The 144,179-nt window shown below is 33.9% G+C and overlaps 8 protein-coding genes across 9 annotated transcripts; 6 read left to right on the top strand and 2 right to left on the bottom strand.

Annotated features, from left to right (window-relative positions):
- The first annotated feature begins 3,595 nt into the window (after window positions 1-3,595).
- LOC133304690 (uncharacterized) lies at window positions 3,596-4,180 on the top strand. Its single transcript, XM_061504747.1, has one exon. The coding sequence runs from the start codon at window positions 3,596-3,598 to the stop codon at window positions 4,178-4,180; it is 585 nt and encodes a 194-aa protein (XP_061360731.1).
- Window positions 4,181-11,191: 7,011 nt separating this feature from the next.
- Window positions 11,192-12,446, top strand: LOC133304696 (isoflavone-7-O-methyltransferase 9-like). Its single transcript, XM_061504754.1, has 2 exons — window positions 11,192-11,956; window positions 12,144-12,446. Exons 1-2 carry the CDS (start codon window positions 11,192-11,194, stop codon window positions 12,444-12,446), a joined length of 1,068 nt encoding a protein of 355 aa, XP_061360738.1.
- A 16,282-nt stretch (window positions 12,447-28,728) lies between these two features.
- On the top strand, window positions 28,729-29,983 carry LOC133304697 (isoflavone-7-O-methyltransferase 9-like). The gene is made up of 2 exons (XM_061504755.1): window positions 28,729-29,493; window positions 29,681-29,983. The coding sequence occupies exons 1-2, from the start codon at window positions 28,729-28,731 to the stop codon at window positions 29,981-29,983; spliced, it is 1,068 nt and encodes a 355-aa protein (XP_061360739.1).
- A 6,185-nt stretch (window positions 29,984-36,168) lies between these two features.
- Window positions 36,169-36,753, top strand: LOC133304689 (uncharacterized). Its single transcript, XM_061504746.1, has one exon. It carries the CDS (start codon window positions 36,169-36,171, stop codon window positions 36,751-36,753), a length of 585 nt encoding a protein of 194 aa, XP_061360730.1.
- Window positions 36,754-43,301: 6,548 nt separating this feature from the next.
- Window positions 43,302-44,556, bottom strand: LOC133304698 (isoflavone-7-O-methyltransferase 9-like). Its single transcript, XM_061504756.1, has 2 exons — window positions 43,792-44,556; window positions 43,302-43,604 (listed from the first exon to the last, which is right to left on the bottom strand). The coding sequence occupies exons 1-2, from the start codon at window positions 44,554-44,556 to the stop codon at window positions 43,302-43,304; spliced, it is 1,068 nt and encodes a 355-aa protein (XP_061360740.1).
- A 10,533-nt stretch (window positions 44,557-55,089) lies between these two features.
- Window positions 55,090-98,833, top strand: LOC133304679 (rRNA biogenesis protein RRP5). 2 transcript variants are annotated; one of them, XM_061504734.1, is made up of 40 exons: window positions 55,090-55,352; window positions 55,441-55,646; window positions 56,160-56,300; window positions 56,464-56,634; window positions 57,066-57,165; window positions 57,276-57,394; window positions 57,494-57,616; window positions 57,735-57,806; window positions 58,762-58,854; window positions 59,792-59,905; window positions 60,044-60,166; window positions 61,826-62,011; window positions 62,109-62,183; window positions 68,603-68,739; window positions 70,096-70,230; window positions 70,485-70,624; window positions 70,709-70,774; window positions 82,133-82,239; window positions 82,400-82,480; window positions 83,204-83,278; window positions 83,374-83,475; window positions 84,386-84,554; window positions 84,661-84,809; window positions 85,619-85,702; window positions 85,799-85,899; window positions 88,633-88,777; window positions 89,216-89,290; window positions 89,561-89,711; window positions 90,248-90,872; window positions 91,578-91,638; window positions 94,188-94,333; window positions 94,413-94,596; window positions 94,847-94,945; window positions 96,093-96,442; window positions 96,554-96,730; window positions 97,343-97,439; window positions 97,522-97,677; window positions 97,761-97,991; window positions 98,066-98,149; window positions 98,238-98,833. In XM_061504734.1, exons 1-40 carry the CDS (start codon window positions 55,163-55,165, stop codon window positions 98,343-98,345), a joined length of 5,748 nt encoding a protein of 1,915 aa, XP_061360718.1. In that variant the 5' UTR covers window positions 55,090-55,162; the 3' UTR covers window positions 98,346-98,833. The 2 variants fall into 2 exon arrangements, with proteins under 2 accessions (XP_061360718.1, XP_061360719.1); XM_061504735.1 differs by lacking the exons at window positions 55,090-55,352; window positions 55,441-55,646; window positions 56,160-56,300; window positions 56,464-56,634; window positions 57,066-57,165 and having other exon boundaries at window positions 57,280-57,394; window positions 57,531-57,616.
- Window positions 98,834-100,943: 2,110 nt separating this feature from the next.
- Window positions 100,944-103,691, top strand: LOC133304688 (uncharacterized). Its single transcript, XM_061504745.1, has 2 exons — window positions 100,944-101,867; window positions 103,398-103,691. The coding sequence occupies exons 1-2, from the start codon at window positions 100,944-100,946 to the stop codon at window positions 103,689-103,691; spliced, it is 1,218 nt and encodes a 405-aa protein (XP_061360729.1).
- A 14,578-nt stretch (window positions 103,692-118,269) lies between these two features.
- LOC133304694 (DNA-directed RNA polymerases II, IV and V subunit 8B-like) lies at window positions 118,270-120,763 on the bottom strand. Its single transcript, XM_061504752.1, has 4 exons — window positions 120,653-120,763; window positions 120,414-120,571; window positions 119,120-119,208; window positions 118,270-118,680 (listed from the first exon to the last, which is right to left on the bottom strand). The coding sequence occupies exons 1-4, from the start codon at window positions 120,726-120,728 to the stop codon at window positions 118,569-118,571; spliced, it is 435 nt and encodes a 144-aa protein (XP_061360736.1). The 5' UTR covers window positions 120,729-120,763; the 3' UTR covers window positions 118,270-118,568.
- Between the last annotated feature and the right edge of the window lie 23,416 nt (window positions 120,764-144,179).

Below are 144,179 nucleotides of genomic sequence, written 5' to 3'. Positions count from 1 at the left end.
AATGAAAAAGACTATTATGATCCTAAAATAAATTATAATTTCAAAATACCTTGATTTTTGCCTAAAAGCGTCGCCATTTTGGGCTCAATGTATATAATTTATCAACATTGATTGCAAAAAAAATGGACTCATGTATAGTAAAACCAAAACCATAATAATCAGAAAACCAACAGATGTTTAGAAAACAAGCAAGTAAAACATGCGTGGAATCTTAATTATCTTAATGATGTCTTTCTGTATCGTTTGCAGTTTAAATTTTGATTTTTTTTTAAAAAAAACCTAGACAAACATCTTGAATGGAATTTGAAAAGGCAAAGAAGGTCATTAGTCGTGCCATTCAAGTAAATGCATTAAAAAACCGAGATCATTAAAGAACGATGATAGCCAAAGCGTTTGGAATTTTAATGCTATTAATGATGGCCTTCTGTATTATTTGGATTTTTGATATTTTTTTAAAAATAAACAAGCTGATTGAATTTTATTTGAAATCCATTATTGTAGGTCATTCCGTCGTGCCATTCCAGTAATTAAATGCATTAAAAAATGAGATGATTAAAAAACGATGATAGCAACAACAAAAAATTGGAATTGTAATGCTATTAATGATGACCTTTTGTATCATTTGGAATTTTAATTTTTGACTTTTTAAATTTTTTTTAAACAAGCAGATTGAATGATTTGAAAACCATTAATGCAGGTCATTAGTTCGCTAGGTTTGATTTTGCAAACCGATATTAGTATTTTATAGACTACTTTAATATTTTTTACTACTTAATTTCTATATTTGAAATTGTTAAGACTATTAATAATTTATTATTATGTATATTCTCATTACTTTCTACATGAAAAATTGTTAAGCCTATTAATAATATTTATTACTATGTCTATTGGATGAAAAAATATTTGATAATTAAAATTCAATCTTTTTATATTTGAATTTTAAACTTGATAAGTGGCAACAGAGTTCAGTATTCATTGTTTCTGTAGTAGGAAAAAACATATATATATATATATATATATATATATATATATATATATATATATATATAAATTTAAATTTAATATAATAGTTGTAGATTAAACGAAAAAAAGTTAAATTATAAATATATATGTATAGTTGATAAAAATATTTTAAATTTTAAATTTAAATGAAAAAAATAAGAACTTGCATATTTATACTTTAAAAGAAAATAAATTACAAGTTAAACTTAAAAAAATAATACAAAAGGAGAAATCTTCTTTTAACAAAATTTCAGGAAAAAAATAATACAAAAAGAGAAATCTTCTCTTAACAAAATTTCGGGAAAAAAATAATACAAAAAGAGAAATCTTCTCTTAACAAAATTTCGGGCATTTTTTTTTAAAAATCTCAATACAACATTATTGTAGCACGAAAGAGAAAATTAAGAATATATATATATATATATATATATATATATATATATATATTTATTTATTTATTGCAGCACTTTTTAAAAATATGTATAATTAATACAAAAGAACTTAAATTATAAATTTTAAATTAAATACAAAAAATAAAAATAACATCAGTCATTCTATAAAAATTATTTTTTTAATATATACGAAAGAAATTAAACCGTCATTCTTTTGATGTAAGAGTGTAATTAACTCAATTTCATATGAGATGAATGAATAAGTAGAAGCTATTACTTGGAGAATATACACAACCATCATTCTTTTCCCAATACTTTCGGTACGAAAAATTATTAAACTTATTAATAATATTTGTTAATTATTATGTCTATTGGGTGGAAAAATATTTAATATTTAAAATTAAAAATTTTTAGATTTGAATTTTTAACTGTAGGTGGGAAAAGAATTCAATTTCAATTCTTGCTAGAGACCCAATTACCTTAATGGTGCGTAGAACTCTTGGGACTGAAGTAAATATCATAAGAATTTAATTACCTCGACACAATCAATGCATTCTTCCGTGTAAATGCATTGATTGTGATTGTGTTTTTATATGCATTGGGCTGGAAAGAAAGCATGCTTGCTTGAGAAAGATGGGAGTTTGAAGCATTGGTGCTCATTTGAAGATGTAAGCATGAAACTTTGGAAAAATGGTGACAAAAATTCCACCACCACCACCTAAACCATTTGGCCATGATGAGTTCTTGTGGGGGTTGATGTGTTTAATTGATAAAAATTGGTTCTTGAGGTTGCTAAGTGTGGACAATCATGAGTAGGACCAAGGGGAAATGTAAAAATGCAACCTTTCAGCTTAAAAACGCTAATCTTGATTAAGGAATGGATTTAAACTCTAATGACTCTATTATATCAAATATGTCCTAAATAGTATGATTAGGGTTTTATGTTTAAAATTTAATTAAATGATAGATTAGTGAACTAATTAAGTGTAGGACTTAATTAACTAAAGAAATGGTAAAATTAACAAGTTAAAAACATAAAGAGGCTTGAAACAGAACCTATGGACTATAAGGAAAGGAGCAAATCAGCCGCAAAGTTTCCTATTTGATTACTTTGTAATTTTTTTTTTTTTAGGAAACCATGGATTAAGGTTTTTATTATAATTAATTGCCTTATTTGTTTGATTGGATGAATTATATGATTGATAACATGCTTTAGTGCGATAACATGCCATATAGAATAGGTGGTGCCATATTGTTGCATAACTTATAAAATTACATGAACATAGTAGCTATTATGTCTTCAGCGACTAGTATGATAATTATTATGGGATTATTTTGATTTTGAATTATCCTTAAAATTTAATTAATAATTATTATGATTTTTGTTAGAAATCTAGATTAATAATTGAATTAATTAGTTTTGGACAATCAAAATCAAGACAAATGATCTTTAAAATTTCCTAAGAGAATTCTTTTATTTTGCGAGTAATTTGTGGGTCTACTAAAATGGTCATGTGTTAAACACACGATGCATACCACAATCATGTATCATGATTGTGTGAAGCACATGCTGCCTATCATGACCGGATTTTAGGACCTTAATGATTTCAAAATTCACATAAGCTAAGCGATGCACGTTCATTGGCGCTCTTACTTACATTATTTTTGAAATCAAACAAAGGTTACTCCCAAATTCAACAAATTCTTGGAAATTGAAAAATTCTAAATTTTAAAATATTGAATGGGTGAAGGTTTTAAATTAAGTAATTAATTTTTAAAAAAAATTACGCGCTCCATTTGTGGGTTTATTAGTGAGATGATTATTGCTGAAGCCCTATCGGATAAGAATAATCAGATTTCATTAGATTAAACCTTAATAATTTCAAAATTTTAGTAAAGTATTGTACGGCCCATCGTCGACAATACTTGGATACTAAGGATAATTTTGAAATTAAACAACGATTAATAATATTCAACTTTGGTAAAATTGTTAGACCTCCCATTAAGGCTCTGGAAATGACACCGAAGGCCCAAATAACAATTTTGATTTTTATAAGTGACTTGCCCATCCAAAGCCTTGTAAAGAATACTGAAGGATTGTTAACAATAAACATATGAGTAGTTATTAGAATCTACTTGCGATTAATCTGTTTATTGCTATTCTAGTTTGTAAATTGTGTGCTTTATATGTTTTTCAGAAAATGTCGTCTTTCAATCCATTAGCTACTATCTTGAGTCAAAAACCTATGGATGGTAAAAACTTCAAACAATGGAAAACCAATTTGGATATTGTTCTGCAATATGAAAAGCTCAACTTTGTCCTGACTACTCCTAAGCCAGCGCAGCCTGCTGAAAATGCGTCTGAGGCAACAAAGACCCATTTTTTAAATTGGGAGAAGGCAAATGTTTCAGTTTGCTGTTACATTCTGGCCAGTCTCGCCAACCATCTGCAGGAACAAGTGAGCATGATTGAGAGTGGAGAAGAAATGCTCAAGACGCTTGATTATATGTTTGCTTCTTCTAGTAGTTCAGCAAGGCAGAATGCGCTGGCTGCGGTCACCAAGACCGTTATGACTGAAGGAAGTTTGCGGGATCATTGTTTGGCAATGATAGAAAACTTCAAGCAAGCTGATAACGATGGAATCAAATTTGTCAAGGAGGTGAAAGTGGACCTACTTCTACAATCACTGCCTGAATACTTCAACCAGTTCAAAATAAATTATAATATGAACAAGTTGAATATGGATCTTTCTCAGCTAATGCATGAGCTTGAGAGTGTTGAATAGTCTCTGGTCAAGCAGGGAAATGCTTTTTTTGCTGCTGAGATTTATTTTAAACCTAAGGAGAAACCCAAAAGGGGTAACAAGAACAAGAAAAAGAAGAGATCTGGTATTCCTGTTGCCAAACCAGTTGCAATGAAGCAGCCAAAAGGTAAGTGCTTCAAGTGCGGGCAAAAGGGGCATTGGAAGAAAAGTTGCCCACGTATGAACCAACCAGGTATGGTTAATTTATTTGTGATTGAGGCTTGTTTAGTGGAGAATTACAATGATAAATGGATCATTGATTCAGGAGCCACTAACCATGTTTGTTACTCTTTGTAGTGGTTCAAGCATAATTTGCCTATCAATCAAGGACAAAGAGTGTTGAAGCTTGGAAATGGGGAGCTTGTGTCTGCATTAGCAGAAGGACAAGTTGTTTCATCATTTGTTAATAATAGAAATTTAATTTTAGAAGACTGTTTGTTTGTTCCGGATATTAAGAGGAATTTAATTTTTGTTAGTTGTTTGATTAAACATGGTTTGACAGTTCAGTTTAATTCCTCAGTTTCAATAAGAAGTTCATCTTCGTTTATTTGTTATGGTACATTATTTAATGGTCTATATTTCCTTAGTCCTATACCCCATGAAGTTAATCATGTTGAATGAGGAGACGATGAGCATATTCATTTATCTAAGAAAAGAAAGGTTTCAAATGAAACTTATCTTTGGCATTTACGATTGGGTCATATAAATTCAAATAGGATACAAGGTTTGGTCAAGAGTGGAATTTTAAAATCCCTATTTTTTGAACCAATACCAATATGTAAATCTTGTTTGGAGGGTAAAATGACTAAGAGTTCTTTTAAGGCCAAAGGAAATCGTGCCACACTTCAGCTAGAATTGGTACATACTGATGTATGTGGACCAATAAATGTCCATGCCAGAGGCGGGTATGAGTATTTCATCACATTTACTAATGATTACTCAAGATTTGGACATGTGTACCTTCGATCACTTAAGGATGATGCAGGATTAGTTTGTGAAATATTGGTTCAAGAAATAATTAGGACACTAATTTAGGGTTTAAGTGAAGTGGACCATGCATAATGGACTAATTAATTATAAAACCCTAAAATTGGACCTAATTATAGATTAGAAGCACTAATTATATAATTAGTGGAATTAATGATCTAAGACCTAATGTGAATATGTGTGAATGCATAAGTGACCTAATAATATAAAAACCCTAAAATTAAAGTAACCTAGGGTTTTTAATCAAAGATAATTATGGTTTGCTAATTAAACCCACTATGGTTAAATAACCAGTTTTTATGCTAACTTGGGTAGAGCATATCTCCCTCCACAGAGGTCCAATAGAAATGTGCCATACATCATTTTTAAGCTTTAGATGTCATCTGTTTTGTATCCAAATTTGGTACCATTTGAAGATGTGTAGCATTCTGTAGGTTCGATTGAGTGGAGACTGCCCTGGGAGGACATGTGCAGGGGCTGAACGTGTCTGCATCTTCCACGAATTTTTTCTCCCTCAGTTCTTACTCAAATTAGGCTTATGATATATCAAATTTAAAGCTTAATGTGTCTAGGTTTTTGTATAAAAATTTGAGAGCAATTGGTTTAGTAGATTTTCCAGAATCGCATAAATGGTGAGGGATGTTTGGAGCTCTGTTTGGAGTTGGCAGACAATTTTTCTTGTCCAACTTCAAACGGTGATAACCGGAGCATGAGAACTCCCAATGAGGCATGTGATACCTTATTAGAAAGGTAACTGAGTCTAGATTAACATACTAAAAGATGACAATGTTATAACAAGTGGGTATCGCACAGTGACTAGAAAATGGAAACTTGTAAAGTTATAGGAAAACTATAAAAGTGAGATTTAGGCAAAGTGGGTTTATGGGAACCCCTTAGTAACCTATAATAATTAATGTTCAAGGTTATGAATGACATATATTGATGTTAAATGTCTTGATTAGTTTTAATCTAAGTGGGAAAGGCCTTAATCTAAGAGAGTTTATTAATAAACTACGTGTCTAATGAGTTTTTGTGGACTTAGGGAACAAATGAACACATTATGTACCCTATGTATGTCACATCCATGAAGGATATATATGGCTAGGATGAGTTAAAAATGAAACAAGTTATCTTAGTTGCCTTAGAGTGTAATTCTAAGTTTATGTAAAGTGCTTAACCTATATGGTTAATTGTGTAACAAGTGAACACTTCATAATGCACTAAAAACATGTAAATATGGAATAAATGGTCTAGACTTGTAATGGGCATATTATTGGCATATAAGTAAGAAATGTAGAATCATTAAATGGTTAAGTCTTGTATATGACTTGATTAATTACTGTGTAATTAATGATGTGAATGGTTCCCACTCTAGGTGTGCCTAAAGAACCTTGTACTTGAGGATTGATTTGGAGCACACGTGTTTATATTGGAGTGTGGGCTTGTACTAAGCTCCTTGAGGTAAGCTCCTAATTCTGGTTGCTCCTCTCTCTTGTGGTCCCACCATGATGGTGGGCATTATGGTTGTATTGTATGAAAGTATGTGGTATAACGTATATGTGCATTCATTCACATTCATATAGATGTTATATGATTCTTGATGTTATGAAGATGCACTGATGATATATGTTATGAGAATCCTGGCCAGTGATCATGGTATGTAGGCTGCCAATGACTTGACTCTGGGAGCTATTTCATACTGAGGTTGTGTTGACTGTCTATGGCTTTGACCCTGAGGTTACACAAGGATGATATGATGATGCTATGTTTATGTTGTATGCCTGTATTATATGCTTTATATCTGACTTGTCATGCAGGAAGTGGGCTCAGGGGATTAGAGGATCCTCTAAGAACCTTGAGCTTACTGAGATGTTGTTATCTCATCCCTTTTTGGGGACATCATTTCAGGTACCCATGGTAGCAGTGTGCAGTCTAAGGGCAAGGGCCCAGCTACGGATTAGTGGATTGTGGCTGCTATTTATTTCATGTTGTTACATTGTTATGTGGCATGTGTAGTGTTTTGACATGCCTAGTTAGTTTATTTCGAGACTATGTGCTGTATGTAATAATGCTCAGGACTGTTATTAATTGAGCTTCTGGATTATGTCTGTAATTGTTACAAGTTATGTTAAATGCATATGATGAGGACATATAGACATGATGTATGGATTTATTAATTTGGGCACAGAGCCATTATGTATGTACTGACCCTAGATGTGGTTTGCAGTCCGTGTGGGACTTGCAAGCTGTCTGTTATATAATTATGTCTATCAAGTGTACTTGTGGGTGAGATTCCTATCTCCCAGTTATCCGTTAAACAGCTGTTATGCTGTCCATGAGACTCTGGCAGGAATGACACTTGTTGTCATATCCAGTTAGTCAATGGCCACTAATACTGGCTAATGGGATTAATTAGTAGTTGTATGTTTAGATTTACGCTTTCGCAGTATTTCATGTGATCGTTTTTAGAAATGTTTTCAGAAAATATTTTGGAAAAAGTTTATTCGTCTTTTTATGAGACGTTTTATTAATCTTTAAATAAAATCTTCCACTATGTGCGCTATAATATCATGTTGTTAACAACCGGAGTACTACGAGGTGTTACAGTACCTATAATAAGAAAATGTTATTAATTCAGTGTCATTCCGTAGCAATCTGTGGAGGGATGAGTTCAACACATACCAAACTTGTGATTTCCTATGATTATGCATTTCCAGGGACATCCTCTTCTACCATCACATTTATGCCTGCGATACAGAATGCAAATACTCATTAAATAGATTACGCTAATAATTTAACACCCAGAAGTAATAGTCTCAGCAAAAAAAAAATTTGAATAATTATTTTTAGAACCCAAAAAATGTTGTCTGAAAGGGATTTGAAAGCAACTTAACCAAATAGGCATGTATGAGTCATATTTTTTGCTTACATTGGAACAAATGTGTCTAAACAACATCAAATCAACCCACTAATATTTGAAATACTTCCTTGTAGACGATGTTAAAGGTACTATTTGTAACACAACCATTATCATCAAATATCAATATCTTCAGTTTTGTTTGAAATTGACCCACTAATCTTTGAAATACTTCCCTATATAGTCTTTTGATATTAACATATAACTTCAATCATGAAATGTTTGTTAGACTATTAAACATACTAACTCAAATATTTTCTAACTCTTCATCTAATATATGTCACCACTACATAAAACATAGATACATAGTACTCTAGACGCAAGTATAAGAACCTTTTTTTTATATGGATAAAAATGTAAACCTATTACATGCTGATATAAAATGCTGATAGTTATAGGTGGCAACTATCCCGCTCACTAACATTTTTTTTCTCCTTATATCTATTGTTAGGGGTGTTAACGGGCAGAGGCGAGCTGAGCTTTGGTCTCAAAAGGCTAAGCCTGTGTTTAAATGTGTCAGCCAGACCAAGCCTGTTATCTATTATAAATATAATTATCGTCCTGTAGCCTGGCTTATTTACAAAAAATAAAAGTCTGCTTTAGCCTGGTAGCCTGTTTAAAAAAATAAGATAACAAAAATTTATCCAAACAGAATATACAATCAACAACACTAGTAATTCCATAAATATTCATAAATTCAATGTATATGCAAACAACATAATATAGAAAAAAAAAGCATTCAAAAAGTCTATTTAGCTAATAAAATGAGATGAAATGGATTGAGGAGAAAGAGAGGGCTATTATAAGTAGTATAAAAAATAAAAAATAAAAAAATAATGTACTAGGCCAGCCTGAGGGGCTCTAAGGCCGAGCTTTTGAATGGGAGCCTGAGGCCTTTTTATTAAACGAGTTTTTATACAAGTTCAAGCCTGGTACCAACAACAAATTTTAGACATGTAAACTCAGACCTTCACGAGCCGAGGCAAAGGCCCTGAAAGGCCCCTGGTTCGTTTAGCACCCCTATCTATTGTCTAACAAATCCATTTTTGTGTGGCTAAGATAATTGGATTCACTGCTATAAATATTTCAGAAATAAGCATGTAAATAAAATGAATAATCAGATTGTGATAAATGCAAGTCCATCTAAACAAAATGAACATCAGCACAACATTATAATAATTAAATAATTTTTTTCCTAAAATCTAAAACGTAAAAAATGTAGCTTGAATATTTTCTATAAATTTTAAAAATAACTTTTAATTTTTTAACTTCCAATCGTTGAAAAAATGAGTAACACTCAGAGTTAAAATAAAAAATTTCTTCTGTTTAAATTCATTGATTGTCTTTTATATCGATCTATGAGCATCCTTTTTTGAACTCGAAGTTAGAACGAACTGAAAAATGATTTTCACGTTGTAAAAAAAAATTGCCGCAACTTCTGATCTAATTATATAGTTGACTCGAAACACGCATATATATAGTTCAGACACATACATAACGAGTAAATATCTTTTTCGATCCTCATCAAATTTTACGATGTCCGTTTTAGTCTTTAGCAAATAAAAAAACTTATCGTGGTTCATAAGAAATTCAAAATAGACCCATTTTAGTACTTTTAGGAACTAATATGAGTCTTTTTTAAATTTGTAAGGGATTACAGTTTTAACTAAATGGGTCAATTTTAAATTTCTTAAAGACCACGATGAAAATTTTTATTTGCTAAGAACTAAAGTGGGTATTGTGAAATTTGTTGATGACCAAAAACGATATTTATTCCATAAATAATACATTCAATGAACAACAACTTGACCTATTGACTTAACGCCAATATGATCGAGTCGATGTGCTTGTGTCTCGAATAAGGAGACAACGGCGCGGTATTTTTAATTATTAAATATTCCAGAGAAGTAGTAAAAGGCAAAGGTGACAATTAAATAATACTACTAAAGTAGTATTAATTATTTAATTCATTGAGCAATACTAATCAAGTAGTATTACTTAATAAAATAGAATTATAAGTCTCCTCCCACACGAGACAATCAGATTCTCTTGCTCACTTAAAAATAAGTGGGACTGTTATATGAAAAAAAAATAAAAAAGTGTGGAACTCATTCCAATTTTTCTTCTTCTTTTTTCTATATAGTGAGATTCATAATGCTTGTGTGTATGAGACAATTTGTCTCCCCTTACACAAGAAATATGCTCCCTTAATAAAAATGTGAAAAATTGTTTTCACGTTATAAAAATAGGTGATAATTAAATAATACTAATCAATTATCTTTTGGTCTCAAACCCAGTTTACTATACCTACCAAAAATCTCCACACTAATTAGGGAACCGAAATTTCAATTCTTGCAAGAGACCCAATTACCTTAATGGTGCGTAGAAGAACTCTTGGGACTGAAGTAAATATCATAAGAATTTAATTACCTCGACACAATCAATGCATTCTTCCGTGTAAATGCATTGATTGTGATTGTGTTTTTATATGGAATGGGCATCTTTTGTTGAAGTTGAAGTAAGAAGGAAGGTGAAAAATGAATTTTCACATCATAAAAAGAAATTAAATTTCAGCAGCGTCTGATCGAAATAGACAATAAATATATCAACAAGATCATCTTATTCCCTGAACAAAAAAGTGAAATAAAATTTTGATAAGCTTTGTAACTAGATATATATGGAATGGAACTTTGACCAGATCTGAGAGCATTAATTTGTAACACAAGCACATAAAGAGAATAATAATAATTAAATATATAGTTCACACATAAACTTCAAAGAAGAACAGCTAGAGCTGATAAATTACGCGACGAGCAACTAAAATCACGATTTAGTTATGTCTCGAATAAAGTAAACAATAAATAAAATTTTGCTTTGCCATGTGTATGAAACGTGTTGATTAAATAATACCAATAATTAATCAGATAGGTCAGAACAATATAATGCATTGATATTATATTAATTGATTCAGCAGTTCCCGATCAATTAGTATATAAAGCAGAAGCAGAGGAAGTTCATTCCAGAGCAAGCGACTAGTTTGGAACATAAACACATTATTCGAATTCGATCAAATCAGCATTCTCATTCTCATGGCTTCCACAAATGATTACAAAGCAAGTGAGCTATTCCAAGCTCAAGCTCATTTGTACAGAATGATGTACAGCTTCCTGAATCCCATGTGCATTAAGTGGGCCATTGACCTTGGCATTCCTGATATCATCCACAATCATGGTCAACCCATTACTCTTCCCGAGCTTGTTTCTGCTCTTCATGTTCCACTTTCTAAAGCTACTTGTGTTCAGCGCCTCATGCGTTTATTGGCACACAATGACTTCTTTGCAATCATCAAAATCGATGACATCAGAGAAGCATATGCTCTTACTCCATCTTCACAACTCCTTGTCAACGGCACTGATCACTGTTTGTCTTCAATGGTTCATTTGTTAAATAGCCCTACTCTTGTTGGTTCATATCATCACTTGGGGAAATGGACTTGTGGAGAGGACCTCACAATCGTCGAGACCGCATTAGGACCTGGAGGCTATTGGGATTTTATTCATCAAAATCCCACTCATTTGAAGACATTCAATGAGGCTATGGAAAGTGATTCTCACGTTGTAAGGTTGGCATTGAGAGATTGCAAATCTGTTTTTGAGGGCGTCGATTCCATAGTTGATGTTGGTGGTGGAACCGGAAACACGGCTAAGATTATATGCGAGACATTTCCTAATTTAAAATACATAGTGCTCGACCTTCCACAGGTTGTTACAGGCTTAACAGGAAGCAACAATTTGACTTTTGTTGGCGGCAACATGTTTAAATCTATCCCTCAAGCAGATGCAATTTTACTCAAGGTAGTAATTATACCAAAAACTATAGGAATTATCATGACTTGCTTTCTCTTCACATATGTCTACTAGTATTTTAGTCTAGCAATGAAATTCATACATAGGTTTATTTTTTAATGCAGTGAATTATTAGCATATGTTATTGATACTGCCTCTGCTTCTCACCCTCCATTTATTGTTACTTTTTTTGCAGTGGGTTTTACACAACTGGAGCGATGATGATTGCATCGAGATACTTAAAAATTGTAAAAAAGCCATTTCAGGCAAAGGAAAAGGAGGAAAAGTGATCATCATAGATATAGTGATAAATGAAAAGCAAGATGATAGTGAAATGACAGAAGTAAAGCTCTTACTTGACATAGCTATGATGACCAGTCTCAATGGGAAAGAGAGAGATGAAAAGGATTGGAAGAGACTTTTTGTGAAAGCAGGCTTCAGACATTACAGGATATTCCCCACATTTGGCTTTAGGTCTCTTATTGAGCTTTACGCTTAAGTCTTCTTGTAATTTACTTTGCAGTTTTATTTCTACTCAACTCAAATAAAGTTGATAAATATGAGCCACTATGGTAACATATATATGTGGTTGGGGAATTGGAAACATCAAACAACGCTAAAATTATTTTGTAATACATTTCTCAAGTTAAATTGCATACAGTGTCCTTCTAACTTCCTCAAGACTTTCAAGTTACAAACTTCTCCCTTCTTTCGTTCGTTCTTTAGATAAAAATACTCGTGCCTTTTTCTGGACATCCCTTGTTCTACGCCACTGAACATGAAAACTTAGAGTTATTTGACTAAAAAATATTAACTTCGAATTATTGACTGATGTGAATGTCTCTTGCTTGTTTTTTAAGCAGTTGAGTTGAATTTGAGGATCGGAGCAATTGTTAAGTTAGAAAGACTTAAAGCGATAAATGAGGAGCAACGATTTAGTGAAAATCTCCATGAAACTGTATTTCGACCATTTTTTTTTATCAAAGATGATTGATTTGGATTTTTGTGTTCTGCACTGAAGTTATATACCTTTCTTTTATCTTTCCAATGAGACCAAAATCACATTAATCAGACGAATATATCTAAAGTTACGCCCAAATACGAAATTATATTTATTATGTCAAAATTGCGCGTCTTAATGCTCTGTAGCGCATTTTCACGATTTGATAAGTGAAGTTCTTTATGCCAGAGGGTGTTTTAACACGCTCCAGCGTGTTTTAATGCTCGGTTGTGACCCAATTAATGCCCATTATATGGTTTTCACCTAAAACAAGAATACTTACACCTATTTAAGCTATTCTTCATGAGTCTTAAGCGGTTCTTGATATCACTTGACAACGCAGGCATAGTTTTCATTGGAGAAGAGCATTCTTCATGCTCTTGAGAGATGGAGATGAGTCAGAAGCAATATTACTCTTAAAACCTTGAAGATTCATAATAATTTATAATTAATTAATAAGTGTACCCAATAAATTATAACTGTTAAATTGACGGAAATCAACAATGATTAGTATAATAGTAAGAGTTGTAAAACTTTTTAGTAATAAATATAACATCTCCCATCAATTTATGTGTAAATATATTTTTATTATTAAGGAGTAGATTGGTACATTGTGTACATTACTTACCAATATTACGCTTAAAACAGTGAGCAAATACGCACAGATAAGAAGCAAATTGACCACGAATAAAATAGGAAAATCTAGAAAAATTCAAATAAATGAGGAGCTTATTAGGTTAAATTAGAAAGAGTTCAATTTAAGTTAAATTCTACATATTCTAATGGAGATAAGGGTTTGAACATGTAATATATATTTGATTGTTTGCCTTAGTATTATAATAAATTAACAATATATAATTTATAGTAAAGTGCGATAATATATATATATATATATATATATATATATATAGATATATATATATATATATATATATATTGTTAATTATAATGATAAAAAAAATTTAATTAAATTTTTCTAGATTTTCCTATTCTATTTGTGGTTAATTGGCTTTTATCTATGTGTATTAGCTCATAGCTTTGAGTTTAATATTGGTGAATAATACTTCAATAGATCAATCTACTCCTTAATATATTAGTATTTTTAATAAAAAAAATTATTTTCTCTTTTACCTATCCTTGGCTCACTTTTGTTTTTCATTTTAATTTTTGAACCCAGAATAAAAATATATTTACATATAAATTGATTACTTAAATTATCTTTAATTTTATTTATCAAATTTAAGATATTATTGCATTTACCATTAAACTGAAGTCAAGTCATTTTTATTAAAGATATATAAATTTGTAAGAAGAAAGATAATAATTCTAAGATTGGTTTTGTGTCCTCTTTCACCCTATGTGATTGGTTTCTCATATTGGACATCAGATGATCACGAACATACCCAAAACAGTGACGAACATGCTTCTTTTTGCATCTTTTTGATCTTCTTTCATTACAATTTTGTAATACAATAAAATAAATACAAAAATGGAAATAAAAATCAAGGAGGAAACCTAATCATATGGGATTAGTCTCCTTCTTACAACCCAAGAGAATACATTCAAATCTTTACCATGGATTAAAGCCAAAAACCAAATAAGAGTATCAATTTTTATAAAAAGAATTATAAAGGATACTCATGCCAATTATAATAACAAATATAGAACCCTAGGTGCCATATTTGATGAAGCAAAATTAATTACATGAATAGTGAACTAGATTCACATACCAATGTACAGTCAAGGCTCTGATACAAATTGTAGGAACTATTGGATTTACGCGGAAGCGATTTAAGACCTAGTAGATTGGTATGCTTACCGAATCATCCTCGTTCACAATTACCTCTTGATGCACAGATCTTCGTAGAATCACCTTGTGTGTGATTTCCTTTCACGAATTGATTTCCTTTGCATCGCAGCACGAACTCACGTGTCGTTCTCTTCTGCATCATAACACGAACAGATTTCTCTAGCTCGAAAAAATCTCTCTACTCTATGGTGAACCTTCTAAGCTATCTCTCGAGAGAGAAGGGGAAATGTGTTACAATTTTTTTAGATATGAGCTCACCTCTTCTTTTCAATGACCTAGGAGGCTGATGAATTAAGTGATAGTATTTATAAGGGTTCCAAGAAACCCTAGCCCTAATGTAAAATTGAATCTTGGTTGGAGGCCTATGTAAATTTAGTGGTTCTAACAACTAATAGTGCTAATCGCCTTTCTGCAGCTTAAATTAAGTGCATGGATGAGAGGTTGTAAGATTAGAGGTAAATGCATCACATGTGCAATGCTAGAGAAAGACAAGCTTTTCATGATTTTAGTTATTCAGTTAAATGGTGAGTGGAGGATTAGAGAGGAAATATAGGCCACCGTATTGGTGTTTAAGTTGATCATGTAAAATTGGTGTTTAAGTTGGAATGTGATTCATGTAGATAAGCCTGTAAAATTGCTACCTATGCAACTTTTGTAGTCATTATTATGCATAAATTTTCATTAATGTTTAGTTCAAGGAATCCTAACTAGCTTATTTTATCATTATTACAAATCTGTTATGTATTTTTTTTATTGTGACCTGGATGTTCGCACAAGCTTCAACTCTTTGAGTTGGGCTATAGAACTAATTTCAAGTCGGAGCTTAATCATAATTAATGCTCTTTGCCCCTCTCCAAAGATGCATTTGATGGGCATCAAACACATATTTGGTCTACTGCTTCTAAAGCTGATCATTTAATTATTTTTTAAATGTAATATATAATTGGAGATAAAAATAATAATTTATTATATTTATAATAATTAAAGTTTACATATTGTTTTTAAGAAAGCCATACAGTATCTGCATAGGCATTTTTTTTAATCTTACAATACTTCGTGTAAAGTCTATTATAATTTAAATTATTAATCGAATCACAGTGTGCGATTATCTCATTTTATTAATGAAAGGGAAGATCAACAATCCAAACTTCAAAAAGACTGAGAGTTTAAGTGAGATGGATATGGTAATTAATGGTTCAGGTATATGTAGATTGTTATAAGGTATTATATATGCCACAACTATATGCAAGAGAAATATCTCTATCTCTGTAGGCGAGAAAGGAATAAGGTTTTGAAAAGCTCCACCGGTGGGGCTTCTTATAAATAAAAGGGAAAATTTCAAATAATCCCGTGTGGTTCGCATTTGAATCACTTTCTCCTTTATGAGATCACGGGGAAAAAGATCAAAAAATTTGTCGGCCGCCGTAGTTGGTTAATCGCAATGCAAACCTTATATTTACAAAAAAAAATTGTGTTGCTATTTTGTTCTATTTTTCAGGGGGGAAAACTACAGCATTGACACAGAACTATGTAAATATCAACCACACAAAAAATCTGTTGTTCAGAGTGATCAATTATTATGCAAATCAAATATAGTTATCTACTCGATAAGTTATGTAAAAAATAAATAGGCCATAGTAGACTATGTTAACATTAGGATGGCTAAAAAAAGAAAAATGCGTACAACTTATTGCTAAATAAAACAGCCACCAATAAAATCAAGGTAACAATCATACCAAGCAAATATGGAATTAAAAGATCAGCTTGTACCTATAATAACCCTAATTTCATAATTTCAAATTAGAGGATTATTAGGAAGACCTTAGGGTCATAAATGGGATGAGGATGAAATTCTAAGAATTTTGATATCCATATTGATAGTAAGCTACACAGGTGAATTTTCATCTATTATTTTTGATTGTTGACGCAGTAACAGTCAGTAGAATAGTTTCAAGTTAGCAAATTAGAGTTAAAGAGGTATTTTGATGATATGATTATCATAGATGATGTTAGTATATGATTTGATGAAGTTTGATACTCATATTGGGGTATTTTGGAAAAGTCACTTCTGCCGGATATTTTGTAGTGTTGTAAGAGCAGCCGATAGAATTCTGGAACGGGAAAAAGATGATAAAAGGGAAAGAAAGACCAATATATGCCTAACAAGTAATAATTAGACCAATAATGTTAAAGTTAAGAAGATTATGAAATTCGGATACAGTTAAGAACACCGGTAAAGACTACAGTGCAATTAAACAGCTGTAAGTGGATCTGTGGTCTACTAATCAAATTTTTAAGTTATTAACATGATAATTAGACAAAATTAATATTAACTATTTAAAGTTTGAGTCTTGGAGGTTCCGGGTGGAAAAATTGATAACGGTTCAGATAAAAATTACACCAGGTGTCACTAAATGACAGAAAGTCACTTAAGTGACTTGGTCAAAACCCTAGAAGACTAGGGCAACCCTCCCAAACACTCCCATCAGCATCCCACTCTCTCTCTCTCTACCCATTGGATATTCAAACTTTCTCCTCATTCTCTCTAGAATTTCATCACAAAAACTCCCTCAAATCACTAAACACTCTTCACCAAAGTTGTTGCCCTCATCATCTTCTTCAAGAATATCCTATTTTTACTTTGAAAAGCCAAATTTTTGCGAGTCTTCTTCTCCATACAACAACTTGTGCATGGCTTCCTCAAGCCATGGTGATGGTGCTTTGAGTTCTCCTTGAAGAACACCACTTTGATGCTTATTTCCCTACGTTCTAGTGTAAGTTTTTTGAGTTTTCTTCTTGATAAATCCCACCTTAATGTTGTGTTCTTGAGTTCTAACCTTGGGTTTTCTTAAAGGTATGTTCTTTGTGAAAAGAAAGCATGCTTGCTTGAGAAAGATGGGAGCTTGAAGCATTGTGCTCATTTGAAGATGTAAGCATGAAACTTTGGAAAAATGGTGACAAAAATTCCACCACCACCACCTAAACCATTTGGCCATCATGAGTTCTTTTGGGGGTTGATGTGTTTAATTGATAAAAATTGGTTCTCTAGGTTGCTAAGTGTGGACAATCATGAGTAGGACCAAGGGGAAATGTTAAAATACAACTTTTAAGCTTAAAAACGCTAATCTTGATTAAGGAATGGATTTAAACTCTAATGACTCTATTATATCAAATCTGTCTTAAATATTATGATTAGGGTTTTATGTTTAAAATTTAATTAAATGATGGATTAGTGAACTAATTAAGTGTAGGACTTAATTAACTAAAGAAATGGTAAAATTAACAAGTTAAAAACATAAAGAGGCTTGAAACAGAACCTATGGACTATAAGGAAAGGAGCAAATCAGCCGCAAAGGTTTCCTATTTGAGTACTTTGTAATTTTATTTTTTTAGGAAACCTTGGATTAAGGTTTTTATTATAATTAATTGCCTTATTTGTTTTATTGGATGAATTATATGATTGATAACATGCTTTATTGCGATAACATGCCATATAGAATAGGTGGTGCCATATTGTTGCATAACTTATCCTTAAAATTTAATTAATAATTATTATGGTTTTTGTTAGAAATCTAGATTAATAATTGAATTAATTAATTTTGGACAATCAAAATCAAGACAAATGATCTTTAAAATTTCCTAAGAGAATTCTTTTATTTTGCGAGTAATTTGTGGGTCTACTAAAATGGTCATGTGTTAAACACACGATGCATACCACAATCATGTATCATGATTGTGTGAAGCACACGCTGCCTATCATGACCGGATTTTAGGACCTTAATGATTTCAAAATTCAGATAAGCTAAGTGATGCACGTTCATCGGCTCTCTTACTTACATAATTTTTTAAATCAAACAAAGGTTACTCCCAAATTCAACAAATTCTTGGAAATTGAAAATTTCTAAATTTTAAAATATTGAATGGGTGAAGGTTTTAAATTAAGTAATTAATTTTAAAAAAAATTGCAGGCTCCATTTGTGGGTTTATTAGTGAGATGATTATTGCTGAAGCCCTATCGAATAAGAATAATCAGATTTCATATTAAACCTTAATAATTTCAAAATTTTAGTAAAGCATTGTACGGCCCATCGTCGGCAATACTTGGATACTAAGGATAATTTTGAAATTAAACAATGATTAATAACATTCAGCTTTGGTAAAATTGTTAACCCTCTCATTAAGGCTCTGGAAATGGCACCGAAGGCCCAAATAACAATTTTGATTTTTATAAGTGACTTGCCCATCGAAAGCCTTGTAAAGAAAACTGAAGGATTGTTAACAATAAACATATGAGTAGTTATTAGAATCTACTTGCGATTAATCTGTTTATTGCTATTCTAGTTTGTAAATTGTGTGCTTTATATGTTTTTCAGAAAATGTCGTCTTTCAATCCATTAGCTACTATCTTGAGTCAAAAACCTATGGATGGTAAAAACTTCAAACAATGGAAAACCAATTTGGATATTGTTCTACAATATGAAAAGCTCAACTTTGTCCTGACTACTCCTAAGCCAGCGCAGCCTGCTGAAAATGCGTCTGAGGCAACAAAGACCCATTTTTTAAATTGGGAGAAGGCAAATGTTTCAGTTTGCTGTTACATTCTGGCCAGTCTCGCCAATCATCTGCAGGAAAAAGTGAGCATGATTGAGAGTGGAGAAAAAATGCTCAAGACTCTTGATTATATGTTTGCTACTTTTAGTAGTTAGCAAGGCAGAATGCGCTGGCTGCGGTCACCAAGACCGTTATGACTGAAGGAAGTGTGTGGGATCATTGTTTGGCAATGATAGAAAACTTCAAGCAAGGTAATAACAATGGAATCAAATTTGTCAAGGAGGTGAAAGTGGACCTACTTCTACAATCACTGCCTGAATACTTCAAGCAGTTCAAAATAAATTATAATATGAACAAGTTGAATATGGATCTTACTCAGCTAATGCATGAGCGTGAGAGTGCTGAGTAGTCTCTGGTCAAGCAGGGAAATGCCTTTTTTGCTGCTGAGATTTATGTTAAACCTAAGCAGAAACCCAAAAGGGGTAACAAGAACAAGAAAAAGAAGAGATCAGGTATTCCTTTTGCCAAACCAGTTGCAATGAAGCAGCCAAAAGGTAAGTGCTTCAAGTGTGGACAAACGGGGCATTGGAAGAAAAATTGCCCACGTATGAACCAACCAGGTATGGGTAATTTATTTGTGATTGAGGCTTGTTTAGTGGAGAATTACAATGATAAATGGATCATTGGTTCAGGAGCCACTAACCATGTTTGTTACTCTTTGCAGTGGTTCAAGCATAGTTTGCCTATCAATCAAAGACAAAGAGTGTTGAAGCTTGGAAATGGGGAGCTTGTGTCTGCATTAGCAGAAGGACAAGTTGTTTTATCATTTGATAATAATAGAAATTTGATTTTAGGAGACTGTTTGTTTGTTCCGAATATTAAGAGGAATTTAATTTCTGTTAGTTGTTTGATTAAACATGGTTTGACAGTTCAGTTTAATTCCTCAGTTTCAATAAGAAGTTCATCTTTGTTTATTTGTTCCGGTACATTATTTAATGGTCTATATTTTCTAAGTCCTATACCGCATGAATTTAATCATGTTGAATTAGGAGACGATGAGCATATTCATTTATCTAAGAAAAGAAAGGTTTCAAATGAAACATATCTTTGGCATTTACGATTGGGTCATATAAATTCAAATAGGATACAAGGTTTGGTCAAGAGTGGAATTTTAAAATCCCTGTTTTTTGAACCAATACCAATATGTGAATCTTGTTTGGAGGGTAAAATGACTAAGAGTTCTCTTAAGGCCAAAGGAAATTGTGCCACACTTCAGCTGGAATTGGTACATATTGATGTATGTGGACCAATAAATGTCCAGGGCAGAGGCGGGTATGAGTATTTCATCACATTTACTAATGATTACTCAAGATTTGGACATGTGTACCTTCGGTCACTTAAGGATGATGCAGGATTAGTTTGTGAAATATTGGTTCAAGAAATAATTAGGACACTAATTTAGGGTTTAAGTGAAGTGGACCATGCATAATGGACTAATTAATTATAAAACCCTAAAATTGAACCTTATTATGGATTAGAAGCACTAATTATATAATTAGTGGAATTAATGATCTAAGACCATATGTGTGAATGCATAAGTGACCTAATAATATAAAAACCCTAAAATTAAAGTAACCTAGGGTTTTTAATCAAAGATAATTAAGGTTTGCTAATTAAACCCACTATGGTTAAATAACTAGTTTTTATGCTAACTTGGGTGGAGCATATCTCCCTCCACAGAGGTCCAATAGAAATGTGCCATACATCATTTTGAATCTTGAGATGTAATCTGTTTTGTGTCCAAATTTGGTACCATTTGAAGATTTGTAGCATTCTGTAGGTTCGATTGAGTGGAGACTGCCCAGGGAGGCCATGTGCAAGGGCTAAACATATCTGCATCTTCCACGACTTTTTTCTCCCTCAGTTCTTACTCAAATTAGGCTTATGATATATCAAATTTAAAGCTTAATGTGTCTAATTTTTTGTATAAAAATTTGAGAGCAATTGGTTTAGTAGATTTTCCAGAATCGCATAAATGGTGAGGGATGTTTGGAGCTCTGTTTGGAGTTGGCAGGCAATTTTCCTTGTCCAACTTCAAACGGTGATAACCGGAGCTAGAGAACTCTAAATGAGGCATGTAATACCTTATTAGAAAGGTAACTGAGTCTAGATTAACATACTAAAAGATGACAATGTTATAACAAGTGGGTATCGCACAGTGACTAGAAAATGGAAACTTGTAAAGTTATAGGAAAACTATAAAAGTGAGATTTAGGCAAAGTGGGTTTATGGGAACCCCTTAGTAACCTATAATAATTAATGTTCAAGGTTATGAATGACATATATTGATGTTAAATGTCTTGATTAGTTTTAATCTAAGTGGGAAAGGCCTTAATCTAAGAGAGTTTATTAATAAACTACGTGTCTAATGAGTTTTTGTGGACTTAGGGAACAAATGAACACATTATGTACCCTATGTATGTCACATCCATGAAGGATATATATGGCTAGGATGAGTTAAAAATGAAACAAGTTATCTTAGTTGCCTTAGAGTGTAATTCTAAGTTTATGTAAAGTGCTTAACCTATATGGTTAATTGTGTAACAAGTGAACACTTCATAATGCACTAAAAACATGTAAATATGGAATAAATGGTCTAGACTTGTAATGGGCATATTATTGGCATATAAGTAAGAAATGTAGAATCATTAAATGGTTAAGTCTTGTATATGACTTGATTAATTACTGTGTAATTAATGATGTGAATGGTTCCCACTCTAGGTGTGCCTAAAGAACCTTGTACTTGAGGATTGATTTGGAGCACACGTGTTTATATTGGAGTGTGGGCTTGTACTAAGCTCCTTGAGGTAAGCTCCTAATTCTGGTTGCTCCTCTCTCTTGTGGTCCCACCATGATGGTGGGCGTTATGGTTGTATTGTATGAAAGTATGTGGTATAACGTATATGTGCATTCATTCACATTCATATAGTTGATGTTATGAAGATGCACTGATGATATATGTTATGAGAATCCTGGCCAGTGATCATGGTATGTAGGCTGCCAATGACTTGACTATGAGAGCTATTTCATACTGAGGTTGTGTTGACTGTCTATGGCTTGACCCTGGAGTCACACATGTGTAACCGTCTATGGCTTTGACCCTGGGGTTACACAAGGATGATATGATGATGCTATGTTTATGTTGTATGCCTGTATTATATGTTTTATATCTGACTTCTCATGCAGGAAGTGGGTTCAGGGGATTAGAGGATCCTCTAAGAACCTTGAGCTTACTGAGATGTTGTTATCTCATCCCTTTTTGGGGACATCATTTCAGGTACCCATGGTAGCAGTGTGCAGTCTAAGGGCAAGGGCCCAACTACGAATTAGTGGATTGTGGCTGCTATTTATTTTATGATGTTACATTGTTATGTGGCATGTGTAGTGTTTTGACATGCCTAGTTAGTTTATTTTGAGACTATGTGCTGTATGTAATAATGCTCAGGGTTGTTATTAATTGAGCTTCTGGACTATGTATGTAATTGTTACAAGTTATGTTAAATGCATATGATGAGGACATATAGACATGATGTATGGATTTATTAATTTGGGCACAGAGCCATTATGTATGTACTGACCCTAGATGTGGATTGCAGTCCGTGTGGGACTTGCAAGCTGTCTGTTATATAATTATGTCTATCAAGTGTACTTGTGGGTGAGATTCCTATCTCCCAGTTATCCGTTAAACAGCTGTTATGTTGTCCATGGAAATGGGGAGCTTGTGTCTGCATTAGCAGAAGGACAAGTTGTTTCATCATTTGTTAATAATAGAAATTTAATTTTAGAAGACTGTTTGTTTGTTCCGGATATTAAGAGGAATTTAATTTTTGTTAGTTGTTTGATTAAACATGGTTTGACAGTTCAGTTTAATTCCTCAGTTTCAATAAGAAGTTCATCTTCGTTTATTTGTTATGGTACATTATTTAATGGTCTATATTTCCTTAGTCCTATACCCCATGAAGTTAATCATGTTGAATGAGGAGACGATGAGCATATTCATTTATCTAAGAAAAGAAAGGTTTCAAATGAAACTTATCTTTGGCATTTACGATTGGGTCATATAAATTCAAATAGGATACAAGGTTTGGTCAAGAGTGGAATTTTAAAATCCCTATTTTTTGAACCAATACCAATATGTAAATCTTGTTTGGAGGGTAAAATGACTAAGAGTTCTTTTAAGGCCAAAGGAAATCGTGCCACACTTCAGCTAGAATTGGTACATACTGATGTATGTGGACCAATAAATGTCCATGCCAGAGGCGGGTATGAGTATTTCATCACATTTACTAATGATTACTCAAGATTTGGACATGTGTACCTTCGATCACTTAAGGATGATGCAGGATTAGTTTGTGAAATATTGGTTCAAGAAATAATTAGGACACTAATTTAGGGTTTAAGTGAAGTGGACCATGCATAATGGACTAATTAATTATAAAACCCTAAAATTGGACCTAATTATAGATTAGAAGCACTAATTATATAATTAGTGGAATTAATGATCTAAGACCTAATGTGAATATGTGTGAATGCATAAGTGACCTAATAATATAAAAACCCTAAAATTAAAGTAACCTAGGGTTTTTAATCAAAGATAATTATGGTTTGCTAATTAAACCCACTATGGTTAAATAACCAGTTTTTATGCTAACTTGGGTAGAGCATATCTCCCTCCACAGAGGTCCAATAGAAATGTGCCATACATCATTTTTAAGCTTTAGATGTCATCTGTTTTGTATCCAAATTTGGTACCATTTGAAGATGTGTAGCATTCTGTAGGTTCGATTGAGTGGAGACTGCCCTGGGAGGACATGTGCAGGGGCTGAACGTGTCTGCATCTTCCACGAATTTTTTCTCCCTCAGTTCTTACTCAAATTAGGCTTATGATATATCAAATTTAAAGCTTAATGTGTCTAGGTTTTTGTATAAAAATTTGAGAGCAATTGGTTTAGTAGATTTTCCAGAATCGCAGAAATGGTGAGGGATGTTTGGAGCTCTGTTTGGAGTTGGCAGGCAATTTTCCTTGTCCAACTTCAAACGGTGATAACCGGAGCTAGAGAACTCTAAATGAGGCATGTAATACCTTATTAGAAAGGTAACTGAGTCTAGATTAACATACTAAAAGATGACAATGTTATAACAAGTGGGTATCGCACAGTGACTAGAAAATGGAAACTTGTAAAGTTATAGGAAAACTATAAAAGTGAGATTTAGGCAAAGTGGGTTTATGGGAACCCCTTAGTAACCTATAATAATTAATGTTCAAGGTTATGAATGACATATATTGATGTTAAATGTCTTGATTAGTTTAAATCTAAGTGGGAAAGGCCTTAATCTAAGAGAGTTTATTAATAAACTACGTGTCTAATGAGTTTTTGTGGACTTAGGGAACAAATGAACACATTATGTACCCTATGTATGTCACATCCATGAAGGATATATATGGCTAGGATGAGTTAAAAATGAAACAAGTTATCTTAGTTGCCTTAGAGTGTAATTCTAAGTTTATGTAAAGTGCTTAACCTATATGGTTAATTGTGTAACAAGTGAACACTTCATAATGCACTAAAAACATGTAAATATGGAATAAATGGTCTAGACTTGTAATGGGCATATTATTGGCATATAAGTAAGAAATGTAGAATCATTAAATGGTTAAGTCTTGTATATGACTTGATTAATTACTGTGTAATTAATGATGTGAATGGTTCCCACTCTAGGTGTGCCTAAAGAACCTTGTACTTGAGGATTGATTTGGAGCACACGTGTTTATATTGGAGTGTGGGCTTGTACTAAGCTCCTTGAGGTAAGCTCCTAATTCTGGTTGCTCCTCTCTCTTGTGGTCCCACCATGATGGTGGGCATTATGGTTGTATTGTATGAAAGTATGTGGTATAACGTATATGTGCATTCATTCACATTCATATAGATGTTATATGATTCTTGATGTTATGAAGATGCACTGATGATATATGTTATGAGAATCCTGGCCAGTGATCATGGTATGTAGGCTGCCAATGACATGACTCTGGGAGCTATTTCATACTGAGGTTGTGTTGACTGTCTATGGCTTTGACCCTGAGGTTACACAAGGATGATATGATGATGCTATGTTTATGTTGTATGCCTGTATTATATGCTTTATATCTGACTTGTCATGCAGGAAGTGGGCTCAGGGGATTAGAGGATCCTCTAAGAACCGTGAGCTTACTGAGATGTTGTTATCTCATCCCTTTTTGGGGACATCATTTCAGGTACCCATGGTAGCAGTGTGCAGTCTAAGGGCAAGGGCCCAGCTACGGATTAGTGGATTGTGGCTGCTATTTATTTCATGTTGTTACATTGTTATGTGGCATGTGTAGTGTTTTGACATGCCTAGTTAGTTTATTTCGAGACTATGTGCTGTATGTAATAATGCTCAGGACTGTTATTAATTGAGCTTCTGGATTATGTCTGTAATTGTTACAAGTTATGTTAAATGCATATGATGAGGACATATAGACATGATGTATGGATTTATTAATTTGGGCACAGAGCCATTATGTATGTACTGACCCTAGATGTGGTTTGCAGTCCGTGTGGGACTTGCAAGCTGTCTGTTATATAATTATGTCTATCAAGTGTACTTGTGGGTGAGATTCCTATCTCCCAGTTATCCGTTAAACAGCTGTTATGCTGTCCATGAGACTCTGGCAGGAATGACACTTGTTGTCATATCCAGTTAGTCAATGGCCACTAATACTGGCTAATGGGATTAATTAGTAGTTGTATGTTTAGATTTACGCTTTCACAGTATTTCATGTGATCGTTTTTAGAAATGTTTTCAGAAAATATTTTGGAAAAAGTTTATTCGTCTTTTTATGAGACGTTTTATTAATCTTTAAATAAAATCTTCCACTATGTGCGCTATAATATCATGTTGTTAACAACCGGAGTACTACGAGGTGTTACAGTACCTATAATAAGAAAATGTTATTAATTCAGTGTCATTCCGTAGCAATCTGTGGAGGGATGAGTTCAACACATACCAAACTTGTGATTTCCTATGATTATGCATTTCCAGGGACATCCTCTTCTACCATCACATTTATGCCTGCGATACAGAATGCAAATACTCATTAAATAGATTACGCTAATAATTTAACACCCAGAAGTAATAGTCTCAGCAAAAAAAAAATTTGAATAATTATTTTTAGAACCCAAAAAATGTTGTCTGAAAGGGATTTGAAAGCAACTTAACCAAATAGGCATGTATGAGTCATATTTTTTGCTTACATTGGAACAAATGTGTCTAAACAACATCAAATCAACCCACTAATATTTGAAATACTTCCTTGTAGACGATGTTAAAGGTACTATTTGTAACACAACCATTATCATCAAATATCAATATCTTCAGTTTTGTTTGAAATTGACCCACTAATCTTTGAAATACTTCCCTATATAGTCTTTTGATATTAACATATAACTTCAATCATGAAATGTTTGTTAGACTATTAAACATACTAACTCAAATATTTTCTAACTCTTCATCTAATATATGTCACCACTACATAAAACATAGATACATAGTACTCTAGACGCAAGTATAAGAACCTTTTTTTTATATGGATAAAAATGTAAACCTATTACATGCTGATATAAAATGCTGATAGTTATAGGTGGCAACTATCCCGCTCACTAACATTTTTTTTCTCCTTATATCTATTGTTAGGGGTGTTAACGGGCAGAGGCGAGCTGAGCTTTGGTCTCAAAAGGCTAAGCCTGTGTTTAAATGTGTCAGCCAGACCAAGCCTGTTATCTATTATAAATATAATTATCGTCCTGTAGCCTGGCTTATTTACAAAAAATAAAAGTCTGCTTTAGCCTGGTAGCCTGTTTAAAAAAATAAGATAACAAAAATTTATCCAAACAGAATATACAATCAACAACACTAGTAATTCCATAAATATTCATAAATTCAATGTATATGCAAACAACATAATATAGAAAAAAAAGCATTCAAAAATTTTGTTTAACTAATAAAATGAGATGAAATGGATTGAGGAGAAAGAGAGGGCTATTATAAGTAGTATAAAAAATAAAAAATAAAAAAATAATGTACTAGGCCAGCCTGAGGGGCTCTAAGGCCGAGCTTTTGAATGGGAGCCTGAGGCCTTTTTATTAAACGAGTTTTTATACAAGTTCAAGCCTGGTACCAACAACAAATTTTAGACATGTAAACTCAGACCTTCACGAGCCGAGGCAAAGGCCCTGAAAGGCCCCTGGTTCGTTTAGCACCCCTATCTATTGTCTAACAAATCCATTTTTGTGTGGCTAAGATAATTGGATTCACTGCTATAAATATTTCAGAAATAAGCATGTAAATAAAATGAATAATCAGATTGTGATAAATGCAAGTCCATCTAAACAAAATGAACATCAGCACAACATTATAATAATTAAATAATTTTTTTCCTAAAATCTAAAACGTAAAAAATGTAGCTTGAATATTTTCTATAAATTTTAAAAATAACTTTTAATTTTTTAACTTCCAATCGTTGAAAAAATGAGTAACACTCAGAGTTAAAATAAAAAATTTCTTCTGTTTAAATTCATTAAATGTCTTTTATATCGATCTATGAGCATCCTTTTTTGAACTCGAAGTTAGAACGAACTGAAAAATGATTTTCACGTTGTAAAAAAAAATTGCCGCAACTTCTGATCGAATTATATAGTTGACTCGCAACACGCATATATATAGTTCAGACAATAGACAATATATGCATTCTTCCGTGTAAATGCATTGATTGTGATTGTGTTTTTATATGGAATGGGCATCTTTTGTTGAAGTTGAAGTTAGAAGGAAGGTGAAAAATGAATTTTCACATCATAAAAAGAAATTAAATTTCAGCAGCGTCTGATCGAAATAGACAATAAATATATCAACAAGATCATCTTATTCCCTGAACAAAAAAGTGAAATAAAATTTTGATAAGCTTTGTAACTAGATATATATGGAATGGAAAGAATAATAATAATTAAATATATAGTTCACACATAAACTTCAAAGAAGAACAGCTAGAGCTGATAAATTACGCGACGAGCAACTAAAATCACGATTTAGTTATGTCTCGAATAAAGTAAACAATAAATAAAATTTTGCTTTGCCATGTGTATGAAACGTGTTGATTAAATAATACCAATAATTAATCAGATAGGTCAGAACAATATAATGCATTGATATTATATTAATTGATTCAGCAGTTCCCGATCAATTAGTATATAAAGCAGAAGCAGAGGAAGTTCATTCCAGAGCAAGCGACTAGTTTGGAACATAAACACATTATTCGAATTCGATCAAATCAGCATTCTCATTCTCATGGCTTCCACAAATGATTACAAAGCAAGTGAGCTATTCCAAGCTCAAGCTCATTTGTACAGAATGATGTACAGCTTCCTGAATCCCATGTGCATTAAGTGGGCCATTGACCTTGGCATTCCTGATATCATCCACAATCATGGTCAACCCATTACTCTTCCCGAGCTTGTTTCTGCTCTTCATGTTCCACTTTCTAAAGCTACTTGTGTTCAGCGCCTCATGCGTTTATTGGCACACAATGACTTCTTTGCAATCATCAAAATCGATGACATCAGAGAAGCATATGCTCTTACTCCATCTTCACAACTCCTTGTCAACGGCACTGATCACTGTTTGTCTTCAATGGTTCATTTGTTAAATAGCCCTACTCTTGTTGGTTCATATCATCACTTGGGGAAATGGACTTGTGGAGAGGACCTCACAATCGTCGAGACCGCATTAGGACCTGGAGGCTATTGGGATTTTATTCATCAAAATCCCACTCATTTGAAGACATTCAATGAGGCTATGGAAAGTGATTCTCACGTTGTAAGGTTGGCATTGAGAGATTGCAAATCTGTTTTTGAGGGCGTCGATTCCATAGTTGATGTTGGTGGTGGAACCGGAAACACGGCTAAGATTATATGCGAGACATTTCCTAATTTAAAATACATAGTGCTCGACCTTCCACAGGTTGTTACAGGCTTAACAGGAAGCAACAATTTGACTTTTGTTGGCGGCAACATGTTTAAATCTATCCCTCAAGCAGATGCAATTTTACTCAAGGTAGTAATTATACCAAAAACTATAGGAATTATCATGACTTGCTTTCTCTTCACATATGTCTACTAGTATTTTAGTCTAGCAATGAAATTCATACATAGGTTTATTTTTTAATGCAGTGAATTATTAGCATATGTTATTGATACTGCCTCTGCTTCTCACCCTCCATTTATTGTTACTTTTTTTGCAGTGGGTTTTACACAACTGGAGCGATGATGATTGCATCGAGATACTTAAAAATTGTAAAAAAGCCATTTCAGGCAAAGGAAAAGGAGGAAAAGTGATCATCATAGATATAGTGATAAATGAAAAGCAAGATGATAGTGAAATGACAGAAGTAAAGCTCTTACTTGACATAGCTATGATGACCAGTCTCAATGGGAAAGAGAGAGATGAAAAGGATTGGAAGAGACTTTTTGTGAAAGCAGGCTTCAGACATTACAGGATATTCCCCACATTTGGCTTTAGGTCTCTTATTGAGCTTTATGCTTAAGTCTTCTTGTAATTTACTTTGCAGTTTTATTTCTACTCAACTCAAATAAAGTTGATAAATATGAGCCACTATGGTAACATATATATGTGGTTGGGGAATTGGAAACATCAAACAACGCTAAAATTATTTTGTAATACATTTCTCAAGTTAAATTGCATACAGTGTCCTTCTAACTTCCTCAAGACTTTCAAGTTACAAACTTCTCCCTTCTTTCGTTCGTTCTTTAGATAAAAATACTCGTGCCTTTTTCTGGACATCCCTTGTTCTACGCCACTGAACATGAAAACTTAGAGTTATTTGACTAAAAAATATTAACTTCGAATTATTGACTGATGTGAATGTCTCTTGCTTGTTTTTTAAGCAGTTGAGTTGAATTTGAGGATCGGAGCAATTGTTAAGTTAGAAAGACTTAAAGCGATAAATGAGGAGCAACGATTTAGTGAAAATCTCCATGAAACTGTATTTCGACCATTTTTTTTTATCAAAGATGATTGATTTGGATTTTTGTGTTCTGCATTGAAGTTATATACCTTTCTTTTATCTTTCCAATGAGACCAAAATCACATTAATCAGACGAATATATCTAAAGTTACGCCCAAATACGAAATTATATTTATTATGTCAAAATTGCGCGTCTTAATGCTCTGTAGCGCATTTTCACGCTTTGATAAGTGAAGTTCTTTATGCCAGAGGGTGTTTTAACACGCTCCAGCGTGTTTTAATGCTCGGTTGTGACCCAATTAATGCCCATTATATGGTTTTCACCTAAAACAAGAATACTTACACCTATTTAAGCTATTCTTCATGAGTCTTAAGCGGTTCTTGATATCACTTGACAACGCAGGCATAGTTTTCATTGGAGAAGAGCATTCTTCATGCTCTTGAGAGATGGAGATGAGTCAGAAGCAATATTACTCTTAAAACCTTGAAGATTCATAATAATTTATAATTAATTAATAAGTGTACCCAATAAATTATAACTGTTAAATTGACGGAAATCAACAATGATTAGTATAATAGTAAGAGTTGTAAAACTTTTTAGTAATAAATATAACATCTCCCATCAATTTATGTGTAAATATATTTTTATTATTAAGGAGTAGATTGGTACATTGTGTACATTACTTACCAATATTACGCTTAAAACAGTGAGCAAATACGCACAGATAAGAAGCAAATTGACCACGAATAAAATAGGAAAATCTAGAAAAATTCAAATAAATGAGGAGCTTATTAGGTTAAAATAAAAAGAGTTCAATTTAAGTTAAATTCTACATATTCTAATGGAGATAAGGGTTTGAACATGTAATATATATTTGATTGTTTGCCTTAGTATTATAATAAATTAACAATATATAATTTATAGTAAAGTGCGATAATATATATATATATATTTTGTTAATTATAATGATAAAAAAAAATTAATTGAATTTTTCTAGATTTTCCTATTCTATTTGTGGTTAATTGGCTTTTATCTATGTGTATTAGCTCATAGCTTTGAGTTTAATATTGGTGAATAATACTTCAATAGATCAATCTACTCCTTAATATATTAGTATTTTTAATAAAAAAAATTATTTTCTCTTTTACCTATCCTTGGCTCACTTTTGTTTTTCATTTTAATTTTTGAACCCAGAATAAAAATATATTTACATATAAATTGATTACTTAAATTATCTTTAATTTTATTTATCAAATTTAAGATATTATTGCATTTACCATTAAACTGAAGTCAAGTCATTTTTATTAAAGATATATAAATTTGTAAGAAGAAAGAAAATAATTCTAAGATTGGTTTTGTGTCCTCTTTCACCCTATGTGATTGGTTTCTCATATTGGACATCAGATGATCACGAACATACCCAAAACAGTGACGAACATGCTTCTTTTTGCATCTTTTTGATCTTCTTTCATTACAATTTTGTAATACAATAAAATAAATACAAAAATGGAAATAAAAATCAAGGAGGAAACCTAATCATATGGGATTAGTCTCCTTCTTACAACCCAAGAGAATACATTCAAATCTTTACCATGGATTAAAGCCAAAAACCAAATAAGAGTATCAATTTTTATAAAAAGAATTATAAAGGATACTCATGCCAATTATAATAACAAATATAGAACCCTAGGTGCCATATTTGATGAAGCAAAATTAATTACATGAATAGTGAACTAGATTCACATACCAATGTACAGTCAAGGCTCTGATACAAATTGTAGGAACTATTGGATTTACGCGGAAGCGATTTAAGACCTAGTAGATTGGTATGCTTACCGAATCATCCCCGTTCACAATTACCTCTTGATGCACAGATCTTCGTAGAATCACCTTGTGTGTGATTTCCTTTCACGAATTGATTTCCTTTGCATCGCAGCACGAACTCACGTGTCGTTCTCTTCTGCATCATAACACGAACAGATTTCTCTAGCTCGAAGCTTAATCATAATTAAAGCTCTTTGCCCCTTTCCAAAGATGCATTTGATGGGCATCAAACACAGGTTTTTTGCTGTATATTTGGTCAACTGCTTCTAAAGCTAATCATTTAATTATTTTTTAAATGTAATATATAATTCGAGATAAAAATAATAATTTATTATATTTATAATAATTAAAGTTTAGATAATGTTTTTAAAAAAGCCATACAGCATCTGCATAGGCATTTTTTTTAATCTTACAATACTTCGTGTAAAGTCTATTATAATTTAAATTATTAATTGAATCACAGTGTGCGCTTTTCTCATTTTATTAATGAAAGGAAGATCAACAATCCAAACTTCAAAAAGACTGAGAGTTTAAGTGAGATGGATATGGTAATTAATGGTTCAGGTATATGTAGATTGTTATAAGGTATTATATATGCCACAACTATATGCAAGAGAAAGATCTCTATCTCTGTAGGCGAAAAAGGAATAAGGTTTTGAAAAGCTCCACCGGTGGGGCTTCTTATAAATAAAAGGGAAATTTTCAAATAATCCCGTGTGGTTCGCATTTGAATCACTTTCTCCTTTATGATTTTTTTATCATTTATCTCCTTGTGTTTTTTCCATCCAAGTTCCCCTTAACAGTGATAGAGTTTCTAATGAATACTAGAGTATTACCCATGCGATGCACAGGGAAAAAGATCAAAAATTTTGTCGGCCGCCGTAGTTGGTTAATCGCAATGCAAACCTTATATTTACAAAAAAAATGTGTTGCTATTTTGTTCTATTTTTCAGGTTGAAAAAACTACAGCATTAACACAGAACTTTGCAAATATCAACCACACAAAAAACTATTGTTCAGAGTGATCAATTATTATGCAAATCAAATATAGTTATCTACTCGATAAGTTATGTAAAAAATAAATAGGCCATAGTAGACTATGTTAACATTAGGATGGTTAAAAAAAGAAAAATGCATACAACTTATTGCTAAATAAAACAGCCACCAACAAAATCAAGGTAACAATCATACCAAGCAAATATGGAATTAAAAGGTCAGCTTGTACCTATAATAACCCTAATTTCATAATTTCTAATTAGAGGATTATTAGGAAGACCTTAGAGTCATAAACGGGATGAGGATGAAATTCTAAGAATTTTTATATCCATATTGATAGTATGCTACACAGGTGAATTTTCATCTATTATTTTTGACAGCTGACGCAGTAACAGTCAGTAGAATAGCTCCAAGTTATCAAATTAGAGTTAAAGAGCTATTTTGATGATATGATCATCATAGATGAGGTTAGTATATGATTTGATGAAGTTTGATACCCATATTGGGGTATTTTGGAAAAGTCACTTCTGCCGGGTATTTTGTAGTGCTGTAAGAGCAGCCGGTAGAATTCTGGAACAGAAAAAAGATGATAAAAGGGAAAGAAAGACCAATATATGCCTAACAAGTAATAATTAGATCAATAATGTTAAAGTTAAGAAGATTATGAAATTTTGATACAGTTAAGAACATTGGTAAAGACTACAGTGCAATTAAATAGCTGTAAGTGGATCTGTGGTGTACTAATCAAATTTTTAAGTTATTAACATGATAATTAGACAAAATTAATATTAATTATTTAAAATTTGAGTCTTGGAGGTTCCGGGTGGAAAAATTGATAACGGTTCAGATAAAAATTACACCGGGTGTCACTAAATGACAGAAAGTCACTTAAGTGACTTGGTCAAAACCCTAGAAGACTAGGGCAACCCTCCCAAACACTCCCATCAGCAGCCCACTCTCTCTCTCTCTCTACCCTTTGGAGATTCAAACTTTCTCCTCATTCTCTCTAGAATTTCATCACAAAAACTCCCTCAAATCACTAAACACTCTTCACCAAAGTTGTTCCCCTCATCAACCTCTTCAAGAATATCCTATTTTTTACTTTGAAAATCCAAAATTTTGTGGGTCTTCTTCTCCATACAGCAGCTTGTTCATGGCTTCCTCAAGCCATGGTGATGGTGCTTTGAGTTCTCCTTGAAGAACACCACTTTGATGCTTATTTCCCTACGTTCTAGTGTAAGTTTTTTGAGTTTTCTTCTTGATAAATCCCACCTTTGTGTTGTGTTCTTGAGTTCTAACATTGGGTTTTCTTAAAGGTATGTTCTTTGTGGAAAGAAAGCATGCTTGCTTGAGAAAGATGGGAGTTTGAAGCATTGGTGCTCATTTGAAGATGTAAGCATGAAACTTTGGAAAAATGGTGACAAAAATTCCACCACCACCACCTAAACCATTTGGCCATGATGAGTTCTTGTGGGGGTTGATGTGTTTAATTGATAAAAATTGGTTCTTGAGGTTGCTAAGTGTGGACAATCATGAGTAGGACCAAGGGGAAATGTAAAAATGCAACCTTTCAGCTTAAAAACGCTAATCTTGATTAAGGAATGGATTTAAACTCTAATGACTCTATTATATCAAATATGTCCTAAATAGTATGATTAGGGTTTTATGTTTAAAATTTAATTAAATGATAGATTAGTGAACTAATTAAGTGTAGGACTTAATTAACTAAAGAAATGGTAAAATTAACAAGTTAAAAACATAAAGAGGCTTGAAACAGAACCTATGGACTATAAGGAAAGGAGCAAATCAGCCGCAAAGTTTCCTATTTGATTACTTTGTAATTTTATTTTTTTAGGAAACCATGGATTAAGGTTTTTATTATAATTAATTGCCTTATTTGTTTGATTGGATGAATTATATGATTGATAACATGCTTTATTGCGATAACATGCCATATAGAATAGGTGGTGCCATATTGTTGCATAACTTATAAAATTACATGAACATAGTAGCTATTATGTCTTCAGCGACTAGTATGATAGTTATTATGGGATTATTTTGATTTTGAATTATCCTTAAAATTTAATTAATAATTATTATGATTTTTGTTAGAAATCTAGATTAATAATTGAATTAATTAATTTTGGACAATCAAAATCAAGACAAATGATCTTTAAAATTTCCTAAGAGAATTCTTTTATTTTGCGAGTAATTTGTGGGTCTACTAAAATGGTCATGTGTTAAACACACGATGCATACCACAATCATGTATCATGATTGTGTGAAGCACACGCTGCCTATCATGACCGGATTTTAGGACCTTAATGATTTCAAAATTCAGATAAGCTAAGTGATGCACGTTCATCTGCGCTCTTACTTACATAATTTTTGAAATCAAACAAAGGTTACTCCCAAATTCAACAAATTCTTGGAAATTGAAAAATTCTAAATTTTAAAATATTGAATGGGTGAAGGTTTTAAATTAAGTAATTAATTTTAAAAAAAATTGCAGGGTCCATTTGTGGGTTTATTAGTGAGATGATTATTGCTGAAGCCTTATCGGATAAGAATAATCAGATTTTATTAGATTAAACCTTAATAATTCCAAAATTTTAGTAAAGTATTGTACGACCCATCGTCGGCAATACTTGGATACTAAGGATAATTTTGAAATTAAACAATGATTAATAACATTCAACTTTGGTAAAATTGTTAACCCTCCCATTAAGGCTCTGGAAATGGCACCGAAGGCTCAAATAACAATTTTGATTTTTATAAGTGACTTTCCCATCGAAAGCCTTGTAAAGAAAACTGAAGGATTGTTAACAATAAATATATGAGTAGTTATTAGAATCTACTTGCGATTAATCTGTTTATTGCTATTCTAGTTTGTAAATTGTGTGCTTTATATGTTTTTCAGAAAATGTCGTCTTTCAATCCATTAGCTACTATCTTGAGTCAAAAACCTATGGATGGTAAAAACTTCAAACAATGGAAAACCAATTTGGATATTGTTCTGCAATATGAAAAGCTCAACTTTGTCCTGACTACTCCTAAGCCAGCGCAGCCTGCTGAAAATGCGTCTGAGGCAACAAAGACCCATTTTTTAAATTGGGAGAAGGCAAATGTTTCAGTTTGCTGTTACATTCTGGCCAGTCTCGCCAATCATCTGCAGGAAAAAGTGAGCATGATTGAGAGTGGAGAAAAAATGCTCAAGACTCTTGATTATATGTTTGCTACTTTTAGTAGTTCAGCAAGGCAGAATGCGCTGGCTGCGGTCACCAAGACCGTTATGACTGAAGGAAGTGTGTGGGATCATTGTTTGGCAATGATAGAAAACTTCAAGCAAGCTAATAACAATGGAATCAAATTTGTCAAGGAGGTGAAAGTGGACCTACTTCTACAATCACTGCCTGAATACTTCAAGCAGTTCAAAATAAATTATAATATGAACAAGTTGAATATGGATCTTACTCAGCTAATGCATGAGCTTGAGAGTGCTGAATAGTCTATGGTCAAGCAGGGAAATGCTTTTTTTGCTGCTGAGATTTATGTTAAACCTAAGGAGAAACCCAAAAGGGGTAACAAGAACAAGAAAAAGAAGAGATCAGGTATTCCTGTTGCCAAACCAGTTGCAATGAAGCAGCCAAAAGGTAAGTGCTTCAAGTGTGGACAAACGGGGCATTGTAAGAAAAATTGCCCACGTATGAACCAACCAGGTATGGGTAATTTATTTGTGATTAAGGCTTGTTTAGTGGAGAATTACAATGATAAATGGATCATTGCTTCAGGAGCCACTAACCATGTTTGTTACTCTTTGCAGTGGTTCAAGTATAGTTTGCCTATCAATCAAGGACAAAGAGTGTTGAAGCTTGGAAATGGGGAGCTTGTGTCTGCATTAGCAGAAGGACAAGTTGTTTTATCATTTGATAATAATAGAAATTTGATTTTAGAAGACTGTTTGTTTGTTCTGGATATTAAGAGGAATTTAATTTCTGTTAGTTGTTTGATTAAACATGGTTTGACAGTTCAGTTTAATTCCTCAGTTTCAATAAGAAGTTCATCTTCGTTTATTTCTTCCGGTACATTATTTAATGGTCTATATTTCCTTAGTCCTATACCCCATAAAGTTAATCATGTTGAATTAGGAGACGATGAGCATATTCATTTATCTAAGAAAAGAAAGGTTTCAAATGAAACTTATCTTTGGTATTTATGATTGGGTCATATAAATTCAAATAGGATACAAGGTTTGGTCAAGAGTGGAATTTTAAAATCCCTGTTTTTTGAACCAATACCAATATGTGAATCTTGTTTGGAGGGTAAAATGACTAAGAGTTCTTTTAAGGCCAAAGGAAATCGTGCCACACTTCAGCTGGAATTGGTACATACTGATGTATGTGGACCAATAAATGTCCAGGCCAGAGGCGGGTATGAGTATTTCATCACATTTACTAATGATTACTCAAGATTTGGACATTTGTACCTTTGGTCACTTAAGGATGATGCAGGATTAGTTTGTGAAATATTGGTTCAAGAAATAATTAGGACACTAATTTAGGGTTTAAGTGAAGTGGACCATGCATAATGGACTAATTAATTATAAAACCCTAAAATTGGACCTAATTATGGATTAGAAGCACTAATTATATAATTAGTGGAATTAATGAACTAAGACCTAATGTGAATATGTGTGAATGCATAAGTTACCTAATAATATAAAAACCCTAAAATTAAAGTAACCTAGGGTTTTTAATCAAAGATAATTAAGGTTTGCTAATTAAACCCACTATGTTTAAATAACCCGTTTTTATGCTAACTTGGGTAGAGCATATCTCCCTCCACATGGGTCCAATAGAAATGTGCCATACATCATTTGGAAGCTTGAGAAGTCATCTATTTTGTGTCCAAATTTGGTACCATTTGAAGATGTGTAGCATTCTGTAGGTTCGATTGAGTGGAGACTGCCCAGGGAGGCCATGTGCAGGGGCTGAACGTGTCTGCATTTTCCACAAATTTTTTCTCCCTCTGTTCTTACTCAAATTAGGCTTATGATATATCAAATTTAAAGCTTAATGTGTCTAGGTTTTTGTATAAAAATTTGAGAGCAATTAGTTAAGTAGATTTTCCAGAATCGCAGAAATGGTGAGGGATGTTTGGAGCTCTTTGCTCCTCTCTCTTGTGGCCCCACCATGATGGTGGGCATTATGGTTGTATTGTATGAAAGTATGTGGTATAACGTATATGTGCATTCATTCGCATTCATATAGATATTATATGATTCTTGATGTTATGAAGATGCACTGATGATATATGTTATGAGAATCCTGGCCAGTGATCATGGTATGTAGGCTGCCAATGACTTGACTCTGGGAGCTATTTCATACTGAGGTTGTGTTAACTGTCTATGGCTTGACCCTAGAGTCACACATGTGTAACCATCTATGGCTTTGACCCTGGGGTTACACAAGGATGATATGATGATGCTATGTTTATGTTGTATGCCTGTATTATATGCTTTATATCTGACTTGTCATGCAGGAAGTGGGCTCAGGGGATTAGAGGATCCTCTAAGAACCTTGAGCTTATTGAGATGTTGTTATCTCATCTTTTTTTGGCGACATCATTTCAAGTACCTATGGTAGCAGTGTGCAGTCTAAGGGAAAGGGCCCAGCTACAGATTAATGGATTGGGGCTGCTATTTATTTTATGTTGTTACATTGTTATGTGGCATGTGTAGTGTTTTGACATGCCTAGTTAGTTTATTTTGAGACTATGTGTTGTATGTAATAATGTTCAGGATTGTTATTAATTGAGCTTCTGGATTATGTCTGTAATTGTTACAAGTTATGTTAAATGCATATGATGAGGACATATAGACATGATGTATGGATTTATTAATTTGGGCACAGAGCCATTATGTATGTACTGACCCTAGATGTGGATTGCAGTCTGTGTGGGACTTGCAAGCTGTTTGTTATATAATTATGTCTATCAAGTGTACTTGTGGGTGAGATTCCTATACCCTAGATGTGGATTGCAGTCCGTGTGGGACTTGCAAGCTGTCTGTTATATAATTATGTCTATCAAGTGTACTTGTGGGTGAGATTCCTATCTCCCAGTTATCCATTAAACAGCCGTTATGCTGTCCATGAGACTCTGGCAAGAATGACACTTGTTGTCATATCCAGTTAGTCAATGGCCACTAATATTGGCTAATGGGATTAATTAGTAGTTGTACGTTTAGATTTACGCTTTTGCAGTATTTCATGTGATCGTTTTTAGAAATGTTTTCAGAAAATATTTTGGAAAAAGTTTATTCGTATTTTTATGAGACGTTTTATTAATCTTTAAATAAAATCTTCCACTATGTACGCTATAATATCATGATGTTAACAACCGGAGTACTACGGGGTGTTACACTACCTATAATAAGAAAACGTTATTAATTTAGTGTCATTCCGTAGCAATCATTGGAGGGATGAGTTCAACACATACCAAACATGTGATTTCCTATGATTATGCATTACCAGGGACATCCTCTTCTACCATCACATTTATGCCTGCGATACAGAATGCAAATACTCATTAAATAGATTACGCTAATAATTTAACACCCAGAAGTAATAGTCTCAGCAAAAAAAAAAAATTGGAATAATTATTTTTAGAGCCCGAAAAATGTTGTCTTAAAGGGATATGAAAGCAACTTAACCAAATAGGCGTGTATGAGTCATATTTTTTGCTTACATTGGAACAAATGTGTCTAAACAACATCAAATCAACCCACTAATCTTTGAAATACTTCCTTGTAGACGATGTTAAAGGTACTATTTGTAACACAACCATTATCATCAAATATCAATATCTTCAGTTTTGTTTGAAATCAACCCACTAATCTTTGAAATACTTCCCTATAGTCTTTTGGTATTAACATATAACTTCAATCATGAAATGTTTGTTAGACTATTAAACATACTAACTCAAATATTTTCTAACTCTTCATCTAATATATGTCACAACTACATAAAACATAGATACATAGTAATCTAGATGCAAGTATAAGAACCTTTTTTTATATGGATAAAAATGTAAACCTATTACATGATGATATAAAATGCTGATAGTTATAGGTGGCAACTATCCCGCTCACTAACATTTTTTTCTCTCCTTATATCTATTGTTAGGGGTGTTAACGGGCAGAGCCCAGCCGAGCTTTGGTCTCAAAAGGCTAAGCCTGTGTTTAAATGTGCCAGCCTGACCAAGCCTGTTACCTGTTATAAATATAATTATCGTCCTGTGGCCTGGCTTATTTAAAAAAAATAAAAGCTTGCTTTAGCCTGGTAGCCTGTTTTAAAAAATAAGATAACAAAAATTTATCCAAACAGAATATACTATCAACAACACTAGTAATTCCATAAATATTCAAAAATTCAACATATAAGCAAACAGCATAATATAGAAAAAAGCATTCAAAAAGTCTGTTTAACCAATAAAATGGGATGAAATGGATTGAGAAGAAAGAGAGGGCTATTATAAGTAGTATAAAAAATATAAAATATAAAATAATAATATACTAGGCCAGCCTGAGAGGCTCTAAGGCCGAGCTTTTTTGAATATGAGCCTGAGGCCTTTTTATTAAATGAGCTTTTATACAAGTTCAAGCCTGGTACCAACAATCAATTTTAGACATGTAAACTCAGACCTTCACGAGCCGAGCCAAAGGCCCCTGGTTCGTTTAGCACCCCTATCTATTATCTAACAAATCCATTTTTGTGTGGCTAAGATAATTGGATTTACTACTATAAATATTTCAGAAACAAGCATGTAAACAAAATGAAAGTCCATCTAAACAAAATGAACAATCAGCACAACATTATAATAATTAAATAATTTTTTTCATAAAATCTAAAACGTAAAAAATGTAGCTTGAATATTTTCTATAAATTTTAAAAATAACTTTTAATTTTTTAACTTCCAATCGTTTGAAAAAATGAGTAACACTTAGAGTTAAAATAAAAAATTTCTTCTGTTTAAATTCATGAGTAAAGACCCAAATTGGTCCCTGACAAAAAATTTGGTGCCCAAATTAGTCCCTCACAAAAATAAACTCGTTAGATAGTCCCCAACAAAGTGAAACAGGACCCACGTTAGTCCTTCTGTCAATCCAAAACTAACGGTGTCAATTACAGTGATGACGTGTCACGTTAAGTGACATGCTGGAGGCCACGTGGGTTGAGGAACAACGTCGTTTTGAGAGACTCATCCACGTTGGTCAGTATGGTCCCTAACAGTTTTAACAAAGGGGACCAATATGGTCCCTAACATTTTTATCGGGGTCCTTTTTAGTCCCTGCTAAAGTTCTGTTAACACCAGTGCCACCATTTGCTATTAACACACCAGCAATGTCATTTCCCTTTGTACATGCTGATATTAGTCATGCATAACACAATCAACTTCTGCATAATTCACACCATGACATTCTTAGTTTAGTCTTTATACATTGTTCCCATTCCTTTTTTTATCTCCATCGAGTTTATACAACATTTTGTGCCAATAAACATAACTTCAAATACATAAGTCATGCTACATACATTGCATGAACAACAATTTATTAAATCTAGAAAAATTTAATTAAATTTTTTTATCATTATAATTAACAATATATATATATATATATATATTTTATCGCACTTTACTATAAATTATATATTGTTAATTTATTATAATACTAAGGCAAACAATCAAATATATATTACATGTTCAAACCCTTATCTCCATTAGAATATGTAGAATTTAACTTAAATTGAACTCTTTTAGTTTTAACCTAATAAGCTCCTCATTTATTTGAATTTTTCTAGATTTTCCTATTTTATTCGTGGTCAATTTGCTTCTTATCTGTGTGTATTTGCTCATTGTTTTAAGCGTAATATTGGTAAGTAATGTACACAATGTACCAATCTACTCCTTAATAATAAAAATATATTTACACATAAATTGATGAGAGATGTTATATTTATTACTAAAAAGTTTTACAACTCTTACTATTATACTAATCATTGTTGATTTCCGTCAATCTAACAATTATAATTTATTGGATACACTTATTAATTAATTATAAATTATTGTGAATCTTCAAGGTTTTAAGAGTAATCTTGCTTCTGACTCATCTCCTTCTGAGCATGAAGAATGCTCTTCTCCGATGAAAACTATGCCTGCGTTGTCAAGTGATATCAAGAACCGCTTAAGACTCATGAAGAATAGCTTAAATAGGTGTAAGTATTCTTGTTTTAGGTGAAAACCATATAATGGGCATTAATTGGGTCACAACCGAGCATTAAAACACGCTGGAGCGTGTTAAAACACCCTCTGGCATAAAGAACTTCACTTATCAAAGCGTGAAAATGCGCTACAGAGCATTAAGACGCGCAATTTTGACATAATAAATATAATTTCGTATTTGGGCGTAACTTTAGATATATTCGTCTGATTAATGTGATTTTGGTCTCATTGGAAAGATAAAAGAAAGGTATATAACTTCAATGCAGAACACAAAAATCCAAATCTATCATCTTTGATAAAAAAAAATGGTCGAGAGACAGTTTCATGGAGATTTTCACTAAATCGTTGCTCCTCATTTATCGCTTTAAGTCTTTCTAACTTAACAATTGCTCCGATACTCAAATTCAACTCAACTGCTTAAAAAACAAGCAAGAGACATTCACATCAGTCAATAATTCGAAGTTAATATTTTTTAGTCAAATAACTCTAAGTTTTCATGTTCAGTGGCGTAGAACAAGGGATGTCCAGAAAAAGGCACGAGTATTTTTATCTAAAGAACGAACGAAAGAAGGGAGAAGTTTGTAACTTGAAAGTCTTGAGGAAGTTAGAAGGACACTGTACGCAATTTAACTTGAGAAATGTATTACAAAATAATTTTAGCGTTGTTTGATGTTTCCAATTCCCCAACCACATATATATGTTACCATAGTGGCTCATATTTATCAACTTTATTTGAGTTGAGTAGAAATAAAACTGCAAAGTAAATTACAAGAAGACTTAAGCGTAAAGCTCAATAAGAGACCTAAAGCCAAATGTGGGGAATATCCTGTAATGTCTGAAGCCTGCTTTCACAAAAAGTCTCTTCCAATCCTTTTCATCTCTCTCTTTCCCATTGAGACTGGTCATCATAGCTATGTCAAGTAAGAGCTTTACTTCTGTCATTTCACTATCATCTTGCTTTTCATTTATCACTATATCTATGATGATCACTTTTCCTCCTTTTCCTTTGCCTGAAATGGCTTTTTTACAATTTTTAAGTATCTCGATGCAATCATCATCGCTCCAGTTGTGTAAAACCCACTGCAAAAAAAGTAACAATAAATGGAGGGTGAGAAGCAGAGGCAGTATCAATAACATATGCTAATAATTCACTGCATTAAAAAATAAACCTATGTATGAATTTCATTGCTAGACTAAAATACTAGTAGACATATGTGAAGAGAAAGCAAGTCATGATAATTCCTATAGTTTTTGGTATAATTACTACCTTGAGTAAAATTGCATCTGCTTGAGGGATAGATTTAAACATGTTGCCGCCAACAAAAGTCAAATTGTTGCTTCCTGTTAAGCCTGTAACAACCTGTGGAAGGTCGAGCACTATGTATTTTAAATTAGGAAATGTCTCGCATATAATCTTAGCCGTGTTTCCGGTTCCACCACCAACATCAACTATGGAATCGACGCCCTCAAAAACAGATTTGCAATCTCTCAATGCCAACCTTACAACGTGAGAATCACTTTCCATAGCCTCATTGAATGTCTTCAAATGAGTGGGATTTTGATGAATAAAATCCCAATAGCCTCCAGGTCCTAATGCGGTCTCGACGATTGTGAGGTCCTCTCCACAAGTCCATTTCCCCAAGTGATGATATGAACCAACAAGAGTAGGGCTATTTAACAAATGAACCATTGAAGACAAACAGTGATCAGTGCCGTTGACAAGGAGTTGTGAAGATGGAGTAAGAGCATATGCTTCTCTGATGTCATCGATTTTGATGATTGCAAAGAAGTCATTGTGTGCCAATAAACGCATGAGGCGCTGAACACAAGTAGCTTTAGAAAGTGGAACATGAAGAGCAGAAACAAGCTCGGGAAGAGTAATGGGTTGACCATGATTGTGGATGATATCAGGAATGCCAAGGTCAATGGCCCACTTAATGCACATGGGATTCAGGAAGCTGTACATCATTCTGTACAAATGAGCTTGAGCTTGGAATAGCTCACTTGCTTTGTAATCATTTGTGGAAGCCATGAGAATGAGAATGCTGATTTGATCGAATTCGAATAATGTGTTTATGTTCCAAACTAGTCGCTTGCTCTGGAATGAACTTCCTCTGCTTCTGCTTTATATACTAATTGATCGGGAACTGCTGAATCAATTAATATAATATCAATGCATTATATTGTTCTGACCTATCTGATTAATTATTGGTATTATTTAATCAACACGTTTCATACACATGGCAAAGCAAAATTTTATTTATTGTTTACTTTATTCGAGACATAACTAAATCGTGATTTTAGTTGCTCGTCGCGTAATTTATCAGCTCTAGCTGTTCTTCTTTGAAGTTTATGTGTGAACTATATATTTAATTATTATTATTCTCTTTATGTGCTTGTGTTACAAATTAATGCTCTCAGATCTGGTCAAAGTTCCATTCCATATATATCTAGTTACAAAGCTTATCAAAATTTTATTTCACTTTTTTGTTCAGGGAATAAGATGATCTTGTTGATATATTTATTGTCTATTTCGATCAGACGCTGCTGAAATTTAATTTCTTTTTATGATGTGAAAATTCATTTTTCACCTTCCTTCTAACTTCAACTTCAACAAAAGATGCCCATTCGATATAAAAACACAATCACAATCAATGCATTCACACGGAAGAATGCATATATTGTCTATTGTCTGAACTATATATATGCGTGTTGCGAGTCAACTATATAATTCGAACGTGCTTCTTTTTGCATCTTCTTGATCTTCTTTCATTACAACTAGTGAATCACCCGTGCGATGCCCGGGGGAAAAAGAACAAAATATTTGTCGTCCGCCGTGGTTGGTTAATCGTACTGCATACCTTATACTTACAAAAACTCGTGTTTCTATCTTGTATTATATTTCAAGTGAAAAAAACTACAGCATTGACACAAAATTTTACAAATATCAATCATAAACAAAAATATGCTATCCAGAGTGATCAATATTATGCAAATCAAGTATAGTTATCTACTCTATGAGTTATGAAAAAAATAAATACGCCATAGTTGACTATGTTAAAATGAGGATGGCTAAAAAGAGAAAAAATGCATACAACTTATTGCTAACTATAACAGCCACTAATAAAATCAAGGTAACAAACAGACTAAGCAAATATGGAATTAACAGATTAGCTTGTACCTATAATAAGAAAATGTTATTAATTCAGTATCATTCTGTAGCATTCATTGGAGGGATGAGTTCAACACATACCAAACATGTGATTTTCTATGTTTATGCATTACCAGGAACATCCTCATCTACCATCCTATTTATGCCTACGATACAAAATGCAAATGCTCATTAAATAAATTACGCTAATATGTTAACACCCAGAAGTAATAGTCTCAGCAAAAAAAAATGGTTTTTTTTTTTTAGAACACAAAAAATGTTGTTTGAAAGGGATTAGAAAGCAAATTAATCAAATGGTCATATTTTTTGCTTACACTGGAACAAATGTGTCTAAACAGCATCAAATCAATACACATGCTAAAAACTTGTAACAATATAAAGAACCCACGATGATAAATTTTTAAAAAGTAACAACATACATTCAGGTCCACCAAAGACTTAAAGAATGAGATGACAATAGCTTCACTGCTTTAAACACTTGAAACATGATATCTTGGCTCATTATATGACTCCAAATTGTTTTTTTTACGTTGACCTTAAATAACATGGATTTTTCATTAAGAACGTTAAGTTTTCTTGAATAATATTCTAAATCAGCACCCTACATAAAAAACTCCTTCAAAGTTAAGTATAACTTGTGTGATGCACGAGAAAAAAAGAATAGTGAAATTTTAATTTAATTATAAAAATATGTTGGTGGGCTGGCCCTCCAGACCGAGCTCAGTTTGCCACCTTTAACGATTAGCATGTAATAGGTTTTTATATTTATCCTAAAAAAAAGCTCTTATAGTTGCGTCTAGATTTTTATATTTTATCTCAGAGATGAACTTTCATTTATTACAATTAGATTTACAAAATAATAATAAATATTTTTTTTGCAAGGATTTGTGTCGTTAGTATTTGAAATTTTATAAATTAGTATTTACAAAAATTGAAATCTGAATTAGGAATTTAATTATAAAAGAAGACTAGTGAAATTTTAATTTAATGATTAAAACGTGTTGGCAGGAGGGGCAGCCAGGCCCTCTGGGCCAAGCCCAGTTTGCAACATTTTACTATCAGCATTTTATGTAAATAATTATTTTTTTAAAGGATTTATGTCATTAGTATTTTGAATTTTTCAAATTTGTATTTACAAAAATTAAAATCAGATTTAGGAATTGATTATAAAAGAAGAATGATGAAATTTTAATTTAATTATAAAAAAGTGTTGGTCGGCCGGCCCTTCGATCCAAGCCTAGTTTGCCACCTCTAACTATCAGCATGCAATAGATTTTTATATTTATCCACAAAAAAAGGTTCTTATCGTCACATTTAGGTTTTTATATTTTATCTCACATATGGACTTTCATTTATTACAATCATATTTAATAAATAATAATAAATAATTATTTTTTGCAAGGATTTGTGTCGTTTGTATTTGAAATTTTACAAATTTGTATTTACAAAAATCAAAATAAGATTTAGAAATTTAATTATAAAAGAAGAAGGATAAAATTTCAATTTAATTATAAAAATGTGTTGGGCCGAGCCCAGTTTGCCACCTCTAACTGTTAGGATGTAATATGTTTTTATATTTATCCACAAAAAAAGCTCTTATAGTTGCGTTTAGATTTTTATATTTTATCTCAGAGATGAACTTTCATTTATTACAATTAGATTTACAAAATAATAACAAATAATTATTTTTTTCAAAGATTTGTATCGTTATTATTTAGGATTTTATAAATTTGTATTAACAAAAATTGAAATATGAATTAGGAATTTATTTATAAAAAAAGAATAATAGAATTTTAATTTAATAATAAAAACGTGTTGGCGGGCGGGGCAGGCAGACCCTCTGTGCCAAGCTCAATATGCAACCTTTAACTATCAGCATCCTTATATTTTTTGTTTAATCTATAATTTTATATTAAAATTCAAATTTCATATATATATATATATATATATATATATATATATATATATATATATATATATATATCTTTTTCTATTACAGAAACATTAAATGATGAACTCTTTTTTCACTTATCAAATTCAAAATTCAAATTTAAAAAATTAGAATTTTAAATGTTAAATAATTTTCCACCCAATAAACATAATAATTAATTTGAATAATAGGTTTAATAATTTTCCATACAGAAAGTAGTGGAAAAAATGCATAGAAGGATGTGCACATTCTCCAAGTAATAATTTCTAGTTTTCATTTACAATATAAGAAATTGTGTTTGTTTTTTACTCTTACATTAAAAGAATAAAAGCTTAATTTCTTTCTTATATATTAAATTAAAAATCGTATTGTTATAGTGATTAATTTTTATTTTATTTTTTACAAAATGGTAAATGTCATTTTTTATTTTTTGTTTAAATTCTTTTATTTTCATTGTGCATATTTTTTTTTTTATATTTGTAACACAAATATGATGAACAAACATGAGTTGCTACAAAAAGTATTCTACTAAATCGAATGTTTAGGGAATTGAATTGAATTGCATTTAATATAATGGAATATTTTTTTATTAATTAGACATATTTTTGAAAAATTTAAATTTTTCTCTTTTAATTTATAATTTTTTTACTTTTTAATATTTGTTATATATATTTATTTAAAACGTTTATGTTAAGAAAATACTTGTTTGGAAATATTTTTCAATTTTTGTATTTCGATTTAGTAAAATTTTAATTTATTTAAGGTATAAATATGTCATTTCTAATTTTTTTCATTTAAATTTCAAATTTAAATTATATTTTATCAACTATACATATTTTTTTATAAATTTTAAATAATTTTTTGTTTAATCTATAGTTTAACTATATATATATATATATATATATATATATATATATATATATATTTCACTACAGAAACATTAATGCGGAATTCTTTTTCCACCTATCAAGTTAAAAATTCAAATTTAAAAAGTTTGAAATTTGAAATATTAAATATTTTCTCACCCGATAGACATAATAATAAATATTATTAATAGATTTAATAATTTTTCATACTAAAAGTAGTAGGAAACATGCATAGAAGCTTGTGTATATTCTCCATGAAATGATGGATTTTCCATTTTCAAATAACATTGGTAATGCACCTTTCACCTTCCAACAGAATAATCAAAAACCTTACAATTCCAATGTAAAAATGATAGTGGGACATTAATTTGATGTCTGCCACTAATAATTTAATTTCGATATTTAATTTACTTAAAACTTAATTTTTAGTTATTTATTTATTTTCAAAATTGGCATGCAAGTGAGAACACACAGGAGGCAGAAAATTAAGCGTCTGAATAGTTTGATAGTTTGAAGTTATAAGAAAATATCAAATGATGAGTTTTCCATTTTCAAGTAACATTAATAAAGAATCTTCCATCATCCAATATAAAAATTAAAAACCTTACAGTCCAATGTAAAAATGAAAGTGGATCATTAATTAGATGTCTCCCACTAATTTCTTAATTTCAATTTTTGATTTAATTAAAAACTTATTATGTAATTTATTTTTAAATTGACATGCAAGTGTGAACACAAAGCTGAAGCTACATGATTATTTTAAGTTAAGATTTTAATTTACTTTATTTTAAAGTATATTTTTATAATTTTAAATATTTTTTTCTTTTAACTAATAATTTTTTATTAAAATTAAATTTATTTTATACATATCTTTTTTCCAGTTTTATAATTAATTCTAATAGGTATAATAATTAAGACCAATAGACATAATAATAACTATCATTAATATGCTTAATAATTTCCCATGCAGAAAGTAGTGGGCAATATTAAATGCTGAATCTTTTCTCACCTCTCAAGTTCAAAATTCAAATTTAGAAAGTTTAAATTTTAAGTATTAAATATTTTCCCTCCCAATACACATAATAATAAATTAATAGACTTAACAATTTTCTATGCAAAAAATAAAAGGAAACATGCATATAAGTCTGTGCACATTTTCTAATCTTCAAGTAATAGCTTCTAGGTAATCATTCACGACATAGGAAATTGTGTTAATTACACTCTTACATCAAAAGAATGAAAGTTTGATTTCCTTCTAATATATTTAATTTTAAAATTTAAAATTTAAAATTCAACATGATAGTAGAATTAATTATGCATACTTTTAAAAAATAATTTTTTTTCTCTTTTAATTTATATAATATATATATATATATTTAAAATATTTATGTTAAGTATTTTTTAAAAAGTTTCTTGTACGAATTTTTTTTAAATTTTTGTATCATTATTTTAGTTCAGATTTTAATTTACTTTATTTTAAAGTATATTTTTATAATTTTAAATATTTTTTCGTTTAATTAATAAAAAAGAAGTGAGATATTAATGCACATGTCTGCCACTAATTAATGCTGAACTCTTTTCTTTAGGTCTTTTGGTTTTTCAATAAATATGAAAAAAATTATTCAATGTTTTTTAAAATGAGGGTTAACAATCCCCTTGTAGAAAATAGTGGAAATTTAATACAGTTGTCTCATACTAAAAGATGTTAAATTATTTTTCCATCTATACCAACTTCAAATTCTTTTCACTTCACACCTATCAAATTATTTCAATTTCAAATTTGAAAAGTTTATTAATTGATATAATAATTATGCTCAATAGACATAATATATATATTGAAATTTTTACAAATAGGTATAATAATTTCTCACTTAAGCTTCTTCAAACAATAAGTCACCGCTCTTCTTGCCAATGAAAATCACGTCTCCAACGCCAATTTTTTTGTGAAGAATTAATGTTTAATTATGGAGCTTGGTTTTCGAGATTCTCTAAAGAGTGAGAAGAATAACACACCAATTTGAAAAATTTATAGAATATTGGAGGGTTTAATTATATTTGCATCGAAGATGGTGCGCTTGTCATGGAAAAGCTAAAGGTCACGTCACTTAGATAACAACTAATCACTTCTCAGAAACTATCTTTATACTGATTATTTTAGATAATGAATATTAAATTTTTTTTTTCAAAAAATAATTTAATAAATGCAGAACGTATAGTGATATAGTTGCTGCAATTACCAATGCAGAATGTGTAATGGTATAATTGCTGCATTTTTGTTCTTTTTTAGACCCAAAAAATTAATTAATCCCAATAAACATAATAATAAAATGCCCCCTCTTATTTTTCAAATTAAACATGTTACATCATTAATTTACGTAATGAGTGCTAATATAGCACTCACTATGAGTTACATCTCTAAGAAAGTTATGACTATGCGTGCTTTAAAATATGTTTGTAGGTAACATATACCATAAAAATCTGTTTGTAAGTTGTTATCAAAAAAAAAAAAAAAATCTGTTTGTAAGTAACATATACCATAAATGGGGTGCTATCTACATTAACGATAATTGATTAACAGAACAAAGTAAACAACTCGAATTGTAGTGTAAGACAAGAGGAACATATTACAAATGACTCTAAAAAAATTAAAAACGTATCATTTTAGTTTTAATCTTATTAAAATTTTAAAAAAAATATAATGAAATTTGATTCGAAACATATGCAATTGAAATAACAAATAAAAAAATCAAAATTGAAAAACTAAAAGAGAGTAACCCATATCTTCTTATTCCATTTAATATACTCACAAACCGTTCTTCTTCTTCTTAACCTTAATTTCATTGATGATGTTGGTTTTGTGGTAGATTGTTTGCTTTCACTATTATAAAGTCTTGATCTTTTAATTTTTCACCATTATGCATTTTTCGCGTTTTCCTCATTGATAACCCTGAAACATAAGCATAAAATGAGAAAAAATTATAAAAAAAATATCCCTGAAATCTTTTTTCAACATTTTGAGGAGATTGATTATTTGCCAACAAAGTTAGTACTTGATCTACATACCGCTCCCACAAAGTATAATAGAAGAACAACTTGACAATAGCATGGATTCTTCCACCCTACAAAACGCATACATACAATAGTTAAAAAAAAGCATATCACAATATTGTGTTATGAAAAAAAATACTTGTAGAAGAAAAAAAGATAGAGAAGAATGTCATACCTTCCTCTGAGGAAGTAAAGAAATACATATTCTAGTGATTCCAAATCATCCCGTCAGCTTTACTCTAAAATAGTGCTACAAAAAAATGAAAAATATTACATGTTCATCTAATAGAAGAACAACTTGATAAGATGAAGAAGATAAATAGACAGAGAAGAGAAGAAACATATGCACAAAAGCTAATTACCAAATGAAAAGACCCAATAACACATATCCTATTTATACACAAAATAATTTTGTTTTTAAATAATTAAGCCCAATAGTGGGATATTAATGGGGTTAACAATTACCTATGCAGAAAGTAGTGAGATATTAATATTGACCTCTTTTCCCACCTTTAAGTTTAAATTTTGAATTTGAATACTTTTCCACTTACTAATGCAAAAAGTAATGAGATATTAATACTTTTCCACCTACCCATGCAGAAAGTAGTGGATCATTAATATATGTGTCTTCCACTATATATTTTGAATTATTCTTCCCACCCATTTCAAATTTAAATTTCGAATTTCGAAGGTCATTAATACAGTTGTCTGAAACCAAGTATTTTATAATTTTAGAGACTCTTCCTCCTTTTTAGAATTTTTTATTTATGAAATAAATTTTTTTTCCAAATAAAGTAACTTTTCAAACTATCCTCCAGTGTGAACACAAAGCTGAGAATGAAGGAGAAAGCGACACGTCAGCAAACTTTCCAAAGTTTGGTTCTACTTTCTATATAATAAGATAAGATTTGTAATACAATAAAATAAATACAAAAATTGAAATAAAAATCAAGGAGAAAACCTAATCATATGAGATTGGCATCCTTATTACAACCCAAGAGAATACATTCAAATCTTTACCATGGATTAAAGTCAAAAACCAAATAAAAGTATCAATTTTTATAGAAAGAATTATAAAGGATACACATGCCAATTATAATAACAAATATAGAACCCTAGGTGCCATATTTTATGAAGCAAAACTAATTACATGAATAGTAAAACTAGATTTACATACCAATGTACAACCAAGGCTCTGATACCAATTATAGGAACTATTGGATTTATGCTTAAGCGATTTAAAACCTGGTACATTGGTATGTTTACCGAATCATCCTCGTTCACAATTACCTCTTGATGCGCCGTCTTCGTAGAATAACCTTGTGTATGATTCCCTTCACGAATTCATTTCCTTTGCGTCATAGCACGAACTCACGTACGTACTGTTCTCTTCTGCATCATAATACAAACAAATTTCTCTAACTCGAACAGATCTCTCTACTCTATGGTAAACCTTCCAAGCTATCTCTCGAGGGAGAAGAGAAAGTGTGTGGGCACCTTTTCAAATCTGAGCTTACCTTTTCTGTTCAATGACCTATGAGGCTGATGACTTAAGTGATAATATTTATAAGGGTTCCAAGAAACCTTAGCCCTAAGCTCATTGGACTCTATGTTTCTTGGGCTCTTTTCATACTCTTAGCTCGTTTGGACTTTAGTAAAAAAGCAGAAACTCAACAATTTTCCTATCAGACTTCTTGGGGACTTTGTTTTCTTGATTTGCAGTTCTTGATTATGAGAAGTCCCCAAGTGATGAAGAACGAATTGAATCTGTGAAGAGGAAGGCAATAGAATATTTTGGGAGTACTCTGGCTTGATTCATAAGTCATAACTGCTTTAGTTTTGAATTATTCAACTTGCTTCCATTCTAGAGTTCCAAAGAGGAAGATGTTGGGTTTGTTAAGGCATTCGAACTAAATATTACAAATTTTCCTTAATCACCAAGAAATAGGATTTGAATCTTGGTCCGAGACCCTCTGTAAATTTAGTGGTTCTAACAATACTAATAGTAATCACCTTCTGCAGCTTAAATTAAGTGCATGGATGAGAGCTTGTAAGATTAGAGGTAAATGCATCATATGTGCAATGCTAGAGAAAGACAAGCCTTTGATGATTTTAGTTATTCAGTTAAATGATGAGTAGATGATTACAAAGGAAATATAGGCCACTGTATTGGTGTTTAAGTTGGAATGTGAGTCACGTAGATGAGCCTGTAAAATTGCTACCTACGCAACTTTTGTAGTCATTATTACGCATAAATTTTCATCAATGTTTAGTTCAAGGAATCCTAACTAGCATATTTAAAATCTGTTATGTATTTTTATTTTTGATCTGGATGTCCCCTCAAGCTTCAACTCTTTGAGTTGGCTGTAGGACTAATTCCAAGTCAGATCTTAATCATAATTAAAACTTTTTGCCCCTCTCCAAAGATATATTTGATGGGGATCAAACATAGGTTTTTTGTTGTATATTTGGTCTACTGCTTCTAACGCTAATCATTTAATTATTTTTTAAATGTAATATATAATTGGAGATAAAAAATAATAATTTATTATATTTATAATAATTAAAGTTTAAATATTGTTTTTAAGAAAGGCATACAGTATCTGCATAGGCATTTTTTTTTAATCTTACACTACTTCGTGTAAAGTCTATTATAATTTAAATTATCAATTGAATCACAGTGTGCGATTATCTCATTTTATTAATGAAAGGAAGATCAACAAACCAAACTTCAAAAATACTGAGAGTTTAAGTGAGATGGATATGGTAATTAATGGTTCAGGTATATGGAGATTGTTGTAAGGTATATTATATATGCCACAACTATATGCAAGAGAAAGATCTCTATCTCTGTAGGCAAGAAAGGAATAAGGTTTTGAAGAGCTCCACCAGTGGGGCTTCTTATAAATAAAAGGAAAAAGTTCAAATAACTCCTTGTGGTTTTTATTTGAATCACTTACTCTTTTATGGTTTTTTTTATCATTTATCTCCTTGTGTTATTTTTCATCCAAGTTACCCTTAATAGTGTTTATTTTTTCTCTTCTTTTCATATAGCCCCACACACTTTTATATGTGTAAGAGATAAAATTATCTTCGATAACATGAAAAACATTGATCCTTTAAAAAAAACCTAAGTACAAGGTGATTTTATATAATTTGCCCTTCAAATTATAAATCAAAAGTAATAATTTTTTTTTTTTTTGAAGTCATATCATGTATATTTAATTTTAAATAATAATATTATCATTAAAAAATATATTAGATGCTACATCAAATTCGCCCAATGCGCCTTTGACCCACATAAAATGGGAAAAATTTCCCATGCTGCTGCACAATGACAAATTTTTTGGTCTTAATTGATGAACCGGTAAATCAACAATAACTGTCTGGGCTTACTTAAATTCATTTGCTGGAGCGGGCTTGGGTCTGGGCTTTGTGAGTTGTTTAAACTAGGCTTTTTGGACAAGGGTTAGTGGCCCATTGTGTTATATGTGTTCACTTGTGTTCTTGCACTCACTTTTTATGCCTCCTTCTTCCCAACCTAAAACCATTTCTAAACCCTGCTCCTTCTCCACCTTCAAGTGAAGCACAAGCTTGTTCTTGAATCTAAGAAACAATAGATATGGCACCACACGATAAAAAATCGCTTAAGAAGAACAAGAATAAGGACTCAGTTGACAAGCCAAAAATGGATAAAGCCTCGAAGAAAATATTCAAACCCAGGAGGGAGCAAAACGACGCCGCCGCCGCCGCCGCTAAGTCTGAAGCACTCGCTTTGCAGCTCGAAGACGAAGTTCCCGATTTCCCCAGAGGTTTGGAATGATCTTTACACGGTTTTGATTTTCCCTTATTTTGTAACTTAGGATTTGATTGAATGTGAACTTGTGTTGTTTCCGTTAGGGGGAGAATTTTTTGTGAAGCGAAGGAATGGAAGAGAAGATTATGATGAGTTTGGGGATGAGGAGCAATCATGGAAGACGAAGAAGAATAAGAAGGGGAAAAATGTGTTGAGGAAGAGTAATGAACCCGCAGATGATTGGGGCTTGCTTTCCAGCGATGTTATTGCCGGAAAACTACCGCGGCGTGTGAATAAAATTACTCTCAAGGTAAGGTTTAGCAAGTTTAGAATGGAGGATGCGTGTTGATTATTTATTTTATTTTAATTTGATAGCTACCTTAATGTTATCACCTTATTGGTTATTTTTGATATATTTTGTGTTAAGTGTGATGAATGAGTTATTCTGCTTTGTAGAGATGAAATTTAACATGTAATTCGTAGAAAAAGAACACATCTCTAGTGAACTGCCATGGTATATGGCATCTGTATAAATCACTATATATATAGAACTTGGAAAATTTTGGTTTCGTGATTGAGGGTTGAATTTGTATGTTTTATGTCATGATGAATTAAAATAACTGCTAAAAAAAAAAAAAAAAATTTTTAAATTTTCATTCAATTTTACAATCGGGATGTTCAAATTGAGCTTTATAATAGGCTTATAGTCTTATTTTTAATATTTAGCCCTTTTTCTTATTTGGCTGATTGACATCATGCCTTAGGATTCTTTTTGTCTGTGCATGTGCTGTGCTTAAACTTTCCACTCTTGTATGTATGCCAGAATATAACTCCTGGAATGAAGCTTTGGGGAGTTGTTGCTGAAGTAAATGATAAAGACCTTGTAGTTAGTCTACCTGGGGGTTTACGTGGTTTAGTTCATGCTTCAGATGCATTGGATCCTATTTTCGACGACACAATTGAGGTTTGCAATAAGCTTTTCTGTCAAATTCGCATTGGATTGCCTCTCACTCTCCTTACACGTTCTCTTAATTAGTGGCTCAACACAATTTTGTAATTATTTTTTGCTATTGTTATTTACCCGTCAGTTTTTGAGCTCACTTTCTCTCTGTCTCTCTCTCGGTCAGGTTGGGGAAAGTTTCCTTTCTAGTGTATTTTGTGTTGGGCAGCTGGTTTCTTGTGTTGTGTTGAGATTGGATGATGACAAGAAAGAGAAAGGAAGTCGGAAAGTTTGGCTTTCTTTGCGTCTCTCTTTGTTGCACAAGAACTTCAACTTGGATGTTGTTCAGGAAGGCATGGTATGTCATTATTTTATGTATGGAATTATTTGTTGTAAACTTTTTTTTTATTGGTCATCTACAATAGGATTTAGTTTTCTCCTTTAATTGGGGTTGTCAATTGTGTAATACATGGAGCCAGCTATATGCATCTCAAGGTAAAAGTCATCTATAAGAATAATCTCAATAACTTTTAAGTAACCCTGTGATGACCCTTTAGCTCAGTTTTTTTTTTTTTTTTTTTTTTTTTAAGTATCAACATGAACATCACCTTTATACCAAATTAGTTGGGGTCGGTCGATTTTTGCGAGCATATGAGATCCAGTTTGTTTGCTAATCTCGAATTATTAGGCATCCGTATTTGTATCTGTACTAAGCATTTAAACTTATATGGATCTAGGTATCAATTGACAATGCTTGTGCCTACTTATTTGTACATTGCATATATACAGGTCCTTGCTGCATATGTGAAAAGCATTGAAGACCATGGTTACATTCTTCATTTTGGTTTGCCTTCTTTCATGGGATTCTTACCAATAAATAGCTCTACTGGTAAACATAACTCAACTGTTGTGAATTTTAGTTGCTTCATATTGTCTGGTATGGTTAAACCAAACTCAATTTATGGTTTCTTTGCCTTTCTTTTGTTTAAATGCCTGTAGAAGGCCGGGGCAGTGAATTAAAAATTGGACAACTTCTGCAAGGTTTGGTCAGGAGCATTGATAAAGTTCGTAAAGTGGTTTACTTGAGTTCTGACCCTGATACAATGTCCAAAAGTGTGGTATGCTTCTTCTGTATTCATTATGTTGTCTTTTTGGTGTCTTTTTTATGGTTCCCACTTTCCCTTTTGATTGGTTTTTTCCTTGTGCATTTGATACAGAACAAGGATCTCAGAGGTATTTCTATTGATCTTCTAGTTCCAGGAATGATGGTTAATGCCCGTGTGAAGTCAATCCTCGAGAATGGTGTTATGTTATCATTTCTCACATACTTCACTGGAACTGTAAGTATATACTGCATTTGTTGTAATAAGAATGCATAAATGTAATTTTGAGTAAATAAATTATCCTGACCAAACCGATGCCTTCACGAAATTAATTTTTGGAATCTTTTTACTGCAGGTTGATCTGTTTCATTTACAAAATATATATCCTGCAACAAACTGGAAGGAGAAGTACAATGAATCTCAGAAGGTACTTTTGAATTCCACCTTTGCATGCAACTTTTATCACACCCAATTTCTTGAATTGTATCGCTGTTTTTTGCTTTATGTACTGAAATACTTCTGTTGCAAGATCTTTGAGTATAACTTAGTAAGTTATTAAGTGCCAAGCTTTTTTCAGGTACATATGCATAATCTGATTTTCCAGTGGAAAAATCTTTCTGATGCCTTTGCATGTTTAGTAATAGTTTGCATTAGCATCTTTCTTATCTCTCTCTTTTTCAAGAGAGACAAAGACACCATTTCAGCTGAAAATGATATGGAATTTGACTGTAGTGTAAAACAAGCAATCCATTATCCATTAGAAGGTTCTCGCAGTCTAAAGGTCTTCCAAATTCTCTCTTTAACTGGTGCTAGGGCTGTATAATTTAAGTACATGCTCATTATGTTTATAAATAAAAGTGGATTCGCACACATTTAAGATACAAGTTTTTTTGGTGAAAGTTTCTTTTTTCTTTCTATCAAAAGAAATTATCCTTGTTTTATTCCGATCCGCCCCTCCCAAGTAAACATTATGTTGTAAATATTAGAATTTTATCAATTTATTTGTATTAGCTAGAATACTTTAGAAGTGTATTTTGGGCTTAGCCCATTAGGTCTTTCAGTACTCTTTAAATAGAGAGCTCTTGTACAGATATTATACAATTCAATAATATACAAATCTTCTTTTCAAGTTCTTATTTTCAAGTCATTAGTTGTGTACCTATTAGTTCTTTGGTTTGGCATTGCTGAATTTCTGATTGCAGTCATAATGCATCATCATGTTGGTTGTAGCTTCATATTTACTTCTCAACCGTGATAGACATCAACACACATTGAGTTCGAGAAATGATTTGTGTTTTCAGCCGATGCTGTCTTTTGTGCTATATTGCAAGTCATCTCCTTTGAAATTTACATTTCAATTTTTCTTATTGCCTCTTATGTAGGTTATTTCTCGGATATTATTCATTGATCCATCAAGTAGAGCTGTTGGTTTGACGCTGAATCCTCATCTTATTCAGAATAAGGCCCCTCCCTCTGTAAGTATGGTGGTCTTATATGTTGTTGGTGCTCTATGGATGGGATATTTCATCCCATGGAATGGATTCTGTAACTATTTTTTCTCCTCTTTCCTGCTGTAATAACCAATCCATGTTGTTAACTTTTGTGTTTCTTGTCTAGTGCTTCCAAATTTAGATTGTTGTTGATCACAGAATATGATTTGGATTCGACTTAGCAAAAAAAAAGGAAAAGATAATATATATCTAAAAAAAAATACAACCAATTTCGTTGCGTAACTAGATGACAAAACAACAAATTCATTAACTAAAGAAAAATATCCAAGTTCTTTAATATAATTAGTAGGACTCCGAGACAATAACTAGCATTGCATTCAAAACAATACTAAAATCAATTGTATGCTACAAAAGTGAAGGGTTCAAAGTTCGAACAGGTCTGTACTAGAATAGTCTGTCATTTCTCTCGAACCAATTTATCAAATACAGTCAATTCCCTATGTACAAGTTACATAGCTATGAAGTTTCTATTATTTATGTTAGTCAGGTGTGTAGCCTAAAAGAATGCCTTGAAATTTACACAAGAAATGGTGCCCTTTTAAACATCATTGAATCTTTGTGATGGGGTGATTCTAATAATCACATGAATGTAGGAATTCTGACTAGTTTTTGTCCCCTACCCTGATAGTTTGGAGGCTCTAAGTCTGTGTAAAGCTTTGTTAAATGGTGTTTGTGTTAGGTGCTATAGCAGATCAGATATAAGCAGTAATTTAATACCACATTGCTAAGTTACTTGTATAGTTTGAAATAGGCTTTTCTTCTCTTTGTAAAAATCTCTCTCTCTTCCCCCCTCTTCTGACAACATTGTTTGTTGATAATTTGCCAAGTTGGTATTGTGTTTATACAAGTTAATGATCATGTGTACCATGTAAGAGACTGATGAAATGACTTTTCTGTTCAGCATGTTAAAATTGGAGATATATATGACAACTCAAAAGTTGTCAGGGTGGATAGAGGATCAGGACTATTGCTTGAAGTTCCATCAATTCCTGAGTCAACTCCAGCTTTTGTCAGTGTATGTTGTTTCTGAACAAGTTCTGATGATGCAGGCCTTTTACAATATGAATTTTGAATGGTCAAAAACATTAGAATAACAATTAAGCCTTAACCCACCAGGCAAAGTGAGAATGATAATTGAAATTATTACTGACAGATATCTGATATTGCTGAAGAGGAGATCCAGAAGCTTGAGAAGAAGTTCAAGGCAGGAAATCATGTTCGAGTTCGTATTCTTGGGTTAAGGCATTTGGAAGGGCTTGCTACAGGGGTTTTGAAGGTTGTCATTCTACTTTCATTTAATTTCTTAAATATGATAAGCATCTGTAATTGAATGATTGCAGTAGTTCTCTTTTCTGTTGGTATTTCACTTGCACCACATTCTTATCACCTTACATAGGTCTTTTGTTTGGAGAATAGTTTAGAAGTTAAATCAAACAAATATTGGGCTTGGCATTCAACATCATTAAGCTGTCAAGGTCAAGGGGGATTGTTATTTATATATGATTCCCTTATTAGCTGGCCAAATTTGGTATAAGGACAAGATATGTTATACTTATTAAGTCATGTTTCATAAATTCTAATGTAAATTACACTCTCCTCCCGAGAGATGCTCATATTACATTGCCCTCTTTATTTTGAAAAGTTACACTCATTTTCCGAGAGATGAAAATGTGCCACACGTTAGTGCATTTGAAGGTAATCAACCCTCTTAGCATTGATGAATAACTATGAATGATCCTCCCAGGGGAATTATTACTCTTTCTATGACTCTCAAGTGTCAAATGCAACTAGTTTTGAATTCCTACTATCAACTTTGGGACTTCAAAGATGAAACTAAGTTTTGAACACCTCCACTATCAGTTTGAGATTTGACCAAAAATCTTTATTTTATCTTCTAAAGTGCCAAAGTTGATAGTAGGGGGTTCATAATTACTGGCTGATGATGCTAAGAGTTGCAAAGGGAAAAAAACTGCCCCTAAGAGACTTGTTCACATTAAGATGGATTTAAGTATAATTGTACAAAACATATTCATCTCTTAGCAGAAGGGAGTGCATTTTTTCAAAGTAGAGAAGAGGGCTCTGTAATTTAAGCATCTCTTGGTGGAGGGGAGTGTAATTTACCCTATAATCTACTCTGTCCTATGTGTCTGTACATCAGTGCAGTTTACCCTCTGTCTAATTGCTGTAGACTATGTACCTGGGATTTCACACAGTTGTATCATTGTTAAACTCTTTTGAGCTTATATGTATCTATTTTTCTGTGTTTATGTGCATTTGTACTTTTAGGAGGTCAGCCTTATAATGGACAGAAGAGTTCTCTCATTCAAGAGTTCTTAATTCTTATGATTGTATTGAGTGCTTGGAAATAAATTTTAATGGTACTAATCTCTTGTGGAAATATAAATGGTTATAGTTGTTTATAATTGTTAAATAGTGAGCTTTCTACGAATTCTTTCAGTTGAAAGTCCACTTTTTAAAAACAAGCTGTTCATTTATTTCCCCATGTTAGATTATTGCCAATCTTTTCATTCATCAATACGTTCTACATTTTGTTATAAAAGCTTCGTGTTGTGCTCTCCACTGTTTTCTTTTGATGAGTGGCTTGGCTTGTGTGTCTATCCCATAATCATATTGGGAAGTAACTGGAGTGGGCTCTTTGAACCAGAGGCCATATAATTAATTCATTCTATATTTGATGATTCTTCTCTAAATCTAATATGTTAAATTTGCTGAAGGTTGCAAATTAATAACATTTCTTATCCATATTTTTTAAAAAAAAGAAAAATCTTAGATGCCTAAACTGAGCTAGTCTGTTGTTTCTATGTATAATGATTTTCTGTGTGGATATCATTTTAAGTGAGATGTTATCTGGAATAATGTGAATTTGTAGGAAGTTTTAATTTGGTCTTCTTTATGTTTTTTTCATATCAAGCAGGCTAGTGCTATTGGAGAGGCAGTATTTACTCATTCTGATGTTAAGCCGGGGATGGTGGTGAAGGCTAAGATTCTTTCAGTTGACAGCTTTGGCGCCATTGTGCAAATTCCTGGTGGTGTGAAGGCACTTTGTCCTCTTCGACATATGTCTGAACTGGAAATTGCAAAGCCTGGAAAAAAATTCAAGGTTCTATTTTAGCTATGTATGCATTTTGATTTTTCGTTACCTGATGGGACAAATGAGACATTTCATAACTGAAGCCTTTGCCTGGATTGTGGTACAGGTGGGAGCTGAATTGGTTTTCCGTGTGCTTGGTTGCAAGTCAAAAAGAGTGACAGTTACACACAAGAAAACCCTCGTATGTTTCTGTGTGTACTCTTCTCCAGTTTGTTCAATGTCCTAATAAACATTTTTTTTTTCCTTTTTTCTATTTTACATCCAGTACTAGCCCTTATGCTTTTTTTTCCCTTCCTTTGGATAGAAGAATTATTATGCATTAAAAGAGGAAGGAGAGGCACATGGTTGAGGGTAAGATATTCTTGGTAGGGACAGTGACCATTGTGCCCTTTTTTTGAATAAAATATGCCGAAATGCCACGAGAATAAGAAAGTTTGCCAAAATGCCACTTTGCAAAACTTGCTACTACCGCCAGCGAGTATAGTGTGGCCACGTGGCACGTTTGCTAAGGCCACCAAACTCGCTACTAGTTATAGCGAGTTAAGTGGTCAAATCAGTCAGTCTCATTTCTGCTTTTCAGTGACACGTGGAGGAGAGAGATAAACTCGCTGTACTGTGTAGCGAGTAAAGTCTCAAAAATTACTTTTTGAATTGCATGTCTGACACGTGTCATAAGTATCAGAGAGTGAGGGAGAGAACGGGAGAGAATGAGAGAAAGTCATTGTGTAATATTGAATAATCTGAAATCTGTTCTGATACAAAGAGAAAGCTCTATTTATAGAGCAAGGCAATGACTCAAAACTGAGTCAGCATATTAACAATACTAACTAACTACTAACTGAATAGCTGAGAAGCTATCAGATACAAGCAGATGTAAACATGCTAAAATACAACGCTAAGCTGAAGCTAAAAGCTATGCTATTTACTAATACCTTTCCGCAAACTCAAGGAGGCTTGGATGTAAGTAAGGAGCTATCCAAGACCTTGAGTTTGGTTCTTAAATCAGCAAAATGAGTAGAGGACATAGGCTTTGTCAACGTGTCGGCAACTTGATCAGACGAAGGAATATGGGAAACAACCAATTCCTTGTTAAGAACTCGTTGACGAACAAAGAAGATATCCAGTTCCATATGCTTGGTTCTGGCATGAAGAACAGGGTTGCGAGTGGAGCAACTGTGCTTATATTATCGTAGAACACATGAGGGTCAGAGTAATAATGAGAGCCAATCCAGAGAGCTTACAACCAGCAGGCATAGGAGAAGGGATGCCTTATGCTTCTTGCATAGAAGCTCTAGCAAGTAAGTCTCGAATATACTTGGATTGAGACAACATCAAAGTGTTCGAACCAGTCTTCTTAACCTCAACACCAAGAAAATAGTCTAGGTTGCCCAAATCTTTCAAAGCAAACTGAGCATTAAGTTGTGTGATCAAATGACTGATGAAGGAAGGATTAGATCCAATGACTATAATATCATCTACATAGATGAGAACATAAGTACATCTTGAGGAAGAACAAAGGATGAATAAATCACAACAGCTTGCCTTGAAGCCAAAAGCTAGAATACACCCCTTCAGTTTATCAAACCAAGCACAGGGTGCTTGCTTAAGACCCTAAAGAGCCTTGTTAAGCTTGCAAAGCAACTATTTATTAGAGTGCTCAAAACCAAGGGGCTGCACCATGTACACTTCTTCTTCAAGATCACCATTTAAGTTTGCATTATTGACATCCAATTGCCTAAGAATCTAGCCATAAGTGAGGGCCAAAGTAAGCATAATTTGGATGGTTATTGACCATTGGGCTAAAAGTCTCATTATAATCAAATCCAAACTGTTGATGGAAACCCTTTGCAACGAGTCTTGCCTTATACTTGTTTATGGATCCATCGGGATTTTCCTTAAGTCTAAAAACCCATTTGCAGCCAATGGTAGACTTGTTAGAAGGCAAAGGGACAAGAGTTCAAGTATTGTTAGCTAATAAAGCAATGTATTCGGTTTTCATAGCCTCAAGCCAAGGGGGACTGCAAAGAGCCTGTTTAACTGAGGTTGGTTCTATATGTGTGAGAGAAGAGCATGAGCTCGAGCAAGAGTCTTTGATCTTGTTTGAATAGAATGTGTAGGAGAAGGAGGAGGTAAAAATTCAGAAGTGGAAAACTCATGTGAAGAAGATGTGGAGGAAACATGTTAACTAACTAAAGAGGAGGGAGTGGGGGAGTTTCTGACAGAGGCTGTGTCTGAACTGACAGAAGCAAAATCTGGATTGGCAGAGGCCAAAACTGGACTGCTAGATGAAGATGAGGGCACTGAACCTGATGGACTATGTTGACTGTAACTGGGTGAAGCAGGAGAAGATGCTTGTATAGGAACAAAGGAACTTGAGGACTGATGATGTGGTGACTGGGCAGGAGAAGAATTTGCAACAGGTTGGGTACTAGAAGAGTTACTGGGTGATGAAACATCTTGAATAAAAAGAGGAATGGAATGGGAAACAGATGGAGAAGGTGCAATAACAGACTTTGCTCATGAACTGGCATAGGGGAACAAATATTCATTGAAGATGACATCTTTAGAAACAAAGGTTCTCCCATCTCTATTTTGGCAAATGTAACCTCTGTGGCTAGAGGAATATCCAAGAAATACACATTCTTGGGATCTATATTCAAGCTTATATTTGTTATAAGGCCTAAGGAAAGGAATGCAAGTACAACCAAAGGCTTTTAGAAACTTATAATTAGAAACTTATAATCAAGTTCATTTTTGTAAAGTTTGATATAAAGGACTTCAAAGTATATGAATGCAGTGGGTAAACGATTTATAAGGAAAGTGGCAGAACTAAAGGCATAATCCCAGAATTTCATAGGGAGAGATGCATAAGAGAGGTGTTAAACCAGTTTCAACAATGTGTCTATGCTTTCTCTCTACCACACCATTTTGATTATGTGTATGAGGGTAAGTTATTCTATGCAATATGCCATGAAGTTGTAAGTATCGAGTAAAGGAACGAAACTCCCCACCCCAATCAGTTTGAATAGCTCTAATAGAAGCTTGAAAATGGTTAGAAACCATAGAATGAAATTGCTTGAACACTGAGATGGCATCAGATTTTTGTTGAATGGGAAACAACCAAGTATACTTTGTGTGAGCATCATGAATTGTCAAGAGTAGATTTAATTAGGGATGGTCCCCAATGATCACTATAAATCAACTCAAAGGGAGAACTGTAAACAGTTTAAGAGGAAGGAGAATGTAATCTGTGAGCTTTGCCAAGACAGCATGAGGAACAAAAATCAAACTCACTTTTATTATCAAATGGAATTTTACATGAATTCAAAACATTCTTTAAGGTTACATGGTGAGGATTGCCTAATCGACTATGCCATAAGGAATATGCTGAATTAGAAATATGACTAGGCTGAGTACAAGTGAGAACATGAGAACTATTACAACTGTCAATTGATGAAACAAAATACACATGTGAATTATTACAAGTTGTAGAATCTCTAACAGGAAGTGGAATTTGAGGAAGTTGAACTCCTGGAAAGCTATAGTCCATCCTTGCTAACAGATCCTTCAAGGAGAAGCTTTTATGAGACTCCTGCAATTTAACAAGACATTTAATGGGATGAAACTCAAAATAAACTTTGTTATATGTGGCAAACTGACGAACTCTTAATAGGTTCTTCACTATCGAAGGAACAAGTAATATATTTTTGAGTTTAAATTGAGTTTGAAAATCAAAAGGAGACACAAACTGAGTTGAACCAACAAGAAGAATGGGCAAACCTTGTCCATTACCAATGAGAATCTGATCTGTACCAGAAAGTTGCTGGCTCTGAACAAGATTGGCAGGATTTGCAGTTACATGATGGCTAGCACCAAAATCAGGAAACCATTCAATTGTAAGAGCAAAGTTTGGAAGAGGCAGCAAGCCTGATTGTGAAGCAATCGTAGCTTGAGGTGCTGTATTTATTTGAGGACGCACATACTGACAGGATCTCTGTTGTGGAGGATTGAAATACTGCAAAGCATTCGAAGTCGGAGTCGAAATGTTTGGAACGAAATGTTCATCGAACCTATGCCAGCAGGAACGAATGTCATGTCCATATATGTAGCAAAGTTAGCAATATACATTGGAACGAGGTCCACGTCTTCTTCCTCTGTCATTCCTACCTCCAAACCTTCCTCGTCCTCTGTTTCCAGCGTTAGAAAGACCAGAATCAGGAGCATCATAAGTCTGGTTCATGCTCTGTTTTTCGTTCGGTAAAACAGAGACAAACAAAGGATTTCCTTCAGTCTGATTGTGAGTGACAACGACGTTTGCTGAGGCTGGTTTACTGATCAGGGACTCATTTTGCTTCAATAACAACTGTTCGAAAGCCATTAGCTCAATCGCTATGTCACCAACACCATAGGTTTTCTCACGTCCATAAGCCTTCGAGAATATACTCGATTTGATCCTCCATGGAAATGAGATTATTGATGGCTTTCAGCGAGTTACAAAGCGATTTGATCCTTGACAAATACTCAGAAATCGTTTTCGTACCTTTCTTCAACGTGCGAAACTCAGATATGAGATTTCTTGCCTTAGACTTCGTCATTCCATGAAACAACTTGTGGATCTTGTCCCAAGCTTCATGAGAGTGCTTGACTCCAACAATTTTGTTCACTATGGATTCAAAAAGTGTAGAGAGAAGCCAAATCAGTAGCATTTGATCTTGAGTGAGCCATGTCACAATCGTTGGTTTGACAGATTCACTATCTCGATCTTCTTTGGTGAGAAATTTTAATGGAATTTTTGGATTAATCAAGAAGCGTTGGAATTGATGTGTTGTGATTATAGGCTCTACAATCTGATTCCAGGAAAGGAAGTTATCCTTTGTTAGTTTGACAGAGATCTGATAGTTGAATAGGTTTGGAACTTTCTCCATTGACGAGATCTGTGAGCTCTGGTTTGAAATGTTTTTGCTGTTACGATTTTCTTGATCTTGTTTAGAGGATGAGGTTGTGGAAGTCATGAGAGAAGCTCAAAATGGATCAGGCCCTCAGAAAAGAGAGCTTTGATACCATATCAGAGAGTGAGAGAGAGAATAGAGAGAAAGTCATTGTGTAATATTGAATAATCTGAAATCTCTTCTGATACAAAGAGAAAGCTCTATTTATAGAGCAAGGCAATGACTCAAAGCTTAGTCAGCAGATTAACAATACTAACAAACTACTAACTGAATAGCTGAGAAGCTATCAGATACAAGAAGCTAAAAGTTATGCTATTTACTAATAATGAGTAGTAATAACTCGCAACATAGTGACGAGTACAGTGCAAACATGCACGTGGTCATACTGTACTCGTTGGCAGTTGTAGTGAGTTTTGCAACATGGCATTTTGCACAATTTCTGATCCCCGTGGCATTCCGCAGATTTTATTCAAAAAAGGGGCACAATGGTCACTGTCCCTTCTTGGTAATAATAAAGCAAAGGTACAATTTATCAACTCGAGTAGAGTAGTCAATAGCGGCAAATAGTGCTGCTATTGCACTGTGCGGAGTGTCGAGGCTCTTGGCTGCTACACGAATCTCGTAGCGTGATGTGAGTAGCGGCCAAAATCATGGCTGAACAGGGTATTATAGTGTCGCTATACCATCAAGTAGTGTCTACACTCTTTTCACGCCTCAGCCCTTCGTGTTCTAGCTCACCCAATTTTTTCCCAAACCACCCCTTTTCCGGCCAAGTCCACTCGTTTTCTGACCAAGCCCATTCATTTTGAGGCCAAGCTCACCCTTTTGCAGCTTCCTTTGTTCTGAGTGGAAACTTTCTTTGTCTTTCTACTTTTTGTTTTTTCTTTTTCCTGTTGTCTTTCTATTTTGTAAGTCAACCATCCTTCTATCTTTCTATTTTGTTTTATTTATTTTGTGTCTTTCTATCTTTTTGACAAGGGCAAAGAATGATCACCAGTGCAAAAGAGGAACTGACAATGAGAGGCTCATGCCAAATCTTGTAACTGGGGGTACATGAATGAATCGAATCAACACTTGAAAGAGAGGGATTCTAAGACTGTACAAGTATGAGACTGTACAGTTGGGGATAACTTATAAGAATTAATTGGTACTACCTATGCTAACAAAATGCATCTACTTTTCGGTAGCTTGAAACAGAAGAACTCCGTAGTTAAGTGTGTCAATGATGCCGAGAGTTGTGGAGAGAAAAACTGCCATCGAGAGGCTTGTTTACATTCAAATTGACTAAAGTGTAGTACATATTAGTTTCTCGGGGGATGGGATTGTTATTTACAAATATAATTTTCAGCTTGATTTCATCGTTTTCTCTCCATTATAGTTTGGTATTATCCCTCTTGTGAAGAACTTTGTATTTTTTGACTGGAGTATGTGGTGATACAGGTGTCATGCAGTACATTATAGTGATGTATTACCATGATCTTTTAAATTCCATATTTTCTATTATTACAGCCTTTAGTTGATGAAATATTTAGTGCGGCACTGGTTGGAAAGAAGAGAAGAGAGAGAGAGAGAGAGAGAGAGAGGGGGGGGGGTGGAAGGAGTTACATCTTTCCATATTCAATTCTGAATCAGGTATTTGATATTTTTACAGGTGAAATCGAAACTTGGGATTATTAGTTCATATGCTGATGCAGCTGATGGTTTGATAACTCATGGATGGATAACAAAGATTGAAGTTCATGGGTGCTTTGTACGGTTTTACAATGGGGTCCAAGGATTTGCTCCGAGGTAAGTTTCTGATTTGTCTGTTCTACACATTCCCAACTTCTGATACTTATTTCATGGTCATAGTCGGTTATATTTTGATGTTTGCTTAAATCATATAGCTTCTTTTAGTAATGGCCATCTTCATTACTTCATTCCTTTCTCTTAGCTAACTTATCATCTTCAAGATGTACCATTAACATGCCATTCTTGTATCATGGAGATTATTAAAGTTTGAAGCCATTTCCTCTTTTAAAAAAGATAAATAATATGTCGAATTGTACCAAAAAAATGCTCTAACTAATGAAGTGGTTTTTGGCAATGCATAGGGTTTAAAAATCTCTTTTCTGCAATTATTTTCTCTCTATTGTTTATTTGATCCTGTTTTTTATATGGTGTTGACAGATGATGTCTTATTGCTTAATTCTGTGCTTCTCTCTACTATTTATGACTTGTTTAGGGGGAAAAAATTTTATGATCACTTTTAAATTGAATTTTTTTTTTGGGTGCAAAAATTGGATATTTTACATGGATATTCCTGTGTCTGCATGTTCTCTTTGTTTGTTATTGTAATATAAAGTGAAGTATCGCCTTCATGGTCTGTAGTAGGTTTTTTTCTCAGATCATTTGTAAATAGCATATAGTACTGTGCAATATTTGCCAGTTTCAAGAAGATGAATATAGTTGTCCTATGTTGGGACTATGACAATTGGGCCCAAGTCCAGCAATGCAAAAAAGTCCTTTGCAGTTAGTTAGAGGAGAGAAAATACCCTTAACAGATTGGTGACAGGAAGGGTATATGAGTGTGGGTTAATTTGGAGGAGTTGATCCTCTGGGTAGTGTTATTTTGTCATTCCTGTAAGGCTGTTTCAGCTATTAGCATCTTTTTCTTCTTTACTCTGTAATTCGTGTTTGTAAGGAGCTGAGCCTCCAACGTTTCATTAATCTAGTAGATTTTGATTTGGTTTCTACCATCCTACTCATTTGGAATTGGCTGTATAATCCTTTCATTATGCTAGCTCCACTGTTAGGGTTCTCCTGATCCATATTCTTTGTTTACGTTGTATGGGTTCAGGTACTCTCATTTTAGTGATAATAATAATTTTCTTCTTTAATGAGAGGAAAGGTTAAATGTGTGAAGTTCTTTCTTTGTTTGTCCAATTTTAAAGAGGAGGAATCTCTGACTGTTCAGGCTTTTTTTCTTGTGCATTATCTCCCAGTTTTATGTTTTAGCATATTGAAAATTATTGAATATATGATGTAGTACATTCCAGTAATGATGTGAGTATAACTGCATTCACTCTTTCCGTATGATTCTACTTTCAATACTCACAAAATCTTGCTAGAACTAACTTATTCAATGTTTTGATTTAAGAGCAGATCTGAACTTGGATTAGAGCCAGGTGCTGATCCAGGTACAGTGTATAATGTTGGGCAAGTTGTTAAATGCCGGGTCATAAGTTCTATTCCTGCTTCACGGAGGATCAACCTTAGTTTCATAATAAAGCCCTCAAGGTTTGCTTCTTTTTACTTTCTTCCTTGCTTGGATCCCGGATCTTAAAATCATTACTGAATTTTTGAAGTGTATAATCATTAATAGTCTGTATTTTGTGGGAGCGTATCTTATTCTAGCTCAGAGTTTTCAAGTTTTATGAGAAGCTATCTGCAGAGTTATGTTGAGGGCTATGATTCAAATATGCAAGCAGGCACTGTCCTGGGGTAAATTTGTTATGAATTATGCTAATCCAATATGACGATTCAAATGGCAGGGTTACTGAAGATGATAAGGTTACTATAGGTAGCCTTGTTTCAGGAGTTGTTGACAGAATAACATCTAATGCCATTGTTGTTTATGTCAATGCAAATGCAAGGGGTACAATATCTATAGAGCACTTGGCAGATCATCATGGTAAAATTTCCCTTATGCTTGATAAAGGCTTTCCCATTGCTGCTTCCTCTTAATGGAATTGTTGATTAGCCACTTATTATGCAGGGCAAGCTATTTTGATGAAGTCCGTATTGAAGCCTGGGTATAATTTTGATCAACTACTGGTTCTAGGTACATTCAAGATATTCAGCATGTTCTTTATGTGCATGCATCTCTGCACCCTCCACTCCACCACAGATTTTAAAACCAAGATCTCATTGTATCCTGCTCCTGTCCCTGCTTTCTTTCCCTCCCCGTCTGCTTAACATATGCAGTTAGGTTACTTATCAGATCTTGCCAAAAGCCAAGAAGTGTATGTTAACTATTGAGCTATTTGCATGCATGTCAGCAAATAACTAACTATCTTAAAATGTTTAAGTTCCATTTCCGCCCCAATTGCCCAATAGCAGTGTAGTGATAAATTATCTTGCATTTTAACTTGTATTACCAATGACATCACAAACTTGATGCCTGGGCAAAGCTGTTAGAGAGGCATGACTTTTTAACAATCTCTGTGTGTGTGGGTAAGCTCAACAATATTCTTTTTATTGAGGTTTTAAACTCACTTTTTTTGCCTTGTTGGTAAAAGAGTTAGTGAACGTACCAATTTATGCTCATGGTTATATAGAATTATGACTCCAGTTGTTGTTTCTATTTCAGCATCTATTTCCTTGATAATCATTGCTGAACTTGAAATTACCTTATTTCAAGGTTTTCATCTTTTAGTGATATAGGAAGCAATTAGAATTTAGAATATTAGCATATACATTACTATTGTAAATATTAGAATTATTTAATCATTGTTTTGTATCATTATTTTGTAATAGTTAGAATACTCTAGAAGCTTATCTGGACTTAGCTCATTAGGTCTTTTTAGTCTCTTTAAATAGAGAATTCTGGTACAGTTATTCTTACAATTCAATTATATACAAATCCTTCTTTTCAATTTGGTATCAGAGCTCTTGATTCTGAGGGTTTTGCTTCCGCAAACCGCCGCTTTTAAAAGCGGAACCCTATTTGCCACTTGCCGCCATTGGAAAATTTTCCGGGGACCTTTTTTGGATCGAGAGGATTGTTGTTTCCCTCCGTTTTCTCAAAACTATCATTCTACGGAAGTTTCCCTATCACTGGACGACTAAACAGCTCCAAAATGACCAGACAGCACTAGCCCAGCTCCGATGAATGTCACACACGCTTTCACCTGCCAACAGTCCTTCTGCGCGTGACTCCCACGTGCCGACAGCTTCACTGGCACGGGACTGTGACTTTCCGTCGCGGACCACTTGGGTTCTGATAGCCTCTTGCTTTTTTCAGATCTGTGCTCATCTGTTTGATCCGACACTGTTTCAGAAGTGTATGAATGTATCTTTTTTTGTTTCTCAAAATTAGAATGTATGAATGTATTGTATTCAAATTGTATATAGAACTGCACAAAAGGCCTTTATTTAAAGAGGTTAAAAGACCTAATGGGCCAAGCCCAAATAACCTGCTAGAATAACAGAATAATAAATATACAATACAATTTAATACAATCTTATTTCTAACACTCCCCCTCAAGCTGGTGAGTATATATCATAAGCTCCCAGCTTGTTACATATATGATCTATTCGGGGACCTCTAAGAGCCTTGGTAAAAGCATCTGCAAGTTGATCACTGGAATTGACAAATGTTGTCTCGATCTTTCCTGACTGAATCTTCTCTCTAACAAAGTGACAGTCAATTTTATATGTTTGGTCCTCTCATGAAAGACTGAGTTAAGGATATATGTAATGCTGCTTGATTGTCACAAATGAGCTTCATGGGCTGCTGTTCACAGAGATGTAGTTCCTTAAGCAATTGTTTTAGCCAGATGAGCTCACAGGTTGCATTTCCCATTGCTCGATATTCTGTTTCTGCACTTGACCTGGCGACCACAGTTTGCTTCTTACTCTTCCAAGAGATCAAGTTTCCTCCGAGGAGAACACAATACCTCGAGGTGGATCGTTTGTCTGAAGGAGAACCTGCCCAGTCAGCATCTGAATAGCTAGACACCTTTGCATTCCCTTTATTTCTGTATAATATACCTCTTCCTGGTGCTCTTTTGATATATCGAAGAATCCTGATAACTGCATCCCAATGGGAGTCACAAGGAGAGTCAAGAAGTTGACTTGCCACGCTAACTGTAAAAGAAATGTCTGGTCTTGTCACAGTAAGATAGTTCAACTTTCCAACTAGCCGGCGATAACAACCAGGGTCTGCCAATGACTCCCCCTGTCTAGGTAATAGCTTAACATTAGGATTCATATGTGTATTAATAGGTTTACATCCCAACTTACCACTCTCATCTAGGATATCTTGTGCATACTTCCTCTGACAAATTGAAATGTCCTGCTTAGACTGTGCCACTTCGATCCTTAAGAAACATCAAAGTTTTCCAAGATCTTTGGTCTGAAACTGATTGAATAAATATTTTTTTAACTGATCAATTCCATTTTGATCGCTGCCAGTAATACTGATGTCATCAACATAGACCAGGAGATAAATGCACTGGCCAGAAGAGCTATGCCTATAGAAGACAGAATGATCGGCTTTTCTTCTGGTTAAGCCAAAGGATTGAATAGCAGAACTAAAGCGACTAAACCGGGTCCAAGGGGATTGCTTCAGGCCATATAAAGATTTACGAAGCTTACATACTGATGGAACCAGAAAAATAACATTGAAATTATAGAGATAATGGAGGCCATGCCTCTTTACATACACTAATTTGCAGAAAATAAACCCCAAGAAAGCCTCAACTCCCCCTCAAACCAAATACCTAGGCTTAAGAGTTCCCTAGAGGTCTCTCATTTCCCCACTAACCACTTCTGAATACATGAATAATGAAAACCCCACCCCCAAATCACTTTATATAACAACATCTCTCTCCTCTAACTAACTACTATGGACTCTTTTGCATTGCTGAACTTGGGCCCACTAATCATAGCCCATCAATACTCCTCTTTCAAAATTCACCTTGTCCTCAAGGTGAGGAAGAGAATAAGGGATGTAATTGAACATCCACCAGGATCCCATTGCTTGAAGCATATTGACCCAATTAGCAACTGCAACATTATCTGTTCCTGAATCATATTATCCAAAATCCACCCAGCTACAACAAACATATATTCGAGACTTGCATCCTCCTCTGTCTCTTGGGAGAATAAACGAACACCAGCTGGGTAAAAAAATCGCATTGGGTTGAGCTGTACAAACCCTGAGCCACCAGCTCTGTGTCTATTTCTTGTAGTGCTTAGTTGCTCTTCTGGTTGGGCTGACTTTATTGTGCCCCATTTCAGCTTTCCCCAATTGGCTGAACATTCAAGAGGGGGTTTGCAAGTTCCCAGAAGCTTGTCAAGAGGAGGGGAGTTTGAACGAACCTGGGTTGATGAATTTCCAATGTCACACATGAACCAGAAGTTGCGCCGCCGTCGTTCCGCCATCTCCATTGAAGACAGTCGCCGGAATCGTATAGTCCTCCGATCATCATTATCGTCTCCGTCAGTATTTCCCCCTCTGCCGTTTCTCGTCTTGCCTCTTTTTTTTGCGTTGCACCCTAAGTTGTAGTTGCCTTTGTTGGGCTGTGTTTGCATCCCCTTGGTACTGATGGGGTTAATTAAATTGGGCCCTCTATTGTAAGGCCCATTACTAGAATCAGCCCCTTCCCCATTTGTTTCCTCAATTAAATTATAGGATCGGGTCGTGATTGCAGAATGTTGACCCAAACCAAGCCCGTTTCCAATAAAACCACTTCTGCCCCAACCGGTCACCACCTTCCCTGCGACCATCATCGTTTCTTCGCTTCTCTGCACTTTTTCTTCTTCAAATCTGACTTCGTCTGCTTCTTCCTCTCCATCTTCTTCATCTCCCTGCGCCTCTTTTCCTTTTTCTCCCATTTCTTCTGCGGTATTTTCTTTTTCATTTTTTTTTTCTTTTTTCTGCTTTGTTGGCTGATGCTGTTGTGTCTTCATTTGCTTCTTCCTTTGCAATTTCCACCCCTTTTTCAATTATTTCTGCTCCTTCCTTTTCTGTTTTATCAATTCCTTCTACTTTTTTTGCACTTTTATTTCTTTTTTCTTCTTTTTTTTTCTGTTTCTTCTTCCTTTTTTTCTGTTTCTTCTTTCTTTGCTTCGATCTCTATTTTTTTAGCAAAAGTTACTGCTTCTTTCTCTTTGCCTTCCTTGATTTGTTCCTTGGCTACTTTATCACCATCAATTGCTGGATCTGATTCTCCATCATCTACCAATAAAACTTCTTCAAGTTTGCGGTAAGATTTAACCACTTCCAACCTTGATACCAATTGAACGCACTCCCTCTTAGCCCTCTCACCGTTTCCCTATATTTTTTATCTTCATTGATTCCTTTGATCTGGAAATATTGTTCCAAATCGATCAGCCATCCCCATGCATCATCTCTTTCTTCTCCAAAGAATTTTGGAACATCAGTAAATCTGAATTTCATTTCATTTTTTTTCTCTCTCTTTTTTTTTTTTTTTGGATCTGGACCAGAAAGCACTCCCTAGATCGGAAATGCTCTGATACCAAATTGATGGAACCAGAAAAATAACATTGAAATTATAGAGATAATGGAGGCCATGCCTCTTTACATACACTAATTTGCAGAAAATAAACCCCAAGAAAGCCTCAACTCCCCCTCAAACCAAATACCTAGGCTTAAGAGTTCCCTAGAGATCTCTCATTTCCCCACTAACCACTTCTGAATACATGAATAATGAAAACCCCACCCCCAAATCACTTTATATAACAACATCTCTCTCCTCTAACTAACTACTATGGACTCTTTTGCATTGCTGAACTTGGGCCCACTAATCATAGCCCATCACATACCATTCCAGAATTCTCCCCTTGAGCAATAAAACCTGGTGGTTGCTCCATATATACTTCCTCTTGCAAGTCACCATATAAGAAAACATTTTTGATATCAAGCTGTAAAAAGGGCCATTGATGAATGGCAACAAGTGCAAGAAACAGACGCATAGAGGCCATCTTGGCAACAGGAGAAAAAGTATCCCCTTAGTCAAGACCAAATATCTGAGTGTATCCCTTGGCCACTAAACGAGCTTTTGAGACGATCAATAGTGCCATCAGGAACAACTTTGACTGTGAATACCCATCGAAAATTGACAACTGATTTTTCAGCAGGAGCACGGACAAGATCCTATGTGCCATTGGAGTGAAGTGCTTGCATTTCATCAATCATTGCCTGGCGCCAACCCGGATGAGATAGTGCTTCACCTGTGGTTTTAGTAATAGAAACAGACGAAATACTAGAAACAAAAGTAAAATGTGATAAAGAAAGTCTATCATAACTTAAGAAACTGTAAAGTGGATGAGGTTACGAGTGGATCGAATACCTTTGCGAAGGGCAATGATAGTAATCTCTGGTGGAGGATCCGGAGGGGAAGAGTCAACAAGAGAAGGCAGTGAGTCAGTAAGGGTCAAATCCACTAGAGGCGCAGTCTGACGACGTTGATAGGTGAGAAAAGGATAGTCCTCAGGGATGGAGGCAAGGGGCCGCTCCTCTGGGATAGAGTCACCTGCAATTGGTAAAGACAAGTAAAGACAAGGAACATGAAGAACCTAACCAACCTGTGTTATCTGTGATGGGATAGAATGAAAAGGTTGTTGATCAAGGAAAGTAACATTAGCCAAAACAATATAACGCTTGAGATCGGGAGAGTAGCAACTATACCCTTTTTGAAAACGAGCATCAACATCAACATCAACAACACTTTTATCCCAAATTAATTGGGGTCGGTAGTAGATGAACCCACATGAAAGATACAAAACGGTTGAAAAAAAGTAAAAAAGCAAAAAAAATAAATAAATAAATAAAAATAGACAAATAAAATAAAAAATAAAAAAATAAAAAAATAAATAAAAATAAAATAAAAATATATGTATATATAAATAAATAAAAGTAAAAAAGAAAGGGACAAGAAGAAGTGGGGGAAATGAAGGGGAAAATGACTAAAAAGGGACCATCTGGAACATAGGAATAACAGCGGGTCTAACCCTCCACCATACTTATAGCTTTTCTCCGTTCCTTTCTAAGACATACTGTCCGCCAATCTATATCCCACTCCATTAAATCTTTTTTTACTACTTTCCCCCAAGTAAGCTTTGGCCTACCTCTGCCTCTTTTTGTGTTTAGCTCTTAGTAACAAACTTCTGTTCTTACAGGAGCATCCATGGGTCTTCTCATCACGTGCCCAAACCACCTCAATCTATGTTCTCTCATCTTCTCGGCTACCGGTACTACTCCGACCTTTTGTCGAATATCTTCATTTCTTATCTTATCCATCCTTGTGTAACCACACATGCACCTTAACATCCTCATCTCTGTTACTCCCATCTTATGCTCATGTTGCCTATGTGCTGGCCAGCATTCTGCTCCATATAGCATTGCCGGTCTTACTGCCGTTTTATAGAATTTTCCTTTTAACTTCAGGGGGATTTTGCGGTCACACAAAAATGCAGATGCACTGCGCCATTTCATCCACCCTGCTCTGATTCTGTGATTTACATCCTCATCAATCTCTCCACCGTTTTATAAAATGGAGCCCAAGTATTTAAAAGCATCTTTTTTGGGTATCTCTTGACCATTTAGATGCATAGGTTTTTGGTCCTCATCTCGTAGCAGAGAAAACTCACACTTCAGATACTCAGTCTTGCTTCGACTTAATGTGAATCCTCTGGATTCCAATGTGCTTCTCCACAATTCAAGTTTTCTATTAACACCCTCCTTGCTCTCATCAGTAAGCACAATATCGTCTGCAAAAAGCATACACCATGGCACTTTCTCTTGAATATCTTTTGTTAGTTCATCCATAACTAAGGCAAAGAGGTAAGGACTTAGAGCCGACCCTTGGTGTACACCTACCGTGATAGGAAAATAACTTGATGATCCGTTACAAGCTTTTACACATGTAGTAGCCCCATCATACATATCCTTGATTGCCTTTACATACTTTAATGGAACCTTTTTCTTCTCCAGGACCCACCATAAAACATTCCTTGGAACCCTATCGTATGCTTTCTCAAGGTCTATGAACACCATATGCAAGTCCTTCTTCTTTTCTCGGTATCTTTCCATTAGTTGTCACATCAAGAAAATGGCTTCTATGGTACATCTTCCTGGCATAAATCCAAATTGATTTACAGAAACCTTGGTATCTCTCCTCAAGCGATGTTCAATAACCCTCTCCCACAATTTCTTGAAAACGAGTATATCCAAGAAAAATACACTTGAAAGCTTTGGATGTTAATTTATCTTTTCCTGGCGTAAGATCATGAACAAAGTAGGTACATCCAAATATATGTGGAGGTAGAGGATAGGAAGGTGCTCCTAAAAATAATACACTATGTGGAACTTCAGTTTCAACCATATGTCTATTTTTATATTTAGTCACTCCATTTTGTTGTGGAGTGTGTGGACAAGTGGTCTGGTGTAACGTCCCACGTTTCTCCAAAAAATTAGAAAATTCAAGAGACACATACTCTTTTGCATTTTCACCGCGCAAGATTTGAATATAAGCACCAAATTGAGTATTTATCTCAGCACAATTTTTGATAAATTGAAAAAAATTCAGAACGGTTTTTCATTAAATAAACCCAAGTACAACGAGAGAAATCATCAATAAAGGTTACAAAAAATTGAAAACCCAAAACAGACATTGTTTGACTTGGACCCCAAATATCAGAATGGACAATAGAAAAAGGAGCATCAGCTCTTTTATTGACTCTATTAGCAAAGGAGGAGCGAGTATGCTTTCCTTGCTGACACTGACAGTTTAAAAACTTAAGACTTGATAAAACAGGAACCATATGCTGAAGCTTGGATAAACTTGGATGACTTATACGACTGTGAATAAGCTCAAGAGACTTTGTGAGAGAACACGCTACTGGAGAAGGTGGTGCAATCAGATAGTAGAGACCTCATAACTCAATGCTCGGTCCAATCGTTTTCCCCATACCTGGAACCTGCATAGAAAAAGATTGTTTAGAGAAGGTAACAGTACATGAAAGAGAATGAATCAACTGGCTAACAGAGATTAAATTAAAGGGAATGCCAGGTATATAATAAACAGAGTTCAAAGTTAAAAAGGGAGTTGGGATAGCTTCCTCAATTCCACGAGCAGGAGCCTTATTGCCATCAGCAAGAGTGACAGCAGGTAGGTTTTTAGAATAAGAAAGTGAAGTAAAGAGATCCTTATTACCACAAAGGTAATGAGTAGCACCTGAGTCTATTATCTAGGCATCCAAGAGATGATTGAGAAAGATAAGCAACATGATTACCAGTGTCTTATGTAGGATGCTGAGAAGAAACCTTCTTGAGAAATGCCTCATAGTCGACACTTGAAAGAGTTATCGATCCAGTAGAAGGTGGTGTAGCATCTGTCTGACCAAAGTTGGCAGTCGATGGCTTCAAATGAGGGTACTTCCTATAGCAACGTTCTTCAAAATGTCCAAGATTCTGGGAATAATTGCAACGAGGCCTCTGTCCACGACCACATCTGCGACCGTGTCCACGATTCCAATTGGAATCATTGGCACGAGAAATGAATGCAGTGGAATTGGTAGCTGGCACATGTGTGGGAGCTGTTGATTTATCGTTAAGATTCAGAAGGCGCTGGAAAGTCTGTCTTGGCTAGGAGTCTCTGCACTAGTTAGAATATTCTCACGAACACTTTCTAACTCTTCTGAAAGACCGGAGAGGGTCACGACCATAAGGAAGCGCTCCACCTGCTTCTTGTATGCAGAGGCATTTGTAGCATGAGGTAACATAGCTAAGAATTCTTGCATCAAAGAACGAATCTTACCAATATAAGTATCCAGTCGAGATTCTGGTGATTTGCGCAATTCCATTATCTGAGAAACAATGGAATAAAGCTGCTGAATGTGATTGGTGTAGAGGTTTTTAGCTTCCTTCCATACGTCATAGCAGGTCTCAAAAGGAATGAAAATGTCTATTATTGGCGGATCAATGGATTGCCAAAGGATACTTAGCAGTTGAGCATCAACCTTTTCCCATTCAGATGTCTGATCCTTTGAAATATCAGCAAACTTAGTTGTGAGATGTTTTCCGTATCCCTGACCAGTAAACCAGATTTTAACTGAGGTAGACGAGGTCTTGTAAGTAGCAGATCCGGTCAGTTTCATTGTTGTAATGGTTGGGGTAGTGCTAGAGATGACGCCAGGAGTGTTTTTGGACGCATTACCTGAGCCCTCCATCACAAAAATAAAAAAGGACCAGTTAAAAGCAAGAAATAACAAACAAGAAATAGCGCAAATATAATTAAAAAAGATGTCCAAACAACATGTTTTTCGCCAATATCTTCTTAACGAATGGGATCCACAACGAACGGAGACCAGATCTGAAAATAGGAGAGGAAGGCGAGCTGTTCTGTTTTGGAATGGCCGGAAAAAGACGCGTGAACAGTACCTGTACGGACGGCGTGAACAGTGACCTGTATGGACATGGTGAGCAGTAACGTCAATGAACATTACCATCGTGAACAATGCAGAACCAAGCCGAACGACGTTAGAGGAAGGAGAGAACACCTAAGCAGTGGGCTTAGGGTTTTAGCGGAAGCAAAAGTTCCCAGAACAAAGAACTCTAGTACGAAATTAGAATGTATAAATGTATTGTATTCAAATTGTATATAGAACTGTACAAAAGTCCTCTATTAAAGAGGTTAAAAGACCTAATGGGCCAAGCCCAAATAACCTGCTAGAATAACATAATAACAAATATACAATACTATTTAATACAATATTATTTCTAACACTCAAGACTCCTTTGATCAGATCTGACTTATTGGTAATTATCTTCACTCTTTTTGCTGCCTTATTCTCTTTTCATCCATGGAGACTTGTTCCTTTGCTATGTTTGGTAGGATCACACACCCTACATCTCTTCTTGCTTCTTGCACTGATTTCAAGAATTCGTGGATTATGGATTCAAGTGCAACTGATTATATGACTTGTCTAGCTGATCCATTTCTTTCATATCACCCTACTTGTGGTATCCATACTATAGCTATAACTGATGGATCCCACAAATCAGTTATGGGTTCTTGTAGCATTCAAATTCAACCTTCCTATCTTTTAAAAAATGTTCTTCATGTTTCTCAACTCTCCACTAATCTTATCTTCACTCTATTAGTGCACCATTCCAGGCATAATTCTTGCTTTATTAACTTTCCAGATGTTCATTTTGTTGTCTTTCTAGCAGTCAGCAGTATTTGGGATTCCTCATTTTGCTGTCTGGGTATCTCTTGCTGTGGTCTCTGGAGCCCATTATATCATAATTTATTATCTTTGCTAAGTGTGTGTATTTGCAACCAGCTGGGGGCTTAGAATCAGGGAAGCCAATCCCGGTCTCCGCCTGTGGCCACTACTTGATGGCCGATGAGTCACGAATGTCATGGCTGAAATAGCGGTGTGTTATGGGTCATTCCATGCCTAGAGTGATTGCAATGTTATGCAGTGGAGCAGTCCCTATTTTGCCCACACTAAAACCCTCACTCGTTTTCAGTACTAAAGGGCTAAATTGCCATTCATGCCCATTTTACCCGTCTTAAAAGATCTACAAACTTTCAGCCATAAAAAATTCCAGCAGTAGCAGCTGTTCCAGTCGCCCATGATATTTCTGGAGAAACCCACTCCTTTTGTGGCAAAGTCCTTGCTCTGTTTCACAAGTTCCCATCTTTATGTCTCACAAACCCACTGCATGTTCCCGGGCCCAACTGCTTTGTTTTGGGCTTTTAGCATGTCCATCCTCTGTCTCCAGTCTCTCACAGTGTTGTCCATTATTTTTTCTGGCTCCTGTTGCTATGTTTCAGCTTGCTTCTCCTTTTGTCCAATTATTATGCTTCTTCTTTTTATTTACTTATTATGTTAGTTATGCTTAGATCAATATTAGTTGTTTTTAAGCAATGAATTTTGAGTATTAATGATGAATATGTCTTAAATTTTGAGCACTTTTTAAGTTTTGAGCATCTATTTGTGTGTAAAGATTATTTGCATTGTATTGACTATTTTTGGAGTTGCGGCAGCTGTGGAATTTACTACTATGACTAGAATAATTACTGTGTTTTTTTGGGTAAGGTTGTTGTTGTAATTGTGTTACACTTGTGCTTGACCTGAAGTATATAAAAGAGAGGTCAGTTTTTTATATTAGGACATCATAATTGTTCAGAATTTTATTTCTCTCTTTTCTCCCGTCTAATCCTTTTAATTTTAACAGTTTTCACTAAGAAACTTTGTTTTTTGTGTGAAACAGGGACTTATACAACATATTTTCTTTAATGTTATTTCCTAGATACAAACAAGCTTTAGTCTGATTGTTCTTTCGTGGTGTTTTACTTTTCCCAGCATCATATATAAAGTTGATAACATATTTCACAAAAATTGCATTTATTAATTTAAGGCTTTATTTTAATCAATACAGATGTTAAGGGGAACAATTTGATTCTGTCTGCCAAAAGTTCGCTTACTAAGTCTGCTCCACAGATTCCAGCAGATATTAGTCAGATACATCCTAACTCAGTTGTGCATGTAAGTGATGATGTCAAACATATATGAATTGCTTTCAATACTTTTTTGATAGATACACAGGTCCTTTCAATTTATGTAGTTATTTTCAAAGTTTCTTGCTTGTCAGTGATAATACTGTTGATTTTTTTCTTCCATTGCTGTATGATTGTGGATGGAACAGGGCTATGTATGTAATTTAATTGAGACAGGCTGCTTTGTTCGTTTCCTTGGTCATTTAACGGGCTTCGCTCCAAGAAATAAGGTATTTCATTTTTACACATTTCTGTCTGTGAGGATGATACTTGGAGCAGCGCTAAGGTTGCTCCTTAGTCTATTCGTGAAAATTAAGGGTATTCGTGAAAATTAAGGGTAAGATTGTGTACAATCGACCCCCACCAATGTTGTGCACCAAGATTTTCCCTTTCTTGGCTCTCCGATGAAACTTCAAGTTTCTATTGATTGCATATTGGAGACCAGCTCCTTACAGGACAACTAAGCAAGTAAAAACAGAGAGAAATAGTCTCGGGCAATGCTGCAAATACCCTGGATAAAAAAAAACTACCCTGAAGGACTAATACCCAGACCCTTCAAGATTCCCCCAATTCCCTTATCACTTTTTGCTCCCATCATGAATCCCTTCATCCTTGTTTCCCATGTCCATATAACCAACCAAATCACCAGTTTCACTATCTCCCAAATCTTCCTCTCCACTCACAGCTTGCCACCTGTAAATCCTTTTAACTAAGTCCCTTTTTGCCAAACACATCACCTCATTTCTGTTACTTATTACAGCGAGCTGCTGAACTAGAGCCATTTGGTGCATTATTGGGCTGATGCACCTGGGCATTTTGCTTGATTCCCCTCCTACGATACGCAAGTTAAAGAAGCTCACCACTCTCCCTTCGTCCACTTTTTTCCCCTTCTTTTCTGTGTATTGGTTTGTATTAGCCGTGTGATAGTCAGGTAATATCATTCTCTTGTATAGGCGGCAGATGACCAGAAAGCCAATATTTTGGAAGCCTATTACATTGGGCAATCAGTTCGCAGTAATGTATCCAATGTAAGTATATTACTATATTTCAGGCTCTAATTTCACATTATGAAAGCTTAATGCAGGCTCAAACAGCATTTTTATCTTTCTTTTTTCTTCTTCAGATTAGTAGTGAAACTGGTAGAGTAACACTCTCTCTAAAGCAGACATCATGTTCTTCAACAGATGCATCGTTTATTCAAGACTTCTTTCTTATGGATGAAAAGGTATAAACAATTATAAAATACTTCTGATATTATTGGCACATATTAAATTGTTTATATCTAATATAGTGCATCATGCACAGACACACGTCTATCCTTGTGCTGTTTGCAATCCTTAATCAAGGCAGGCCACGAGGATGAGTGTTATATTCCCAGCAAACATATTAGGACCTTGTTAACTTACTCAATTTCTGTCCAGGTTGCCATTTTGAAATTTGAATTAGATGCCTAGAGTATTATTGTTCATCTAAAAGTTCATTTGGTTCTTTCCTGAATGAGTGATATTATTGTTCACTCTTGGATAGAGAAGTGGTCCCTTCCACTTTGACTCATCTAACTACCTCTAAATTTTGGCAAATTCTTGGTGAAATATAGCAATTTTTTTTTTTCTTGATGAGGGGATGAAGTTTTATTGTGGTCTTTGGTCATACCATTTACTTTCTTCTTATGGTGTTTTTTGGAGGTGATACATCTTGACTTTTTTTCCCCTCAATAAAACTAGATTTACAAATTTTGATCTATAATTTTACATTTAATTTAGGAAAATACTAGATAGCCATAATTTTTCCCAAATGAGTTGATATTATTATTAGACTCTTTGAATGGAGAAGTGGTCCCTACCACTTTGACTCATGTAACTACCGCCACCACCTTTAAATTTTGGCAAATTCTGGTTGAATTCTAACAAAATTTTTCTGGCTGTGTAGCATTATTTTATCTTGTCCTATAGCAGCTGATCTAATGCTATATATATTTCAATATAAAATAACATTTTATAATTTTTCATTATTTTTAGGCACATTTTTAGCCTGCTATCATCATTTTTTTCTCTTCTATTTTTTCTCAGGAATTCCTATCACGTCCTCTTCCTTTTCTATTACTTCTAATCTTGTGTACATCTTTTTGAATTTAGATTGCTAAGTTGCAGCACTTGGGCTCCGGTGCATCTGATTTGAAGTGGGATGATGGATTAAACATTGGTACCATTGCTAAAGGAAAAGTTGAGGATGTTAAGGAAGTGGGAACTGTTATAAGCTTTGAGAAGTATAGTGATGTTTTTGGTTTTATCACCAATTACCAGTGTAAGTGCTCTCCCTCTCACGTGTTACCTATTTATTATTTATCCCAAGCTTGGGTGATTCTTATTCAAGTGGAAGTACTAATCATCATTGTGTCATAATCCCTCAGTAGCTGGAGCCATTGTGGAGAGAGGCTCTATGGTGGAAGCATTGGTTCTTGATGTTGCAAAGGCAGAACGACTTGTTGATTTAACTCTAAAACCAGAGTTCATTAATAGAACTAAAGAAAGGAGTGCTATTAGTCATACCAACAAGAAGGTTGAGCATTTTTCCTGCCCTCTGCCCCTCCCCCCATCTTTATGTTGTAATGCATAGGAAATATTTGCGGTTTTATATTTTTTTAACATATTTGTGTTTGGCATGAGGGTGAGGCTTGGAGTAGCAGTACGGTCGCTCCTTGTGACCTTCCGAGTTCAAGTCTGAGTAATAGCCTTTTCGACCCTCATCCTTACCCTCACATGTTGAGGAGCATTATGCACCAGGGTTTTCCTTTTCCCTTTAAATGGCAGATAAAAAAGCTAGCTAAATTTTTTTGACACATTATATGCTATGGAACAATCCTTTTGAGTTCATTAATAGACCTAAAGAAAGAAGTTCCATCAGTCATACCAGCAAGAAGGTTGAGAACTTTTTCTGCCCTCTGCCCCTCCACTCGATTTTACATTGTAACACGCCAATTCAACCCAAAAGCTTAAGCTTATAGATGAAAACCATATTAGTGGTTTATTTTTTTATTTTTTTATTTCTTATTTTTTTTATGATGTGTGTGTATAGCATTTTTGTCCTACATGGCATAAAAGAGCTGGGTAAATTTTTTTATGCAAATTATATGCTATGGAACCATCTTTTTGAATTACTAAAACTGGAACTTCTCTTATTGAGTTCTTTCTTTCTTCTCCCTAGTAAATTTCTTATTTGATCCAAAGAAGAAAAAGATTCGGAATATTTTCATTCTGTCTTATGCGGTCATTCAATCTTGTCCTAAAGTGGTGATGTAGTCCATGGGTTTCCTCCATGATTCATTCTTGACATACTTTGACCAATTCATTGTAATATCTTGGTTCCAGAAACGTCAAAGGGAGACATTGAGGGACTTGGTGTTGCATCAGACAGTGAATGCAGTGGTGGAAATTGTTAAAGAAAACTATTTGGCAAGTGTTGATACTATTATTCAATCTAGCCACCTGCTAGTAAAACTTATTCATGCATATTAACACATTGTAGTGAACTTATTGTATATTACGCAGGTTGTATCAATTCCGGAGAATAATTACACTATAGGATATGCATCAGTAACTGACTATAATACTCAAAGGTTTCCTCAGAAGCAATTCCTAAATGGACAGAGGTGAGCACAAAATTTGCTGATTTGAAGTGTCAGCTCAGCCTTTCATGTTTATTTCATCCCATATTACCAATTCTGTACTCAAAAGGTTTGGGTCTAAGTAATATAGTGTCCAAGAATAATTCTTTGGTAGTAAAGTGGATACATCAATGTACATTAGTACCTATGGGCGTGTAAAAAAAATCAAAAAACTGAACCGAACTGTGAATTGAATTGAATTGCACTTAAAATAATTGGTTTTTAAAAATCAGTTCACGAACCGAACTGGTTTTTAGAAACCAGTTCAAGAACCAAACCATTTTATTACTTTATTTCTTTTCTTTTCTTTAATTTCTTTTCCGAACCAAAGCGAACCGTTTTCAAATCAAACCGAGCCGTTTTCAAATCAATTCGGTTCAGTTTTTCAAAAAATTCAGTTCAATTCGACCCATGTACACCCCTATTAGTACCTAAATCTGTAGAATGACTGCTTGCAGCCAGGCCAGCACTGCCTGTGTAATTTCCTAGACTAAAATTCTTTTAGTTTGTTATAAAGTTGCTAGTAGTTATTGACTCTTTGTATTGGCCTTGAGGAAAGATTTGTGGTCGGAAATGCTCCTTTTTTATCGTTACAAGGAAATGCTCCTTCATATTCTGTTTATTTTGCTATTCTTGTGTTTTCATTTCCTTGTTGTATTATTTGGAGGGTTTTCTCTTGGACTTATTTTCCCCACAAAATTGGACTTGGGTAATTTTTTTTTTCCCCTCTTGTTTATCTTTCTTGGAATCTTGCATCATTTACTAATAATTGTTTTCTACTTGCTAGTCTTGTATGCAATCCTAAGGCATGCTTGTAAAGTTATGGTATTTGGTGTGCAATTCTTGATTGGGTTATTGCTAATCAATTGTTATATGTTTTGAGACCAAATATTTATACCTTCAGAAATGTCTCAAGTGCTCATGTATTAGTAATAACTTGTTTTGTTTCCTATTTCCTGGAATATGTGGCATATGCTTTTTTTATTTCATGGGATGTATCCTCTTTTATGTATTCCCTTGTTAGTGAATATTTCATGTCTGTGAATTGTACATTTTACAATTTTTTCTTGTAAAAAATATCATTTTTTTTAATAAAAAAAGAATTGTTTTAAGGGATAGGTTATTCTGTTTACCCTTATTTTGCCTACCCTCCTCAACATCGTTAGATTATAATCTCATCCAACGGTGGAGATTTGCGGGATATAATAAACCTTTTTTTCGCACCATATCCTACGCCAATTTCACTCCCTTCCTCTCTGCAGCACCCCCTCCACCTAGCTCAATAGTGTCAGTGAATGCAAAATTATCGCCATTTTGTTTTCTGTCCGGATGAATTAGTTTATTTTTTCTTCTGTTTACATATAATCTTCAATTCTTTTCATCAGCATGTTGAACTATAACGTAATCCAATGTCCATCACTTTCACTATGAAGGCAAAAGAGAATGTGTTTTGATAGTGGAAAAGAGCCAAATCGAATGAATAAAAAATTGATAAAGGAACTACATTAAGAGAGATTACAACTGCTATATACATTGCATGAATAAGAACTGAACAAATTCAAAAGAGAAAATGCCATCTGGATTTTATCGTGAAACACATCTTTCCAATAGCTTCTTGGGTTTCGTTTTCGGTAGTGAAGCCATAATGATGAGATAGAGAGAAAGGGGAGGAGAGAGAAATGGTGGGAGACAGTGAGGAGAAAGAAAGGGGTAAAAAGGTTTATTTTATCTTGTAAATTTTTACCGTTAGATGAGATTATAATCACTTGAGATTAAAGAATAATTGTATATTGAATAATCATAGTGTATTACAATGTACAAGAGCTCTCTATTTAAAGAGACTAAAAGACCTAATAGGCTGAGCTCATAAGATGTGGGACTATATATACTGAACTATTCTTACACTTACAACTACTTTTACATAATCTAACAATATTGAGGAGAGAAGGGTTGGCAAAACGGGCCAACCCGACTCAACCCGACCCAACCCGCGTTTAACCCGAAAAAAAAAGCCGGGTTAGGGTTGGCTCGAAAAATAAAAGAGCTAGAAAACTCAACACCACCCGACCCAAGTCAGGTTCGGGTTGGCTCGAAAAAATGGAAAAAAAAATAAAATTTCATTGATGCTATAACTTCTAATTTTTTTTTCCTAAATTATTAATTCATTCAAGACAAAGACATTATACAAATAAACCATAGAAAATTTTGCATTTGGACTTGGACTTATTGGCAGTTGACACCACATTCACACTGTCACACATACTATAAAAAATGTCCTTAATGCACGGTTTTGGACTTATTGGCAGTTGCAGGGTATTTTTGTTTAGGTCTTTGGAATTGGAATTTTAGGTTTCTTCAATAATTTTTATACTTTTTTATTAAAAAAAAAAGGATAACCTGCGAGCCAACCCGTTTGACCCATAGGTTAGCTCGATTTTTTTCGAGTTGAAACGAGTCGGGCTGACTCGAGTTACTAACTCATTTTTCCTAACCCAACCCGGCTCATTTTAGCCGGGTTACGAGCTAATCCGATGGGTTGGCTCATTTTTGTCAAACCTAGAGGAGAGTAGGCAAAGATAGGCAAAATAAGGATAGGCAGAATAACCTATCCTTTGTTTTAATGAGTGTAGATATTAAGTTTAATTATGTTTGCCTAGTTCTTTTTGACAACTCATTGCTTTATGTTGGGCTCATACTTAGAATGTTTTACTTGGTCAGCATTGTTGCAACTGTTATGGCTCTTCCAAGCCCCGAAACATCGGGAAGGTTGCTTTTACTTCTTAATGAGGTAAATGAGACATCTAGTTCTAAAAGAACCAAGAAGAAATCTGGCTATAAAGTGGGATCTCTGGTTGAGGCAGAGGTATGTGGATTTTTCTAGTTTATTTAAACTGTATATATATGTCTATGGGGGTATGTATATGTATTTATTAGATTCTCACTGCATAGTGACATGCCAGGCTATGTGGAACCATAGTAAGCTTCAATTATTTATTTTTTGATTATTTTTTCTTTTAGCTAATAAAAGTCTCATGATTGCAGAGCTTGTTGTTTTGTCCACTCTAATGGATAGAATAGTTTTTATGGCTTCTCATTGGTGCTCTATCTATAGCTTCCTTAAGAGAACCTCGATTGAAGAGCTTTTTTGCACTGCTGTGCTTGTTTATTGATGATTATTTCCCATTTTACTATCTTTGGTCTTTCTTCATGTAGATTGACCTTTCCCTGAAATAATGCTTCTTGTTCTATCCAAATAAAAATGTGTTTCATGAATTTGCTTTTTGATGACATTGTTGTCCAGATTACTGAAGTCAAATCACTTGAACTTAAACTGAAGTTTGGATTTGGCCTACATGGCAGGGTTCACATAACAGAGGTAACTCCCCTGTGTTTCTGGTGTCAATATTTAAATTAGCATGCGTAGATATGATGTCTAAAACTTCCCAATGCACAAAGCTTCTGTCTTTGTGGGGCTTTCAGTTTCAGATGTATGCAGCCTTACCCTGTTAGCTGATATGCTGTTTCTGCTGCTGGAAATTGTGGCCAAGGTCACGCAGCAGAAACCTTACTGTTGCAGCGAGGCTTACCCTTTTGTTGATTTGCTATTTGAATGTTTCTCATTGGTTGGGTGCCTACCTATGGGCAGGTACATGATTCAAATGTTATCGAAAGTCCATTTTCTAGCTACAAAATTGGACAAACAGTGATGGCAAGGATTGTTGCAAAGCCAAATGAAGCAGGTAGCAATAGGAAGGGCTCACAGTGGGAGCTATCAATCAAACCTGAAATGCTTACAGGTAAAGTACGACTCATTGCCAAATACATGGAAAAGAATGAGTGTTTGAAATACTAGGTAATTTGTGCATTAAAGAGTTTATACAGAAGGACCGGTGAACTTTGAAGTCCAGCAATTTTTTTTATAACCATGTAGCATGAATGGTACAAATGTTTATCTTGGTGCTGCTTAGGAGTTGATTGAATAGCTACATTCTAATTGGGAGGTATTTTTACGTTAGTTATACCCTTTAATGATATTTGTTCTAGTCATTATATATATAGATATCAATTTAATGTTCATTGAAATAGAGGGCAATTGCATTTTCTTACCCAACTGCCAACTGTCGTAAAGGTTTTAAAATGATTGATATAAAAAACCCGTGATTGAAATTTGTTTTGGTGTTCATTTATGCTATTCCAGTCTGCCCTTTTATTTGAGTTCGTTGTCTTATGAAAACTATCATAATCATTTTATTCAATCTCAACAGTATCTACTTGTTATTATGAAAGTTATCAGTCTTTCTGGATTTAATATGTAATCTCAACTTCACTTCAGGTTCCAGTGATACCGGAGACAATGTATCTGGAAATCTTGACTTTAGAATTGGGCAATGTGTGGCTGGTTATGTATATAAAGTAGAAAGTGAATGGGTTTGGTTAACAATATCTCGAAATATAAGAGCTCAGCTATATATTCTTGATAGTGCTACTGAACCCAGCAAGCTTGAGGATTTCCAGAATCGATATCATGTTGGACAACCTGTTTCTGGTCATGTTCTGAGTATCAACTGGGAGAAGAAGCTATTGCGGTTGGTTCTACACCCCTTTTCTGCTCTCGCTTGCAGTATTAGTGAGGAGCCACAAATTAACATTGTGAATAAGGATTTAACAGCATATATTCACGAAGGAGATATTTTAGGTGGAAGGATTAGTAAAATACTTCCAGGTGTTGGTGGATTACTTGTCCAAATTGGTCCTCATATATATGGAAAAGTTCATTTTACTGAACTTAAAGACACCTTGGTGCCTGATCCTTTGTCTGGATATCATGAAGGGCAATTTGTCAAATGTGTAGTTCTTGAAGTCAGCCACACTGTCAAGGGAACTGTTCATGTGGACTTGTCATTGCGTTCTTTCAATGGGACGCTCTCTCAGGACTCTGCAGATCTTCATAGCATTGTGTGAGTTCTGATACATAGTCATGAATCTTTAAATAAAGTCCTAGCCTTGGCCCTATGATTTTTTGTACTAATATGCAATTGCCATTTACTCACTTGATTAAGCCTTCATTAGTATTGCTAGTGAGTTTATGCGTTTATAACATTGCAAACAACTTGATATAACAGACTACATTGAATTGGCAATTGGCTGAAAAGTGAAAAATACTTTTACAAGTTTGCAAGGGTACTATTAATGTAATTGTCTCCTTGGTCTGACTTTAAACATCTATAGCTCCTCATTCTTATTCTGCCAACCAGCCAATCTGGTTTAAGTCTTTTGGCTGGACATGGTATCCTGTTCATAGCATTTTCGCTTTCAATTATTTCAGCAAAAAGGTCTCTTCTTTTCTTCTCTTTTTGAATTTCCTTGCTTTGGATGCAGCATTTAACTTATTAATCCTAAAACGTCGAAATTATAACATCTTTTTCTGAGGTTTTTGTTACTGCACCTGCAAGTTATCTATTTTGAATTTAAACATCTAACTTGAGAGTCTGATTTCATTTGATTGCCTTATGTTTAATGTGTTGCATGTGCCTATTTTTTATTCCTATCAGCTCATCATGTTTAATAACCTTTACATTGTATACTAATATAACATGATTGTATCTTTGTTGTACCTGATAATTTATATCCAAATATAATACTATTGGTTATTGATTTTTCAGACATTCTAATGGCAAATGTAAGGAAAAGATCGAGGATCTTCATCCTGACATGGTTGTAAAGGTATTGGGCTTTTTGTTCTTTTTCTTAACTTTTCATTATTCCTTTTTTTTTTTCTAGGCTTTACATGAGCTTCTTTAATGTGACATGTGCACTTACTGTTGTGTTGTTTCTGATGGAATTTTGATTTGTTAATAAGTTGTAGCATTCATTATTTACATGGCAGGTTATGCTTTTACAATCATTTGAATTGATAATAAAATGTGGGTTGGGGCTGAGTAAGAATTTTCAACTAAGGAGGGGGTATATTTTTGGTTGATAAATACTGCAATCTCCCTCATTATTTTCTTCGTTTTTTCACAGGCCTGCATTCTTTTTCGAAAATCTACAAAGTTGATATAAATATTGCTATCATGCGTACACTTTGTTGATTTTTTCACTAGCTGACATTTCTTTCTTGAAATCTACAAAGTTGAAAAAAACGGCTATCTGCCATAAATTTTCTTGATTTTTTCACGAGTTGAAATTCTTTTTGAAAATCTACAAGATCTCCCTTGAGTGGGTGAAGTCTAAAAATCTGGAAAATCCAAAGGAACTTTGTGTAGGGTTTCAAAAGAGGAAGATTTGTTAAAAATAAAGAAAATACTGATGTGTTTTGAGCATTTTGCTCTTAAATTTCAGTGTTCAATTATTCAGAATTCAAGTGTGAGTGATGAAGTCTCGCTTGGTTAAGAATGAATTAAGTAAGAACTATATAAGTGAAAAGACCTATAAATTCATTGGCATAAGATTTTGAGTTGAGAGGAAGTGTTAATCCAACTTATTGTGGTTTGTCACTTAGCCCATTAATGGATGCCTCTCCTATGTTGGGCTCCCCCTGACTACCTAATAGGGCTAAGTGACAAACCAAACTTTCATCCATACTCTCCTCATCGACGTACTAGTGGACAAAAGAACATTTGGCATCCATGAGGTCATACTTGTGATCAATGCGACCAAACACTTGAGCCACATTGCCAAGAAAAACATAGTTTTAATAACACACTGAAAAACAGTGGGGCACCAATCTACAAAGTAAATGGTCTCCTTGGTTTTGATCGCGGCATAAACAATATTCGCATTAGCTTAACTTATTAGGTGAAAGCCATGTGACCTGATTGCCATGTGACAAGACTGTTGGTGATGATGATCTTTCTTCAGTGACAAGACTTAATAGTCTTGTAACCTAGCCCTATTAGATGGTTGGGGAGAGTCCAAACTGGGGAGATATGCATTAATGGGCTAAGTAAGAAACCACAATAAGTGTGCTTAACATCACATTTTAACTTAAAACCTTGAAGCAATGAATCAATGGGTCTTTTCACTTATATGGTCCTTACTTAGTCGATTTTTAACCAATGCGGGACTTCATCACTCATGCTTGAATTTGCAACATCCTTCCTCCCTTGGATATGCTCCCCTTGACCGCCTAACATCTATCTTTGTATTTTTCTTGGGGAGGACATCTGAGCCCTTTCTTAATTTGTCATATATAATGTTTTGGTTTTGCATTGTACTGACACTGTCATTTTAAGTTATATAGTTATCATTTCTGTTTAAAATCTCCGTAGCAGTATTTTGTTGTTAATTATAAGAAAGTCTTGGTATAATAAATTCTGGATTTCCACTTTTTCTTGCTATAATTGGTTGTAATTATATACTATGATTACTGTATGCAGATGATTCAAAGGTACTGGTAAATTTCTGACACTAAAACCAAATATAGTATACTGATTTTCTTAAAAATCATATTTAGTTCAATTTTCAACTGGCAATGGAAAACCTGTCATGAGACAGAATGTGAATGTGTGTAATTGTTTCTGTAAAGAACCAATTCAACCCAAAAGCTTAAGCTATTAGGTGAGGCTAATTAATGGTTTTATATATCTCAACACGCCCCCTCACACGAGAGCCCACTGGGCTTAAAGAGTGGACAATGCACAAACTCACTTACCTGTGCGAACAAAGAAATTCCACTTGAAAGAAAGTGGGGGGCGGCGAGGATCGAACCCGGGACACGAGGCTCTGATACCATGTAAAGAACCAATTCAACCCAAAAGCTTAAGCTATTAGGTGAGGCTAATTAATGGTTTTATATATCTCAACAGTTTCGAAACCAGCCATATGGATGGTCTACTCCCACAAGAATATACCTTAACAACAGTAAGATAAGAGAAAGGAAGATTTTCTTAAATAAATTAAGCAATGAATACAAGAGCACTCTCTTGCCAAGGGACTAGCCCCTAAATCTAAGACTCTCAACCAAACACTCACAAAATAATTGGCTGCCTATCTTCTAAGACGTTCCTCCTTATACCTAAAATTTATTTCATAACTGCTACCATAACCCTCATAACCTCTCGTTTGGCTGGTTGGTTTCGTGACAGTAATGCTGTTTTACCTGTCATAATAAGTTCTGATCCTTCTTTGATCAATTGCAATGCTGAGAATTTATTTCTATATCTAATGTATTGGGGGGCATATCTTTTTCGCTTGTCACTTTGTTTTTTATTTCCCCTTGATGTGGGATTTTGATCATATGGATTTATTGTAGTGTGTCTTCTTTTGGACAGGGTTATGTTAAAAATGTCTCGCCAAAAGGATGTTTCATTTTGCTTTCTCGAAAGATTGATGCCAAAATTCTTCTGTCCAATCTGTCCGATCAATATGTTAAAGATCTTGAGAAAGAATTTCCTGTTGGAAAACTTGTAATTGGCAGGTAAGTAATCAGCGTATTGTTTCACTCCATTTTCTAATGTGAGGTCAATGGAGAAATGTACTGAGACAGAAAATGGCAGGGTTATATCTGTGGAGCCTCTTTCAAATCGTGTTGAAGTAACACTGAAGACATCAACTGTTTCCAGTACATCAAAATCTGAGATTATTGATTTGAGTAAATTTCATGTTGGTGATGTTATAACTGGCACGATTAAGCGGGTCGAGTCATTTGGTTTATTCATTGCAATTGACAACACAAACATGGTATTTCATGCTTTGAGCTTTTTTTTTAAATTAGTCAAAATATATAAATAAAAAAATTAAAATTTCATGGTTTATCTATTTCTTGGTTTGGATAGCTCAAATGCTTACAGCTTCGACCAAAAATCGTATTCTTGGTTGTGGTTGTGTTTATGTCAAAATTATGATTTTCCATGAACCATGCTCTTAAGAAAGTGGTAGCAGTCTATTTGATTATGTGATCTCTCTTGATTATGCTTTTTCATATACCTAGGTTGGATTGTGCCATGTATCAGAGGTTTCTGATAATCATATCGAGAACATTGAAACAAAGTATAGAGCTGGAGAGAAAGTAAATGCAAGAATATTAAAGGTAATTCAAGCACAAAAACTTCAGATATGTTACTGTTTCCTTTATTTTTACCAGGAGAAATTTAGATGCTTCTATACTTTGTAAGAAAACTGCTAGCAACACTCTCTTTAATACACTCTTCTAGCACACTTTACTATTGGGTGAATTTCATGCAGCTCCCACTAATTAAAGCGTGGCTCCAGCTTATTTAGTTGGACCAACATATAATTCATCCAATAGTTAGTGTTGAAAAATTTGTGTCGAAGAGTGTGTTGCTAGAATTTCTTTTATTTTTATTTGGCACTACAATTTCTAGCTATCAATTGTGAATGATTATATCATTATATGTATATTGTATAATAGAAGTGCTTTACGTGAAACTCATTTATTGTTTCTGTATTATAAAGGCATTCCAGTCAGATAAATGTCTTAATGGTTCTGTATTATAAAGGCATTCCAGTCAGATAAATGTCTTAATGGTTCAGTAGGTTGCATGATAAAAGAGTGAAAGAAACGGAATGAAAAGGAGAGAAAAGTGTGAGGAAAGAAAACTGAGATTCTTTGATTATGATTGAAGTCACTGTTCTGAAACCCAGAGCTGTGTAATATATATTACATCGAAGCTTGTTAAGCAAGCTTTATCAGAGTAACTGAATGCTAATAGATTTCTAACTATCTTAACAGATGACAGGTTGGCACAACACAACAGAAATAGGGTGCACCCAGATTACTCTGGGTCCTGTAGTACAGATACAAAGCTATACTAAAGCTATACAAGTACATGCTAGAACCCTTGAATAATCTGGAATCCAATGGAAATAGGGCCAGTTCCTTGAATATCATTGAGAATGAATGAAAATAGTAGTAATTTATTTGGTGCCTTTTACAGGCATAACAAAAGTTGACTAATAACTAAAACCCTGCTAGAACACTCCTAAACTATATGGTAACTTATTAAGACTCTAATTCCATCTTAATTATTCTAAAATTTTGTAAAATAATTAATGTTCATTGAAAATTACCTTCTGAAATTGCATAGAGATTATAAAATGTTAATTCTTCATTATCTTGAATTCTTGATTGTCTTACATGAGATAGGCTTCTTGCTCGATCAGTGTTACTAATTTACCAATTTTTTTAATTGTATTTGTCTAACATATGTTATCAGGTTGATGAAGAAAGACAGAGAATTTCTTTAGGAATGAAGAATTCATATATGGAGGATGAAACTGTGCTTCAAATACCTTTAGAGGAAGGATCAGATGAACCTATTGCAGATGGAATGAATAGTAGTTTGCTTGAAACCTCAAATATAGATGTTGAAGGTGAAATTGATCATTTCACAATTCTATCCCAAGCAGAAGAAAGGGCGTACATTCCTCCACTTGATGTTGACCTTGATGACTGTGATCAATTTGATATAAATAACACTAATAGTCAAAGTGAAGAACATGCAAATGAAGGCACCAGAGATGAAAAGCAGAAGAGGCGTGAAAAGAAAAAAACAAAGGAAGAAAGGTTGATATAATGGTTATTGTTATTGCTTCATGTACAATGCTATCTCTATTGATTTTTTTTTCTTCTTATTTTTCTTTTTGATTTTTAATATATGGCAACTATTCTGTACAGGGAGAAACAAATTAGGGCTGCTGAGGAAAGACTACTGGAGGAGGATGTACCAAGAACTGCTGATGAGTACGAAAAGCTGGTTAGAAGTTCTCCTAATAGCAGTTTTGTCTGGATAAAATACATGGATTTCATGATTTCATTGGCCGATGTTGAGAAAGCCCGCTCAATTGCTGAAAGGTAAATCCTAAAGAACTATGATTTTGAGTTTGGTTTAAATTCTAATGAAATTCAAACTTGATTTTGTTAACGTTGATTTGAATACTAAGATTTTTTTCCCAATTTATTAGAGAGAAAAGGAGTAAAGTAAAAGTAGGGGAGGATTAGATATTTTCCTAAATAGAAAAAGAAGGAAACAGCGTAGTGATGAAAAATCCCTTGTAATAGCCATGACTCATGAGCAGAGCACCAGAGGAATAAACACAATCCTCTTCTAATGCAAGTCCTAGGCCAAAAAGAGTACCTATACTAAAGCTTTCTAGTATTTTTATCTTGACAAAGTGTGGAGAAATCATGATTCTTGCAGTTTGTTGTTTCCCTTGATTGTGTTCTTTCTGATTTTTTGTTTTGCAACATTCTTTTAAACACTGAACTTGTTTCTACTTTATAGACCCGGAGAGGCAGGGTTTTACTTTTCTTGGTGACTTTAACCCCCGCCCCCCCTCTTTCTTCCTCCCTCCTCCTCTCTCCCTCCCTTTCTCTTCAACTTCTCACAATACCTCCATCTGTGAATATGTCAAATGACCTGAGTCATCCTGACTTCCTTGCTCTTTTTAATCCATAATTTTGAAGGGCTTTGAGGACAATAAATATCCGTGAAGAAAATGAGAAGCTAAACATCTGGAAGGCTTACTTCAATTTGGAAAATAAGTATGGAAATCCTAGAGAGGTAATAGAAGAGCAATTTCACTTTTTGTTTGCCACTAATATGGTTACGTGGAGTATGCTTACTTTTATTGTTTTTTGTGTAGGAGGCTGTTATGAAAGTATTCCAGAGAGCTCTACAGTACAATGATCCCAAAAAAGTCCATCTAGCACTCTTGGGAATGTATGAGAGGACCGAGCAGCATAATTTAGCTGATGAACTTCTCAGTAAAATGTCAAAGAAGTTCAAGCATTCATGCAAAGTACTATGTGAACTTTTAAATATAAATCCTATTCTTGTCTTCATAAAAATTATATATGAAACTTACTCTACTCTGGGTTTTAGGTTTGGTTGAGGCGTGTGCAGAGTCTTTTGAAGCAAAAGCAGGATGGAATTCAACCAGTTGTCAATCGTGCTTTGTTAAGCCTTCCCCGACATAAGCATATTAAATTTCTCTCTCAGACAGCTATTCTTGAATTCAAGAGTGGGGTTCCAGATCGGGGGCGATCCTTGTTTGAAGGAATTCTACGGGAATATCCAAAGAGAACAGACTTGTGGAGTGTTTATCTTGATCAAGTATATCGTTCACTACCTCCTTTTCTTTTTGTAGTAATATTATTATGAACCTAACATTCTTGTATACTTGATAGGAAATTCAACTTAAAGATGAAGATGTAATCCGCGCACTGTTTGAAAGGGCAGTTAGTCTGAGCCTCCCACCTAAAAAGATGAAGGTGTGTGCTCATCTATCTTACCAGTTTTGCTGATGTTTTGTAATTTTCCTATCAGGCTTACTGGGGACTTTGTTTCCTTGATTTGCAGTTCTTGTTTAAAAAGTATCTTGATTATGAGAAGTCCCAAGGTGATGAAGAACGAATTGAATCTGTGAAGAGGAAAGCAATGGAATATGTGGAGAGTACTCTGGCTTGAATCATCACTGCTTTAGTTTTGAATTATTCAGCTTGCTTCCATTCTGGAGATCCAAAGAGGAAAAGGTTGGGTTTGTTAAGGCATGAGAACTAAACAGTACAAATTTTCCTAAATCACCGGAAACAGGATTTAAATCTTGGTCGGAGGCATCTGTAAATTTAGTGGTTCTATAATCAGCTTTCTGCAGATTAAATTAAGTGCATGGATGAGAGCTTGTAAGATGAGATGTAAATGCATCAAATGTGCAATGCAAGATAAAGACATGCCTTTGATAATTTTGGTTACCCCAGTTAGATGTTGAGGTTGAGGATTAGAGAGGAAATATAGGCCATTTTATTCTTATTCTTTGTCGCTAGCTTCACAGTAGTTACTAAGGATGATAAATGTTTTGCGCTTATAGATTAAACAACGATGTATTGTTGGGATAGTGTTTGATTGCAACTCATTTCGAGAATGTAACCATTATATTTTGTTCTCTTTACGCTTATGCTCCAAAATGAGCCATTGTAGCTTGCTTTGAAAGTATTTCCCCGTCATTTAAAATATCTTCAAAATTCTCTCTTTTTTTCTGCTTACTAAGCTGAGTTATTTAGATATGATTTTCAGTTAAAAACTTGAGTTGCTGCATATTATTGTAATCCATGACGCTCTATATGTGTCACGTTGTGGCTGTGAGTGGAATATCTTGTCTTGCAATTTCAGCGCCGAAATACAAAAACAAATTAAAATTATTCTCTTGTGCTCATAACAAGAGTTTAAGATGGAATGTGAGTTATGTAGGTGAGCCTTTGAAATTGCTACTTATGCAACTATTGCAGTCATTATTACGCATAAATTTTCATTAATTTAGTTCAAAGTATCGTAACCAGCATCGGTAATCATTATTATAAGTCTTATATATTTCGTCTACTAGTTCTAACGCTAATCGATTAATTAATTTTGAAATCTAATATATAAATATTGAGAAGGGTTTGTTTACAATTTTTTTTTTTTTTTTACAAACTTATAAATTATACTATATTTGATCGGTAATACTCTACTTAAGAGTGTATTTACTGGTGAGATATAGTGTAGTTTGTAAGAGTTTGTAAACAAAAAGTTTATATATATAATCTTCTATAAATATAGATAAAAGTTAATATTTAATCATATTAATAGTAATTAAAGTTGGGACAGGATCTGTTTACAAATTTTTTTGAATTTGTTTACAAATTACACTATATTCTCCCGGAAGAACATAGTGTAGTTTGTATAAGTTTGTATTCTCCCGGAAGAATATAGTGTAGTTTGTAAGAGTTTGTAAACAAAAAAGTTTGTAAATATAACCTGTCCCATTAAAGTTAACTTATAATGTTTTTAAGAAACACACATGGTATCAGTGTATGCATATTTTCTTTTTTATAATTTAACACTACTACGTGTGAAGTAGGGAAATTTTTAATATATCCAGGACCATCGTGGTCCTTCCATTCAAGAATTGACACGTGTATTAATTTTTTTTCTTTTTTTTTTTCTCTTTTCTTTCTCTCCAACTTTTTCTCTCTTTCTTTCACTTCAGTCCCATCCTATTTTTTTTAGTCCCGCTGCACTGTATCTTCGCTCGTGAAGTAGGCTTACAATTTATTAACTCAATTTAATAAGTCTATTTTATTAGCTCAATTACAGTGTGCGATTATTACAATTTATTAATTTTATAAGTTTCATAAATCACTCAGTACCATATCACTTATCGAATTTATTCTCCTAAACATAATGCATATTGTAAATAAATTATTGATGAGATCTAGCATATTCCTTTAAATTGATGAGTTCGTTCCTGACAGTAGACGGTTAAAACAGTTGGCTATAAAACAAAAAATCTATGCCTTCTTCTGCATCAACCTGAATCATGATGTCTGAATCAGTGATCCTTTAGAGCTATAACATTTTAGATCTCAGAACAGAACACGTGTTGTCGGTAATTTTATTTTGCTTTTTATCTTTCTTTTTCCCAGCAATTTTGTCATTATTTTTGTTTGTGATGGGATCGTACACGGTTTTGCTTTACTGAAATCTATTGGGTTGCGTTGCATTGCAATAAATTTATGTCCCAAGGTGAAATGGGTCCCTTATCAAGTTTCAATTTTTAAACGTTTTATTGTGTGTCTTCCGAGTGGAACGGAACGTTAAAGTTGAGTTTCACTGGATTTTGGAGATTCATGTGTTGGGTTTCTTGGACTATTTGGAAATTAATCAGGAGAGGTGGAAAAACCAGATTTTGAAAATTGTTGGACTATTTAGATGCAAATGTGTTACTGTTGATAAATTCCTCTTCTCTCTTTCTCTCTGTGTGTGTGTTTTTCATAAATGATGATGATATCTGTTATCCTGAGGTACATAAATATATAGTCAATATTGTGTAGTAGATGTTGATATCTTCCTTATAGGAGAGCTCGAAAATACGAAGTGAAAGAGAGGATAAAACAATGAATTTGATGAGAATGGAGAAATTTAAAAAATAAAAAAAAAAAAAAAAAAAATTGTAAGTGTTTTCAAGGATATGAAAGAGTATATGATGATGTTTTCTATATGAAACTTAACATGTAGGTTTTATCAAGCATGGATCTGCCTACAACGGATGTGGACCTTGGGCCTAAGAAGATTGAAGATAAGAAGGAGGGAGGTCCCTTGTTCCATTGTGATCTTTGTGAAACAGAACTTATTCACAAGCTGGCTCAAATGCTACTGCCAGGACTAGCCTCTGCTTGTGTTGATAACACAACAGGAGATCCCTTCAAGACTCCTGGTTCAGTGGCTGTTGATTTGAGAAAAGAAATGATAGATTGTCTTACCCAAAGAAGTGAATCATTTGTTGCTGAATCTGTTATCTTAGAAGGTGATCCTGATGGTAAAGTATCAGATCACCCTTTTGATATTATTTCTTATTTTGTTGATGACTTTGTAAGTTCCAAGAGGAATTTGTTAAGTCAGGTTTCGGGATGGCTGCTAAGTGAGAAGAGAGAAGACAAAATAGATGATTTTGTTCAAGAGATGGAAATGAAAAGTTTTTGGTCATTGGATAGAAGAGAAAAAGTTGCAGCAACTTTGCTTAGGAATGTTGACTTTAAGAACTCATTTCATTGCAGCATGAATTTTAGTTCTGCTGAAGATCTAGCAAACCATGTTGGTGATTGCATCTTCAGACCTGTGATCTGCCAAAATGAGGGATGCAATTCCAGATTTAGTGCTGGTCATTTGAAGGATCATGATTCACATTGTCCTTTCCAGATAATTCCATGTGAACAAAAGTGCTTAGATAGCATTATGAGACGTGAGATGGATAGGCACTGCATAACTGTTTGTCCAATGAAGCTTGTAAATTGTCCTTTCTATGCAGCGGGTTGTAGATCTGCTATTGCACAATGTATGATTGAGAAACATTGTTCAGATGATCTTCGTTCTCACTTACTGCACATGCTTAAAGGCATCCACAAGGAAGCATCTGGTGAAGATCTTAAGCGACGAGTAGAGCAAATTTTACAGGTTAGTCAATATAAACAATAAAGAGAGAGGGTGATTTTGGTGTAACCAAAAACTTCCATGACTGAAATTCGGCACTGATTTTTATTTAAAATTTTAAGCCGAAAATTTGTTCTGTTTGAAAACATTCTAAATACTTCAAAAGACTTTCATATTGAGGGACTGTTAAAGGAAAACTGAGTCATTTATATAAGTGAATGAGGGTTGATTAAGCAGAGTTAGTTTTGAAAGTACGGCCACAAAACTTTTTCCACTTTAATAAGTTTTCAAGGCTCACGTTTCAGTTGAACTTTTAAGTGAGTTTTTTTTAGTAATGTTAAAAGATATAGCATTTGACAAAACAATTTAATTGATATACTTGAGTGTAAAATAGTTTTACATTTGCATATGTATTACCCCATTATTTAATAAGTTTGATATCTCATATAATTGTTAACACAATTAAATGCATTAAATGATGTGCCGACACAAAATTAGCTGATAATTTTAAAAAGTTTTTAACTGATATGCATCAAATTAAACCCTTGACAAAGCTGTTATCTCAATACATTTTAAATATTTGTTTTAGTTTCATTATTTTCATCATGTTTGAATCATCATGGATACTGCAGAAGCATCAACAAGGGTTAGAGCTGATATAGTCTATGTATTAGCTTAATTTGATTTTAACACGCTTGACTTTGTATTAGACCATTCAAGACCCATTCATGGCCACATCCAGATTCCTCCTCGAGAAAGATAACACATAGAAAGGTTATTTGGATAATTTTGAGTGTGCAGCTATCAAATTCCTTTGGTCATTTTCTCCTCCAACATGCTAAAGCCTGATTGGCTCTTTTGGCCTCCTTTGTTATCTTGTTTCATATGTTTAATACCTGTTGATCTTAAGCCTAATTGAAATTTAGACCGTCTTAATTTTTAAAGATAATCATGATCAGTGATGCACCAAAATCTTTTGCTTAGTTGAGTTGTATACGTTCTAAAGTATATAGATTGGATAGAAGGTATTGTCTTCCCCCCATAAAAAGGATAGAAAAGGTGATAGCAATAGTAATCGGTTGATGAATTTGTCAATATTAATTTTTAAACATTACTGAGACTCTGGCATTTTAACCATTTGGCTGTGGCTGTTTATAATATAATACACTAGTTGTTAGTGTATTATATTATTAGTTGTTAGTGTATTATATTATTTTTTTGGTTATTTGAGAACTTCCTGGTAAGAATTATGCTTCAGATTAGTTGATTGCTTTCAACCCTTGATTCAATCAAGTTCTCAATTTCTGCTGGATTTCCTCCTTGTATAGTAGTTTATGGTCAGAAAATGCTTTTAACAGGAGTTTTAGGGAATGAATTTGGTTTTTCTACTAAAGTTGATAAGCTTAAGTTGTGGCATTAGATCATCCATTGATGGAGGCATGAAATTAAACTTTTGTCATTAGTTGATATTTATCTTGCCACATTATATGGAAAGAGAGATACCTAAATTTTATTGGTATGATCAATATTTAAACTTTTAGTTTCTTGTGACAGGCATCATCAAGCAGCGGGTTAGCAGAGGCTCGGGATGTCAGATCTTTAAAAATTATTGTCAAGGATCTTGAAGCTAAGCTAGGGCCTTTGGAAGTGAGTACCAAAGAGAAAACTAGTGCAAAAACAGATGCCAAGAATGAAGATAATAGCAACAAACCAGAAGGCAATGAGCAGAGAACACAATCTTTAGATTCATCGGATAAAGCTGAAGTGAGTGCCATCTTGAATCAGAATAGTGCAGAGAATGCTGTCATTAATGTAGATAGTACTGAACATAAGGAAAATGGAAAGTAAGGGTAGTGCAGATAATAATGTGACGAAACAAGATATTGAAAATTGTAACTCCTAAGAGGGCATAGAAACTTAGAAAGTGGAAAATTTTATATGTCCTGTTGCCTAATCTTTACATGAAAGGAGGATTTTCCATTTTGCATGTAACTGGTGACACATGCTGATTTTTCTTATTTGTTAAGATTTAGCATCATTCATTAATATCTCTTCTGGTCCTCCCCTCCCTTTCTTGTGAAGTTTAAAGAGATTTAGCTTTTGTGACAAGCTTACAACATCATTATTTTCCTATTCTCGACTTGTTAATCATAATATACTTTCTTCTGACAAGCAATCTGTTAAGAGTGTTGAAATGTTTCTTTTAAAAACTATTATGTTTATATTGCATATATCATGGCAAAAAAGAACTGCACAGATAATGGTGTACTATATATTTAAGCCATTTGGCATCTATTATAACTTTTAGAGTAAACACCATTTTTAGTCTCTGACAATATCTACGAAGTCCTTTTCAGTCCCTGACAATAAAAAAGGACCAAATTGGTCCCTGAAAGTACAAGAAAAGGGTCACTCTACATATTTGGGAGTTGACATAAGAACTAACATGACCCTTTTTTTGTAATTTCAGGGACCAATTTGGTCCTTTTTTATTGCCAGGGACTAAAAAGGACTTCGTAGATATTGACAGGGACTAAAAAGGGTGTTTACTCTAACTTTTAAAAGCCTTAAAATTTTTGTAACTGCACGGATCAATCGTTAGAATAGTCTAGGAAACACTAAGGCCAAATACTCCGACGCGTACTAACAGACACAATGCAAGTAGAATAAGGCCGAGAAAAAAGAAAACAATGAAAGCAAGCTCAAAATAATTTTCTCATTACAACTTAAGATCAAATTCAAAAGAAAATAAATACATCATCAACAACAACATATTTATCTCAAACTAGCTGGGGTCAATAACAGATGAACCCAAATAAAAGTATGAAAATATTAAAAAAAGAGAGAGGATATATATATATATATATATATATATATATGAAAAAATGTGTGTTATTTTAAATGACACACCTTATATCTTTTTAATCTCACAAATAGATGGGACCCACACCTTTAAAAAATTTCCTACCCATTTTTTCTCTCGTGATTTATCTTTTTCTCTCATTTAAAATGACATAACTTTGTGGGATTTTTGACTCTTTTGCCCCTAATTAAATAATTAATAACCAATTTGTCCCTCCCCCAGAACTATCCACCATCCTGCCCCCATTTAGTCGATTATGTTGCACTTTTGATCGACTAAATGGGCTAAACTCAGAAATTATGAAACGCGAATTTTAGTCGACTAAAAACACATCTTAATCGACTAAATTGTTTGCACTTTTAGTCGACTAAGCACATTATTTAGTCGACTAAATGTCGCAGATCAGGTTTTTTAAAAAAAACCCCATTTCGCAAAGGGGGTTTTTTTCAAACCCTAATCGACTAAAAGGCTGCATTTCGTCCCCTCTCTCCAACCAAGTCCGAATCTCAACCCTTGAAGGTGCGATTGAAGCTTCCTTGGTTCACACTTGCGAAATCGACATTTAGGTAACGTATTCTGACTTGCATTTGGTTTTAAGTTTAGTTTTTTTTTTTTGGTTTTCTTCATGCATTTGATTTATGTTTGCGGTTTTGTGGATTTAGGTTAGGGGTAGGAAGCTAAGTGTGTTGTGAGGGTGAGGGTTAGGGTTGATGTGGTGCCTTAGGCTTAGGGTTAGGGTTAGGGTTAGGGTTAGGGTTAGGGTTAGGGTTTACGTTGCTGTTTTGGTTGGGTTGTAGTGTTTAGGGTTAGGAATGGATTTTTGTGTTCTGTTTTAGGGTGTAGGGTAAGGGTTAGGGTTAGGGTTTCTGTTTCTGTTTTAGGGTTAGGGATTGGGTTTCTGATTTCTGTTTTATTTTAGGATTAGGTTTTGTTTTTTATATTGAATTTTAAATTTTTTGATATTGTTATTGTTCATTGATTTTTGTTTCCACTTGCATTGTAGGTACAGTTGTTCCCATGGCTGGCCGTAGAAGATCGTCTAGCACTGGAAATGAGAGACGACAAAAGCTACGACAAGACCGTCCGTCTTCGTCAAGGCCACAAGAGGAAGACCCCGCTGCTGTGGACCTCCCATTCGGATACTTGTTCGAGAATGACCCGGTGGTTCATGAATCTTTTGTCCGTGACTTTGTTAACCGACCGATTTGTGGGGCCAAATCACTTGATACAGCCTTTTTTGAACAAGAAGGTTTTAACATTGTGAGGTGGTTGGAGGAATCACATCTTAGGACCTTGGCTGAACTGTCGTGTTCATATTCTGAGCTGCATGTACGGGCCTTCTACCATAATCTCAGCTACCATCACGGTGAGCTGAGGTCTAGGGTTTGCGGGGTGGACATCATCATGACGGCTCCGGTATGGTTGGAGTTACTGGGGTATGACTTTGATTCTGCGCAGACTGTGGAATATGACGCAGACAGCGGGACCATACTTCCAGGATATAGACGCGGTGATGCCGTGCAGGAGCAGAGGAGAGTCTGTGGGCAACACATTGCCTATACGGTGGGGTTGCTTAGTGTGGAGTCCCGCATACTACACTATGTCATCACCCACATTTTGTTTCCGCGAGCGTTCAATCATTCCAGGGTGTTGGAGCATGACATTCCCATCATGTGGGCTATCCGACATGGTACTTCGGTGAACTGGAGGCACTACGTGTGTTGGATGATGTATAAGGCCAAACACAAGGGTGCACTTCCATTTGCTTGTCTTGTTCAGAGGATATTGGAGAATTTTGATGTTCACATGGGTAATGTGACCTTGAAGAAGACCACAGGGTATAATCATAAGTTTGGAAAACGTCTACTGGAGCAGTGCAAGATGACAAAGAACCCCCAAACAGGAGTGTGGCAGTTCACAGGTGCGGCTGATGTTGAGGTTCCTGATGTTGCTCCAGTTGTAGACATGGTTGACCCCGAGGTGGAGGATGATGATGACGATGATGATGAGGGTGACCAGCAGGAGATAGCTGAGCCTGAGGGTGGGTTTTCATTACGTGATGTCATGAAGGGCATAAACGCCACGCTGAAGAAAATAGGAAAAATGGCGCTGAAACACAAAAAATGGAGCAAGAGTCACGTGCAGAAGGGAAATGAAAGATTTAGACATATACAGGGACGGTTCAAGGGTGTTGAAGATAGGCTTGCAGGTGCAGATAAACCGACCACTTTGTCTTCTTGACTTTGACTTCTTCCATGCACAGGTGCAGATGAAGATTGACCACAGTCTATTTCAACATATATCTCAATAAAGTTTTGAAATTTTCGGTCCACAATTGCATCTATGACACAATCCACATCTTCATCGTCACATATATCATTACCAATGTAGAATATAGCATCCTTACCAACTGTAGACTCTACCCTGGCGATCATCCGTTGAACGCCATGGCTCCCGTGTAGCCCCAATTTTTGGTTAATCCTCCCCTTCAGCTCATTGTACGTAGTGCCCCGTTTGATTTTCAACATTTTCGTTTTTCCTTCAAATTGAACACTGTTGGGGCCTTCATAATGCTTTCCATCATAGTAAATCATGGTAACATACATGTTAGGACTTGAGCTCATCTTTCACACGAATTTTGGGGGTAGGAATCAGATTTTAGGGGTTAGGGTTCGGATTTGGGGGAAACAATTGAGAAATAAAGGAAAATGACAATGATTTCACAATTACTATGTCTTAGAGGTGGTGGGATGAAATGGAAGGGTGATTGGAAGGTTCCCAGCTGACAAACAAGAGAAAGAGACCAAGAGAGAAGTTTTGATTTCGAATATTTTGAAAATGAGCCCAAGAGAGGTCTGGATATAGGGTTTTTCGCGATCTTTAGTCGACTAAATAATGTGCTTAGTCGACTAAAAGTGCAAACAATTTAGTCGATTAAGGTGAGTTTTTAGTCGACTAAAATTCGCGTTTCATAATTTCTGAGTTTAGCCCATTTAGTCGATTAAAAGTGCAACATAATCGACTAAATGGGGGCAGGATGGTGGATAGTTCTGGGGGAGGGGCAAATTGGTTGTTAATTATTTAATTAGGGGCAAAAGGGTCAAAAACCCTAACTTTGTGTGCTTCAAAATGATACATATTTTCCTATATATATGGCTTATCGTCTCTCAAGCTACTTGAGATAAATTTATCACTGTCTACTGAATCATAACCGTACAAAGATGAATCAATGGTGATAAAGGAATAGAGAGAAAAATGGGATCATAACCATTCAAAGGTGAATCAATTAAAATAAGAAAATAAATAAACAAAATGATGTAGTTTTGGGGTAGCCGGAGAAATATTTTTTCCATATATATATATGGGTTAGGATCATTTTACACCAGTGTAAGTTACGCTTTTAATCTTGACTTTTAATCCTAATTATATCTAAGGGCTCTAATTTTTTGATAATGTGAGTCGTTGGGTACAGGTGGATCAATGCTCAAGATTGAGTCTAAGTCTTAGAACTTTTACACCGGTGTAAAAATATCATGCCCCTATATTTATATATATAAATATATATATATATATATATATATATATATATATATGGGCTTATCATTTCTACAGCTGTCGTAGATAACATTCTCTACAGCTGACACAGAAAAGTGGGCCCTACGGCATTTTAAAACAAAAAACAAAAAAAAACAAGGATCTGGTGCCGTATCCTAGGATCCGGACGCGGATCCTGGCTAGCTGTAGGTGCAGCGGCTGCAGAAATCATTTTTCCTATATATATATATATATATATATATATATATATATATATATATATATATAGAGGATAGGTTATTCTACCTACCAATTTTTCTGCCTACCTTTGTCTACCATCCTTTAATACCATTAGATCATAATCTCAGTAGGAGAGAGAAATGAAAAATGTAGTTAGGATTTTGAATTAACGCTATTAAAGGGTAGTAGGCAAAGGTAGGCAGAAAAAATGGTAGGTAGAATAATCTATCCCTATATATATATAGAGCAAGATATTCTTACACCGGTGTAAGAGTTAGAAGTTTTACACTCAATTTTGACCATTGATCCACTTGTATCTAATGGCTCACATTACTAAAAAATTAGAGCCTTTAAATATAAGTGAGATCAACGGATAAGATTGAGAGTGTAATATACACTGATATAAAATGATTCTTACCATATATGTGTGTGTGTGTGTGTGTGTGTGTGTGATAAGATCCTTTGACACCGGTGTCAAATGTAACACCCTGTATGCATCTAGATTTGTTATCATATTACGGTATTAAGCGCAGCTCAAATAAATGCGGAAGCTAAAAGAAATTAAGTTTATAGGCATGCAAGATTACTTTTTCCTTATTAAGATGACAAAATAACAATTCATATATATCCTTATGTAATTGCAAAACCACAAAATAAATCTTGAAATGCCTCAATATCAAAATAAATACTAAGTCATGAAGCTACATCGCGTAGTCATGACTAACGTCCATATCTCATGGCGTAAACAAAACATACATGTCCAACCAAATAACAATATCAAATAAGGCATGGACAACCCACATGCTCACAACAAACATAACATAAGCATAATAGTCATATCTCAAGTACAATAATCATATCCAAATAATATAAATAAAGCATGCATATAAATTAATTCTGCTCCGGCCTCTTGCCTCGTGAAGCATCCATCTCATGGACGTCTACACCTAAAAATATGCCTCACACGGGGTGAGATCTCTAAACAAAAATCTCAGTAAGCAAGGGTTCTCGAAGAGTTCCTCCGCCTCAAGCTTACTTTGGTATAACAATTCAAAGATAACAGTTCAACAGTAATAGCATAATCACATGATGTAGCAACATATATATATCATGCATGTGTGCTAACAAGTCAACTGGCCAAAGAACGATATGATTTACACACATCTGCTACATACATAAGAAGCATAAGGCTCTTGCCTCATACCCACCCTCATGGAATACAGTCTTGTGCAGCTCCACACTACACTCATGTATTAGCCATCTTGTGTGTAATACACCACATAACATACATATATAAGAGGGCATCATTTCATCATCTCAAATAACAGATAAGCACATATACCATATAAAACCATCATTCCCTTCTTGGAGTATGGTGGAACAAATGGGGATTAACCCTGAGAACACGAAACTTACCTGTCAAGTAGTATAATCAAGCTCAAGATCCAAACAGCGGCTCACAGATCACCAAACAGTAGAATCAAGGTCTGTTTATACCAGAAATATAATTAATATTCATAGTCTAGAAGCTTATTGCATTAGGACAACGTTTTCTTTTTCGTTTAATGACCGTAGGCTTCTCTCGAAACCCGAAGCCTTCAATATTATTGGTTCTGACTTAATTAAATTATTTCGAAGATTCACAATAGTCAATTAAGGGTCCAGAAACCCAACTCACACTTCTATTTGGGTAAAATAGCTCAAAACATGATTTTTCCCTGAATATCCGAATATTCCCCGGGGACATATCTCGATATCACAAGATCAATACCCGGATATCCATATCCAGATATTCACAGACCAAATATCTTGATATCCATATCCAGATATCACAAACCCCAATATCCGGATATCCATATCTGGATATCACGAAACCCAGTATCCGGATATTTATATCCGAATATCACAAATTCAATATCCGGATATTTCACAACAGAATGCAATTTTGCATTTTCGCGAAGATATCCCTTCAAGGTTCCATTTTTAACACTTTCAAGCATTCAAGCATGCATTTTTAGACACATTTAAGCTAGTGTTAACGTTGGTTAATTAATCTACTTATTTAACATGTCAAGACTTGATCTTTTACAAGAAAACTCAAGAACAAAGGTTGAAGCATATACTCAAAGACTCAAAACAGAAGAAAAGAGGTGTTTGAAGCTCTCTACACTACTTTAGGATTCTGCCACTATAAGACCACGAAAATGATTCACGAGCTTGGTCATTTTTCTCTAAAAATCATTTCTTGAATCATCAAATGCAAAAGAAATGCACCATCCAACCAAAGTGGACAGTCCCCAAGACAGCAATCAAAAACCCACCAAGAATAGCTCTTTCACAAGATGAAGGCTTTTGAGTATGCAATGTGTTTTGGTAGAAGGAAATCAAGAAATGGTGGAGTCTTGAAGAGTTTCTTGAAGAGAAACTATATCCTTGGAGAAAAGAGTATTCTGCAGCCAAGGAAGTCTCTACGCAGAAGTTGAATAATAGCCTAGGATTTTGTGCACATTTTATATTTATAGGTGCATTAAATTAATCCATCGGTATTAGTTCTAATAGCTCTGCTAATCTTTTTTTATCAAACTTAATATTATGAACCTAAACATTTTTCTAGAAATTATCATATTTTTATTATAATTTTTGAAGCACTTTTTCGATACGTGTTTTATACATAGTCGGTATTAGTTCTGACATCAAAACTCATTATTCTTACTCCAAACTTGATATCCTTGACCTAGATATTTTTCTAGGAATATTCATATTTTATTATAATTTTTCGAAATACTTCACCGGTACGCATTTATACCGCGAAGCAGAACCGATATCTGCACTTTTCGTCTGAAAAGAGACTTTAAGCATTATTCGACTTTTTAAATATTCATCTTACTATAATTATGCATAATCTTTATCAAATCCATGCTCCAGCATCGATAATCTTATTTAATTAATTATTTAGCAATGTGGATTCTTACATCAAACTTTAAAATTTGGCATCAAATCCTAACCGTTGATTTTTCTCAATCAACGGTTATCATTTATTGAAAATAATAAATGACACTAGAAATTAAAAAAGCAATAAAAGAAAATAAATACAAAATAAGAGACGCTAGTGAATGTATGTTTCTAGCAAACTTTGAGCAAGCGAAGGACTAGCTTGTTGGCGGTGTTAAGAAACCCGGACCGACTCGGCCAGGTCGACCCGGGAACCAGTAAACTGATCATATAACCGGTCCGGTTTAAGCAACGGATCGGTCATGCATCAGAACCGGTGTGACCCGGTCCGACCCGGCCGGTTTTCATGAAAATCGGTGACCCGGTCAGTTAACCGGTGACCCGGCCCGGTCCAAAAAAAAAATCCAAATTTTTTTTTCAAAAAAAAAAACCATAATAGATATAGTTGAATATTTTTTTGCTTATTGACTTACATAAGTTATGTACCTACAACACTAATATTATCTCAATTATGTACTATGCAGAAAATTTTGATTTGATTTATAGTTAGAGATATCGTTTTTTGAACCTAAAGTCCCGTATCACGATCGTTATATTTTTGTTTGAACTTTTATTGGATAATAATATGTGATTTATTATTTTTTATATTAAAATATTTGAAATTTTTATCATTTTTTTTTAGATATCAGAGTATGTTTATAAGTTTTAATATAAATTATAAAATTTCATATAATTACCGAGTCATGCGATTGAACAAGTGACACACTAGTTGAACCAGTGACGAAGTGATCCAGTATCTCAACCGAGTCAATGACCAGATCGGTTTTAATAACATATTGCTTGTTGGGGTCAAAATTTTCCCTAATCCAGTTTTATTTTTTTTGTGGCCCTAATATTCCTTCTAAGTTATTTTCAATTATTTTTTAATCTATGTATCAATAGTATATTATAACAATTAGATAAACAGTTGACTTCAAGAGTATAAATTTGTTGGTATCTTAAAACCAACTATTAATTAAAAAAAAAAACTATTTATCACCAACCATTAATTCAATAATAAGGAAATTATTTCTCACAGTATTCGAATCGGATTAAATTGACTTGAATTACTAAAAATAAAATAAAAATAACATTTTAGAGCAAGTGTGTTACTTTTTATTATTTCCTCTCTCTCTCCCTATCCTCTTTGTGTTTATAATAAATGATAATATCTGCAAACGAGAAGAACAATAATTTATAGTCAATATTTGGGCAGGAGATGCTGAAATCTTTCCCATCTTATAAGAGAGCTAGAAATTACTAAGCGAAGAGGAGAGTATGAAATAATGAATTTATGAAACCGGCGAGACATGCTGATTTTTCTTATCTGTTAAGATTTAGCATCATTCATTAATTCTGACTTTCAGAAACCTTAAAATTGTTTGTGACTGCACAAATCCATCATTAGCACTTAGCACAGTCTAGTAAACACAAATTCAATTTCACATAAACTCATTAAATGAGATAGGATATTTACTTTTTTTTTTTATACTTATCTCCAATATCATTAAATCAGAATTTCAACTAACTTTCATCCAATAATGAAAACATAAATTTATATGAAAGGTAAGGGGGGGGGGGGGGGGGGGGGGGGGGGGGGGGGGGGGGGGTTAGCTAAAATAAACCGAGTAGAATTTCTAACAATATTTTGAACAAAGGTAATGTAAGCTATGGATGAAGATATCATTGATATTAGTTATGGGAAGGAAGAACAAAATGAAAAAGGGAGGGTAGAGGCCCAAATAACGGGAAGTACTACCATGCTGATGGATAAAAGCCTCTCAGCCCCAGCCATTGCGGATGACGTTGCCCGTGATCAGGATATGGCAACATCACAAATTTTTTTTTTTTAAACTACTATTTGGGCGTTTTATAACTAAAATAATAATTTGGAGACATTTAAAGAATGAAAATAAGATTACTTATTTTTTAAAAAACTAAAGTAATGTCAACTGATTTTGAGATCAAAATAGATATTTATTTTATGGACTTTTATTTTTTTACGTAATAGAAAATCACCGTCTTCCCGCAGACATAAAGTGAGAAAGTTTTGTTGCCCTATTACACATATTTTCCCCTTATTTTATTACTCAATACATAAATAAGGCAAGATCCTTTTATATCAATGTCAAATTTAAAATTTGACACCTCATCTAAGAGTCATTAGATCAAAAAAGATCAACGACTCTGATTTATAAGCATGTGACACCATTGATCTTTTTTTATTTAACGGCTCTCATATGAGGTATCAAATTTGAAATTCAACACTAATGTCAAAAGATCCTATCTCTACATAAATATATGCTAATAGTTTTTTTTTTAATCGACCAAGTTGAGTTAGTAGCCATGAGCCCATGACAAGTGTGATGTAGTAAATGATTAGTTATTGCAAGTGTTTTAAAATCTCGCCTCACCCCCCGGGTTGACCCGGGTCAATCCTGACCCCTCCCCTCTGAGGGTTGGGGTCACAAGTTGGACCCTGTATGCATATCGACCCCTCCGATCCCCAAAACCTGGCCGGATTTCAGTGACTCCCGGGTCAAATGGGTCAAAGGGGGTCATTGCATGTTTTTTTTTTTAAAAAAAATTTCATTATTTTATTAAAAAAAATGCTTGCAAACCTAAATCCAATTGTTCTCTTCTCTCCTAATGACCTAAATGTTTTCAATCTTCACCTCACTGCCGTGAATCTTCTAGAAAAGATAAGAATTTTAACCCTTCAAATGAAATCCTTACGGTTGTCGATGGAAAACAAAAACTCATTCTTACTTCTTTTAAATTTTTCTTTGTCAGAGACCTTATCAAAAGAGGCAGAACCGGGTCAGTGTAGTGACCCCATTAGAATATGAGTTTTGTATTTTGATATCTTGATACTTTAATTAGGTTGTATAATATTGACTTGTGATTGTAATTGATGAATTATGTTAAATATATTTTGAATCTTTGATGATTGGTGATTTATTTTTTAATATTTTCATATAGGATATATCTATTTAATTTTTTTAATATATAAAACTGGGTCAGCGTAGTGACCCCTGACCCCCCGATTGAACCCGTGACTCCATGACCCCTGACCTCAGCTGGGTCGATGGCCGGGCCGGGTTTTTAAACACTGGTAAAAAGTCAAACAGAACTTCATGAGCGTAACTTTCAATTTCTAATATGGTTTTCTACTCCCTTGACTAAGTCCAACATTCCTCTCAGATTACATCAAATTTATTATTTGTTCCAACTTAAGGGCGGCGGCCACCCATAGCCCCCCTATATCCACCCGTGCTTTCACCTCTCTCTTTTTCTCTCTTTTTAAGATTCTAATTCAATTATGTTAGAAATAAATAGGTAAAGTAAATCTGAAAAAAAAAATAAGTATAATATCTTATCCCATTTTAAATAATTTATAAATCTTCTATCCTGATAAGGAAAATAGAATAGGATAAGTTGTTCTATCCTGCCTTTGTCAATTGTTTGGTATGCCAAGCGGATAGGATATAGTTATCTGATTGGTTTTTCTTATCCAACCCAAAGCCTAATTACTTATATCCCATGGGGGGCTTGGGTTATAAAGTGTTAGGATAAGAATATTTTTATTTTTATTTTTTTCAATACATCTCTGCCACGTGACAAACCCTTCTTCTCGTCTTCTATGCTTAACCTAAAACGGGAAACATCATCACGAGTTCAGAGTTCAACCACACAACTTCTCCTCCCAACCCTTTGACATAAATCTCTCAGCCACTGCGAGGTGAACCATAAAGGTATGCGGCTATGCATTTTTTAAAATTTTATTTCTGGGTTGTGGGTATGTTTAGAATTAGAAGATTACACAAATCATTAAGCAGAATGAAGATGATGTTATTTGAGTTCTAATAATTTATGGTCGTAAATCGAAAATATATCATTCACAAAGTGTTAGTTTTGTTTGGCCCAGGGGATTACATATCTTCCTTTGAGCGAGGCATCGGAGTTTGAAGGTGTGCAATTCATACATTCACTTTAATCTCAGGTTTGCTTCCCCTTCTTTATCTACATCAATTCAATCACATACTTCCTTGTTCCTTCAATCTAAACTTGTTTTACCTATACCATCATAGCGTCAACTGATGGGTTTACCAAATGGAGTCTCAGAAGCGATTTCGTACACTTGCATATCAATTGTTTGATCAAAGTTGTTAATGAAAATTTTATTCATTCCTTTTCAATAAGAAACCGGTTCATTGTTAGGCCTATATCTATAACCATCTTCCCTTTCTAATTTATGTAAATTTTAGATGAGCATGTTTTTGCAGTTTATTGATTTTGATCAATTACATGTATTAAAAGGTGACATTATTTTATATAAATTATTGAAATCATATATAGATATAAATTATTGTTAATGGTTAATTAGTCTTAAAGTTGCGTATTTTTTTGCTTGGGTTCAAATGTAATTCCGTATACAAACAAGGTGGTTATGGAATGTCCCACTGCTGCATAAAAGAGATAGAAAAAATAAAATAAAGATGACTCCATTTAAATCCACACTTCCAAGAGAGATTAGAAATTTAGTGAAACAAGTACGTATTACTAAAAACTCCATTCAAATGTAATTGAATGTACTGCTGATGTTTTTAAAAAAAATCTTGCTTTCGATAACATTATTTTTTCTATGCACAGGTTGACATGCATTCAGAGGAGCATCTTGACATTATATCAGATTTAATTTTGGAGCAAATGTTTTTCCATATGGTTTGGGTTTGTATTACAATTTTAATCGTAGTGAGTCATTTTGCGCTATGGTGGCATGAAAATTATAATCTTAGGCAGCAACCAATTATTAGAGAAGGCTTAGGGGAGAATTTCTGGATAGATTGATGAATCATGATGATCAAACTTGTGTTGATCAACTTCGCATGGATATTAGGTCATTTCGTTTATTATGTGTCCTCCTCAAAAATAATGGTAGATTAAAAGAGGATGAACTAGTAAGTGTTGAAGTACAGGTGACAATGTTTTTACATATATTGGCACATCATTCCAAGAATCGTGTTATTAGATTTATGTTTAGACGGTCTGGAGAAATAATTAGTTGATACTTTAATTTAGTGTTGAATGATGTTTTGCAGTTGCAAGAAACACTTCTTAGAGCACCAAATCTTGTCCTAGAAGATTGCTTAGACGAAAGATGGAAATGGTTTAAGGTAAGATGATGTTTGATTTTAAATCTATTCTATTTTTATTAATTGTGTTTTATATTTTTTTACTTGTTTTTTAATTTTTGGATATGATTTAGAGTTGTCTTGTGGCACTAGATAGAACCCATATTGAAGTTAATGTGTCAACAATTAATAAACCCGATATCGTAATAGAAAAAGAAATATATCTACCAATGTCCTAGGCGTATGTTATAGGAATATCAAGTTTATATGTGTATTACCTGGATGGGAAGGATCAACATCAGATTCAAGGGTATTGCGAGATGCTATTTCAAGGAGGAATGGTTTAATAGTTCCAACAGGTAAAAATTAGTTATATGGTACATAAATTGTGATATTTATAATAAAAGTATAATATATTTGAAATAACTTATTTTTTATTATAGGATACTATTATCTTGTGGATGCTGGATATACAAATTGTGAGGGATTTCTTGCTCCATATAGAGGCTATCGATACCATCGCAGTGAATGGAGACATAGGTATACACCAACATATAAGAAAGAACTCTTCAATATGTGACATTCAATGGCAAGAAATGTGGTAGAGAGAACATTTGGGCCGTTAAAAATGCATGGGGCTATACGTAGAAGTCGGTCTTTTTATCCATCAAAATCCAAAATCGCATAATAATTGCTTGTTGCCTTCTTCACAATTTTATCAGAAGAGAAATGCCTATTGACCCAATAGAAGCATAATTAGATGCAGAATTGGAAACACAAATATTCAATGAAAAAGTAGCATGCAACGATGACGATTATATTAATACAATTGAAGCTAGTGATCAGTGGTCTACTTGGAGGAAAAATTTAGCAACACAAATGTGGAATGAATGGCTAACTAATAGACATATAAATTGATTTTAGTATTCTTTATTTGCAATTCTATTTGTATTTTGTAATTTTACTTGTATTATGTATTTCTTATAACAATTTGAAACACCTTATGTTTCTATTTGTTACATTATATTTTGTTTATTCTTCCTTCATCTAAGTCCCAAATTATAAGTTGTATTTATCTACATATCAAAGTTTCTCTTTAGCAAATGAAAGAACCATTCATCATCATGCCTTTTTGAATTGAATGAAATATAATTTTTAAATGATACAAAAGTAAATAGTTAAATGAATCATGATTTTTGAACATGTACATTCAATATAGAGGATAAAAAAATTAAAAATATAGTCTAAAATTACTATTGTTAGAATTGTATAAATAAATTTAAAAAATTTAAAATTAATTTATAATAATTTATGATATTTTGTTAAAAAGGTATTTTAATCTATTTATATTATATCCTCGTGATATTTGATGCACCTTAAACACATGATAGAGTAGCATAATCCTATCACATTGCTAATCCAATGCACATCAAACACAGGATATGATATGTGCTTATCTTGTCCATATCATATCTTATCCTTATCCAACTCTCTTATCCTATTCGTTCTTATCCTATCATGTCCATCAAAACCCTAAATCAAGTTAAACAAGAATAACTAAGATGAAAAAATAGACTGAAATTTGAACAATTGAAACAAATATTAAATCAAAATAATCAATTGTCAACTAAGGATCAAAATTCACCAACATTATTTACCAAAACTAAATAGAAAATAGAGAACATATATCCTAATAGTAGTTTATGATTCATGTTGATTCTATTAAAGTCAAACCATATTACAAGATAATTTCTGCCAGAAGTTATTTTATCAAGCTTGTCTAGTTAGCAAAGGTACACATTAGTTGAATGATATAATCAAAGCACCAAATATCCTAAAGAACCGCATTAGTAAGATAAACGGCAGATAAAGCACTCAATCATGAAGTTAGAAACAGCTGCTGCTGATTTGCAACAAGCCAACAAGAAGGTTTCACATCCTCGTTTTTTTCAACGTAAATTTTCACACTTTCCTCATCAACAGATACAACCTCTGATCAAGCTCAAACTTGTTGCAATGAGAGTGATCTCCCTTCAGGATCATCAGAAGCCCACCAAATGAAATATTTATCTCCCTACAATTCAAAGCCAATAAGTCATATGACTATTAAGTAGAAAGTAGAAAACATAAAATACACTACAAAATTAAATTATCATGTAACGATCATATTCATCTCTAACTAGGGAGCTGCTACTCTTGGAAACAAGATCCTCCACTGATTGACACTACAGAGTTACATAATCTCACGATAATTTCCATTTTAATTAGCGAGCTGTGAAACTTGGAACAAATGCGCCAATTGGTACCATACAAACTATATCTACCAGATTCATTCGTTCATGCTCATGATAAATTAAAAAAAAATTCACGACCAAAGTAAGAAGAGTCTATAGTTTCCAGTAACTAGCCTCTAAATGGCTAATCAGCAAGACATGCAGGCTATACATAAAGTATATTATCAACAGTAATTTCTTTCTTTGTAATCTGATACTCAAAGCTGGCAATAGACTTACGCTTTTTCGCGCCCTGAACCCTCTGATATCCTGTAGAGCTTCCCATACATGACATATTCAAAATTGTCAGCCAGCGATTGCCGATTGCCCTGGGAAAAAAGAAGTAGCAATATTTCATAAGGCAAATTCAGGATTACTAATTTGACAACCAACAGCCAAGAGAAAAAGTAGCAACCATAAAAAGAAAAATGATGACAGGCAAAGGGAACTGTAGTTATAAATTGGGTCACTTACAGATCACAGTACTGCCAAACAAACTTTGCTCACACAACTATGGCAACTGTGCATTAGTAAAGTTATTTTATATTTTACTTGTGCCTTAGTTTATTATGAGAGCTAGGAATTGTTTTTAATTAGGATATTTCACCCATCTTTTTCTCATGTATCTCAAACAGTTTAATGATCCTAAGGCTTCTATCCAACATTGAAAACATATATTCATAAGCCAGTAACACTATATCACCCTCTAATCATTTAATATAGTATAGTTCATGATCCAAGGCACATATAGCATAACTGGCTTTACATAAGCCGATAAAAAATTATCTCCTTACATATCTGATGTCAAGTGCTTTGCAATAGTCGCAGTGCCCAAACATTTAGGCAAAAACATGTTCCATCATGCTCACAGCCGATATTCAAGCAAATCCAACAAATGACAGGTACGAATCAGTGGCCAAGGTTTGGCCAACATTAGCTATAGAGTACCCAAATGACTTTTGCCAGTAAATTTCCAAAACAAGTCATAGGATTCAATCGAGAACCTAAAAACCTGAACCTCCTAAATATAACGATCATTGGCCATATTGAAAAAGATCAAAGTTATTTTTAATGATACTCATCATTGGCCTTCATTCTCTAATGTTGGAGAATATGAATGTAGTTCTTCGTAACACTTTACAAAAATCCCAACCATTTTGCCAAGGTTCCCTTCAAAAATCTTAACAACAATAGTAAAAAAAAAACAATGACTAGCACATTCTTGACGCTTTCGCTAGAATAAGCACACGGACATGAAGGATACATACACATTGAAGAAAGGTAAATAATCTTTTGTACCACGGTTCACTTGATAATAATAATAATAATAATAATAAAGGTTTAATGTATCTCATATATATTATTAAAAATAAAATTATCTCCTAAACACATAAAAATAGTTGGGACACGTATTTTCTTTTTCTTTTTCATTTTGTTCACATGAATCCACATCAGAAACATCAAACCCTTATAATAATATCGTCTATAGCAAAAGAAAAGTTCATTGTAAAAAAGATAATAAAATAAAAATTACCTGAACATAATAGCCAGTGTCAGGGGTTCCATCGGGATTAAGTGTTGGAACGAGTAAAAGAGCGAATTTCTGACCCACCTTCAACGGATATAACTCAGAATTGATGTCTAGGTGCATAAACATGTCAAACCTTTCACTTCTTGCTTCAATGCGTGTAACTTCAACATCCAAGCGTTAGAATAAAATACACCCAAAGAACAAAACTTAAAAAAAAAATAATAATAATAAAAAGAAAATACCTCTTTCAAATAACTTTTTGTCATCAGGGTTTAGCTTTTCCACCCTAAAGATATCGTCGAAGAGAATCTCAACCATCGTTGCAATCTTCTTACTGAAACTGAAAAGACTGTGTCAACCAAACACGGTGTATCTGAAAAGTTCAAAAGCCAAATTACGACGTTGTTGTTGTTGTCGTCTTCTAAGTTACTAAGGTCCGTGAAAGGTTCGTGAATGAGTGAGTGAGCGGTGAATGAGAAAAATTAGGGATTTGGGAATTAGGAAGCGAGAATGGGATAGTTTATTTTTATTTGTTATTTTTGGGTTACTTGTAGCCCACGATTGGTCTACTAATGGTTTGGGCCTTGTTATAAGCCCATAAATTTATAGGCTATTTTACCATTTTGGGATAAATAAATAGATAAATTTTATTTACCAATTTTGAATTCCACGAAAATTATTTCCCGAATTTGGAGTTGTCTTGGACTCTTGGTCATGTTCTGGTCAACAATTTTTTTTTATTTTGTGTATGGTGTTTGTCTTTTTAAAGGATATAAAATTATATTTTTTTAAGTAAAAAGAAGAGATACACAATAGAAATCATGAGGGAGAAAGTTAGTGATTTTTTTTAAATTTTAAATAAAAAAATCTAATTTTAATTAAGGCTTTAATGTTTCTACATTGAATGTAGATTATCTACATTCACTCCCAAAACGAAGTCGTTTTGGGTTGAAAATTAAAAAATTATAATAAAAAAGACTATTATAAGCCTGAAATAAATTATAATTACAAAAATACCTTGATTTCTGTCCCAAAACGATGGCATTTTGAATTCAATGTAGATAACTTAACTACGTTGACTCTAGAAAACACGAACCCTTCAATTAAAGTGACCATCCTTTAAAAGAATAAAAAAAAAATTCCTTTATTTTTTTGTCATGTCACTCTATAACCCCCATTTTACATAGTACTCTATAAAATATTAGGGTGTGCATGACAATCTTTCTGTAATCAATTTTTTTTTTAATTTCAGCTCCCAGGAAGAGAAATGGATAGAAAACTCGTTTGGTAAAATCGGTTTATTTTTTTGTTCCCGGGATGAACCAATTTAATTTTTGTGCTGGGGAACAGAAAAATAAAATAAAAAAATATCTGTTTTTTTGTTCCCAGACACAAAATGAGAAACACTTATTTCTCTCAATTACTCTCTCCACCACTACCATCATCACCATCGCCACCACCATCTCGACACGATCACCACCACCACCACTTCCATGTCACCATCATTATCATTACCACAACCACCACCACCACTACCATCATCGTCACCACCATTATCACTACCACTATCACAAACCACCACCATCATCATCGTAACCACTGTCACCACCACCATAACGCCACCTCTACTACCGCCATTTCCCTGTCGTTGCCGTCACCGGCACCATGTCATCACCATCGCCGCCGCCACCACCATGTCATCATCATCACCATTGTCACAGCCACTGTCGTCACCACAACCATTATCGCCGTCGCTGCCGCCACTATGCCGCTGTTACCACCACTACACCATCGCCACCGCCACCGCAATCACCAAGTCATCACCATCACCACCACTACTCCCACCATCATCATCGCCACCATTATCACCACCATCGCTACAGCCACTGCTATCACCACAGCCACCCCTACGCCACAACCACCATCACTACCATCATCATCACCACCATTATCACTACCACCATCGCTACAGCCACCACCACCACCATTGTAGCCACTGCCGCCACCACCACCACTACTATCGTCATCGTCATTATTGCCACCACTACGCCTCTGCCGCTACCACCATGTCATCATCATCACTATCGTTGCAGTCACTGCTGTCATCACCACCACTACCATTGTCGCCGCCACCACCATGTCATCATCATCACTATTGTCATCATTATCACTACCACTATCACCAACCACCACCACCATCATCGTAACCACTGTCACCACCACCATGACGCCACCGCCACTACCGCCATTTCCCTGTCGTTGCCGTCACCGGCACCATGTCATCACCATCGTCGCCGCCACCACCATGTCATCATCATCACCATTGTCACAGCCACTGTCGTCACCACCATCATTATCGTCGTCGCTGCCGCCACTATGCCGCTGTTACCACCACTACACCACCGCCATGTCATCACCATCACCACCACTACTCCCCCCATCATCATCGCCACCATATCACCACCATCGCTACGGCCACTGCTGTCACCACAGCCACCTCTACGCCACAGCCACCATCACTACTATCATCTTCACCACCATTATCACTACCACCATCACCAACCACCACCACCATTGTAGCCACTGCCGCCACCACCACCACTACTATCGTCATCATCATTATTGCCACCACTACGCTGCTGCCGCCACCACCATGTCATCATCATCACTATCGTCGCAGTCACTGTTGTCATCACCACCACTACCATTATCGCCGCCACCACCATGTCATCATCATCACTATTGTCATCATTATCACTACCACTATCACCAACCACCACCACCATCATCGTAACCACTGTCACCACCACCATGACGCCACCGCCACTACCGCCATTTCCCTGTCATTGCCGGCACCGGCACCATGTCATCACCATCGCCGCCGCCACCACCATGTCATCATCATCACCATTGTCACAGCCATTGTCGTCACCACCACCTTTGGTGAGAAAGAACCATCGTGGTGTGCCATTTTCGTGCACCTTCAAAGTCAGAACTTGAAGAGCTGTTGTGAGAGCTCCAAGAGTCATTATACCTATGTTTTGAGCTTGGGTAAGCTTCACCACCTTTGATCATGAGTTTTATTGGTTAAAAGTGGAGTCTTGGCGTGTTTAAGGAGTTGTTCTAGTAACTAACACGAATATAAACCTAATAGGGTATAAAAATGCATGTTTGGACATAATAATGGGTTAAAAGTTGAACATTTGAGTGATATCTTTGCGAAAATGCAGAACTGCATTCTGTCGCGAAATATCCGGATATAGTATCCGGATATTGATATCTGAATATGGGGTCTTGTGATATCCGGATATGCATATCCAGATATGGCCCCGACATATATCCGAATATTCTGGGTTTTCGAGGACAGTAAGGGTACTATTCATACCGAATGACATTTTGGGTTTGTGGACCCATGTTTGGTCAATGTGGACTTCTGTAATCTAAGTCAGGATCTAATTGATTAAGGGATTATTGCTTTATAAGAAGCTTAAAGACATGAAACGTAAAGGGAAAGCGTTGTCTTTATGTTATATGCTTGTAAGTATGATTGTTGATAATATTGCTGGTCTAAAACAGATTGTGATTCTGCTGTTTGTGGACTTTGAGCTTGTGTGGAATCTTGGCTTGGATAGTTAGCTTGCAAGGTAAGCTTTCGTGTCCTCGGTTTAGCCATTGTTGGTTCCACCATGCCCCATGGGGGAATGGTTTATATGCATGATGTGTTTTCATGTATTGATTTATTGAAATGTTGTTGAGCTGTTAAGTGCAAATGCCCTATGATATGTATGTGATGTTCGCCTAGACGGGATTAAGTTCATGTGGGCAGGTACGGCATTGGCGTGTACTATTGTGGGTTGTAGACGTACGTACAACCTACACTTCCTCTAATCAGTAGAATAGTTAACACACGTGACATGATGATATGCTGCGTTGCACTGATTTTGGAACTTATATGATATGACTGCTTTTGAACTTATATTGCACATGTTATTGAGCTTGGGGTGGAGAAATCCTTGAGGACCCCTTGTCTTACTGAGATTTCTGTTTAGAGATCTCACCCCACGTTTGGGGCATATATTTCAAGTTCAGGTAACTCGGGGGTTAGACCTCGGGCGGCAGGAGGCCGGAGCTGAGTTAGACATTGTTGATTATACTGTGATGCTTGGATGTTCTTGTAACATCCTTTAATAAGTACTTTTGTAAGGAATATTACATGTTTTGTTATATATATGTTTTCACTTTATGCATTGTCAGTGAGAAATAAGACGGAAAGAAGTTAATGTTGTTTAATTAATACAGATTGATAATAATAACAGTAAAGAAAATTATATAAACATCCACCGACATTACTTTATATATATTGTTACGTCAGATACAAAAAGGGGTTATTTTACATAGGTCTTACAGTCTACTAAATATTACATCACTTTAGTTTATATCTTACATATTGTCATCACATGATTATACAATACAAAAGTCTTATCCTAATTTAGTCTATAGGTGTAGGTCTCCACACTATCAACATAGAATATCGAAGCAGCTCCTTGATTTCTTACTACGATATAAAACTCCATACGGTCCTCATAAGAGTAAATATTGATACTTCATGCTTCACCTGCTAAGCTTAGAGTAGGCATTATGATTTTCTGGAAAGGTTAGCACAAAACAAACACACGTGAGAAAATTCTCAGTAATATTGAGGTTTTCTAACTATAAACATTTCCAGCCGTAATAACGGAAAATACCATTCTCTTAGATAATTTAATAAAAATGAAATAATATAATAAATAATACATTGTGTAATATTTAACTGAAGCTAAATAATTTCCCAACTTTGTGGTCTTCTGCATATGAAAGATTTATTGTGGAGGAGCTCAAACCACGATAAGGCGTCCCTTACCCTATAATCGTCTAAACCCAAACTCTGTGGTTCAGTTCATAGCAGTCTTCATCAGTTAAATTTACATATTGTCTTTATAATTATTTGGTACCAATTAATTACTGCAGTAGATAATAAGTATGTGAAGAGAAACAAAATTTAAAAGGAAACAAATATACTGCAAAAAAATAAATTCAAAGAATAAACTTAAACAGAAGAATATATAAAGAAATGAGTTTGGTAAGAAACAGAAGAATATATAAAGAAAAGAGTTCGGTAAGATGACAAAGGTATTAAACTTAAACATCATTTTTCCAAAATGATTGCAAAGAATACGAGAGAATGTTTTTAAACCTCTCAATATTACCTTCTGTTTCTTTACTGCCTCGTCGCTTTCCTTCTTTCTTTTTCTGTTGATTTCTCTCTCTCTTTATCTCTCTTTTTCTTTTCGCTGGACTCTTTCTTTTTCTTTCTTCTCACCGTTCTCTCTTTCTTCTTATGGAGCAATGTATATATATATATATATACGAGGAGATTTGTTTACGTTATAGTCAGATTCGTTAGATTTGAACGAACTAGTTAAATTGTAACTAAGTAATGATTGCTATTGAGATAATAACTAACCACGTAATACGTTTCTAGAAAGATTCTCGTAAACGTTTATCAGCTGCTTCCACGTTACCTGTTTACGTAATAAGTTTTATTTAGTTTCTGTAATATATTTATACATATTTTTATTTTTATCAATTATTATATTATTATTAGTATTATTTATTTTATTATTAATATATTATATATTATATACATTTTTCTTAATTTTTAATTACTTATTTCTTTTTATTATTATTATTATCATCATTATTATTATTATTTTATATACGTAAACATATATATATTGATGTTTACGCGCTTCGCGTAAAAATTGACGCAAACCGCGTCTGATACATATCCTTGTCTGATACATATCGACGCCCTTCACGTAAGAATTGGCGCAACTGGCGCCAATTTCGGCTCTCTTGGACGCTAAAGGCGTCATTTTGACGCTACTCGCGTCGCTCTTTTTTTTTCTTCTTCTTTGTTCACTTGGCGCCGATGGCGCCAATTTTGGCGCCGGTGGTGTCAAATAATTTTATTTTTTATTTTTATTTAGTGTTTTAATTTTTTTTTAAATTTTGAATATTACAGCTGTTATGTCTATCTTTATGATTATGTTGTTATTGTTAAGACTTTGTTGGGCTTTGTTGCCTTATTTGGTGAGCATGTGGGTTGTCCATGCCACATTGATTGTCTATGTCTGATTTGGATTCGAGTCGTATTAATGTATCAGGATTATTGTCCGGACTACGTATTGTAGATCTGTGACTTAGATACTCACTTATTTATAATATGAGGTTATTCAGTGTAGATAGCTGTCTATTTGCAATTACATACATGCAATATTTTGAAAGTGATTAAGTAATCAACTTGGTAATTGATAATGACGTCATAATTGAAAAGAAAAGGATATTCCGCATATTTAATTAAGCGTGGCTTAATACGATGACATGATAACAAACCGGGTATACACAGGGTGTTACAACCACCACCATTGTAGCCACTGCCGCCACCACCGCCACAACGCCACCACTACTATCGTCATCGTCATTATTGCCACCACTACGCCGCTGCCGCCACCACCATGTCATCATCATCACTATCGTCGCAGCCTGCTGTGATCACCACCACTATCACCATTAACATTGTCGCCGCCACCACCATGTCATCATCATCACTATTGTCGCAGCCACTGCCGTCACGACTACCACCACCACCACTATCATCGTCGTCGCCGCCACTATGCTACCGTTACCACCACTACATCATCGCCGCCACCACCACCACCATGTCATCACCATCACCACCACTACTGTCACCACCGCCCTCTATGCCATAATCACCACCATCGTTGCGGCCATCTCTACGTCACCTCCACCATCACCATCACCACCACTATCATCACTGTCACCACAATTATCACTACTGTAAGAACCCGCACCGTTAAATTAGGAATTTAAATAATTAATCATGAGTTTAAGAGAATAATTCCATAATTGACCTTAAATAAATATGGTAAGGTTAGAATAATTGTAATAAGGTTTTAATAACACTGAAAGTCGCTTTTTTGACGAAAAATGCAGATATCGGTTCTGCTTCACGGTATAAGTGTGTACCGATGAAGTATCCCAGAAAATTATAATAAGTATATGAATATTCCTAGAATAATAATTAGGACTGGTATACCAAGTTTGGAGTCAAAATAATGAGAACTGACGTCAAAACCGATACCGGCTAAGTAAAAGCGCGTACCAGAAAAGTGCTGCGAAAATTATAACAAAAATATGAAAAATTCTAGAAAAATATCTAGGTTCATAATATGAATTTTGAGATTTAAAATGATTAGTGGAGCTATTAGTGCTAATACTAACGTTTAAAACTTAATGTGCTTATAAATACAAATGGCACAAAACCCTAGGCCATATTTGCATATCCTACGTGAGTTCTCTGATGCTCTTAGCTGCTGCCACCCTTCTCCTCCTCCATTGAAACCTTCCAAGTAGCATTTCTCCATGTTTTCTTCACCAAAACTCCATAACTAAGTGTGATCAAGCATTGAGTGGGAGAAAAATGAATTCTTGAGGGTGTGAGTAGGCTGTGTATTCTGAGTTGGGGGATACCCACTTTGGTTGGGTGTTGTGGAGCCATTTTCTTTGCTTGTGTTGTCTCAAGAAGCCATTTTTTGTTGATAAAGGACCAAGCTTGCAAGGCAAATTCGTAGCCTTGTGAAGTTAGAACTTTTGGACTGACTTGAGAGCTCCAAGAGCACATTTGGTTTCTGTTTTGAGCCTTTGAGGTATGTTCCTCACCTTTGATCATGAGTTTTCTTGTTAAAGATCAAGGCTTGGCATGAAAAACGATAGGATTAAGTAGCCAACATGAACATTGACTTAAATGAGTATTAAAATGCTTGCTTTAACATGTAAGAGTGTTAAAAGAGGAACCTTTGAGGGATATCTTCGCGAAATGCAGAAACTGCATTCTGTCGCGAAATACCCGGATATGGGGTTTGTGATATCCGGATATGGCTCCGTGAAATATCCGGATATTCTGAGAAATTTCGTGGTTGGGCCTTTTCTATCCAAACAGAAGCATGGGTTGATTAAGGACCCCATGATTGGTTAATATGAACCTCTATAATAATTGAACTAAGTCAGAATCACTTAGATTAAGGGCTTATGGCTTTGGGAGAAGCCTAATGGCATGAAACGAAAAAGGAAATGTTGTCATAATAAAATGAACCTTTAGAGTATGAATATTGATAAGAATTCTGGTCTAAACAAATTGTGATTTTGTTGTTTGTGGACCTTGGGTTGGTGTAGACTCTTGAGTTTGGATTGATAGCTTGCGAGGTAAGCTTTCGTGTCCTCGGTTTTGCCCATTGTTGGTTCCACCATACCTCATGGAAGGATGGTTTATATGCATGATATATTTTTATGAAATTATGTGATGACTACTGAAATGCTATTGAGTTATGCTATTGAGTGCAAGTGTCATATAATATGTATGTGGCGTTCCACCTAGACAATAAATCTGAGTATGTGGAGACATACAAGATGGTGAATCTGTGGGTGAGGTACAAGCGATGTTCCTTGTACTGTAGGTTGTAGACATATGTAATCCCTACATGTTTATTCCTTGTCCAGTAGGATTCTTATACACATGACATGATTATATGCTGCATGACACAGATTTTAGAAATGATATTATTATACTATTTTGGAACTTATATTGCACATATAAGTGAGCTTGGGGTGGAGAGATCCTTGAGGACTCCTTGTCTTACTGAGATTTTTTTTAGAGATCTCATCCCGTGTTGGGGCACATTTTCAGGTACAAGTACCTCGGGGGTTGATACCTCTAGCGGTAGGAGGCCGGAGTTGAGTTGACTATGCATGCTGTTGTGCTGACATGTTGGATTTTATTATGCTTTTATATCAATATATGGTTATTTGTTCTGAGACATTGATTGGGCTATGTTGCCTTATTTGGTGAGCATGAGGGTTATCCATGCCACATTGACTATGTTATGTTTATTTAGTTTTGAGTTGTATAATGTATCAGGATATTGTTCGGTCTACGTGTTGTAGTTCCGTGACTAGATACATATTTATATCATGAGGTTATTCAGTTATTTCTTTATTGCAATTTACATACAGGTGATATTTTGAAAAAGAAATAAGTAATCAACTTGGTTAATAGTAATGACGTCATAATTGAAAAGAAAAAGTTAGCTTCCGCATTTATTTAGCTGCGTCATTACCATTGTATGTTAAGACACCGGGTGCACACGGGGTGTTACAACTACTACCATCGCCATTATCGTCGTAGCCACTACCGTCACCTCCACCACTACCACCACCGCCGTTACCATGCCACCACTACTACCACCGCTGCCATCACCTCCACTTCCACAACCACCACCACCACGACGCCTCTACTACAACCACCTCCATCACCATCGCCGCCGCCGCCACCACCACCATACCATATGAAAAGGAAAGTGATGATCCAAAAAAAATTTATGCTTAATAGGAATGATTTTTTATTCTATTATTTGTTGTGTTATCAAACACAATTCCCATTCTCGGAATAAAAATAAAACATGTTATCAAACACATTTTTTTTCTCATAAACTGTTCAAGACACAGAAATAGAAAAGAATTGTTTCTTTTCAGAAATAGTGCCAGGGAACATAATGGTTATCATGCACACCCTTAGAGTGGAGCGGCTTTTTCTCAAAAAAAAAGTTCATTAATTAAAAAATATGTGTAACACATCTCACCAACAATAAAAAAATTATAGCAAAAATAGATGACAGCGCCTCATTAAAAACATTGGTTTTGGTTATTGTTCGGTTCTATTGAACCGTATAAGGATACCTCAAGGATATGCGCTCAGAGATATCTTAGAGATAGATATCCTGATTGGCTTATAGCCAATACTCCAATCACTGCGTACTATCAATGGGTGTATAGCCAAAACGTGGGGTGTGTGCACAGTGTTGGCAATAATAATAAATAAGTCAAAAGTGTGTACCTGGTGTCTTTTGTAGGTACAATGTATGTTTTGATGATTACACAGTGGCAACAACAAAAAAGAAGAGTATTAATCAAGAAAAAAAACATCAATCATATGTGGATATTGAAGATGTATGATGTAGCCTCACAAGAAGAGTAATGACATATCAAAGTGGCAAGATCATTGGATCAAGAGCAACAAGAAATAATTAGAAGAGAAATACCAGGATCAAAGAAAACAAACCATAGACAACATCTAAGAAAAGAACAATATCATAACCATAGTGAAAAATGATCAGAACCAACAAAGTGTCAGGCATTGTCCTATCCAACAAGTCAAAACATCAAGCTCAAGTAAAGTTCCAAGACACAAGACATGAAGCTAAGTCTAAAATCATATTTAGAATATATCTTTAGGACTTAGAATATATGTGAGGGTATATGGTAGATTGCATTGCATGAGCTCAAAGTTTTTCTCAAAGTAAACGTGTTTTTTGAATTGCATAATCATAACTTTTATATACTTGTAAGAAATTTAAAAAACCCATGGAAAAGATCCATGACATGTTTTATAAATTCAAGACATGTTTATCAAGTCAAGATCTTTCATAAAAAGTGGTTGGAAGCAAGCTAGAACAAATTTGAACTTAAAATTTGCTGTATAATTTTGTTGCTTCCTTCCATACAATTTGTCTTATCCAATATGATGGATTTGGATTTTGTGTTCTTCATAAAAGTTGTATATATCTCTTTTATCTTTCCAACGATACCAAGATCACATCAATCCGATAAGTATAACTCAAGTTATGCCTAAAATACGAAACAATATTCTTGCTGTCAGGTTGGGAATCGATTACCAGAATATGGTAATCGATTACCATTTGAGGTAATCGATTACCCACCATTTGGTAATCGATTACCACTGTGACAGAATGCATATAACGGCTATAAACGACTAGTTTTCAATGTAAACACTATATATGCATTCCCAATGACTCTAAAACGGATTGGGCATCATTCCTACACATATTAAGCATGTTTTGTGAGCTTCTACACTATCATTTGCATATTCTTTCATATATTTCAAAGATCAAACATATTTGAGCTCATATCTTGAAAATTCATATACCCATAGTGCTTCAAGTTGTATATCCACACTTTAAGAGTGTATATTTATTTCCAAACATTTTCCTTCTTGTATTCTTGAGTTGAAAGGGTTGTGAGACCCATTGTTTGAGAGGTAGCCAAATACCTAAGTAAATTTGGAGTGAATTGTAAGGTTTTCAAGTACCCGTAAACTTGGAGATTGTAAGATATCCAAGAATCCAAAGTCTTAGAAGATTGTAAAGGTTTGTCAAGCACTCGTGAAGCTTGACTATTAGTGAAAGAGTTGATCGATCGACTTCAGTCTGGACGTAGGTCACAAGTGGTGGTGACCGAACCAGGATATATTGTGTTTGCAATTCTCTAAACTCTAAACTCTTTATTTCTAGCACTTTAATTGCTTCTTTAATATCTTGAATATGCTAGTATAAGTTCTATAATTGTGATATATTATATATTATGAATTGTTTGAATGTATTGATTAGTTTTTCACATATCAAAGTTTGCTTGAAATGATTATTTAGAAACTAGAAGGGAGCTTTTGCAAAAATCTTGTAATACTCAATTTCGCCCCCCTCTTGAGTATGAAAGCCACATTCCTAACATCTTTAGCCTCTTATTTATAAGGATTACCTTCCTAGGTTTGGGCCTTTGAGATCTCTCAGTTGATATGAAATCTGCCTTGATTAATGGGGATAGAGATCTTATCCCTTGATCCTCTCTAGATTATATGATTGCGATATCCCTTTCTAACCTTGCTAGTAATAGGGTTTTTAAGATATAAATCAAGTCCATAACAGTTATAAAAAAAATTGGTTTTGTGTACATGCCGTCGCGCATCTCCAATCCAACGAACTTCCTTTCAATGACTACCGTCTGATGAGAAACGACTTCAATCCAATGGTGCAGGGAACGTCAAGTGGAAAATCAGAACTGTATCATTGTCTTCCCCAGACTATAAATAGAAGATCAAGCAAGGAAAAAAAAGCTTTTTATGAAGTTAGAGTGGAAGCATTGTTTCTGGGCATACTGCAAGAAGAGTCTTGACACTAGAGTAATATATTTATCTTTTCTCCTCCTCATCAAGTCTCCTCACTAGCAAAATACCATAGTTCTCCACTTTAGATTTGTTCTATGTTGTTTTGAGTCGTTATTTTTCATATTAATCGAGTTTGTATTTGCTTTCCTCTCTTCCTCATCTTCATCAATTTGGACTTCATATCTTGAATTTTCAAGTTAATAAGATTATGTCTACATTTTCAGCCATGCTTTTATACATGAGCTAACTTTCTTTAAGAATATAAACTTGTGAAACAGTTATATTACTATGTTTTGAATCTTTTGTATTTAATCTTCAAGATTTTTACTTTTAAGTTTTTTAATATCTTGTGTCAATGGAAATTGAACATGACTAAATGAGGAACTTCCTTAAGGAAGGGATTTCAGACTGCTTAAAAGTAAGAGGAAAGTGAGGTGTGGAAACATTCTCGCTAGTTGCCTTAGGAATAAGAGACCCCTCGTTCCCTCAGGGTTCTGCACTGATTCACTGTTGGGAACAAGTGAGCCATAAGAATATGGGGTCTTGTAAACCACGTAGCCCATGAGTTGAGAAATCAGAGTTAGCATTTGAGAGACCCAAACAAGTCCTGAGACGCGGTCTAGAGCTTAGATCACAGATCAATATAACAATGGATTAGTGTGATTGTTCCCTATCTGTATCCATTGTTCCATTTACACTTCACTGTATTGTTTCTTTTGTCATTGCTCCTTGTAGTTGCTCAGTCCACTTCTTTTGGTTACTTTTGACCTATACACCCAAACCAAATTGTTCCTATGACTTGTCGTTCTTCCTTTTGTCAGGAAGGAATAAGTATATAACGACGCGAAGAATTGTTTACGTTGGTTTGAACCTATTATCTGAGCGAGATGCCACTGAGATAGTAGGGGACGAAAAGCCAGAACAGTTTAATACTGCTAACCAACGTTTGACATAGATTAAAATATAAATTTAGCATTCTATCTCTGTGGGAACGATAATATGAGGATTAATAATCCCCTTTATTACTTGATGTGTGCACTTGCGTGAATGAGTCAATATCTTGGGAACGAATGAGTTTCCCCTGAAGACTGAGTAAGGGAACACGTAACACAAGCTATCTGGCAAACTACCCATCAGAGAGAAAAACATGGAATCAAATAAAGTTTGGGATAGATTTTATCTTTTTAGATTTCACGTAAGAGAAATAAAATATTCTTTGTCAAAGATTTTGATTAGGATTGCATTGTATAATAGAATAAGATATTTAATGCTTTACATGTTTTTATTTGAAAAAATCAAAAATCTTATTTTTGAAAATTGCATTTAAAATTTCATATAACGGTAAAAGATTTCTGATTAGTTTTTGAAAAAGATTTTGAAAATTGATTTTCAAAAAGTTGGTGGGAAAAGCTCGTGTTCCAAACGCCAAGGTTGGTATTCCCAACACCAGCAGGAGAGAGAAAATGTTATTATTAAAAATTTTGCTCATTGCATATTATTGATGAGAAAATAAAATACGAAAGAAAAGAGAGAGAATTATATTTTCAATATTAGGATTCTTTCTCTTGCATTAATTGAAACCTTTCTCAAGAATAGTCATTCATACATTCATCTTTTGGCAAAGTGATTATTTTTCTATAGAAATTCAGATTACCTATCTGCTTGAGAAAAAGAAGCACTGAGGTAAATCATTTTAATTGTAAATTCCTTCTTGACCTTTTTGAAGGTTTGTACTAAGAAACTTCGATACCAGTTCTTGTGCTGCAAAACTGGGATACCAGCATATCTCTTTTCCTTGAAAATTGAGAGTAACTTGAGAACCCTTGTGTGATATGGTTTCAGAATCCTAAAGGGTTAGCATTTCGTACTAGGAAATTAGGGGCCTGATTGATAACTATTTTGTAAAACAGTTTTTTGTTTTTAAAAACAAAAAAATAAAAAAACTTGTTTGGTAATGGGTGTTCCAAAAAATGCTTCCCAAAACAATGACTCTTTTTAAGTTTTAAAAACCAGAAAACCAAAACATCCTTCTGATGTTCTCCAGCGCTGTTTTCTGTTTTTTGCATTTAGGCGGTGGCAAAATCGTAAATACCATAATTCATTAATGGCAATTTCGTAAAATTAGGACCAAAACAATTACTTTATGATGGCATTTTTGTAATTCTAAAAGTTCATTAATGGCATTTTTGTAAATAATTAAAACTTCTTTATAACTTTAATTTAACTACACTCAAACAAGTTTTTTTTTGTTTTTTTACTCTCAAAATCAGTTTTTAAAATTCATATTTAAAACAGTTTTGGAAAACAAAAAAACTAAAACACTTTCAAACACACCCTAGGATACCAGGTGAAAATTTGTGTAAGAAGTAGACTAGAAAATTAGGATACTGAGAACTCCCTTAAGTAAGTTTCATAGTGGAGTTGCCCGTTGAATTTAGTATTCGATATTAGGGCCCATGATTTTTTTCCCTTTTGGGTTTTCCACGTAAATATTATTGTGTCAATATCTCTCTATCCTTATCTTGATTTATTGCTTTGAGTTAAACTTTAATTAGCAAAATAATTTTATAAAACTCAATTCAGCCCCCCCTTTTGAGTTTATCTGGGACCAACAAATTGCTCATTCCTGGTTCTGCATACCAATTGATATCAATGAAGATTCCACTTGCAACATAAAGTAGAATTCGGCTCTAGGTGAGTTCCTGGAAAGTGCTAAATTAATCATTTGGATGAAGCACCAATGGTTCATAGATTCTGCTTCGAAGCTTTTGATAGAACATTAAGAGACATCCTTTGTTTTCCAAATCCAAAAAGTTTCGAACAACCATTCAATGGGAAGGTCGTTATTCTTGGAGGTGATTTCAGATAGATCTTTTCTATTATTCCTCATGGTGGAAGGCAAGAAATTGTACATGCAACTATCAACTCTTCAATTCTATGGCAATATTGTCAGATGTTGACCTTGACCTAAAACATGCGACTCCATTCACAAGGTTCTAATAATTATGTCATAGAGATTAAAATGTTCTTTGGATGGCTTCTTTATGTTGGTGACAACAACGTTGGCGACAATGTTGATGGAATTTTCTGTCATAAAAATCCCAGATGAAATCTCGATCAATGATTCCAATGATCCACTCTTAGATTTAGTAGAATTTGCATATCCAAATGTTTTGAAAAAATATGGATAATTCATCTTTCTTCCAAGAAGTGCTATCTTATCACCGACCTTAGCAGATGTCCTCATGTTAAATGAGTACTTAATGTCAATAATTTCAGGTGAAGAGAAGGTATATCTTAGTTAAGATAATATTTGTAAAGCAGAAGGGAATAAACATCTTAAGGAAGAAGCATTTCCTCTAGAAATACTTAAGGGGGCGTTTGGTAGAGGTTTTGTTGTAGATGCCCAGGTAACTTCCATTGGTATTCTCTCTTGACCATGTTTGGTAAAAGAGCCAAAAAAATATAACCAGGCAAATTCTTTGCCCAACATTTTGGTTTCTTTGCAAAATTTGAAGAAATTTACTGTTCTAGAAAACCACTTGCGATGTAGTATTTTTGGGTTTGCTGGGAAACGGAGAAAAGGAGCGCAAAATGGAGACGAAAATCACCCTGAGATGTACTGTTGTCATCAGTCTCTTTCATGTATTTGAGATTCAAAAATTAAAGAGGTTACTTTTGTAATTTTAACCTATTTTTCCATCAATATTTTACCTTCAACCAAAAGCGAGGTGTATTGGATTGAGATTTCAAAGGATTTTATTGGATTATTTTTGGACAACAAAATCCATTGGTATTCAATTAGGATTTTAATGGATTGAAAAAAAGTCATGTGGTATTCGATTAGGATTTTAAAAGATTATTTTATAGTCCGTCCAAATCCGTTGGTATTCAATCAAGATTTTAAACAATGAAAAAACAATCTTGTGGTATTCAAAAATCTAATGATTTTAATGGATTTTCTATTAGTGTGGATTTTGTGAGACTTTTTAGTAAGAAATATAAATATGATGTCTCTCTCACAATCTCACCCTAACCCCTAGGATTTCATGAGATTTCTCTATTCCAGTGTTTTCTTCTTCCTTTGGCAAGTTGACCAGCTCGAAATCGGGTTCCGCCATGGGAGCTTCGTCAAAACTCAAAAATAGCATATTTTTGAACGATTTTCATCACAAAACAACCAAGAAACAACAAACCAACGAGATTTTAATATAATCTATCTCTAAAACAGCATATTTTTTAGCCATTTTTGAGAAATTTTGGAAGTTTAAAAAATAATTTTTCAAGCTATGGGTCGCGATTTTTCTTGGCACAAAAAGGTATGATTTTTGTATTAAAAACAACATAAAATAGTGGAAAAATAACATGGAAACTAAAATCTTCATACCAATTTTCGTTTTACATCAATAAAACAATATCAATGTAAAGAAAGATTGAAACTTTCATAATATGAACCCTGTATTTCGTAACAATACATTCATGAACGAAATTCCTTCACTACAGAAAACGATTTCAAACAATTTATGTGTCATTAGATAACTAAAAACTTGTTTTTCAAAAATCCTAAAGCAATTTAAGATTTCAATGTATCGTTTGAAAAAAATTTGAGAATTTTTCTAAACTTTTATGTAATAAAACTCAGAAATTCAGATTCGAATTTTTCTTATAATATTTAGTGAAAATATGCATATGATATAAGGTTATAAAACTCTTATCAAGGAGAACAAAAGTCCCAAGATTTTTAAGATCAATTGCAAAAAATTTCAAATGAAATTTTATCTTGAACTTTAGGTTCTATACGCAAATTTAGAATTGTTTTAATAATTAAAAAAATTGTGTCTTATAATCATATATACATAGCTTTGATACCAAATGAAGAATATAATTTTCAACTCATTAGTCAAACCCAAGAGCAGGAATGAGAAAATGCTAATGCGTGGAGGACTAGTATAATTTTAGATATGTAAGTAATTTTGAATGTTTGTTAAAAATTATATTATGTTTTACTAATTGAGAAAATTATATTAGGTTTTACTTTTTTTTATTAATTTCATTGCATTTCTTTGTTATTTTTTTATTGACTCTTGTAATTTTGAATGTTTGTTAAAAATTCATATTATTTTTTAAAATCTTATAAATCCATATTGTCCTTTCAAATCTTATAAATTCAATTAAAATCCTTTAAAATCCAATCTTATGAAATCATGATTGTAAAAAAATTCTTTTAAAAAAGTCCTTAAAGTACCTCCAATTCTAAATAGTCTTTTAAAATTTATAAGATTTTTTATTTTAAAAAATTCTTTTAAAATCCTAATCCAATACACCCTCCTTAGAAAATTTAATTAATTTTTTCAGTAATATTTTATCCTATCAAACAATTTTTTTTTCAACTTTACCAGCAAATTTACTTTCCTATCATTTTCTCAGTAATTGTATTTACCTGGTTAAAAAAAAAAATTCTTCTACCAAACACCCCCTAACACTTTTTTTGGAACTGAACTTCCTAACAATAAATTGAAGTTCAAAAAGGAGCGTCTGTCATACTTCTGACGAATATAGATCAATCAAGAGGGTTGTGTAATGGGACAAGATTGCTTATTACAAAACTTGGTGAACATGTTGAAGTGGAAAAAAATTTTAGGCAATAACATAGGTGAGATTATGTTAATTCCAAGTATGAATTTGAGTCCTTTTAATTATACCTTCCCTATAAAGTTGGAATTAACGCAGACAATTTCCATTGATTGTTTGCTTTGCCATAACAATAAACATGAGTCAATGTCAGACTTTATCTCATGTAGGAATTTATCTTCCCAAGACCAATTTTTACTCATGGCCAATTGTATGTTGCTCGTAGAAGAGATTAAAATTCCTGATACTTGACGATCATGGCACAATTGTCAATACTACAATAAACATTGTGTTCAAATATTTTTCCAAAAGTTAAAATAAGTTAATTTATCTTATTTGTTAAATTATTTTATATTAATTTATAAATTTTTCTATTTCATTATAATACATAATTTTAGTGTTTATTTAATTCTATTTTTCACTTTTTATTTATCAGAGTACGAAGGCACGAGTGATGCACTAGTAACATATAAGGTAGATGGTAAAACTTCACACTTTGAAATTTCTCCCATGTTGATGTGTTGTGCTGTCAATTACTAGAATACAGGGAACGGTAGCGTCGGTGGGTATATGTGTGTGCCTCGAACTCCATGACACTAACAAAGAAAAAACGCGTTGAATAACTTTGGAGATTAACAAAAGAAAACTAGAATTTTTCAGATTCCCTAAATAGATTCACTCATGTTGGGAAGAATTTAAAATCATTAAATAATAAGAAGACTAAAAATATAATGGATAATGAAAAGAAAATAAATAATATTCTGGCATTGGCGGTTGTATTATTAGGGGCTCGTTTGTATTGACTCAAAATAAAGTCTTTTTATGACTTTCTTATTTTAAAAGCATTTTTTATAAAAGTTATAGTTATTTAGATTTTTAAAAAATATTTGATTTTTGAAAAATAATATTTGACTTTTGACTTCTGCTTTTTTTAGAAGCTAAAATTTTTAGCTTCTGAAAAAAGTAGATTTTTGACTTTTTTACGACTTCTGCTTTTTTTAAAAGTAAACATCCAAATAGACTTTTTTCGAGAAGTGCTTTTTTCCTTAAAAAAAGCAACTTTTGAAGGAAAAAAAAGTCTAAACGGGCCTTAGAACACAACTGTCTCTCATGTACGAAACTAAGATAAATAATTTTTCTTTATTATTAAATATGTATTTTTTTATTGTTTTGTCATTCTTATTCTTATGTACTTTGAACATATTATAATATTTTATTAAAAACTTAACACATGCATATAACATAAATACAAACGTTATAATTAAATTTAAAATGTCAAATCAGATAAAATAAATGGATAATTTAATTATTATAAACCAACTATATTAAAAATTAGATATTTACGTAAATGTACATATATAATTTTAAGAAAAAATAGATAAAAGTATTTCTTATAACTCAAAATGACTTTGATGTAAAATAAATAAATAAAAAATATTTTGAAAGAAATTATAAAAAAAAGTAAGATTCATAAAATAATTTTTTAATTCTAAAATGATGTTATTTTGAAATTACAGAAAATAAATTCATCTCATAAAAAAAGGAAAAGCAATTCTTTCATAATTTTATGAGTATATGTCATTTTGGGTCCCTAATAAAAAATACTGTCCCCCTTACAAAAAAAATTAGTCGTCTGGTCTTTATGAAATCCAAAGTGGATCAATTTTAGTTCTTTTGAGGATTAATGTGAGTCTTTTTATAATTTCTGAGGGAGCACGATTTCAACTAAATGTTTCCATTTTAAATTTTTTAGGGACTTCGAGACTAATTTTTTTTTTGTAAAGGACTAAAGTGAGAACTATATTTTTTGTTTGAGACCCAAAATGATATTTATTCTAATTTTATATTATATATTTCATATTCCTTTCACTTAATAATCATTATATTTGAAGCGTAAATAAGGTGTTATTTTGCGACGAAATTCAACTTTTATGATGGAATTCTAATCAATGAACCAACATTTAAAATATTAAAAAAATAAAATTGAGGTTAAATCTAAATGGTAAGATTGAAATATATATATATATATATATATATATATATATATATATATATATTTCTCATGTTACATAAGATAAAATTATTTCATACAATATAAAAAAAAGACAAACCTATTATTTTCTTTCTCTCTCTTCACTTTTTCAGCATATTTTTTATAATCATGATTTTTGAGAAAAAAAAAATTCTTCTCAACTAAACACTCTTTTAATAAATTCTATTTAGTATAAAATAATTTAAAAACATATTCTCCATAAATAATAATGAATTTTTTTTTTTGAAAGATAATAATGAAGATATTTTCAATCGAGCGCACCTCCACCAACCTAAATAAAAACTAAGTGTTTACCCAAAAAAAAAAAAAAAAAACTAAGAAGTAAGCCCAATGTTATTAGAACCGGACCGGTCATTGATTCGGTCGAGGTACCGGGTTACTGGGTAAATGGCTCAATCGGTGGGTCACTGGTTGAACCACATGAATCAGATATATATATAAATTTATATTTTATACTTAATTATATAATAAATATTTTAACATCTAAACAATAACCTGATGTAGTTTAGTGGTATTTTCTATGTTGCACAACCTCAATGGAATTAGATGCAGTTTTTGAAATAATTCTCTTAACTTAATAGTTATATAATAAATATATTAAATGATCTATTTTATTCAACCAATGATAGTGACTTAGTGGTATGAGAAGGCGCTCATCACTCTAATGAGCATGGTTCCGAATCCCACGTCCTATAAAAAATATTTTGTAAGTAAATTTAGAAAACCGGTTTACCAGTTGAATCGGAGTTTATCACCGGGTCACTGGATCAAAACCGAGTCAACTATTTAAGCAATCTAATATTATAACCGAACCGATTAATGGGCCAACTGGTTCGATCGGCTGGGCCGGTCAGATTTTTATAACAATGAATAAACCTGACGTCCAGCTAGTTGAACATGTGTTTGAAGCCGCGTAATTAAAGGTCCTTATCATAGGTCGTACATTGTAAAAGTACGGCGTAATAGCTGTTAACATGAAAGTTGGCTCAGGCAACGACATTGTTGTCGGAAATGTGTGTTGACTAGAATGTTGTTTTAATAATTATATTCATCATGTGTATGCATGGCGGTGAGATCACTTTCCGACGCTCTCTCTTTTCAGTGTTATTATATTTTCTTTTCGTTTTCTTTTTTCCCCGGTGTATAGAAGATGGATAAATTTTTGGTACCAATTTGTATCCAAGTGGGTAGGGGTGGTAAACGAGTCAGGGGCCTCTCAGGGGCCTTTGGCTCGTCTCTAAAGGCCTGAACTCGTTTAATAAAAGCTCGTGTTGGAATCAGGTTTGGACTTGTATAAAAGCTTGTTTAATAAAAAGGTCTCAGGCTCTAATTCAGAAGCTCGGCCTTAGAGCCTCCCAGGCTAGCCTAGTATATAAATATTTATTTATACTTTTTATACTACTTGTAATAACTCTCTCTCATCAATTTATTTCATCCCATTTTATTGGTTTAACAGACTTTTTGAATGATTTTGTTCTATATTAAGCTATTTGGATATATATTGAATTTATGTATATTTATGAAATTACTAGTGCTGTTCTATATTATCCTTCATCCTCCTTCACACAAACAAACCCACAAAAACTCATTCGTTCCACTGTGCACTGCTCGTTTGTGTCAATTTATTTTTTATTTTATTTATTTTATTTTTATTTTTGTTGGCACTTTTTTTATATGGGCTAAGATAATATAACCTGTTATCTACCTTCTCTCACTTTAATTTTTTTATTTATTGTAGACTTTGTAAATTATTGCTGCAAATTGGAAGCTAAGGTTTCTATCTGGAAATTGATTTTTTGTGAAATTATGTTCTCTTATTTTTATTCTTTAACATGCTAACAGGCTAAGACATGCTTCACACAGGCTTTTATTTTTTGTAAATAAACCAGGCCACAGGCCAATATTATATTCGTAACAGGTAATAGGCTAAGGCCAGTCGGACACGTTTAAATACAGGCTTGACCCGTTAAGATCAAAGCTCGACTCGACTCGGCCAGTTAACACCCCTACAAGTGGGTATAATATTTTTCCACTTTTAAAAAAAAAATTAACACTTTTCGAATTTATATTTTTCACCACATTGCATTTTTTTTCAAAATTAGAAAAATGTTGTACCCACTTGAATGTAACAGTAGTATCAAAGATTTATTCGTAGAAGACAGACCAGAAGTTCTATGTTTGCATTTTTTATAAAATGAAAAGAATTAATAAACTAATACGAAAAGGAAAATGCTAACAATAATAAGTATACTTATAAAAATGGTGTTAATTTTCTTCTTTCCCACTATATACCTCAAGTGATCCAAGCAAGGGATACTATTGAAAAGCAGTCTAATTAAGAAGTCTAATCATATTTTTTTATAATGTGTGCACATAGTCATAAAGGAAAGGGAGTCAATCTATATACATATTAAGAGAGATTTTTACGTATTAAAAAAAGCAAGTGATCAATGATTTTTCTTATTTTATACCATTAGCTATGTATCACATTAGCCATAGTATTAATAATATACTAAGCTATTTAAAGTGGTAAACATAATTTGATGATATCGGGTAAGAGTACACCCAAAAATCTACAAATAATAAAAGTTGGATTTATAATTATTGAAAATCGATAATCACACAAATTGATAAAATAAAAAAGAGAAAAGGGAAGAGAGATTGATATGGTAATTTATCCTGATTCATCCAATGTAGGCTACGTCCAACTTATTTGTACTATATTCACCTCAATGCCACTCGTTACAAGTTATTTGATTTACAAGAGAATATAAATAGGGTTAAAAAATCTTAACAACATCTATTCATGGACTCAAACTCAAACTACTAATAAAAGTAAAATTATAATAAATCATAGGCCCACAAAAGTACCTGGTCTCTACGGGCTTAGAGACGCTGCTCCCGGACCCTCGCCCACTCACCAGGGAGCGGGACTCCAATTGACTTTCTGCTAACCCCGTCAACAAGAACGATTGTTATCTGATTGCGAATGATGAGCTATACCCAACAATAACTACTTAATGCCACAAACTATTAAATGATAATATTATGGCACCAGAAAAGCAAGTAACTTTTCCCATTATGTATGACTTACTAAGAACTTTAGGAGTTGCATCACTAATATCAACTAAGCTACCCAAATCAAGATGGTAATCATATGACACATGTTTTCGGGTATGATGTCAAATCTCGTTATTGGGCTCGGGCCCAAAACAGGCTTCCCGCTTGGGGAAGACTCCTCTGGCTAGGGCTCCAGCCCTTCAGCCCGGGTCGTGGATCTACACCCACGATCCTTCCCCCATTTTCTGATACCCACAATCATCTTTTGGGAAACCATTCTAAGGCCATAACTCCGATAATAATTGCTCCCCTAGGTCTGTATAAGTACATGCATAGTATTCAAGGGGATGACACTTTAAACACAACATTCCTAAGCTTATCTTAGCCTTAGAGCTCTCCTTATTCCCAAAATTCTCATACCTTTTTGTTGTTTATCCATTGGACTTTGGCCAGAGGTGTTGAACCCATCATTGTTAATAATTTCTTCCACTTGCTCTGTAAATACATCTACCAACACCTTTGTTGGACATTGGTGTTCACATCTGAACAACACTATATATATATATATATATATAATATTTTTACAGTCACTTTAGATAAGGTTATTTACAGCTATCCAAAAACTACGTCATTTTGATTAATGAAGGGTGTTTCTGTAATTTTAGGTGAATTAATGAAGGGTGTTCCAGTAAAATACATATGATAAAAAAATAAATAAAATTATGGAAACACATTTCATTAATTCACCTAAAATTACAGAAACACCCTTCATTAATCAAAACGACGTAATTTTGGAGGTGGCTATAGATAACCTTATATAAAGTGGCTGTAGAAATGTTTATCCCTGTATATAGTATGCTTCCACTCTATTATATATACGAGATAGATT

Source organism: Gastrolobium bilobum, unplaced genomic scaffold (assembly GCF_033153095.1).
Source record: "Gastrolobium bilobum isolate Gb01-03AN ecotype WA unplaced genomic scaffold, APGP_CSIRO_Gbil_v1 utg9112, whole genome shotgun sequence".
NCBI classification, from domain to species: Eukaryota; Viridiplantae; Streptophyta; class Magnoliopsida; order Fabales; family Fabaceae; genus Gastrolobium; species Gastrolobium bilobum.
This window is presented reverse-complemented; position numbering and strand designations above follow the sequence as displayed.

Bases quoted from the DNA above. Each gene is read 5' to 3' on its own strand.
- LOC133304690 (XM_061504747.1), top strand. From the start codon at position 3,596: ATGTCGTCTTTCAATCCATTAGCTACTATCTTGAGTCAAAAACCTATG.
- LOC133304696 (XM_061504754.1), top strand. From the start codon at position 11,192: ATGGCTTCCACAAATGATTACAAAGCAAGTGAGCTATTCCAAGCTCAA. The intron at 11,957-12,143 runs GTAGTAATTATA...CTTTTTTTGCAG, and splicing joins CAGATGCAATTTTACTCAAG to TGGGTTTTACACAACTGGAG.
- LOC133304697 (XM_061504755.1), top strand. From the start codon at position 28,729: ATGGCTTCCACAAATGATTACAAAGCAAGTGAGCTATTCCAAGCTCAA. The intron at 29,494-29,680 runs GTAGTAATTATA...CTTTTTTTGCAG, and splicing joins CAGATGCAATTTTACTCAAG to TGGGTTTTACACAACTGGAG.
- LOC133304689 (XM_061504746.1), top strand. From the start codon at position 36,169: ATGTCGTCTTTCAATCCATTAGCTACTATCTTGAGTCAAAAACCTATG.
- LOC133304698 (XM_061504756.1), bottom strand. From the start codon at position 44,556: ATGGCTTCCACAAATGATTACAAAGCAAGTGAGCTATTCCAAGCTCAA. The intron at 43,605-43,791 runs GTAGTAATTATA...CTTTTTTTGCAG, and splicing joins CAGATGCAATTTTACTCAAG to TGGGTTTTACACAACTGGAG.
- LOC133304679 (XM_061504734.1), top strand. From the start codon at position 55,163: ATGGCACCACACGATAAAAAATCGCTTAAGAAGAACAAGAATAAGGAC. The intron at 70,625-70,708 runs GTAAAATTTCCC...CTTATTATGCAG, and splicing joins GCACTTGGCAGATCATCATG to GGCAAGCTATTTTGATGAAG. The intron at 91,639-94,187 runs GTATTGGGCTTT...TCTTTTGGACAG, and splicing joins ATCCTGACATGGTTGTAAAG to GGTTATGTTAAAAATGTCTC.
- LOC133304688 (XM_061504745.1), top strand. From the start codon at position 100,944: ATGGATCTGCCTACAACGGATGTGGACCTTGGGCCTAAGAAGATTGAA. The intron at 101,868-103,397 runs GTTAGTCAATAT...TTCTTGTGACAG, and splicing joins GAGTAGAGCAAATTTTACAG to GCATCATCAAGCAGCGGGTT.
- LOC133304694 (XM_061504752.1), bottom strand. From the start codon at position 120,728: ATGGTTGAGATTCTCTTCGACGATATCTTTAGGGTGGAAAAGCTAAAC. The intron at 120,572-120,652 runs GTATTTTCTTTT...TGGATGTTGAAG, and splicing joins CAAAAAGTTATTTGAAAGAG to TTACACGCATTGAAGCAAGA. The intron at 119,209-120,413 runs GTAATTTTTATT...CTTTTTTCCCAG, and splicing joins ACACTGGCTATTATGTTCAG to GGCAATCGGCAATCGCTGGC.